The sequence below is a fragment of the Eumetopias jubatus genome, unplaced genomic scaffold (genome assembly GCF_037043125.1).
Source record: "Eumetopias jubatus isolate StellerSeaLion01/CBP00866 unplaced genomic scaffold, mEumJub1_p1.0 scaffold_1, whole genome shotgun sequence".
NCBI classification, from domain to species: Eukaryota; Metazoa; Chordata; class Mammalia; order Carnivora; family Otariidae; genus Eumetopias; species Eumetopias jubatus.
Genome location: NW_028274807.1, coordinates 58,226,907 through 58,342,676, shown reverse-complemented (window position 1 = coordinate 58,342,676; position 115,770 = coordinate 58,226,907). Strand labels below are relative to the sequence as shown.

Genomic DNA, 115,770 nt, shown 5'->3' with positions numbered 1-115,770 from the left:
GAGGTAGCATTGTATATATTATGAGAATAATGACTATGTGAGTAATGTGCAGGTGACCCCAACCAAGCCACTCATTATGTTGAAGTTGGATGGGCACCTGGCTCTGCCATTAAGTCACAATGCTAGAATGTGAGTCTAGCAGTCATGATGGCCATTCTTCCCAGCTACGTGGAGACACCTACAGTGCTTTAAGAGACAATGACGCTAACACACAAAAACAATATTGAGAGGTGGGGGTCCAGGCAGTGTGACTCCTGATGAACTATGTTGAATATAATGTTCTCTGTCCCTCAGCTCTTCAATCACACAAGTCAATGTGTTCCTCATCTTGCTTTTACTGGACCTGATTTGACATGGATTTGACTGCAATCAAGAGTCCTGATTAATACAGCATTGTAAGATGTTGTGTGGTTCCTCATGTAAATCCAGAGCCATCAGACTAGTGGGATAGTTGGAGTGGCCTATGTAAATTTCAAACCTATTACAGAGGAGTCACGGTAAATCTTCGGTATATGTGCTGGGGAAGTGAGCATGTCATGGTAAATCTTCGGGACTTAAAGTACCTGTGGCTGCAAGTTAGGCAGGCCAAAATGTTATCCTTCCTTAATGTAAAGGCTCGAATTCAGGGAGTTCAAGTTTCCCTTCCACTCAGTATATTTCCTCATCCAGTGGGTATTTATGATGTTTGGTAAAGGTCAGCAATCTAGTTACATTGTGAAAATTAGCAGAGTTCAGGATGTGTTTATGGTTCATCCTCCTGAGAAAAAGTACTTTCTGTTTGACAGCTTAGGAGGTAGTTCACCACAAAGTTAACAAGATTGTACTATTTAGTATGACTTGGGGAGGTATTACCTACTTTGCATACACTTCTTAGCATCAGTTTTTATTGCTACAATCTATCTGGCCTAAATGCTATAGTTTCACTCAGTCATGTTCATCTAATGAGAATGGGAAAAACACAGGTAGAACAGTGGCAGGATCTTACCATTAGGACAGGGTTATCTCAGTTGTTCTATCAGTGATGTCTGTCTCTATAATGATTGGCCATCAGTTCCAGAGTGATCTCAGATTATGTTCAAATTCTGTAAGTGTCGAGTTTAGGGAATCCATCTAAGACACTGAGAAGGCAAACACTATAGGCCAAAATAGGTAGAATCAATACTATCAGAGAGTCAGCAAGCATAGCATACATGTAGAACAACTCTCATCTTAGGCCAAAAATGGTTTGCATGCTCTGATAGAAGCAAAGGCAGAGATTCTAGGAAAACTCACTTCTAGATGCAGAGAAAGGTAATGGACTAGGTCTCCATGTCCAATTTACACACATTTTCCTACCATACTCTCCCCTTGTTTTAGCAATAGCAATTAACATGCATTAAGTGCCTGCTATGCCTGGAATTGATCTCGGTGCCAGGAATAAAAATATAAGAAAACATGGTCACAACCTAATTGGGACCTCCAACTCTTGTTTTAGGAAGAAAATATTGGGGGAAAGGAAGAAGGAAGAGGCATTATATGAATGAGAGCAATGTGGGAGAACCTACCACATGTAACTTAAATTGCTTAAATTGTAATAATTACTATCTGAATGGATGCTGTAAATTTAAAATGCATTTAATTATGTTTTTCTCAAGTTTTCTGCACAACAGCTCATTTCATTTAAAAAATGTGCATTAGGGGTGCCTGGGTGGTTCAGTCGGTTAAGCATCTAACTCTTGGTTTCAGCTCAGGTGGTGATCTCAGGATCGTGAGATGGAGCCCCAAGCCAGGCTCTGTGCTCATTGCGGAGTCTGCTAAAGTTTCTCTCTCCCTCTTTCTCTGCCCCCCTCCCCACCCACGCTCTCTCTCACACTCGTTCTTTCTCTCTCAAATAAATAAGTTAAAAAAATTAAATTTAAAAAATGTACATTAGATATCCCCTAACATGTTGACACAAGTTTATGGCGCACACATGCAACATGATGTATGACTTGTTTCTCTAATTTTCTAATTGGATTATAAAGTATTCTTGAGATTTATTATTTTGCCATCATTCAAGAAACAGCAGAGATGTATTTCCTATGATCCTCTTCTTTGGGAACTCATCAAATAATTTAGTTTCACTTTATATTTCATTAATGTACCTTTAGAGAATATCTCTGACTTCAGAGAGGGTTTTTCCTTCACAGAAGTCTTTTGAGCTTTCTTTTAAGGTTGTACCTGCTGTACTAACAGATTTCTTTAAAGAGATCTGGAGATTAAATATCAGACGGTGCTCATGTGTAGGAGGTAAGTTCTTAGAATGATTTGGGTTTGGAGGAAGGGTAGTGTAGAACTTCACTTCCTTCAAGGTTGTTTTTCTCAATAGAAAAAAATTGTTTTATGTAGTCAATTTTTCTCATTTGTAATTGTGTGTTTGATTTCTCTGCCACATTAGTGTTATTAAAATATTTTAGAACACTCTTCAACTTGTGCTTTTATATTATTCAGGTTTGTTTGTTTGCCAGAAAAAAATATGGATTTGCTGTTCTCATTGATAACTTCATTAACATTTTAATTCTTATTGCTTAGTAGACAAGGTTATTTTAATGGGTAAATTTGCCTTGTAGTATATCTCTAATCTCTATCTTCATTGCATTATTGTGAATGAATGGTGTGTTCTCTGGCACCCTGAGTAGATGAGATGGCATTCCAGAGGCAGAGATGCTGAGATAGATTCAGATTGTTTAATTCATTTATAGATAGATTTTGTCAGGGGTCCCCAAGATTACTCCCCAGATTTGGTGGATCCTTAGGAGGACTCATGGGAGTTAGCATGTGACTGTACTTTTGGCTATGATTTATCACAGTGAAAGTATACAAAGCAAAACCGGTAAATGGAAAGGCACTCAAGATAAAGTCTGGAGGTAAATCAGCCACAAGCTTCTATGAGTCCTTTCCCAGCGGAGTTGCATAGGATGCACCCTATTCTGCCTTTAATGTGTGAAATGTCTCCCAGGAATACCTGCTTGAGGCTAGACTCCAGCATTTGTATCACTGGCTGGTCATGTAGGTCCATAGTGCCTGTGTAACTGACTACAGTCACTGAAATTCCAGACTCTCAGAAGGAAAGCAGGTGCTTAGCATAAACCTCATTGTATTGTTCGTACAAACAGTAGAGGTACACTGAGCCACCGTTATCATTTAGGGAACGTTTTCTAATCAAGTTCCCAGACACCAGCCAAGGGCCAATCTGTAAACAAGCTTTTCTGGAGACTGCAGTCACAAGCCTGCTATGTTAACTCTTTTCTGTACATAGATTAAAAGGTAAAAAATTTACTTGAGAGAGAGAGAGAGAGAGCGAGCTTGAGTAGGGGGAGGAGCAGAGCAGAGGGGAGAGGTTGGGGGAAAGAATCCCAAGCAGACTCCATGCTGAGCACACAGTCTGATCTGGTGCTCAGTCCCACAACCCTGAGATCACCATGTGAGCTGAACCCAAGAGTCAGAGGCCCAACAGACTAAGCTACCCAGGTTGCTCCTTTAGGTAAAAAAATTTAAAAATAAGAAGTTTCTCATCTGCACTTATTATGAGATTGTTTAATTGTAGGGAAGTTATATTGCAGGTTCTGTTCTAAATACAAATGACTTCTCTGGAGATTTTTGAGAAAAGTGGGATAAACCTGCTCTAGTCTTTTTAGTAGAACATGGCAAAACTAGAACTTTGTGGGAGGTAGCTACATCAGCTACCTGTAATGAAGTATGGGGCCTCTAGAAAACAGTTTGCACTGAACAATAGTGGTTGAATTGGTATGAACAGCAGATCCTAGGTTGACTAGGTGCACCCTGGGGTATTTAGCTGCTGTTGAGTGCAGCTAGGTCCTTGACCATTCATTCCTTCCAACCTGCTTACTCACCTCCCTCATGGGCCGGATAATATATTATAGAAGATTTTTTAATGATTGCTTTTACAAAGGAGTAATGCCTAGGGTAGAGGTACCAGGCAATTACCTGATAGGCAGGATCTCATGGGTGGAGGGCACAGGAGTGGTTAAGTGTAGAATGTAATGTTAGATTGTTTTTATGCTGTGAGGTACCCCTCTACTGCCTAAATCAGTACAAACCAGGGCCTAGACTTTCACTCTTCTCCCTGATGTTCATTATTTGCCAAGGTAGCTAACTGATTTTACCATGATAAGATGAGCTCACAGACTCACATTTTGAACCCAGAAGGAAAAAAAAAATCATTCTAGAAGTAGTAGAGTGAACAGACCTGATGCACAAAGAATTTAAAATAAAAACAGTAAATATCCTCAGAGAGATACAGGAGAATATAGGAAATATGAAACAGGAAGCTTCAAAGAAGAACGAATTAGAGATACTGGGTATCAGTATATTATTGTTGAAGTAAAGATCTCCATGGATGGGTTTCATAATTGAATAGCAGAATGAATACAACTGAAGAAGAAAATAGTGACGTGGACAATCAGGTTGGAAAATATTCTAAGAAAGGGGTAAAATTCTAAGAATTAGGAGACAGTAATAAGATAAAAAATAAAAAAGATGGGGCACCTAGATTGCTCAGTTGGTGAAGCATGTGACTCTTGGTCTTGGGGTTGTGAGTTCAAGTCCCTGTTGGGTATAGAGATTACTTAAAAGTAAAATCTTTGAAAATAAGTAAATAAATAAAAAAATAAAAAAGTTAAGAGCTGTAGGGGATAAGAGAGGAAATGTTAATATCAGTATGAAGTCACTGTAAAATAAATGGTGGGATGTTAGTATTTGAAAAATAATTATTGGGGCGCCCGGGTGGCACAGTCAGTTGAGTGCCTGACTCGTAGTTTTGGCTCAGATCATGATCTCAGGGTCATGGGATTGAGCCCTGCATTGGGCTCTGAGCTCAGCGGGAGTCTGCGGAGACTCTTTGCCCCTCATTCTCCCCCTCCCTACTCCTTCTTCTTCTTCTCCCCCCAGGTTCCCTTGCACTCTCTCTCAAATAAGTAAATAAATAAAATCTTAAAAAAAAAGGGGGGGCACCTGGGTGGCTCAGTCATTAGGCATCTGCCTTCGGCTCAGGTCGTGATCCCAGGGTCCTGGGATCGAGCCCCACGTCGGGCTCCCTGCTCAGTGGGAAGCCTGCTTCTCCCTCTCCCACTCCCCTTGCTTGTATTCCCTTTCTTGATGTCTCTCTCTATCAAATTAAAAAAAAAAAATCTTAAAAAAAAAAGAGAAAGAAAAGAAAAACTACTGAAAGTTTCTGGAATGGAAGATGTAAGACTTCAGTTTGAAAGGGTTCGTATAACAGAATAGATGAGAAAACTCTATACCTAGATATATTAAATTCACATTTTAGACCACCAAATTAAAAAAAAGCAAGTGCTGAAAGTTTCCAGAGGAAAAATGCAGGTCAACTACTAAGCAATAAAAGTCAGACTGAATTTTCTGAGTAGCAGCACTGGATGCAAGAAGAGAGAAAAGTAGCATTTTTAAAGCATTGAAGAAAATAAAAATCAAGCTAAGAAGTGACACATGGAAACATATTCTAAAATCCAGAACTAAAACTCTAGTCTAGATCAATGCTACTCAAAGGGCCAATCCAAAAACAGTTTGTTGTCCTTATCTTGATAAGATAAGGAGCTTGTGTGGGAATGTACATCAAATCAATACACTGCTTTTTTATTGAGAAAATCATGCTAAGAAAAAAAGTCAGCTGGACTAAATTGTGTGCTTAGTAATAGAGTGATTTACACCGGCATAAAGCTTTTTTTTTTTCAATTGCAAACTGATACCCATTTGTAGACCAGTGCTGCTTTGTGGACCATCTTTTCAGGAGCACTGCTCTGGAAGCTATCAGCACGTGGTGAGTGTGGGTGAAAGGGTGCAAGACCCTAGGGACAAAAGAGTGAGCTGAGACATTTGTCTTGGTTTTGCGGTGGAGAGAAGATGTGGGTATTGATAAACCTTAACAATTTATTAGGGAAAAATAAGCATATATATGAACTTATTAAGTTGGACTATCCACCATAAGACTAAAACCAGGGTGTAGATCTTTTAAAATAGAACAAGGAAATTGCATTTTTCTAATGGAAGAATTAGAAAAATATAAGTAAATAACCTTAAAGAGAATGGTAAATAGATAATTAGAAATGAGATGGCTGAAATAAGACCATAAGACCTAATATCACAGCAACATAATAAATATAAATAGTCTAAACCAATAAAATGATAAGATTCTTATACCGGTAAAAAAATAAGACAACAAAATACAAGTTTCAAATCTATCAGATAATTCTATATGTTGTCTTTGAGTCAAAGTTTAAAATAAAATTATGTAGCCTTTCATCTTCTTCTAAACTACTTATTGGAAGCAAGAGGCAGCTGAGGGGATTAATATCTAGAATAAAAGGAACTTTAATATATTGCTATATATATATATATATATATATATATAATTAACCCAAATAGAGAAAAAGCTAGGCAAAGCATATGAGTGGTCAATTCACTAAAAGGGAAACTAAATTGTGTAGAAACAAGAAAAAGATTTATGACACAGTTACATAATAGCTTATGACTCTTCCAAACATAGAGGGACCATTAAGAGAACACCCAGGCCTAATAATAGTAATTAAATTTGGCCATCTTTGATATCTTGCCAGCATTTGTTCTTATACAAACCATAGGTTTATGTTAAAAAAATTTTGTTCTAAATGTATATTTGTTAAGGTAGGAGGATAGAACATATTTTATTTAACAATTTGTTACCTTGATTCATAACTTTAAAAATATTTGGATATACTAGACATGGGCCTGTACCTACACTCTCACCTGGCTCCGCAAGCATCAGGGACGGGCCTGATAAAGGAAGCAGAATTACAAAAAAGCATCATAGCAGGCCTTTACACGTACTGTAGAAGGTTATACAAGTGCCACAGTGGTTAAATGATACAGTAATTTCCTATTGCTGCTGTAACAAAGGAACTTAGTGACTTATAACAACACAAATTTCTTGTCTTACAGTTCTGGAGGTCAGATGTCTGAAATGGCTTTAACTGGGCTAAAATCAAGGTGTCGGCAAAAGCTGTGATCCTTCTGGAAGCTCTAGAGGAGAATCTGCTTCCTTGCCTTTGCCAGTTTCCAGAGGCAGCCTGAAATCCTTGCCTTGGGACTCCATCCTCCATCTTCAAAGCCAGCAGATAGCAACTTCTATCTCTCTTTCACTCTGACTCCCCTCCCTCCTTCCCTTATGAGGACCTTTATGCTCATATTGGACTCACCCAAATAAGACAAAATAATCTCCCTATTTCAAGCTCCTTAATTTAATCACATTTGCAAAATCCCTTTTGCTATGTAGGGTACCATATTCACATATTCTAGGGCATAGGAGATGCATGTCTTTTGTGAAGACATTCCTCTCTTTACCACAGTTGGAGCACGGAATTGGAAGGCAGGTGGAAATTGGAGATCTTGGAGGAATATTTTTACTTTTTACCTTATATCATTTTGTACTACTGTTTAAAATTGTTTTTGCCAAAAGATATTACTTTTATAATAATAACTATTAAAAATATTTTGATCCCTCAGTCATTTTTGTTTTTTTTTTTTGTAGAAGGTAAATTTTGTATCATGCATCTCTTTGCCTTATAGAAACATTATTTCTATGGTCTCTTAAAGTCATTAGGTTGAAATAATCCCATTTAAAAAAATTTTTATTTATTTATTTGAGAGAGAGAGAGTTTATGCACACAAGTGGGGTGGAGCAGAGGCGGGAGGGTGAGGAAGAGAGAATCCGAAGCCGACTCTGAGCTTCAGCACAGAGCCTGAGGGAAATAATCCCATTTAACAGAGATCCAAATTGGTGTATATAGAGCATAATTGAATTACCTGATATTTGTACTTTAAGGGAGTATCTTTTGGAAGAAGAAAAACAGTGGAATAAAAGACTTAAAAAAAAAAGATGTTTAGGAAATATTTCAGCATGTCACTTCCCCCAAACTAGTTCCAATCTGTGTGTTGAGTCTTATTCATCAATACTGATACCCCAGGGGACAAAGAGTTATTTGTTTCCAAATGGGCGTAAGACAAATTTTAAGTTAAATACTCAGTGGTATATTTCTTTTTTTTTTTTTTTAAGATTTTATTTATTTATTTGACAGAGAGAGACACAGCGAGAGAGGGAACATAAGCAGGAGGAGTGGGAGAGGGAGAAGCAGGCTTCCCACTGAGCAGGGAGCCTGATGTGGGGCTTGATCCCAGGACTCTGGGATCATGACCTGAGCCAAAGGCAGACACTTAACAACTGAGCCACCCAGGTGGCCCCTCAGTGACATATTTCAAATGCCATCTTGGACGATTCCGCCCTGAGTACTGCTCTAGGGCCTGAAGCCTTCTTGGGTACAGGTCTCCCCCTACATTCTTTCTTTGTTCAGCCACACCCTTAAGTACATCCTCTAGGCATAATGTCTTTGATCTGCTGTGGAGATATGACCATGACACACCAATTCTTAAACCTTCTCCTGGGTGGTCCCCTAGCAGGTGCCCAGCCTCTAGGACTATCAAAGCAAGTCTCTAGGGAGGTGGGGTTGCTGAGCTGTCCTTGTCCTGTGGCACCGGAGATGCACGTCTGTCTGTAGTCCTCTTAATAAAACACTTCTTCTCAGGGCTGGACTTGTCAGCCTTTTTCTTTAGAAGTGTGGCTGTGTGGCTCCTTCGGCCTTTGGAGGCCATTTTGCATACACCTCCCTATCATGGAACACTGGGAAAACATAAATTTCTGCAGTCATAATTATTTATCTCCCTCTTTTCCTGATCATTTCACATCGGCAAACCAGATTTAAGTGGTCATAAAACATATGATCTTAAAACAGAAATTATTTAATACATGTACAATGGACAAAGATAAAAGCAGCCTACTCTTCACATCACTGCCTACATCCTTTTTCCCCAAAGTAGCTCCCAAAAGTCAGGGTGCCGTCCCTCTGGATGGAGGTGTCTCAAGATAGATATTGTGATATCGATTGACTTTTGAAGATGGAAGGATGACTGCTGGTGTTTCCACGGCTGATGTTTCTGGGGTTCTCATTTTGGAGAATTAGGGTTTATAGATCAACTTGTGGTGCAAGCTCATCCCTGGCTCATTCTCTCCAGGCTTCTTATAACCAGTAGGGGTTCAGTCCTAATTGGTTTACTCACACTTAGGACAAATTAGTTAGAAGATTTTCATAGTTCTGATTGCTTTATCATGCTCAGCCAAGTAAAATATAGAAACACTAAATCAAAAAAAGAAAGATCTTATCTACCTTTTCTCAGCACAGAGCATTTAACATCTGAACATTTTCAAGTCTCGTAACTTTTTCTTTCCCCCAAAGTGAGATAATCTTAACAGTATTCTTTAGAAAATTCTCCTAGACACACTTTCAAATCATATTAAACCACTCCAAAACTATTGGTAGCATATTAAATAACAAGAATTTAACAAGAAGAAATGGGGCATAAGAAAGAAAGGTCACTAGTAAGAAAGCAGTCAATGGAAAAATAATTTAGATAGATGTTAATGCAGCATAAAGTACTCAAGGAAAAATATCTTAATGTAGGACTTCTGACTTAAAATTTTTTTTGGTTTGTTATATGGAATATCTGAGCTTTTACATTCATTAACATAATCAATGCGACAGGTGACTAAAATAAAGAAAGATTTGAATAGAACAGACTGAAGGAAGTTGTATGAAATGGAGCAGCTATCAACACAAGGGTTCTTCAGCCTCTGTTGTCTATGTTTTTGCTGCTATCCAAAAGTTAAGTGACATAATGATTTATTTTTAAAAACCATGCTTTTGAATTCATAATTTTATCCTCTTTTTTTTTTCTAATCCAGTACAATGGAGATGGGGAAAATGGTCAAGTTCAGGAAATATTTAAAGGAAGAATCAGAAAATCTTGCTGAGGGATTTTGAGAGATGAGTGATAGTAAAGAATCAAAGGATGAGACTTCTATATCCAGTAATGGCAGACAGAAATTTACACCAACCTTCCCAATGAAGGAAAGTAGAAAAGTTAGAAATAATAATAATTATTAGAATAATTCTGCTGGAATTTACCAGGGAACTTGCAAGGTAATAAAGAATTACCTGACCAAGATTGAGAAAAAAATATATGGATTGGTGAAACTGGCATTTGGAACTACTTTTATTTCAGGATATTCATTAATCTAGAGGAGCTGACTGAAAGATTAAGGGGTGTTTAGACAGTCTTTTGGGGTCAGGGAGAGGAGGGAAGAAGGGGGAGAAAATAAAACCATTCCTCACATAGATTGCAATCTAGCTTTGAGGCATCTGGTGGTTTACAAAATCTGTCCTTAAAATTGGATTAAGATGATCCCAGATAGCTAAATCCACAGATTCCTAGCAGAACTCAATGAACATTGTCTCTGGAGAAAGATAAAATCATTACAGGGCCTGAAATTATTTCTATGATTTGAAAAGCAACACATAATACCTGGCACAGGAGGAAGCGAACTTCACAGAAAGAACCAAAAGAAACAATAGATAATATTTACCCACAGCCACTCTAAATATTGGAATTATCAGACAGAGACTTTAAAATACCCTTTTAATGTTCAAAGAGACAAAAAAAAGCAAAATTAAAAGTTTTGATAGAGAACTAGAAATTATAAAAATGACACCAGTTTCAAAAAAAGAATAAATAAACATTCTAGAATAGAAAAAAAAATTCAGTAATCAAAAAGTAAGTAGCAAAACTGAAGTGTGAATTGGGGAAGTTCAACTTCAGGGACCATAGTCTTAACAGCTATTTCAAAACTAGGAACAAAATTCTAACATTTTTAAACTTCCAAATTTAACTCTTTGAAGTTAAACCAACATAGACTATTTTCTAGTTATTCATTGAAAATGTAGCATCATCTTATAAAAGATGGCATGGTCAAATATGTAATCTGGAAACAAAAATTTTAAGTTGCTTAAATATTAAAACCATGATAGTTCAAAAGAACATTTGTCATTCTCCTGAGAAAGGCCCGTTGTAAATTAAAGTACAGACAGATATCAGCTTTTAATGTTTCATATTCTTTTACTAGAAAGTAACACAGAAATAACTTATTATTAATTTAATACTGTCTGAAACATTTAAGGTGATCGCATTTAGGTCATTTTGGAATATTTCTTTTTAAAATTTCCTGTCCCTTCTTGACTCTCTTTTTAGAATAACTTTCCTAAATGTTAGGTTTTAGCCATGGTATATGACTTGGCTTTTCATTCTTTTCAATTCATTTCTGTATTTTTCTGGACTTCCCCTTCCCAGTTGTCATTCATAGATAAAAATAACATAACTGCCTCTAAAGTCCACCCCCCATTCCTCACTGTGAGAATTGCCATCTAGTCCTGAAGTGGCCAGAAATCATCTCAGAAGATTCACCAAGGGGTGCACAAGGGGAATGAAGCAGATCAAACACTTGATTGAGGGGCTGATCAAGAGTTTACAGAAAGGGGTAATTGTCGGGGGGGGGGACCTCCAGCTATCCCTCCCTTTTCTAAAGCATCGGGGTGGGGATCCCTTTTTCCTTTTAGGTCTGCACCTTAATGCAGAGCTCCCCCTAGGTTCTTTTTCTTTTTGAGAGAGAAAGCCTTGGGGGGCGGGGGGGGGGGGGAAGCAGCAGCAGAAGGAGAAAGAGAGAGAATCTTAAGCAGGCTCTATGCTCATTGCCTGAGCTCATGACCCTGAGCTCATGACCCAAGCCAAAATCAAGAGTCCTGTGCTTAACCCACTGAGCCATCCAGGCGCCCCGGTTACATTTTCAACAAGATTTCTATTCAGGAATTTGTTTTCTTGGGGATGAAAGACAATTGGTTGACTGGCATACCACTGTACTTGAGACCAGAATTAGATCAGATTATTTTCCAACATTTATCCACATGGCAGGCTTTGTGAGGTACCACCTGATTCCTTCAGTGAAGGATTTTTTGCTCCAATGTTGATAGTATTGTCAGTTAAAGTCAGACCCTTCATGGATTGCCTCACCCAATGACATGCTCCTTCTTAGAGCTATATCTAATGACTGATAGATGCAGGAATAGAGAATATGGCCATTTTAGCATAACAGAGGACAACCCTAAAGGGTGTTTAAGCTCCAGAGGTCCCCATGGGGATAGCTGAACTTGTGGGCCTACCTTATCGTTTTATTTCTGGCTCTGCCCACCCCAGTTCCTGTTCCTTCATTTTCACAAATGATGAGTTCAAGGTTTTTCCTTAATAAACATCTTTCACACTAAACTCCATTTTAGAGTGTGCTTTCCAGGATACTCAACCTATAACAATTTTATCTCAAATTTCCCTGGAATGAGGCATGGAATCTATTTTCCATACATCTATCTATCCATCCATCCATCCATTCATTCACCAATCCATCCATCTCTTTACACTACTATTTTTATTGAGCCATCTGTGTCTCAGAAGATTATTATTCTTTTCAATAATATTTTATTAGGCCATAATATCTATACTACCCATCAAGTAGTCATTTGTTATGTTTCACTAGCTTCCAAAAGATGTAAATAAATGTGCAATGTGAGTTATGCAATCAAAATCACATCAAAACATTACCAAAATCTCAAAGTACTGCTATTCCTGAATTTATGAAATAAATTTAAGAAAACATTAGCTTTAGTTTCACCAAATTATCTCCAGGGGGCAGCAGAGAGTAATATTAAATTAGTAAATCTCCAAATAGATGATTGGAGACAGAGCAGTTTTTTTCCCCTTTCTTTTCTTCCTTCCTTGCTTCTTTTCCTCCCTCCCTCTTCCCCTCACTCCCCACTCCTCTCTCTCTCTCCCTCTCTCCAAAACAGATGACTACGAAGCTGTAGGAATGCCCAACTGTGCAAAAGAGTGAGTGAATAGATGAACAAACAGATTTTGGAGAGATGAGGAATGTAGGAGATGTACTGGAGATAAGGCAGAGAGTTAAAACATAGGTAGTAAGTTAATTAGTCACATAACTAAGGGATAGACATTGGGGTGAGATTTCCTGGGGTCAAATCCTGTTTTTATCACTCATTAGCTGGGTGACTGGACAATTTACTTAATCTCTTTGGCTTCAGTTTCCTCAACTGTAAAATGGGGCTAATAATATGCATTTCATAGGGTTATTAAGAAGATTAAGTGAGGCCATATTTATAAAGTGCTTAGAACGAGGGCCTGGATGTTAAGCTAAGGGTTTGACATACGCTATTTACTATGCATATGATGAGTGAGGCTTAGAATTAATGTTTAGAAAAGTATAAAATGTGGTTACTAATTTCTCTGCTCTGGATTTACTTGCTGATACTGCATAAATTTTATTTGCAAATTTTTCTTTTTGCATAATCTATGAATTTATATAAAAATAATGATTAATTCTCATGTGATAGATGTTATGTCTAACTTTTTAAGAATTATGGGGGGGGCATCTGGGTGGCTTAGTCAATTAAGCAGCTGCCTTCAGCTCAGGTCATGATCCCCGGGTCCTGGGATCGAGCCCCATGTCGGGCTCCCTGCTCAGCAGGGAGTCTCTTTCTCCCTTTCCCCTTGCCTGCCGCTCTGCCTACTTGTGCTCTCTCTCTGTCAAATAAATAAATAAAATCTTTAAAAAAAAGAATTATAGGGATGACATAGCATCTACTGTATATTGGAAGAGAAAAATTTCAAGGTAAATATCAGTGTAATAGTAGAATGTAAAAAATACAAATAACAATTTGTGAGACTCTTTTAAGTTATTTATCAGTACATTTAATGATTATGCATGGAAGAAGATCCGGGATTTCAGAAGAGCTTGAAATGTCAGAGCTTGAATCAGTAAAGATTGCAGAGAAGTGAATTAGAGAATGGGGAAATAGGGAATGGCCAAGAGAGCAGCCATTTTATGCAATCGTACATTGAATTATCATGCTTCAATTATAGTGGTAATTCATTAGCCTTAAATCTCTCACCATTGTGCCATGAGGGCAGGGAGGAAGTAAAATAAAGACTGGAATGTTGTGGAGTTTGAGGTCTTTGAAATTCTTCACATTGCTAGGCATTGGTCTTTCACCGCTGTGAAATTGTTACATTAGTACTTCCATAGTAGGAGGACAGGGTCAGTTGAGGGATTTGGGACTAAGTGTTTAGTAGTGTGATTGTGTGTGAAAGTGTGTGTGTAGGGTAAATCAAGCCATATGTCTAAGCCAGAGAGCTCACAGAAAGTAAAAATGATAAGGCAAGTAGATATTGGCTTATTTTTGCAAGAACACACATCTGGAAAATTCATCTAAGAAAGGAGAGGCAAGCAGGTACTTTTGTTCTAAGCTGTCAGCACTCAAATCCAGGAGGTGAAAGGATAGGCAATGGAGAACAAAGAGTCAGTGGCAAAAGGCCATTCTTTAATGTGCAGTAAGTATTCAAGATCCGTGCAAAGCTTCTACATAATGGGTAAGAGAGCAACATCTTCTTACCTGGTTTCAATTGTGGCTAAGGATGAATCTGACATTGGGAACATCTGACTGGAAAAAGTTTACTTCAAAAGCATTTATAGGTAGATAAATCAGTTTTTGAGCAAATTGACAGTGCAAATTTGGGGGCATTATATCTTAAAGCAGCTCTAACTTATTAAAGCTTACTAGGCCTTTTGTTTTGGCTACCACAGCATTAACCAGCATAAGGTAGTTCTTTTTGTCTGTCATGTGCACTGATTCTTTTTTTAAAATTTTGATTCCAATATAGTTGACATACAGTGTTATATTAGTTTCAGGTATACAGTATAGTGACTCAACAATTCTATACACTACTCAGTCCTTGCCATGATAAGTATACTCTTTAATTCCCGTCACCTATTTCACCCGTCATCCTCACCAACCTCCCCTTTGGTAACCATCAGTTTGTTCTTTATAGTTAAAAGTCTCTTTCTTGGTTTGTCTCTCTTTCTCTCTCTCTTTTTTCCCCTTTTGTTCATTTGTTTTGTTTCTTAAATTTCACATATGAGTGAGATCATATGGCATTTGTCTTTCTCTAACTGACTTATTTCGCTTAGCATTATACTATCTAGCTCTGTCCATGTTGTTGCAAATGGCAAGATTTCATTCTTTTTTATGGTGGAATAATATTCCACTGCTTATATATGGACACTTGGACTGCTTTACAATGTCTTGGCTATTGTAAATAATGCTGCACAAAACATAGGGGTGCATGTATCCCTTTGAATTAGTGTTTTCGTATTCTTTGAGTAAACACCCACTAGTGCGATTACTGGATCGTAGGGTAGTTCTATTTTTAACTTCTTGAGGAACCTCCATACTGTTTCCCACAGTGGCTGCACCAGTTTGGTTACCACCAACAGTGCATGAGGGTTCCTATTTCTCCACAGTCTCACCAACACTTGTTTCTTGTGTTGTTGATTTTAGCCATTCTGACAGGTGTGAGGTGATGTCTCATAGTAGGGTTTTTTTTTAATTGTAGTGTTGATTTGCATTTCCCTGATGATGAGTGATGTTGAGCATCTTTCATGTGTCTGTCGGCAATGTGTCTTCTTTGGAGAAGTATATGTTCATGTCTTCTGCCCATTTTTAAATTGGATCACTTGTTTTTTTGGTGTTGAGTTGTATCAATTCTTTATATATTTTGGGTACTAACCCTTTATTGGATATGTAATTTGCAAATATCTTCTCCCATTCGGTAGGTTGCTTTTTAGCTTTGTTGACTGTTTCTTCAACTATGCAAAGCTTTTTATTTTGATAGTCCTCATGTGCACTGATTCTTAAGTGGCAGTATTGAAGAGGAGTTGGAAGACTGAGGGGGTAAAAGGTTTGGGTTTCTGGTTAAGCTACACCTTTCTCTTGATCCTGTCTTACTCTTCTGCTCTGCTTTTGGGTTCCTGCGCCAAGGGGCACAGCTCAGAAGAATCTGGGGCCTTTAGATTTTTCAAGGAGGTGCATTTACTAGAGGAGCACATTTTTCTCTTATTATATTGACTTTCATGGCATATCGTTGGCTTGCAAACTCCTGGTCCCTTTAATGTTTTTCCAAGCACTAGCTCTCCATAAGAGGTAAGGGTGAGAGTTGAGAGGTCAGGGGTCTACTCCCCTAACTTTTGGATGGAGGAGGTAAAGGAATGGGGAAGAAAGGCTCATCCTCCCAAAGCTACTTTGAGAATTCTATGTGTTTCGACACCATTCTGTTGACTCTTAAACCACTAATTGTAGATGTTATTTTATTTTTTTAAAGATTTTATTTATTTATTTAAGAGAGAGAATGAGAGAGAGAGAGAGAGAGAGCATGAGCAGGGAGAGAAGCAGACTCCCCATTGAGCAGGAAGCCCGATGTGGGGTTTGATCCCAGGACCCTGGGATCATGACCTGAGCCAAAGGCAGATGCTTAACAACTGAGCCATCCAGTTACCCCTAGACTGCTTTATTTTAAATGACATTTCATCACTGATTTTCTGACACCTGGTGAAATACTAAGCAATGGGGAAGTTGTCTTTACTATAGTCCAGTATTGTTACATAGCATATATCTTCAAGTACTCATGCCCTCAAGTGCCTGATTTCACTGTCTCAATCAAATTGGTTCACAGGAAGGAAAGCTTGAGAAGGGGAAGGGAGGGGGGGGAATATATATATAGTTTAATGTTTGGCAAGAGGGAAGATGAAACTGCTAACCTAAAAGAAAAAAATGCATGTTGTTTAATCTTTATCCCGTTTGCAGTGTTTTCTTCCCTTTCCTGGAGAGTTTTGCCTTGGGGTAGAAAATTCGTAGCATTTAAAGGATTTCTTTCCTCCCAGACATAATCTAAATGCATATGAGCTAGCCACATTAAGGCAGAGTTGTTTTGGGGAAGTCTGAATACCAGACGTGTGACAGCAAAATATTGGTGTTTTTTTGTAATTTGGCTCAAATGATCATTCTGGCTCTTTAAAGGTGAAAGTAACTGACAATAACTACTAAATCATGGTAGAATAATGTACCCTCAAAATGTCTGTGCCCTTTTCTGAAACTTATAAATAGGTAACCTTACATGGAAAAAGGGACTTTGCAGATGTGATTAAGGATTTTGAGATGTGGAGATTATCTTGGAGTACCCAAGCAGTCCAATGTACTCACAAGGGTCTTTAAAAAAAATTTTTTTTTTTTAAGTAGGCTCCATGCCAACATGGGCCTTGAACTCACAACCCTGAGATCAAGACTTGAGTTGAGATCAAAAGTCGATGCTTAACTGACTGACTGAGCCACCCAGGCATCCCTCACAAGCGTCTTTATAAGAAGGAGGCAGGAGGGTTTACAATCCAAAGAGATGTGACAACGTAACAGAGGTGGGAATGATGCAGCCACAAGCCAAGGAATGCTCGTGGTCCCTAGAAGCTGGAAAAGGCAAAGAATGGGTTCTCTGCATGTGTCCAGAAAGAACACAGCCCTCTGACACCTGGCTTTTAACCCTGTCAGGTCCATTTTGGACTTCTGACCTCTAGAACTGTAAGATAAATTTGTGTTGTTTTAAGCCCCTGGGTTTGTGGTAATCAGTTATAGTAAATTAATCCCATGATGATTCTTCTAGAATTGTAGACCTTATAAGGGAGGATATTTTATTCCAAACTTTATTACTGAGGCTGTGCACCTCTTCAACTCAGAGAAGCTTCTAAAAATTACTGTGACTGGGAAATATAAAGGGATGGGCCAAGGACAGATAAATATCCTGTTTTACTTTGTAATCCAACGTTTAGACAAATCTGTTTATCTTGGGTACATTCAGTGCTTTACTGTAAAGTTGATCTGTGTGCAGCAGAAGTGAGAGGGGGACCAATGAGCTGAAAGAGAACTCAATCAATCTGCTTCCTCCGTTTTTGCTTCAGTGCTTCATACAGGAAATCTATTGCTGTGTCAAGTTCCAGAGAAGAGGTTCTTCTGTTCCAACTTACTAATCAGCCTAAAACACATAGTGGAAGGAAGAGGCTGGTAGAAAGGGAGTGTCCTGGTGCTGATGGCCTAAGAGGATCCAGCCGGGAGCTGCTAACCAGAGAGAGCCCCACCATGTCCAGAGCTCCTTTCACACCTGTGGGGAGGCAAAGTACCAAGTAGGCAGAATACGAGAAATCAGAAATGCCCCGCACTTGGAGAACTTCTAAGCTATGGCTTCTACTGATGTTGACTGTCTTCTTAGTGCCCGGTAAGTCTTAATTCTCTGTGAGGGAGCGACAGGAGAATGGCCAGAAACGTGGCTCAGCTTTTGCTGAGTTTTCTTTGCCTTTCTTGTGGAGCGAGGCAAGATAATGCAATCATAGAGCTGGGGGGAGGGGGTTACTCTCAGATTTATTTCACTTTATTCTCTTCATTTTGCTCTTTGTCTTACTTATTTTACTTTGTATCCTACGGTACTATAGGTATCTCTATAATTCGCCTCACTGCCCACTTCCTTATTTCCCTGTTCCCCCCCACCCCATGCTTTTCTGAACGAGGCAGAATAAATCAAGTATTTTCTAGTAGGGATCCAAGTCATCTGGGTTTTCTTTGCCCTTCAAAAAAATTAAATAATAATCCCACCGCATTCAGGTCCAAAATGTTCACAGTATAAATTAGGAAAGTTTATTGCTTTTAATCGCCTTCTGTGGCCAGGTGCTTTTTAAAATAGAACGTACTCACAGTTTAGTGGTGCATGTGTGAGGTATGTCTATTTATCTTTAAGACGTGTAGGCTGTAAAAGACACTTTCTGGATGAGAGGACACTGCAACATCTAGGTTCTCGTAGGAGTTGTAGGGCACTGGGGGCTCTAGGGGGTTGTCCTGGTTTCACTACAGAGGTTGGTAGGAGTTGATGTGGGAGGGAGTTTTCAGGTTTCACTTTTAGTAAATGGGAGCAGCTGCAAGGGAACAGTGTAGTTGGCATTACATTTTATAATTTGATCATTGAAAAAAGAAAAGACTTATAAAATACTGCCCACCTTCCAGCAAAAAATCTGTTTTCCACATGACAGTCTTCCTGGTGAGCGCAAGTAAAATAACCATACTGTATTCCTGTGCCTTTCTATGCAGAATTTTCACATACTTTTTGTCCTTTGATCTGCAAAGCAAAGCAGTGAAGTAGGCATGGAAGACAGTTTTCCATTTTATGAAGGTAGAAGCTGAGGCCTTGAGAGGTGAATTGACTTGTCCAACACCACTTGTCAATGGCAGAGTCACACCCAGTCAGGTCTGTAAGCATCACTAGGCATTTGAATAGGCTTATGCCTTTACTAAAAAGCACCACTATTTATAACACCACTGAAAAAAATTATGTCCAGTCTTAGTTATAAGCTTAGTGGACTACTTACTCACTTAAGAAAAATCAAGTGATCTAAATATTTCAGTAGTTGAGATCTGATTGTGGAAAGCAAGGATCCAACTTGGCAGGAAAGCCAGCCAGGCAAGAGGCTATTATTCATGTCGAGTTACACTATGACTTTTGGGTAAAGGAAAAAAAAAATCAAGATGAAAATGATAATCTTGAATTGTAATGGTTTAAAGGTTTGAATTTTAAAACGATTTCTGAATACAACTAGAAGATACTACATAAATCGAATCTCTGAAAGCTGTGCTTGTATAATTATAAAATTATTGAAATGTTTAGGGTCGAGATACAAAAAAAACCAAATTATATTACACGCAGAGATTTTCATGATAAATTCACCATGAAATAATTTAGAATAATGAGAAACAAACTACTTGGGGCATGACTTTATGTCTTTATTACTAATACTGCTTTGTTACTAATACTGCCAAACAGAAATAACTCACTTTATTATACAAGATAAATTCACAAAGGTGCCTAAGAACTAATAACTTCAGGGTGCCTGGGTGGCTCAGTCGGCCCTCGGCTCAGGTCATGATCCCAGGGTCCTGGGTTGGAGCCCTGTGTTGGGCTCCCTGCTCATGGGGAGTCTGCTTGTCTCTCTCCCTCTGCACCTCCTCCTGCTTGTGTTCTCTCTCTCACTCTCTCAAATTAATAAATAAAAATCTTTTTAAAAAAGAACTAATGACTTCAATGTAAAACATAGCATTTAAAAAATCTATTTACTTTTCTGTTGACTTATTTGCCTATGAATTCAAGCAGTGTGGTAGCTGGTAGACAAGGTTTATAAAAAATACCTAAGGGGAAAAATTAAAACAATGTAAGTGGTACGCTGTCCAGCAAGGCTCTCCAGCTCTATGTCTGGTTTCTTCCCTCACATTCTCCTTACTCTAGCCTATTAGTATTCTAGATTTTTTCTTGTGTTCAAATTATATTTTGCTATCCTAATCAATTTGATTCTACCTTTTACAAAAGTCACTGATATTAAGATCCTGATTACTAAAAAGGACTCCTCCACTTTTTTTCTCCTTTGGCTAATTTTGTTCATTTGTCATTATCTTCCGCTAGAGGGCAGGCAGTAACAAGAAGAGGAAATAAAAATGAAAACAGGGCTGTTGGTAGCTTGGGCAGGTCTGCAAAAGATGGAAAAAAAAAGATGAAAAACAATTACAAAAGAGAAGGGGTTTGTTTTCATTAATTTCAGTCCTGTCTTACTTTTCTAGTTTGAGAGTTATGAATTCACATAACGTTTTCCTCTAAACATCTATGCTTAAGTAATTAATAAAGTAATAAAAAGTATTAAGAACACTGAATTATTTATGGTGTGTGTGTGTGTGTGTGTGTGTGTGTGTGTGTGTGTAGTGCCTAAAAGTTATTAGCAATATAAATTAGGGAGATCAAGGTAAGATGAAAGAATTGGAGAACATTTTAAATTAGTCAGTCTTGAAATTATCTATGAATCTAGTAAAATCCAAAGATGGGAGATACAGGGGGTTGGACTTGTTGAAGTCTTAACGGAGGAAATGGATCTTGAATCCATTTCCAAATCCATCCAAACTTATGGATAGGTGGATAGGTGGGGAAAGGCAAATGTTCAAATTGAAATTGAATGTGTTGTATTATGAAATGCCCTTTTGCTTTTTCATCCATGCATTGAATATTTTGGTGCTTTTCATTTTCTCAGTGAAATCTCAATCTCTGGGCACCAGGGTGGCTCAGATGGTTGAGCGGCTGCCTTTGGCTCAGGTCATGATCCCAGAGTCCTGGGATAGAGTTCCACATTGGGCTCCCTGCTCAGCGGGGAGCCTGCTTCTCCCTCTCCCTCTGCTGCTCCCCCTGCTTGTGCTCTTTTGCTCTCTCTCTCTCAAATAAATAAATAAAATCTTCAAAGAAAAATGTCACTCTCCTTTCCCTGAATTTCTAGATTCTTATATATCTCTGTGTTAGGTTTAAAAGCTTGTCATGAGATATACTTTTTTTAATTTAATTTTATTATGTTATGTTAATCACCATACATTACATCATTAGGTTTTGATGTAGTGTTCCATGATTCATTGTTTGCGCAGAACACCCAGTGCTCCCATTCAATACGTGCCCTCTTTAATACCCAACACCATGCTAACCCATCCCCCGACCCCCTCCCTCTAGAACCGTCCATTTGTTTCTCAGAGTCCGTAGTGTCTCATGCTTAGTCTCCCCCTCCGATTTCCGCCCCTTCATTTTTCCCTTCTTGCTATCTTCTTCTTCTTCTTCTTTTTAACATATAATGTATTATTTGTTTCAGAGGTACAGGTCTGTGATTCAACAGTCTTACACAATTCACAGCGCTCACCATAGCACATACCCTCCCCAATGTCTATCACCCAGCCACCCCATCCCTCCCACCCCCCACCACTCCAGCAACCCTCTGTTTGTTTCCTGAGATTAAGAATTCCTCATATCAGTGAAATCATATGATAATGTCTTTCTCTGATTGATTTATTTCGCTTGGCATAATACATGAGGTATACTTTTAACCACTAGCTGTGTCATCTTTTTAAGAAATTGTTTACCCTCTTTAAATGATAATTTCCTCATTTGTGAAATGGAGGAGAAGTATGACACTTTTGAGAAATACAGAGTTTTCAGACAGGAAGGGCTTTCGAAACCTTCAAATTAAATCCTTTCGTTTTATACGTGGGCAAATAAAGCCTAGCATTGTTCAAGGAATTACTAAAGATATCACCCAACATTTTAGTAAATGAACTGAGCGTGAAACTCACCCATAGTGTCAAACATATAGGGTAAAAGAGATGTGGCAACTATGTGTGGGAAAATAGGAGATTCCTGTCTAGGAAAAATAAGTCAAAGCTAAAATGTGAGTTAGTTATTCTGTCAGTTAATAAGTAAGGGTATGTCGGTCATGTGTCAGAAACTGTGCTTCACGCTGGAGATACTTGAACAAGACAGACAAATCACGCTCTCACAAAGCTTAGAATCTCAGAAGAGAGGTAAGCATTAAATAAATCATTTACACATAATATATTGTGTAAGAAGAAATAGAGAGTGACATAAAAATGTGTAATTGGCAAGTCTAGTCTGGTCTATGAGGGTCAGGGAAGGTCACTTTGGAAGTGATGTTTGAGATGAAGATGAGCAGAAAAGAGCTAGGCCTGGAAGAGTTGAGGGACTCACATTCCAGGCAGGTCAAACAGCTTGTATGAAGGGCAGAGGGAGCTAAACTATGACTGCAGTGGTAAAAAAAAACAACAAGGAGAAATCAGCTGTATAGAGGTCCAGTTGGGGTTCTGGGAGTGGGGGAGAATGATGAGAAAAAGTGCAGAGAGAAAGATGGGCAGATGAGACTTGGGGGAATGTCTGCATTAATGTGCCTCTGGAGAAGGACAGGCTTGCAGAGAGAGTGGAGGAGACAGAGCAAACAAAGCACAAGTGTAGTGGTAGAGCCTAAGAAAAGATTTTTACAAGGAAAGGGAAGTGGTAAATAGCATCAAAATCTTCCAAACAACCTAGGGCACCAGCCCTGAAGAAAGGCTGAAAGTTTGACTTTCAAGGAGCTGGTGACCTTCAGAATTGTGTTTTGAATGGAAGCGTGTAGGAACCACAAGATTGCTGGTGTTGAGGAGAGGGTGGGTGTGGAGGAAATTGAGGCTGTGTTCACAGACCACTCATTCTAGACGTTTGGCATTAGCAAAAGGAGAAAGGATCATAGCTAGAAGGAGAAAGCAGCATCTAATTTCTTTTCTTTCAATCAGCATTGGGAGAAACCTGAGTGTGTTCAAAGGGTGTGATTTGAGAACATTCAGTGACTCAGTAAAGGTGCTTTTCCAAACTGGGCGTGTGTATATGTAGCTGTTAGTTGTTTAGTGATTTATTTTCTCTTTTATTGCCATTTTGTTAGTTTGCCATGAAATGCTACCTTTCCCCAAAGGTTGAACTATTACATAATACGAGAATATCTGGTTATGTGATCTTATTTTGTGCTATTGATGATTTTTCAGAAAAAATGTCCAAGTCAAAATAATAAAATCAAGTTATTTTTGTTTTCCAAAAAATCATTCCATCTATTGTTCATTGGCTCCCTCCTAGATGTTCCTCAAGGGTTATTCTAAACCAGTAAATAAGCTAGCTGAGAGTCACCTATAGAACCTAAATCATTCAAGATACTGTGATGCCATCTCAAACCTACTTAATCAGACTTATCAGGGTACAGAGTCTGAGATCTGGGCTTTCGTAAATTTTTTCAGGTGGTTCTGACAGGAGCTTGGATTTAAACACTGTCCTAGGTCTTTATCACCCAAACTATCCCTCTTGTCCCTCATACTCAGCAGATGGCTGCTCACTTTTGATTTACCTACCATCCAATGTGGATTTCTTTAACTTTCCCAAATGATGACCTTTCTGAGGGTAGAGACCTTACCTCATGCATCCTATCACCCCCAGAGCTCTGCACAGCTACCTAATGCTAATTAGGTAGACACTCTGAAAATATTCGTCAACCTGAGCTTCCTCAAAATGTCTCTTGTGTCTGTAACCTCCTTTGCCCTTTCTGCTTCTCTCTTAGAGACTAAGTATTTTCTTCTTCTTTTTTAAGATTTATTTATTTACTTTATAGAGAGAGAAAGTGCAAGCTGGGGTAAGGATAGAGGGAAAGAGGGAGGGAGAGAGAGAGAGTCCTCAAGCAGGCTCCCCACTGAGCAGGGAGCCTGACATGGGGCTTTATCCCAGGATCCCAAGATCATGACCTGAGCTGAAATCAAGAGCTGGTCACTTAACCAACTGAGCAACCCAAGCGTCCTATTATCAGTCTTTTCAAAAGCAAACTTCCACTTTGCTTTGGCCTCATTTCCTGCCAGTACCTCTAAGAGGATCCCGCTTTACCATCACTGTTGTAAATTCTAGCTCTCCCTCTTTCTATCTACAAATATGCTGTACTCTCCTCTACTGGATACCTTCTCCCTCCTCATAGTTCCAAATGTCACCCCATCTCTCTCCCTTAGGTTTGACGTGAAAGGATAAAGCCCCTTGTCATTCTCCCGTACTTTCAGCGTTGAAAATCTTGAAAGAATAAGTCTCCATGTATTGAGAGTTGCTTATGCTTATCTCCTCCCTGTCTTGTGCTCGTCCCTCTGTCCTAACACTACTCTCTTACAGCCACTACAGGTCTCTGACCACCTTCTTGTTAGTAAATCATAAAGTCTCTTAGTCCTTACTTTAAGACTTTTCCCACGTGACTTGTTTTCGATGATTCATGTCTTGAAATCTCCTCCCTGGTTTAAGGCATTGCATTTACTTTCTTCTCTTCTTCATTTTTGCTAACTCTGCTTCTTTCAACAGATTCCTAATTATAAATGTTTTTGAGACTCTGATTTTGGCCTCTTCTCTAATTTCCACATCAGAGATGGCAATTTGGCAGCCCGTGGACTAGATCTGGCTTGCAGACACTTTTAGTTGGCTCATGTAATATTTTTAAAAATCTGAATTAGTTGCCATTACCTTAAAATTGGGAGATTTTTAACCCAAAACCCCTGACCTAGTGTCTAGGGTTGCTGTGAGGATTAAGTTAAATTATGTATATAAAGCACTTAACACTGTGTCTGAATTTTACATTCAAAAGATGGTATCTTAATTATTATTTTGTGGTTTTCAAATATCTTTCATATATATTATTTCAAAACTTATTTAATTAGCCCTTAGAGATCAACTTTCTTGCTGTTCAGTTTTCTGGAATGAAAAACTGCTGAAATTAATATTCTAGTACACATATCTTTGCATATTGATATGTATGGATATTCACTATCCATTCAACACGTTGTCCTTTGTGATCACTGATACACATTTCTACGTCTGTCCTGGGCTAGGGAACAAATCACTCCCTATTAACTAGTTTTAGACTATGTGATGGTAACTGCCTGAAAAAAAATTTAACCCAACAATATGGGTTTTATTAGCACTGTGTCCTGACCAACTGATACAGGCTTTGTGATGATACCATTTTGGAAACTAGGGTCAAATTTGTTATTTACCATAACTCTTTTTGCTTTCCATATTTTATTCATCCATGGAATTCATTATTGGATTCTTATGCTTTGGAGCTTGTTACTTAAACTTTTCTCACTCTTCCTTTTTATAAACGATCTGGGTGTTTTATTTTTCTCTCTGTGTTGTATCTGAAGAGTATATAGTTACCATCTAAGTCACCTTTCAGCATATTACTTAACCTTATCTTTTGTTGGCCTGTTCATATCATTGCCCATTTTTTCCATTGTGTTGTCCATCTCTCTCTTTTTTTTTATTGGTTTATGTGTTTTCTGTGTATTTTTTGGAGGGAATTAGCCTTTTGTTTATCATAAATGTTCAAAATATTCCACAGGTTTTTGCTCGTCAACATTAGCTTACACATTTTTTTTCTTTTTTGCCATACAGAAATTTAAAATTCTATAGTCATCTTTCTCAATGTTTTCTTTTGTGGTTTCTGTTTTGTACCAGGGTTAGAAAAGTTTCTTTACTCATAGTGACAATTGTCCCAGTTTCCCTTGGACTTTCCTGGTTTTATTTTTATTTATTTTTATTTTTTTTAAAGATTTTATTTATTTATTTTAGAGAAAAAGAGAGCACAAGCAGGGTGAACAAAAGAGGGAGAGGGAGAAGCAGGCTCCCCACTGAGCACAGAGTCAGATGGGGGAGGAGGGATGCTCAATCCCAGGACTCTGGGATCATGACCTGAGCTGATGGCAGACACTTAACCGAGTGAGCCACCCAGGCGCCCCGACTTTCCTGGTTTTAGCACTAAACATCCTACGTCCTAGGAAACCCCTCATTCCCTAGCAAACTGAGATGTTACTCCATGTCCCATTTAAGATAAAAAAAAAAAATTACCTATGTTTTCTTCCAGTATATCTATCTTCTATCTATCTATCTATCTATCTATCTATCTATCTATCTATCTATCATCTATCTATCTATCCATCTATCTATCATCTATCTATCTATGATTTCAGTCTTTGGTTCATTTTATTTTATTTTTGTGTGAGAAGTGAGGTAGGAGTCTGTTTTGTTTTGTTTTTTCTAAATGACTAGGTAGTTTTCCTAATACCATTTATCAATGATATAAATAATTATCCTCCCCCATAAGAATTTGAATGACCGCTGTTATCAGATACTAAATTCCTCTATGTATAGATTAAGTAACTGAGGTTCAGAGAGTAATCTGTGCCGGATTGCAGAGGTAATAAATGGAAGAGCCAAAATATTGGTCAATTTTCTTTACTTTAATTTTGGTGTTTTTCTGAATTTGTTCTGCTAGAACTTTGGGGTTTCCATCCAATATTTAGTTTATTGAACACCTAATTAGGTGTTGTCTGCTACTAAATTAATACCTTTGAAAATGTAAATCACTTCTATAAATTAAAGCATAATAACAGCATCATTGATGCTATGATACAAGGATCAATTGCTCACATTGTTATGTTAAAAATGTAAGTACTAATCGTACTTTTTGTGTTTCTTTGAACTTATTATTTTAATTTTCTTTTACATTAACATATATATTGCAGAGTACATGACATATGTGCATTTCAAAGAACAATTACACAGTGAATGTTTATGAAAGTTTATGTAAGTTCTACCTCCCAAACTTTGCTGTAAGCTGTTATCTTTTGGGATAATCATTCCCTGCCTTTTTTTTACATTTTACCATGTACGTATCCAGCCCCAAACAATAACAGTTATTTTGCCCTTTTGTTTTTTTTTTTTTGGATTGCATATAGATGAAATCATACTGTGTATGTCATTTTATCACTGCCTTCACTTGCTGAATAGTATGTGTGAGATTTACTCATATTTAAGTTTGTAGTTGTAGTATATTAATATAAATAATTTTTATCCTAAAATTTCAAATGCTTGCAAAATAGTTTTTTTTCCTTGAAAAAGTTCTGGTGCAGAAATAACAAATATGATTTAAGATAAGAAATCTCCTATTTCGTATTTCAGTTTCTTTCTTTTTCGGAAGCAAAGATTCATGATAATGGAAATATTAAGCTATAGTATATATGAAGGAGAAAGTTTTCATTTTAAAAACATGTTATATTTTATATGCCTAAAATAGCAAATATTTATTTTTCTTTCCTGTTCTACTTCCGTAGGAAGATACATTTGTCTCAGGGAAAAAAATTCTGAAATTATTTTGTGAGACTAGCATAATAGCAAAAGATGAGATTCTCTTATTTTGGCCTTGGTCTCTTTCTTTCTTCTTTCTTTCTTTCTTTTTCTTTCTTTCTTTCTTCTTTCTTTCTTTCTTTCTTTCTTTCTTTCTTTCTTTCTTTCTTTCTTTCTCCTTCCTTCCTTCCTTCCTTCTTTCTTTTTCTTTTCTTTTCAATATTTATTTGTTTATTTGAGAGAAAGCATGGAGGGGTGGTCGGAAGAGCAGAGGGAGAGGGAGAGAGAAACCTAAGGGGACTCCTCACTGAGTGCAGAGCCCAATGATCCCACGACCCTGAGATCATGACCCTGAGATCATGACCTAAGCTGAAACCAAGAGTCCAGTGCTTAACCAACTATATCACCCAGGTGCCCAGCCCTGGGTCTCCAGATTCTCGTTTTCTATAGTCCCTTCAGGCCCGTGTTGTCTGCACATAATAGTACTTTTATTTAGAATATCCTTCCCTCTCTCTTTTATTATTGGTTTCTTGTCTATTGGATCTTGTATTAATTACCTATTGTTACATAATAAATTACCCCCAAACAAATATTTATTTTCTTGCAGTGACCCAACGGGGGGAGAGAGAGAGAGAGAGCGAGAGGGAGGGCGCATACTGCGATAAAAACCACAGTCTTTTTATAACCCACTCGCAGCACTGACATCCATCACTTTTGCTATATTCTATGCATTAAGTGAATGAGTGAGTCCAACCTACCGTCAAGAGGAGGGAATTTTACAGACATGAATATCAGGAAGAGAGAACACTGGGAACCACCTTAGCGGCTGTCCACCACCTCAAGACTAGGATAAGTTGCTCAGGGTACATTTTTCACACTTTTCATTTATTGCTATTGCAATTTCACATAATTATTTGATTATTTGGTTAATGTTTATTGTTCCCAGTAGACTGAAACTCCATGATAAATAGACATTTATTAAGTGCCTAGCTACTATAATTGAATAAATGACTATTAATATAGCTTCTAGTTGCCTTCCACCCGTCCAAAAGTTCTAATATCCTGATAGGGGGTCACTCAGGTGCCATTTGGATGAAAACTACTAGTGATCATAATCTGAGCATAATCTTAGAAGGCAGAAAACATTTCCTTTATTTCCAAAATTTATCATAAAATTAATGCACTAAGCTTCAGGCAGCTTTAGTAGAGAAAAGATTCACATGAGTCTTTTATTTCAAGCATTCCCATTTGCTATTTATAAATAACAAAATTTTGGAGAGAATTGGTGATGCTTTCAATTATTCCTACAGGGTAATACTGCTTTTAAATTATATATCAGAAATAAAATTATAATTCAGGCTCCCTCTTCAAAAGTACAAAGTTCATGGATTTTTTTTTTTGGAAGGCTACCATGGACTTTCATAATTCTTAGATTCCAGTGTGAAAACCGCTGCCTTAGAGGAAGAAATATAGCCTATTTGGGTGACAATTCCTTTTCAGGATCTGTGAAAAAGGACACAATTTAATTCCACAACTTCTTGCTTAAATTCATTCGTAACTGTTGGGAAATAATACTTTTATGTCTAACCTACATCAGCAAGATGCAGTTTTATAAAATGCAATATGAACATTCACTAACTAAAATGTTAAGTTTGGTATTTAAAGCTTTCTGGAGGCAGAAGTAAAGGTTGAAAGTAAAGGTTTCTGTACTGTATTGACTTTACCATACTGTTGATTAGAAAAAGTTATGTGCTTAGTGTAGCTAAATAAAGGTTGTTCTAGCAGTGTAATTTGAGTTTCCAGGTCTTTGTGTGATTAAGATCTCAGCCTCAAAGTTGCATTTATTTTAAATGAAACCTTGAATCTTTAAGTGAGGTGTACTGCTTCTTTATAACTGGGTTTAATACCTCAGTCTGTAATGTGCTTCGAATACCTTTCATGAGTTATTCCTCATTCATTAATTTAAGCACGAGAGTCTATGTTTTGCAGAGGGGAAACCTAGAGCATATGGATTCATTTAATTATCTAAAATGATTCAGAAAAGAAGCAGAGTGAGAAGTAAAACTCGTATCTCTCATATTTTGCAGCCATTGCTAATCCACAATTGTCCAGCACTATATTTGTTATAATAACTTGTGGAGTTTTGAAGCTTGAAAGCTTGAAACCTCAAATGTAGAATGAAATAATTCTATTACTTGGTTTTCCTTATGAAAAACATTAGGATATTTCCATAGATCTCAATGTACTGAAATGTTATTTCAATGTATTCCATATTCTGTTGTTTTCAAAGTGGTAAATTCATTCAATGTTAAATAACAATAAAGATGACAAGTGAAGATGGAAAGACCATAATAAGCAATAAGAATGACTTCTACTTAGTTATTAGCTTAGAGGCCCCAAGTTCTGTAAAGAAATGTCAAAAGAAATGAACTATAAATGGAACTATACCACATGATTCTCTTTTGCAGATATATGGACATCTTATTAGAGCATAGCAAATACTTTAGGCTCCAGTTTTGCCCCCAGTTAAGCATTATTTTAGCTTAAAAGTCATTGTATTAGTGTCCTTACTGCTTTGTTTGCATTCTCCTCAAAGAAACTGCAAAGGAATGAAAGGGCAAGAAATCTTTAACTTTTTCGTTTCCCATCGCCACACACTGGAAATAATACATGAATCTTAGCAACCCCAGTAACTATTGGAGGATGGCATAATCCACATTCTAATTAGGTTACTAGCAGTTACTTGACCCGGGGTTTTTATTGGGAGTGGTGAAATATCAACAATGCCTATCTTTCACTTTTTTAGTCAGGACAGCACAGCAGACCACAGGATTTTAGAATAGATAAAAACTGTTTAACCTCACAAAAAAACCATGTGCTCTTTCTGAGAGCCTCCCCCCCCGCCCCCCCCCCCCCCACTGGAGGAAGCCTTTGGAGTATGGCTTTGCACAGTCATGCCCATACAATGTCTGTTGTGTGGGTGGTGTATGCTTGCTCAGGCTTATGACAATGACAATTTGGGAAAGGAAACTTCTGGTGCTCAAAGTGAGTAAGAGGTTTCATTTGTACTAAAATCACAAAGCAATCTTACTTCTGCTGATGCTTTTGACTTAGATGGAAAAGTTTTTTTTAAAACATTATTTTCAGTGTCAAGCGTTTTTCCATTTGTGTTTTGTTTTGTGTTTATTTGTGTGGATGCGTGTTCTAATGTTACGTGTGTTAAAATCTGATGTTTCTGATACTGTATTTAATTCAATTGAGGGGCAATTTAGGTACCATTGACTGCATCCATTTAAAGGGTACAGTTTGATGAGTTTTGGCATATTCCTGTGAATCATCACAAACAAGATACAGAACATTTCCATTATTCCCCAAGTATTCCTCCAGGTATATTTGCAGTTCATCCTTGCCTTTGTCCCTATCTGTAGGCAACCACTGATCTGCTGTTTGGCACCACAGACAGATGAGCTAACATTTGATCTTATAGCATTCTTTTTGTGTAGTGTATAGTGTATGCTCTTTGTGTCTGCTTGTTTCACGCAACAAAATGAGTTTGAGAATCATCAAGGTTGTTGTGCGTTCCTTTTGTTGCTGAGTAGTAATCCATCATACACGTGATACAGATCCATGTATCTGTTAATTGATATTCAGGTTGTGTCCAGCTTTTGGCTGTTGTGAATGAAGCTGCTGTGAGCATTCATGCACAAGTCTTTGCATGGACATATGTTTTCATTTCTCTTGAGTAAATACCGAGGATTGGGAAGTTCAGGTTGTATGGTGGGCACATGTTTGACTTAAAAAAAAAAAAAAAAGGCCAGGAGTTTTCCAGTGTAGTTTCCACTACCACTGACAATATAATTATTGAAAATAGGTAAAGAATTTTTTACAATTATTTTTGTCATTAAGTTATATTCCACTAGAGCCATACAGTCAAATTGCTGTGTTTTGAAAGTCAGTTGGAATAACTGCTCTATACGTGGTTATGCAACAAATTCTACGTGCAGTTAGGTTCATTTGTTTCACTTTGCTTCGTAATTTTAGTGTTTACAAGTAATTTGGTTATGCTTTATAATTATGGAAAGTGGTTACATAGTTCCAAAGTCAAATCTATAAAATCGGAGACATATCATTTCTATACCGGTTCCTATTTCATCGATTTAGTTTTGAAATTATAAGCTAGGAAAGAAAGAACACACACACACCCTTCCCATCATAGCTTAGATGAACAGTAGTGTGCTATATACAATTTTGTATATCCTGCTTTTTCTACTTAACAATATATCTTGGAGATCCCTTCATAATAGTTTATAGAACTATCCCTCATTCCTTTTAAGAGTTTCATTATATTTCATTTGGTGGATGTACCATAGTTTAGAAAACTAATTCCCTATGAGTGGCCATTGGGTTATTTCTAAAAGTCTTTCTATTACAATGTTGTGGTGAATAGTCCTGTTCATGTATTCTTTTCGTACTCTTGCGTGTATCTTTAGGATAGATTCTGAGAATTGGTATTGCTGGGTCAGGAGAGGAATGCATATGTAATTTTGCTATATATTGCCAAACATTCTACATTCCCAACAGCATTATATCGGCATGCCTATCAGGGAGCTGTGCAAACCACTCTTCTAAACACTGAGGATGTGGAATGAAAAACATAGATGAAAATCCCTGCCTTCATGGAGCTTACAATATAGCGAGGGAGTGATGAGTTTGGCCCACAAATTTCGGCAATTGTCTCCAACCCTCCTCCTTAGCTTAACTATTCCTATTCCTATTCGGATCCAGAATTCATAATGCATGTGTCCATATGCCATTATAATCCTGATTCTATTTTCTTGCCATTTGATGTACTCTTTCAGACCTTGGTCTCTCAGTGTTTCCCCAAAAACATGGCTTGGACTTGCTTCTTTGACTCTCTTAATTTAGATTAATTTGGGTAGTGTATTTCTTACGATCCAACCCTTGGTTTCTATTCAGTGTAGTAGGACCTACTTGCACAAGAATAATTGGGCAATTAGAGCAGCTTACAAGCTGGGCAGCCTTGGACAAATTGCTTCATCACCATGAGTCTACATTTCTTTATCAGTAAAATGACGTTAAAATACTTGTCACTATGGGGAGGCTGAAATAAATAACACATGCTAGTTACCCAAAATTTGTCCTTTGTGCAAATGCCCCAAAATTGTTATTTTAAAAACAATGTTTTATTAAAGAAAATGGTAACTCAGAGGAGCAGTGGGTTCAAAATTTCTCCAGAAAAATACTGTGCACTAAATCTTACCCTAAAATGTTTCTCTTTGCCAGTCAGGTACACCCACACCAGAAGTGTATCATTTCCTTGTGAACACTTTCTAGGAGTTTTGTGCCTTCCACAGTGAGAACCTGCCAATATCCAGCCTCAATTCTAATCACACATCTGTTGTTTCACACTTAATGGCAGCACTGAACTATTTGTAATTCTTTGAAAGTCCCATGTAGCTTTCTATCTTCTAAATGACTTTCTTTCTGTGTGCAAAAAGATTTCCTTCTGTCTCCCTGCAGAACTCATCTACTGAGATCCAGCCCAAATATCACCTGTTGTAGAGAATCTTCCCTAATCTTTTACCCTTGCTCTCTTAGAATTAAACATTTTTTCTTTTTAACTTCTGGACATTATGTTTACTTCTATCATCACTCTGAAAACTTTACCTTCTAATCGTATAAATAGCTGCTTCCTTGCCTGGACCTTAAGCTCTTGGAGACAAGAGGGCATTGTTTATTACGATGTTTCTATGCTTGGTGAGTACTTTGCCAGGAGTTGCTGCTCAAAAAAAAAAAAAGTGTTTATTAGCAATTCCTACTTAGAGTTTGCCTTACAAAATTTGAGCTTAATAGACCATTGTCTATATGATATGATTTCAACAATGTTTAGGAAAATTCTTTTTTGTTCCATACCAACACTCAATGAACACATCACTACTAAACTTTATTTTTTTAATTAAATTAAATTTTTTTATGTTATCTTAGTCCCCATACAGTACATTACTAATTTTTGTAGTGATCCATGATTCATTGTTTGCATATAACACCCAGTGCTCATTGCAATACGTGCCCTCCTTAATACCCGTCACTGGGCTAACCCATTCCCCCACCCCCTCCCCTCTAGAAACCTCAGTTTGTTTCTCAGAGTCCGTAGTCTCTCATGGTTCATCTCTCCCTCCGATCTCCCCCCTTCATTTTTCCCTTCCTTCTCCTAATGTGCTCCATGCTATTCCTGATGTTCCACAAGTAAGTGAAACCATATGGTAATCGTCTTTCTCTGCTTGACTTATTTCACTTAGCATTTCTTGACCTACTCACTGGTGCCCGAAAAGCCTGTAATGGATGGTAAAACCATTTCTTTCACAATTTGAGGTAAAGTAAATGGACATAAGCCAGGAATAAGAAATACTGTGACTAGAATATAAAGACAGGAGGGTGGTGACAGACACTCTGGATCTAAAGCAGGGGTATGCCAAACAGATAGGAAGTTCAAGTCAAAAGTTCATTCTGGGGCAAATTGTCCTGAGACTTATTGCCTGTCATAACTTATGTTTTTATTGGCAACCGCAATCCAAAAATGGCCTGAAGAATGTGAAAAAAGTGTGACTTTACCTAGGAGTCAGAAGAATACTAATATGTATTCTTCTGATCACCACCTATCTCTTTTCAGGGTATGTACCTGCAGGAGTGCAAAGTTCTGGGACACCAAGAAACTTAACGCAGCAGCAAATGGATAAGGCCAATTACAGTTTGGGTAACAGTCATCTTTTAATGATAGTTCTATTAGAAGCGTGCTTGATGCTGGTATAGTTTTTATGTTACGAACTTGAATTGTCTTATATGTAGTTATAGACTCTTGTTTAAAAGTGTCTAAATATAATCTTGTTTGTTTTATGAAGAGTTCTTAAGTTTTTCACTCTAAAATTATTTCTGTGCTTATTTAGTATCTTTTTCAAGAATGGTGATCGCTAAGCCAACCAATGGCTTGTCAAAAATCTTTCACTGGGGGTGTTATATGCAAACAATGAATCATGGACACTACATCAAAAATTAATGGTGTAATGTATGGTGATTAACATAACACAATAAAAAAACTAATGATGTAATGTATGATGACTAACATAACATAATAAAATAAAATTAAAACAAAACAAAACAAAAAACTAATGAAGTACTGTATGGTGACTAACATAACATAATAAAATAAAAGAAAGAAAAAATTTTTTTCATACAATTTAGGAAATATTACAATTTTCATTCAATATTTGAAACGGGTTAAAAAAATAGATCTTAGCTGATATTAGTAATTTATTGTCTGTGTTCCCCACTCAGCCCTACTGTCTCCCAAAGTTGCCATTATAGTTAACTTTTTCTTTATATTTTAAATTTTTATTTTTGTTATATACCTCACTTCATTGAAAAATAATTCCGGTGACTCCAAAATGCATTCCTGGACTTAAAAATATGCTTTCTAATTTCACTCAATTATTCACCATCTAGGAAAAATTAGATTCCTGGTCAACTACAGAATAAAATAAGTAAAATAATTATATAAACTATAAATCTAAAGGTTGGAAACAATGCATCAATGTGCCCCCCAAGAATGGTGGGTTGAATGGTGTCCCCCCAAAGAAATAGCCAGCTGAAAGCTGTGAATGTGGCTGCATTTAGAAAAAGGGTCTTTGAAGATGTAATTAAGTTAGAGTGCTTGAGATGAGATCATCCTGGATGAGAGTGGGCCCTAAATCCAATGACAAGAGTCCTTAGAAGTGAAGAGAAAAGGAGAGGACACAGGGAGAGGAAATATGAAGATAGATGCAGAGATTGAAATGACACATCTACAAGCCAAGGAATACCAAGGATTGCTAGCTGCCACCAAAAGCTGGAAGAAGCAAGGAGGATTCTTCCTAGAGCTGTTGGAAGGAACACAGCCCTGCTGCCATCTTAGTCTCAGACTCCTGGCTTCCAGAAATAGAAGCGAATACATTTCTGTTGTTTTATGTGACCATGTTGACTGTCTTATATTAAGGCGGCCCTAGGTGACTTATCTAATCAGTCATTAAGTTACTTTCCTACTATAAATATATTTTAAAAAACACAATTCACGTTTGTTTGTCTGTATATATGTACCTTGTGAAAGTGTTAAATTAGACCTCTGATGTTAACAATGTAACAGTATAATCTTTCTGAACTTTAAAGAAAATTTGGTTTCAGATAAATAAAGAAATCACAGCACCATTGGTCAGAAGGTTGACACAAATTTTTTTACTACTTTGGTGTATATGAAGCTTCAAGCGAGACTGGATAAGAACACTTTCTATTTTCAATGAAGATACTTGATATGAAGTCAGCATTCCATGGCAACTAGCTGCGGTGGAGATAATAAAACGAAAGGACTCATATATCAACAATTAAAAAAGTTTAAAAAGCATTTCCAGTATCATAAAAGTAATTAGAGGGATATTTGTGAAAATAAGCATTTTCTTCTCTTCTGAAAACAATCCTTTTGCACACTTAAGAGTACATTCCGATTTGTGGGATTCATCTCTGACATGAGAGGCCACAGGCATCTTGTCTGGGAATATCTGCAACTTTGTTCTTATCAGATATAACTAAAGCCGTGTCTGGATAGTATAGGATTCTATTAGAAGAACCTGGTCTGACATTGAGTGATGTCTTCATAACTGATTTGAATGAAGTTTTCAAACACTATACTTTAAATCAAGAGTCAGTAAACTATCGCTCATGGGCAAAATCCAGCCAGCTCATTTTTGTAATTAAAATTTTATTGGAAAAAAGCCATGCTCATTTACTTATGTATTATATATGGCTGCTTTCTCGCTGCAATCGTAGGATTGAATACTTTCAATGGAGACCATATGGACTGCAAAACTTCAAATGTTTACTCTTTGGCCCTTTATGGAAAAAGTTTGCAGTTTTTGATTTTTCTCTTCCAGTACCCCCAGCCCACCTTACTTCTATCCCTTATTCCTAATACAACTTAGAAATTTCCTTGTGACACTTCCAAATGGAAACTACAATACCATCATCAAGACTACCCACATCCTAAATTTTCTCTCATTATAAACCCTCATTCTTGGCTGTTGGTGAATTTGACAAAGGAAGAAACTGTCAGACCTTAGACCTCTAAGAAGCCGGGTGTGATAGGATGGGAGAGGTCTGGAAAGGCTAAGTTAGACTGTGTTATAATAGAACTTTTAAAATCTAGAATGTCTAAGTTATAGCTCGATTTCAGTAAGCCCTCTGAGGTCACCTCTGACTTATCTGTTTCTGGAATAGATTCTTGAGCCCAATATGAGCTAAATTTAATCGTTACAACTTTATTTTTCAAAAAAGATTTTATTCATTTATTTGAGAGACAGAGAGCACATGAGCAGAGTGAGAGGGCAGAGGGAGGAGCAGGCTCTCCACTGAGCAGGGAGCCCAATGCAGGACTCGATCCTGGGACTCCAGGATCATGACCTGAGCTGAAGGCAGATGCTTACCTGACTGAGTCCCCCAGGTGCCCCACAACTTCATCCTTTGCCTTCTTTCCATTCCAAGCCAATACAACTTCGTTGCCTAAAAAAGCCTAATTATTTTAGAGGCCTGACTATGCTTACTTCTTAGACCTTTAGTGAATTTCTTTGTTTATTTTTTAATGTGGTAGAATTGGGTACATAATTAGAATGGGAAGCAAGAAGTACATTTTTATAAACAGAGGACTCATAAAATGCTTATTAAATGGTGGTCTTATAAACCCAGAGGAAGAACTTTATTAGGCTCTTAAATCATAGAAGTATTATTTTTTCATTGTTTTTTTTTAAAAAAAACAATACTTAAATGGGAATTCTCAGAAACCAAGTTTGAAGTAGACTAGAACTATTTGATTGTCAGCAACTCTACAGAATGCAAGGAAAGGAATACATGCTGATCTCAGGAATTACACACAGAAACTTGAGTTAGGTGAAGAATGTCATTTCTCTCTCTGTTTCGGCTTCATTCTTCAGAAGGTAGATATATTAGTCAGGGTTCCTAAGAGAAACGGAACAATGAGAGATCTATCTAATCTATCTATCATCTATCTATCGATCTATCATCTATCTATCATCTATCATCTATCTATCTACCTATCTATCAACGTATCTAGAGAAATATTTATTTTAAAGAAGTGGCTCACATGATTGTGGAGGCTTGGCGAATCCAAAATCTGCAAAGTGGGCCAGCAGCCTGAAGACCCAAGGAACAGTTGTAGTTTGAATCTGCAGGCAGTGTGCTGGCAGAATTCCTTTTTCAAGAAGGTCAGTGTTTTTCTACCAAGGTCTTCAACTGATTGGATGAGGCCCACCCACATTTTGGAGGGTTTTGTTTTACTCTAAGTCTACTGATTTAAGTGCAAATCTCATCTAAAAAATACTTTCACAGACACATCTAGGATACTGTTTAACTAAATAGTGAGGAGCCACGGCCTAACCAAGGTGACACATAAAATTAGCCATCGCAGTAGGAAAAATGAGGGAAAAAGAGGGATGAACCCTTCTTCTCAAACTGGTTCCAAAATTCTTGAGAAAGTAATCTGATTGGCATCTGGGTGAGGTGCTCATAACTGGATCAAGCAACTTTAACCAACTGAGCCACCCAGGCACCCATGGATCAAGTGACTTTAATCTGGGGGTGTCATGTGGAGAAAGCACTATACTCAGCCCAGCTCATGTGAGGTACCCATGATGGACCAATCTACTGTGACTAAGAGAGTGATGGAGTCAGGCTACCTTGGACAAAACTGTTGTCAAGTATACAGCATGGTGTCCCATAAATGGAATCATTGATTAAGGGTTTCTAACATAATTTTCAAGTGTTAACGTGTTTTTCCACTTGATGGAGTAACTTCTAATTTCTGTTTTGCAAAGCTTTTTGTGGAATTTATTTAGAGTTAACTGATTTTCTGTCATGGTTTCTGTAAGATTTGTGGATACACAGTGGCTTGCACTCCATTTAGGCACCTAAAATTGCTTTCTTTTACTTTTCTTTGAATATTTTCTAGCTACAACAAATAAGTCATCTGTGGAAGGAAAGCAGAGCAAGCTCACACCTCCTGTGGAAGGTAATATGGTTTTTAATTTTTTCTAGCGGCCAGTATTAAAGGGAGGAAGTGTGGAACTTCCTTAGAAGCATAGTTGACAGTCTGGTCAGGGGGCCAGGCTTGAGCCCAGTTGAAGAGTATGGTGATCTGAATGCTGTGGTGTGAGGGACCCTGAATGACCCCGGTCCTCCTCCCCCCAAACTGTTCAATTCCATGGGAAGATTATGGAGCTCTCTCTATCAGGCACTGTGCCGGGCTTTGTGGGGAGCACAGAGATGAGCAAGGTGAGCCAGACTGCCAAAGCGCCCTAAAGGGGTTCAGTTTTGTGGGGGAACCCAGAAATAAGCACAGATACCCTATAAAATAGAGGAGATAAGCCCTCACATCAGGTGTGCCGGGAATGTAGAGGAGGGAGAGAGAGCACCAAAGCCTGAGAAGGCCTCAAGGAGGATGCAGCATGTGAATTGGCTCTTGAAGGAAGAGGAGGGTTTTCATAGACAGAGGGTGCTGTGTAGGCATCCCAGACTGCAAGAACCATTGAGGGAAGACCTAGATAGGCACTTGGGCTTGCTGTTTCCTTTTTGAAGTGTGGGGGCGACACAGGGATGATAAGCTTGCCAAGGTGAGTCAGTGTGAAAAAGAGGGCTTTCAAAGCCAGTACAAAGACATGTAAGTGTTGTCTTCAGGCAGTGAGAGAGCTCTGAAGGGTGTCGGAGTGGAGAGGCTCACCCCTGTGTTACAGAATCATGTACCTGGCTGCAAGGTAAGGTATGAGGTGAGGAGAGGAGAATTTTGACAGAGAGACAGATGGGAGGAGGCTTCTGTAGTGGTCCAAGTGTGTCGTGATAGGGTCTTAAACTAGGGTAAGGCAGTGAGAACAGAAAGGAAAAGGGATTTGTGTGCAGAAGGCTGCAGAGGCTGGGGGGGAGTCATAGACACTGCAGGTGAAGGGGGATTGCTGGAGGGTCATAGAGCAGAGCAAGCTGAAAGAACAGAGACTACCCAGGGTGCTTGGGATCCTCACTGATGGAGCTACTTCACTGGAGACTGTGCCCTTGTTAAAATGCATATGTTTAATTGATCAGCTCGTAGGTTCCTTTAAAATAATAGAGTCAGATCTTGAGAATAAGTATCAGGCAAAATATTAAAGCCTTAGACTGTTCACAAGCTGAAGTACAAACAGAACACTCACAACATGTTCCTCACCAGCCTCTTCTCTTTCTGCGGTCATCTTCAGCATCCTGGCCTTGGGCACATGTGTGCTCACCCACACCCACCCCTAGCTGTTCTCCAAGCAGCTATGTTGCTGCTGGCCTCTGAGCCTTGGCCAAGTTGCCTAGGGTGGGGAGCCACCTGCAGTGGTAGGAGGAGCATGGATTTAACTGCCCCTCCGATCTGCTCTAAAATCCACCCCCACTTGCTTCCTGCAGTTATGGGATCTTGATTTGGCTGTGAAATGCAAGATCTTGAGTCCATCACAGAAGAGGCAAGTGATACCAAAAGAGGAGAGGAGAGATCTCACATACAGAGTTTCGCACAACGAGGTTCACCCACATAACAGCTTAGCCCCTCACAGCTGGTTCTGTTCACGTTAAAGTGATGAGCTCCCTGCCACTCGTCTGCGTTACAGTGTGTGGTACCTGATGCCCCTAATCCTCTCTCAGCAAAGCCCTCCCAGTCATGGATGCCTGATGTGTATTTATGGGAGAGCTGAAGCTTCTAGATTGGAGAAAAATCATAGGTTGCAGGGCTTAATTTTTACACTAATGATGGGCAAAAGCAGTGAACTTCTTCATTTAATCCTCATAATTAGGTAGAATGTCTAGAACCAACATCTGTGAGCAAATTCATAGTGGGACTGTTTGGCAGTATATGTGTGACTCAATAGGAAGGAAGGAAAATCTGTTGCTTTTACTGACTTTGTGATTCTCCAAATAAAAAGTAGCTTAAAAAAGTCCAGTTTGTTCAACCTGAATGCCATCTTATGCTTTTTACTTATGTTTGTCCGAAGTGGCACCCTTCAGGATAGGCATTTCATTCTGATAGTACTGATTTAGTCTCTCTGACCAAAACTTAGGAGGAGAAAACCACATCATCAATTTTTCCACTTTCTGTCCTGAGGAGAACCAGTTATAAGATAAATCTAATAATTTCTGCTACCAAAAGATTAGATTTAGATGACGTTGTCCTTTAATTTAAATTGTGTTTTCTTGTTTGTTTTATACAGAACTTCTGAAGTGATTTTAGACCCTTAAAATATTTCTCATATATATATAATAAATATAGTTTATCTAATAACACAGAACATGAGAAAATGCTTTCATCTTTGGATTAGGTTTAATGTGTTATATATTTTGGTTCATATTTCATTTTTTATGTAGGCCTAATATTTTGGGATAGGATCACCAGCAAAGTCATGTTCTAGTACTACTTTATGTGATATGTTGTGGAAAATTGAACACCTGAAGTTTTTTATCAAGCTTTTCTTTTCTTCCTCCTTGTGTGTGTCCAGCTAACACTTCTTGGTCTGTACCTGTGGCTACAAAGGCTGTGCTCACTTGCCCTTCTGTCAGCTTAACAAATGTGCTGATAATAAGGTGGGAAATAAACCTCAGAGACAAGCCTTCCTGCATTAGAGCCTACAGGAGAGATAACAATGAGACCAGTGAAAGAAACTGTACCGACGAGAGAATATCCTGGGAGTCCAGACCCGATCAGAATCCTGCCCTTCAGATTGATCCCGTGGCCACCACTCATGATGGATATTACAGGTGTGAAGTGGCCGCACCTGATGGGAATTTCGGTCTTGGATATCACCTCCAAGTGTTAGGTAAGGTGCATGACATATTGTGGTACGTCAGAGAAGCAGATCTGGGACTGAACCAAATCTCTCTCTATTCCATACCCCACGTGTTAAGCCTGAAGCATTTCCCCTGCATCTTTGCAGTGCCCCCCGAGGTGACCCTGTCTCGAGGCAGCAATGGAACCCTCGTGTGCAGGGCAGCTGCAGGGAAACCAGCTGCACAGATCTCCTGGACCCCAGGGGGAGACTGTCACACTGCGGAACAACAGTTGGGCAATGGCACAGTGACCGTCCTGAGTACATGCCACTGGGAGGACCTCCAGGTGTCTAACGTGTCCTGCTCTGTCTCCCACGTGACCGGCAACAAGACTCTGTCCTTTGAGCTGAATCCAGGTTAGTAATTCCGGTTTTTGCTTGATATGTTCATTCTTTCAGAGAAGTTACAGAAGAATGAAACAGGAGTGTGCAGAGAATTTCTCTCAAGCATAATCTCCCCACCCTCTTTTTTATGTCCTTCTCCTCCTTAAAGCCATATATTAGAGTGAAGTTTATTATTTAATAAAATAAAATGAAAAATAATTTAATAATTTAATGTCCACTCTATACAAGTAGTAAGTTGGCTTGAGTAGTGTACTTTTAAATTAATACATCTGGTTTTAGGAGAAGACTAAATTGTATTTTTAAAGAAATCTTTGTGCTTTTAGAAGAAGGATCAAGTCACTTATAAATTTTCTTCACAGATTTTTAGTTTGGTGGGATTTTCTTCCTATAATTTCTTAGATATAGTAGCCTCTATGATTGATTTAAACTTTACTCTTTAGTTTCCTTAAAAATATATGTACTTATGGGGTGTTGGTGGCTCAGTTGGTTAAGGGACAGCCTCAGATCAGGTCATGATCCCAGAGTCCTGGGATCGAGTCCCCCATCGGGCTCCCTGCTCAGCGGGGAGTCTGCTCTCCCTCTGACCCTCTCCCCTCTCGTGCTCTCTCTCACTCTCTCTTTCAAATAAATAAATAAAATCTTAAAAATATATATGTACTTGTTGTTAATTATCATTAAGCTCAGTGACAAAATTAGAAAACCCCTATTAATCCTACTTTCCACATGGTCAAATTTATTGGGTAATCCATCAGTTCTATTTTTTTTTTTTTCCTTGAAGACATCCCTTCTTGAGTTTTAAATACTCTGTCCTAATCTGGCCTGGGTAGGCACGAGACCTGCTGTATAACGACTGTCCTGGGCATTCTTTCCCACAGTGCTCTGCTTGATTCCATGTCTGTTTAATCTGAGTTCCTTCTGCCTTCCAGACATTTACTAGTTTTAATCTCTTTGTTTTATGCATGAAGCTTTCCTTTACTCTCTGGTAATCCTTGGTTATCCATTCATTTCAAAGTGAGGTTTCAAAAATGAACTGATTGGAAGCTATGTTATCTGTGGGTGGTCCTGTCAACTAGTTAGCTTCAATAGGCTGAAAGGAAGTAAATGAAAAAACAATTTTTTAGATACGGATTCTTTAGTTATCTGAAATTCTTTTCTCTGAGGCTTTTCAGGTTCTGCAGAAAATAACTCTCCAGTCTATTGTCTTAGAGGGATAACCTTGACTATTAGTGTTATGAGAGCAGGGAAGAAGAGGAGTGTGTGTGTGTGTGTGTGTGTGTGTGTGTGTGTGTGAGAGAGAGAGAGAGAGAGAGGGAGAGAGAGAGGGAGACTGTTCAGAACACAGACTTTTCTTTAATACCTCTCCTCAGTGTGGTACTTCCTCTCCACCCTCCATTATTCTGGATCCTTGACTCTGGAATCTTTCCAGTTCACCTTTTCTGGTCAAACTTCCTGTTTCCTACTGTTTGAGGAAGGTGAAGTGACCTGGCTGCACAGGGTGGGAGTGGACTTGGCAGCCTACCTCTTCTTAATACAGACCTTTAAAAAGGCTTCCAACTTTTAAATTACACTTCACCCCCCCCACTTGCCCCTTTTTATATATTTGGCCTTTCCTATTCTAGAGTCTTCTTGGTGTTCTATGGACACTAAGATTCTTACTTATTCTACTGTAAATTATTTGCCTTCTTCTGTACATTTTTCACCTAAGAACAAGTTGAAATTTTTCATCTGCTTATCTCCATCCATGTTCGTTGTCTACATTTAAAAAGTCAATACTTAGAAAATTTTCCTACTGATAATTTAGTGAAGTTTAAGAAGAGAGAGGAGAAAAATCCATGTCTTTAAACCAACATTTTCTGATTTCCATTGTTAAGCTGATTAAAAAAAAAAAAGATTTTAGTATTATACACTGAGGAGAGTAATTGTGCTCCGCTCATGTATGCAATCTGACTACCCGGTATTACAATATGATGTCATGTTTATGGATGCTCAGACTTGAAGGGACTGTCTCATTCACTCTCAGCCAGTGCTGGGGTCTCCTTTCTGTCTCCTTGCAGGGCAGATCCTCAGCCTCTGTGGCTACACTTCCAATGAAAGAAAGTGCATTAGTTTGAAAGAGGGGATTTCAAGACAATGTTGTTGATTTTAACTGTAAAACAATTTTTTCTTTTTCAAATAAAAGACACAGAAATGCAATGTTTAAAAACAAACTGTTGAAGGAATGTGGAAGGAGAAGACACCAGACTGCTTAGCTTCCACTTGCCTCCATCTGTTGCCCTCAGCCCAATTCAGGGTACAGCAGGAGCAAAGTCTTAGAACCACTGATTCCCAGAGCTGGCAATTCCTTTGTTGACTTCTCTTGTCAGACTGAGCTTAATACTGCTGTCAGAGTTAATAAATAATTGAAAGTTGCTGCCATGCATTCATGTCAGTTTCAAGGACCTGGAAGAAAGGTGACTTCAGGATTTGGTTGTTTTTCCAATTACCTCCTTTGCAACTCCCCATTTATTTCTGAATATTGGAGATGAGAAACACCCTGATATTACTGTAACTGAGAAATTTAGTCTGTACATATCTCTTATAGGAACTCACCATTCATGAATTCTTAAAGCCACAAAACCTTGACTTAGGATGATGTCTTGCTAAACACCCTAGAATCAGAATTAATAAAGCAATTTTATTATAACAATGATTTGAACTATTAATGAGTAAAAACTGTTTAAAATAAAATCACAGAAGTGAACTTCCTGAACTCTGAGACATCCTTGAACATATATTTTACTTTACAGTTATATATGTATTTAATAGACTTTAGTTTTTAGAGCAGTTTTAGGTTCACAGCAAAATTGAGTGGAAAGTGCAGAGAGTTCCCATATTACCCCTGCCCCAACACATGCACGGTCTCCTCCTCTCTCTACATCACCCATGCCATACTGCTATATTTGTGAGAACTGATGAACCTATATTAACACAACATTATCACTCAAAGTTTGTAGTTTACATTATGGTTCACTCTAGGTGTACATTCTATGAGTTTTAGCAAATGTAGAAGTAGCATATATCCACCATTGTAGTTTCCCATGGAGTAGTTTCACTATCTAAAGGTGAAAATCTATGCTCCAGTTACTCATTCTTCCCTCTACCCTAACCTCTAGCAACCCCTGATCTTTACACTGTCTCCATAGTTTTGCCTTTTCCAGAATGTCTATATAATTGGAATCATACAGAATGTAGCAGTGTCAGATTGGCTTCTTTCACTGAGTAATATGCGTTTAAATTTCCTCCATGTCTTTTCATGAAGCTCACTTCTTTTTAGTGCTAAATAATATTCCATTATCTGGATGCACCACAGTTAAACCATATATTTTTGTGTCTATATTTACAGGTGACCAATCACCACTGAAATTAACTATTTTATCTATCACCTCCTCTATTTTGATTACCTTGGTCATTGTGGGATTCATTGTGGGATCCATTTTGAAAATCGATTGCTGCAGGTATTGAGTGATGCTTTTTCTTAGTTTAATTGGGCTAGAAGGGGTCAGATATATGGAATTGATGGGCTAAAATTAATATGTTAACATCAACTCTCCCATAATCAAGAAGTGTGTCCTAAAGGTGTTAGATTTGGACTAAATGACAAGAGGGATTTTTGCTTGGTTACTTAGGCATGCGAGCATAGTGAAATAGGCCATTTAGGGCAAGATCCTGGTAGAGACATTGTATGGTAATCTGTATTTGAGAAAAGAATTACAATAATTCATTTTATGTACCAATAAGGATGTGTCACATTTATTCCATATATCATGCTTCTGTTGCATAATTTCACTCCTCTCCCCATATCCAGAATTATGTCATTTAGGTGTATTAACTACAAGTAACATTCTTATTTCTGGTAATTCCTTTCTATTTTATTATGGCTTCTATCAAAAATGAACCACACTTTTGTTTTCCCATTTTTCATTAAATAATGATGTTTTCTACATTCACTCCAGCTTATTTTTATTTTTGCAGAAAATGCAAATTAAAAAAAATGGAAGCTCCTTCAGTTGTTGAGGAGGTAAGATAACATTAAAAAGAATATTTGCAAACTTTCAAGTCTCAAAGTGATGATATAGCCGTGCAATTTGTAATTTGCCTCAGTATTAGTATTTTAATTAAAAAGCAAAAATTCTAATTTCATAAATGCTAGTACTCAGGTGTACTTGTTTTGTTAATTATCTGCTTATACTATTTATACACATTCCAAGCAATATTTTCATTTCAAGAACTGTATCTTACAAAACACATGTTTGCCAAATTTGGACTATAATATTTGGAGAAACTGAACTGGTCTTTCCTCCCCCATGAAACCATCTCCAGTTCTTGACTTCCCTTTCTCCATATCATCATCATTTCCCTCTTACTTGCTCTTAAATCCTCTTCTGCTCCATAATCTCATAACCAGTAGCTTACCAAGTCTTTGACCCTGTCCTTTGAAATACCTCTCATGTTACTTCATTCTTCTCCATTCCTACTGTCACGCAACATTATCATCTCACACTGAAAAATAATCAATAATTTTTTTGACAAAATAATAGAAAACAGTCTTTCTCTTATGCCCATGTAAGCCCAGAGACACAAATATAAGCACTCTTGTAGATACTAAATCTGGGGGCACCTGTGAGAAAAACATAGGTGGTTGATGACTTCCGGATTTTTTTAATTGATTTTGACTTTGAGTTCTTTCTTAGGAGGAAATGCAGCCTTACGCCAGCTACACAGAGAAGAACAATCCACTCTATGACACTGTGAGCAAGTGAAGAGGTTTCACGTTTTACAAAGTGAAGTTGATGGGTTGTGTCTCCATGCTTCATAAGTTATTGGAATCTAGCAACAGAACAAATGAATAAAGATACAGCAGGGCTACTCTTTTGATTTTCTTAGAGTCCTAGTATGGAAAACCTATTTTGGAATTAACTTTTCAAGGATTCTGAGAAGATAGAGATTTTTAAAAGGTTTTCATACATATCCTTATATATGAAAATTTTAGAATGTTAGCTGCTATTAGCTAGTTCTCTGAAGAACTGATATTGTTACAAAGAAAGCAAATGCTATGATAAAATATTCAAATTGTTTAGTATAGTTGATAATGAAAACTGAATTTCTTCAAGAAGGAACTCTGCAGAAGGAACAATCAACATATTTTATGTATTCTTCCAGAAAATTTTATGTATATATATCTGTACACCAAGGTATGGATATACATTCATAAGACTATTTACATATATATACACATATCCTTGTCAATACACAAATGGGAACATATCATGATGCTCTTCTGCACTTATAGAAAGCTAATAATATGATAGGTCTTGGAGATCTTTTATATCAATACAAGCAGAGCTACCTCATTCTTTTTAATGGTTATAAAATTCCATTGTATGGTTATGTCCTAATTTAATTAACTACAGTCCTAGTGGTAGACATTTAGATTGCTTTAAGTTTTATTTGTTTGTTTTGGTATTATAAACAATACCACATAAAATGTTTCTTGTGGATAGATCTCTTTATATTTGTTTAAGTATATTTATAGAATAATTTCCCTGAGTGGAATTTCAGGTCAAAAGGGTTTGTGCATTTTTTTATTGATTATCAAATTGTATCAATTTACATTCCCTTCAACCATGTTTGAATGTGCCTTTCCATATACTGTTATTTTAATATCTGCAAGATTCCTACTTCTTGTTTTTAATCAACCAGTTAACTAATGTGATGTAAGATTATAATAAAAATTACACTATTTGACAAAACTGGATTTATGTTTTCCTGTCATGTTGATGAGAAAGCAGGAATAAGAGAGAGGGAACACATGTGAGGAATTACTTTCTGAACTCATATCTCAATAGAGATTGATAGCTAATGCCTAATAGTTTTGCAGATATGATAAACTGAAATTGTGTATTTTTATGATGTACATTTTATTGTGAGGTATTTAGCAAATAACAGATGTTCATCGAGTATATAAGCAGCTAAATAAGCATTATGAAGAACTTGGTTATCCATAAAATATGGTCTCTGTGCTAAGAGAATGGCCGAAGGATGACATGACCCTTGCCCTCAATTTTTCTGTGGAATATAGTATTAAGAATGTATACATTAATTGCTTTTAATCTTATGAAAAATATATTTTATTTATAAAAATTTATGAAAAAGTAAGTCTGTTTCTCCATAGCAGGAAAAATATTAAAAATTTTCATCATGGTAGAAATTAAAACAAAATCCATTCATTCATCCATTTTGCCATGTGAAACAATTAAGACAGTTCTTTTGTCACTGTTTTCCCCTCTCCAGACATTTTTGCCTACACTAGGGTTTATCATTAAAAAGATTCTTAGTTTCTTTTGGAGGTAAACTAATCTAATCACATTTAGCACATGATTTTGACCAAACCAATTTGACACCACTTGGCTAAGCCCCCAAAACATTAAACTTCCCCATATAAATATTACCAAGCAGTGCACAACAATAGATATCAAACCCTGTCCTCGACCTTTTCTTAATTCTTCATCCATCCCTGGGTGGGATGAGGCTCACAGTTAACTGGGTTCAAAACTATCTGTTTAACTATTACTGAAAAACAAAAAAAGCAAAATTGTGTTTACATCTTAACTTGATAATATATCTCAAACAGCCATATAAATGACACCTTAAAGACTTCAAAATGGTTTTTAAATGTTAAATTATGTTGCATAGCAAACAAATGCATTAAAATTTTCCCCTATGGGGGTGCTAAATGTGGTCAAACATGAGAATCATGTTGGGAAATAAAAAATTATATAGATTACTCAAATCCACTTTAGATCTGCTGAATCAGAAAAATCTAGGAACTGAAACAGGTGTGTAAGTTAGGTCCTCCAGGAAGCAGAGGTTGAGATGGAGTTAGGAGCAGTAAAGATTATTTGGGAGAGAGGGGTTATATGTGTGAAAGATTAAAGGGGCAGGAAGTAGGGGAGGGGAGGGAAAGCCTTCAGACCATGACACTGATCTGAATGAAACCTGTGAAAGAAAAGGGGAGGAAGCAGGATACAAGAGCCTCAGATCCAGATATAGAACTGTCAAAGTCTTGGCCAAACCAGTGAGAAATCCAGGAGCAAAGATTGTTTCTAAGAAGAATCTTTCATGAGCAGAGGTGGCAAAACCCTAAAACCCCTTCATGCTTAGTCATTGGCTGGAAAGAGTATGGCCTCAACTCAAAAGCTGAAATGGATCCTGAAAGCCTTAGCAACTGGAGGCCATCAGCTGACTGCATTCCTTGCATGTGAATGGTAAGTTCTCTACTGATGGGAAATCTGAACCCTTTACCTCCTTGGCTGCCCAGTCCATCCTTCCACTGGTTAGTATTTGCCTGATATGTCATCATCTGTCTTCAATTCTCTGTGACATTTTATTTTAGGTATACCTTTTACAGAGAAGCTACAGCTTTTTAATAGACAAGATTTAGCTGATTTTTATTAACTCTTTGAGAAATTTAACTTTTAATAGGAGAATTTAAACCATCCACATTTGTTATGGTTATTTACATATTTGGTCATATTTTTATAATGTTAATTTTTATGTCGTGTTTACTGTGTTTACTCTCCATGCCCTGTGTTTACTTTTTTCTTTACTCTGCTTTGCTAGATTGGCTAATATTTTTACTCTTTTCTTTCATTTTCTTAGTAGTAGTTTAAAAGATATCCCTTGTAATATACGTGTATTAGTGTTTATGCTTTATTTCAGAACACCTAAAAAGGGTTATTGTAGTATAACTGATATAACAATTTGTTAAATTTTGCACATATTTCAAGGGAATAATTTACTAAATTTTGACATAGTTTTATATTTGTGAACCATGAACACAATCAAGATAATGAACTTACCCATGACCCCCACATTTTCTATTCTTCTTTATAATCCTAGCCTAAAACTCTTGCTCTCCCTCCACCCCCAGGCAACCACTGATCTGCTTTCTGTAACTATACCTCAGTTTGCATTTTCTAGATTTTTATATAAATGTGACTACACAATATGTACTCCCTTTTTTTGGTGGTGGGGAGTCCCAGTTTCTTTCACTGAGTGTAATTACTTGAGATAAGTTCACACATTAATAGTTCATTATTTTTATTGCTTAATAGTATTTCATTGTATAATATACCACAGTTTGTTGATCCATTTACCTGTTGATAGACATTTGGGTTGTTTCCAGTTTTATGCCATTACAGATAAAGCTGCAAACATTCTTGTGCAAGTATTTTTGTGGACATGTGCTTCTATTTTTCTGGGTAGAAATCTGTGAAGGCTATATCTGTATCATACGTATGTAGTTGTTTAACTTTTAAAGAAATTGCTAAAGTGTTTTTTCTAAGTGGTCATTCTATTTTATATTCCCCCCACCAATGTTTGAGATTTCCTATTCTTCTGCATTTTTATCAACACATAGTACGGTCAGTCTTTTTAATTTTAGATATTATAGTATATGTGTATTTTCTCTTATGGTTTTTAAAAAATTTATTATTATTTTTTTGGCAGAATCCACAATTTTATTTTTATTTTTTTATTATTACATTATGTTAATCACCATACATTACATCATTAGTTTTTGATGTGGTGTTCCATGATTCATTGTTTGCGTATAACACCCAGTGCTCCATGCAGAACGTGCCCTCTTTAATACCCATCACCAGGCTAACCCATCCCCCACCCCCTCCCCTCTAGAACCCTCAGTTTGTTTTTCAGAGTCCATAGTCTCTCATGGTTCGTCTCCCCCTCCGACTTACTCCCCTTCATTCTTCCCCTCCTGCTATCTTCTTCTTCTTTTTTTTTTTAACATATAATGTATTATTTGTTTCAGAGGCACAGATCTGTGATTCAACAGTCTTACACAATTCACAGCGAAATATAGTTGACATACAGTGTTACATGTTAATTATCTCTTATTGTGGTTTTACTGTATATCTCCCTAATGACTAATGATGACTGCCTGATCATATACTTACTTATCACTCATATATTTTCTTTGGTAAGTGCTAAAATGTTTTATCATTTAGAAAAACTGGGTAATTTGTTTCTTTATTGAGAATTCTTTCAAGTTCTTTCATTCTCTTTACAGTGTTCGCTGTCTTTTGAAGAGATGTTTTTGTTTTTGGTTGTTCTGTTTTAAAGGGAGGACTTTTTTTTATTTTGATGAATAATTTATTGACATTTTTCTTTTATGGACTATAGTTTTGGTGTTGCATCTAAGAAATTTTTTTTATATCCCAAAGGCTTATAGTGTTTTATTCTAGAAGTTTTATAGTTTAGGTTATACATTTAGGTCTATAATCCATTTTGATGGAATTTTTGTATATGGTGTGAGATATAGACTGAAGTTCTTTTCTATTTTTTGCATACAGATATTCATGTTCATATTCCAGCACCACTAAATTACCTTTTGTCTTTCTGGAATATCATTTTGTATGGGCCTATTTGTGAACTCTCTGTACTGTTCTATTGAGCTATTTGTCTATTGTTATGCCAATATCACACTGTCTTGTGGCTTTCTAAGTCTTGAAATCAGGTAGTTTTAGCTCTCTGACTTCGTTCTTTTTCAAAGTTGTTTTGGCTATACCAGGTACTTTTCATTTCCATATGAATTTTACACTTAGTTTATCAATTTCTGCAAAAAAGCCTTTTTGGATTGTGACTAGATTATGTTGAAGTATGTATCAGTTTGAGGAGAACTGACATCTTAGCAACAACGATTTTTCTAGTCCATGAACATAGTAGATCTCCTATTTATTCCGGCCTTTTTCCATTTCTCTCTGCAATGTTTTGTACTTTTTTTGTGTATAGCTTTTACACATCTTGGTCAGGCTTATCCCTAAATACTATATTTCGTACTCTTTGATGCTATTGCAAATGGTATTACTTTTTAAATTTCAATTTCTAATTGTTCCTTGGTATTATATAAAAATTCAGTTGGGTCTTACATGTTGAACTTATATATTTGGCAAACTAGATAAATGTAGTTAGTGGTTCTAACAGTTTTTTGAAGATTCTGTCAGATTTACTACATAGATGATCATGACATATGTGAATGAAGACAGTTTCATTTCTTCCTTTCCAAGCTGGACTATTTTTATTTGTATTACTCGCTAAATGATATCTGATTCTCTACTCATAACATTTTTTTCTACCCATAACATTTTTTTTAAAGATTTCATTCATTCATCTGAGAGAGAGAATGAGAGAGAGAGATTGAGAGAACGAGTGGGCGGAGGGGCAGAAGGAGAAGCAGACTCCCTGCGGAGCTGGGAGCCCGATGCAAGACTCAATCCCAGGATCCTGGGATCATGACCCAAGCCGAAGGCAGATGCGCAACCGTCTGAGCCACCCAGGGACCCAACTCACAACATTTCTGACATCGAATGTGTGGCTTTTCCACACCAAGCAATTCTCCAATTCTCTGTAGACACCGACTGGATGAACTACAATTTAATTCAAATTTGACACTAATTATCCAGAATTAGCTCAGACCCCACAGATTAAGGGATGAGTATCAAAAGACAGCCTGTACTTCAAATGCCAATTACAATTCTAAGTTACTCACACTTCCCTTCAAGTTGGTTACAAATTGAGGGTTCCCATGAGACCCCTTTCCCCAGGTTTGATAATTTGCTATAATGTCTCACAGTACCCACGGAAACACTTTATTATTATTTCTGGTTTATTATACTGAATATTATAAAGGATACCAATGAACAGCCAGATGAAGAGGTATATAGGCCAGGTCTGAAAAGTTCCCAAGCATAGGAGCTCTGTCCCCATGGAATATGGGGTGTGCCACCCTCCTGGCACATGGATGCATTCATCAAAGCAGAAGCCTTCTGAACCTCCTTTATAGCACTTTTATATAGTCTGCATTATATAGGCATGATGATTAGATCTTTGGCCCTGGGTCATGGGGGAAGGCTTGAAGTTTCCAACCCTGTAATCATGTTGATTCCCCTGGCAAGCAGCCCCCAACCTGAAGCTATTTAGAGGCTGATCAAAGTCACCTTATTAGCATAAACTCAGGTATGTTTGAAAGGGGCTTGTTATGCATAATAAAGTACACTCCTCTCACCTCAATCACTCAGGAAATTACAAAGGTCTTAGGAACTCTGTGTGAGAAACCAAATATCTATTTCTTATTATAACCCAAGATCATGCTCACCTATTATACTGGCTAAACCCTTTAGGGAAAGGTTGATTAGAAGTAGTTAAAGTGGGTGTTCTTGTCTTATTCCTGGTCTTGGAGGAGAGCATGCAGATTTTCACCATTAAATACAATGTTAGCTGCTGGATTCTGTTTGTTTTTTCTTGTTTTGTTTGTAGATGCTACAAACAAAACAAACGTTTATTGGATAGACGAGTGTTTCTTCTATTCCTCCTTTCTCAGAGATTTAAACAGGAACAGATGTTTGATGTCGCAAAAAGGTTTTTTGTGCCAACTGAGATGATCAAAATTTTTTCTTTTTTAGCATTTAATATGGTAATATTGATTTTTGCAAAATATTAAATCAGCTGTCATTCTTGGGTTAAACCCCACTTGGACATATGTATCATCCTTAATTTAAATATTGATAGATTCCATTTACTAAAATTTTCCTTTGAATTTTTGCATCTATGGTCACACTTATCTGTTGTTTTCTGGTAATATTTTCCCTTGTTTTATCTGGTATCAGGGTATCGCTGCTGTTATAGAAAGAGTTGGCACAGAGTTATGGACTATGTTTGTGTCCCTTTGAAATTCAATTCAATCCCCAATGTGATGCAGCAGGAGGCCACGGTTTTGGGCAATTAATTCAGTTTAGATGAGATTTTGAGGGATCCATAATGGGGCTAGTGTCCTTATTAAAAGAGGATGAGAGACAAGAGCTCTCTCTCTACCACTAAGGATACAATGGAAAGATTGCTCTCTGAATGCCAGGAAGGGAGATCTTATCAGGAACCAATTTGGCCTTGATCTTGGACTGCTCAGCCTCTCCAACTGTGAGAAATAAATGTCTTTTGCTTAAGCCATCCAGTCTATGGTATTTTGTTATAGTAGCCTGTGCTGAGATAGGAAGTAATCCCTCCTTTTAATTACCTCAGAAGAATTTGTGTATAACTGGGAATATCTTTTAAAATGCTTAGCTTACAGGAGTCATATGTGCTTGTTATCTTCTTTTGTGAAGGTTTTAATTTCCATTTAGTTCAAAATACATCATGAATTTTTTTAGATTGCTTCTTGACCTGTGGGTTATTTAGAAATGTGCTATTCAATTTCCAAATATTTGAGGATTTTCCAGATATTTTTCTATAATTGAATTCTAATTTCACTCTTTTGTGGTCAGAGAACATATTTTGTGTGGGTTAAGACCTTTCAAATTTATTGAGACATGGTATGTTATTCTGATAGAGGACTAACTTGGTAAATATTCCATGTGTACTTGAAAATAGTGTGTGTATTCTGTTCTTTGGAGTGTTCAACAAATGTCAACTAGGTTGAGTTGGTTGATAGTGTTGTTCAGATCTTTACTTGTTGATTGTGTACTTCTATTGTTGACGAGGTGTAGTAAAATCTCTGACCATGATTGTGAATTTGTTTCTTTTTCCTTGTAGTTCTATCAGTTTTTGCTTCACATATTTTGAAGCTCAGGTATAAAGGGCACAAACCTGTAGGAATGTTACATCCTCTTTATGAATTCACTCCTTTATCATTACGAAATAAAGTTCTTTATCTCTGGTAATAATTTTTCTCTCAGATTTACCATGTCGGCTATTCATACAGTCTCTCCAGATTTCTTTCAATTAGTATTAGTACCATGTATCTTTTCCCATTACATTCCTGTTAAATTATTCATCTTTATATTTAAAGTATGTTTCTTATAGGTAGCATATATTTATATTGCTTTTTTTCTCCAGTTTGACCATCTTTGTTTTTAATTGTCAGATTGAGACATTTTACATTTGATTATTGACTTGCTTAGGTTGAAATCTATCAATTTGCTATTTGTTTTCTACTTTTCTTCATATTTTATTTCTTGTATTCCTTCCCTTTCTCCCCTTTTACCACTTGGAGAAATTACTAATTTTTATGATGTCATGTTACATCCTTATTAGCTACAACTCTTTTTGTTATTGTTTTTGTGGTTGTTATAGGAGATATAGCATATGCCTTTAACTGATGACATTCTACCTTCAAGTGATATTATAGCGCTTCACATATAGTATAAATGTCTTGCAATAGTAAACTTCCATTTCTTCCTCCCAGCATTTGTGTTATTGTGTCATGCTATAATTTTACCTGTGGTATTAATGTTATGTTACATAGTAAACATACCTAACTGAATTTAACTAATCTGATTTTGTGATTAAAGCAGTTTTAGAATATTTCTTTATTTTAATTCTGTACTTTATTTTTAAATATTAAATATTGAAAAGATATAAATATCTTATCAGTCAGTTATCTTTTAAAGATGTTTAAATACTGAAGAAAATCTTACATATTTGCCATGTAGTGACAGCATCCTGTATCTTCATTCCTTTGTGTAGATCCACATTTCTATCTGGTATCATCTTCCTTCTGCCTGAAAGATTCTCTTGAAAATTTCTTGCAGTGTGGGTTGTCAGGTAATAAATTAGTTCAGCTTTTCTCTGTTCCTCCAAAGTGTATTTTGACTCCTTTTTTAAAAGTTATATTTGCTGCATATAGCATTCTAGATGACAGGATTTTTACTTTTAGTACTCTAAAATGTTGCTGCATTTTCTCCTCACTTGCATTGCTTTCTATGAAAAATTTATGATCATTCTTAACATTCTTCCTGTGTGTCTTTTTTCTCTGTCTGCTTTTGAGATTTTTTTCTTTACCACTGATTTTGAGCAATTTGATTACTGTGTGCTTTGGTGTAGTTTTCTTCATATTTTTTGTGCCTGGGATTCCTTAAGCTTCTTGGATCTGTAGATTTGTACTATTTATCAAACTAGGAAAAGTTGTTTTGTTATTATTTCCTCGAAAGTTTTTTTTCTGTTCCTTTTCTCTCTTCTGTCCCTTGGTGACTCCAAATTTATATATGTAATCAGGCCTCTTGAAATTGGCCTATAGTTCACTGATATTCCATTCATTTTTCTCTGTCTCTCTTTAACATGATTTCTATTTTCAAGGTCAATAGTTTGTTTCTTTTGCAAGGAGTAACCTGCTGTAATTCTATTCAGTGTAATTTTCACTTCACATATTGTAGCATTCATCTTTAGAAATCTGATTTGTGTCTTAGTTAACGCCTTCCATATGTTGAATTAACCTTTGGAACATATGGACAATAGTAATATTGTATTGACTTTTAGTGTCCTTGTCCACTATAACTTTCATCTGTGTCAGTTTTGAGTTGGTTTTAATTGAATTTTTTTTCCTCATTGTGGATTGCATTTTCCTGTTTCTTTGAGTGCCTTATAATTAAAAATTTTTTTGTAAATATACATAAAATGACCATTTTTAACTACTTTTAAGTGTACAGTTTGGTGGTATTAAGTACATTCTCACTGTTGTGTGTATTTTAGGTAGGTCTTTTATTATATATCATTTTGTCTGGGTTCAAAACATGAAAATTTTAATATTTAATGTTATGTTTATATATTTGATATAACATTTAAATATTAATATATTATACTTTATTTTTTCCTGATTTTTCTGTGCTTATCCTTTTTTCCCCCTTCCCTTTAGACTTTACACAGCATTAAAAGTTCTATTTTTATTGTACTGGAAATTACATACTCCATTTCTATTCTTCTGTGATTCTCCTTCAATATATATGCTTAAAATCTAGAGTTAATCAATATTTTCTTACCTACAGAATTAAAATACCTTAGGACATTTTTACTCCAATTACTTAATCTTCCATCTAGGAGTTAAATTATCTAATTTTGAAATTTTACATTTTTAAAAAATGTAGATATCCAAACTAGATATTACTATAATGGTTTATAAAAGTTTATTCATTTATTTAACAATTTTGTTTGTTCAGCGTGTCTTCCTAAAACTTAGACCTTCCTTTTGATATCACTTTCCTTCTTCCCTTCCTTAATTTGAAGTTTTTTCCAGAGTCTATGTAGTAAGGGTCTGTATTTGTTGGTAATAAGCTCTCAGTTCTTGTTTGTCTAGGGAAGAGGTCTTTATTTTCTCATTTGTAAAAAATATGTTTTTCTGGATAAGTAAATCTAAACAGTTATTTTCCTTCAGCACTTTGAAGGTATTCCATGTATTTTGGCCTTCTTCATTGTTGTTAAGAATTCTGTCAGTACAAGTGTTATTCCCTGGTAAATAATCCATCTTTTCTTCCTGATTCCTTTTAAGATCATCTCTTTGTCATTAGCGTTTTGTAGTTTCACTACTGTGCATCTAAATATGGATTCCATTTTATGTAGTATTTCATTTTATTTTTATTTCATGGCTTAGGATTTGCTGTGTATCCCAAATTTGAGGATTCTCTTTTAATTTAATCCTGGAAACCTTTTAGTTATTATTTCTTTTAGCAGTAGTTTTCATCATTTTATCTATTCTCTTCTTGTGGAACTATAATATTTAAGTAATATTAAGTACTCATATTTAAGTAATCTGTCTCTATGGGTATCATGTGGAATCTGGATTCTTGAGGGAAGGGTTTCTTCCAAAGAAGATTTGCTTTTTCTAAGATTGCTACTAAGATGGGGACACTATATTTTAATTTCTGAGATTAGAGTTTCTTAGATAACACAAGCAATATAAATTCAACCCCTAGACCCATGTGGGGGCAGTGTGGTAACATATTCATGGTGGAAAACTTTCCATTGTTCCTATAAAAATAAGAAATAAGGGTATGACAAGTAATTTCCTCTTCTTTGTTTTCAAATAATAATTTATTTAAATTTTATCCTGGCTTTATTCAAGGGAGGGGAATCTCAGTTTCTTCTTCTTGCTCTGCCAGTGTCCAATGTTCTTTTGTTCCCTAAATGGCTCTTAAAACCACAGAGTCTAGGTTCCTAACACCATTCCTGATAGTTTTTGGGTTATCCCAATCTTTCCATTCCATATTTGCAGACTTTCACTTTTGATTCCAGCAGTTCACCTTGATTCTTGTGAGCTCAGTTAAACATTAAAAATTTATTCATGTTTCAGCCCTAATTTATGGTGTTTTGAACTATAGTTTTTTTCAGAGTACACAATGAACAATATTTCCAGAAATACAAGTTCTAAATAGAAGTAAGATGAGATCCTACATTAGATCCATTTTCTATATTAGATCTAATTTTTCAGCAATCAGTTATTAGTAATATGAAGATATGTAAAAGTATAAAACATGTCGGCAATGATAAGTACATCGTCAAATTCAGACTATTCCAACACTGGTGTGTAAATCACTTAATTGTAGTATAAAGATGAACAGAAGAAAGCATTAAAAATAACTATAGCTTTGACAATATGTTAATGGATACACAATATAAAAAGATGTAAATTGTGACATCAAAAACATAAAATAGGGAGCAGTAAAAGTGTAGAATTTTTATGTAAATGAGGTTAAGTTGTCATCAACTTAAAATAGATTGCTATATATACCACATCTTTATCCATTCATTTGTCAATAGACATCTGGGCTCTTTTCATATATTGCTTATTGTGCACATTGTTGCTATAAACATTGGAGTGCATGTGCCTCTTTTGGATAAATACCTAGTATGCAATTGCTGGGTTGTTCTATTTTTTAACTTTTTGAGGAACCTCCACACTGTTTTCCAGAGTGGCTGTACCAGTTTGCATTCCCACCAACAGTATAAGAAATTTCCCCTTTCTCTGCATCCTCACCAACATCTGTTGCTTCCTAACTTGTTAATTTTAGCCATTCTGACTGGTGTGAGGTGCCATTTGTAATGACATGGATGGAACTAGAGGGTATTATACTTAGCGAAATAAGTCAGTCAAAGACAAACACCATATGATTTCATTCATATGTGGAATTTAAGAAACAAAACAGATGAACATAGGAGATGGGAAGGAAAATTAAATAAGATGAAAACAGAGTGAGGCAAACCATAAGAGACTCTTAACTATGGGAAACAAACAGGGTTGCTGGAGGGGAGTGACGTGGAGGGGAGGGGATAATTGGGTGATGGGTATTAAGGAGGGCACTTGATGTACTGAGCACTGGGAGTTAATTGCAACTGATGAATCACTAAATTCAACCCCTGAAACTAATAACGCATTATGTGTTAACTAAATTGAATTTAGATAAAAAATCTAAAAAAAGGAGACTGCTATAACTATGGGTTATATAAACCTAATGGTAACCATTAGGAAAACCTCCTTAGGTAACCAAAGGAAAAACCTCTAGTAGATACATGAAATATAAAAGTTAACAAAGAATACCATTATAGAAAGACATCAAATCACGAAGCAAAACTGCAAGAGAAGAAGAAAGGTATGAAGGATCTACAAAACAGCTAGAAAACAATAAAAGTACAGTATTAAGTCCTAACTTTTCAATAATTACTTTAAATATAAATGGATCAAGTTCTCCAAACTAAAGACAGAGAGTGGTTGAATGGATTTAAAAAAAAATCCAACTCTATGCTGACTATGAGACTCACTTCAGTTTTCAGGATACACATAGATGTGATGAGATGGGAAGATATTCTACGCAAATGGAAACCGAAGGAGGATAGGGGTAACTATGCTTATATCATACAAAAGAGATTTTAAGTCAACCCTTGACAAGAGGCAAAGATGGTCATTATATCATGATACAGGGGTCAGTTCCTCAAGAGGATATAACATTTGTAAATATATATGCCCCCAGTATTGGAAAATCTAAATATATTAAGCCAATAGTAACAGATCTGAAATACAGCAATACAATCATTGTAAGGGACTTTAAACCCCACTTCAGATATTAAAAGGAAATACTGAAACTGAATTGTTCAGACATATACAGAACACTTCATTCAGCAACAGCAGAATACACATTCTTTTCAATTGTACACAGAGTATTATCCAGGATAGATCACAAGTTAAAAACAAGTCTTATCAAATTTAAGAGTTTGGTTTATACCAACTATCTTTTCCAAACACAGTGATATGAAACTAGAAATTGATAACAAGAGGAAAACTGGAAAACTCACAAATATCTGGAAATTAAACAGCACACTCCAAAACCACTAATGGGTAAAAGAAGAAATCAAAAGGGAAATCAAAAATATCTGGAAGCAAGTGCAAATGGAAATACAATATACCAAAACTCACAAGGTACAGCAAAATTAGTTCCAAGAGAGGAGAAAAAAAAATCAATAACCATTGTATTCACTGGTGAAAACCTCAAGTTTTCCCCTGAAGATCATGAACAAGACAAGAATGCCCACTTTTGCTACTTCTATTCAACATCATACCAGAAGTTCTAGCCAGAGCAATTACACAAGGAAAAGAAATGAAAAGTATCCAAATTGCCGAGGAAGACCTAGTGCTATCTCTTCACATATGACATGATCTTATATATAGAAAATCCTAAGCATTCTACCAACCCCCATCCCCAATACAATTAGGGTTAATAAACAAATTCAACAAAGTTCCAGGATACAAAATCAAAGCCAACATGCAGAAATTAGCAATGAACAACCTGAAAAAGAAATTAAGAAAACTATTCCATTTACAATAGCATCAAAAAGAGTAAGATACTGAGGAATAAATTTAACCAAAGAGTTGCAAAACATGCACTGAAAATTTTAAAACATTGCTAAAAGAATATAAAATATATAAATAAATGGAAAGATGTCCTACATTCTTGGATTAAAGACAGTATTGATAAAATGGCAATATTACTCAAAGAGATCTACATATTCAATGCAATCCCTATCAAAATCCCATGGCTTTTTTTGGGGTGAAATGGAAAAAACTCAAATTCATGTGGAATTTTAAGAACTCCGAATAATCAAAACAATATTGAAAAATAAGTATAAATTTGGAGAATTAACATTCCCAATTTTAAAACTTCTTACAAAGCTATAACAACCAAACATGTTGGTACTGGCCAAAGCATAGGTATGCAGACCAATGGAAAAGAATTTAGAGTCGACAAATAAAACCACACTTTTAGGGCTCATTAATTTTCAACAAAAGCATCAAGACCATTCACTGGGGTAAGAATAGTCTCTCCAACAAGTGAACAAACTGGATCATCACCTGCAAAAGAATGAAGGTGGGTCTTTATCTGATACCATATTCAAAAACTAACCCCAAATAGATCAAAGTCCTAAGTATGATTGGTAAAATGTTTAAACTCTTAGAAATGTTTCTACTACCTTTAGATTTGGCAATGATTTTTAGATATGGCATCAAGAACACAAGCTCCAAAGAAAACCCAGAGAAATTAGAGTTCATCAAAATTAACAAATTTTGTGTACACAGTTTTGTGAATCATAGTACATTATCAAGAGTGGAAAACAACCCAAAGAATGTGAAAAAGGTAATTGCAAATGATATATCTGGTAAGATTCAAGGGTTGAGATATATAAAAAAAATTTTACTACTCAAAATTCAACAACCCAATTAAAAAATGGATGAAAGACTTGAATAGGCATTTTTGCAAGGAAGATTTACAAATACCCAATAAACACATGATGAGATGGTCAATGTTATTTGTTATTAGGAAAATGCAAATCAAAACTACAATGAGATACAACTTCACATCAACTAGGGAGGCAAATAATAATGAAAATAACAAGTGTGGGCAAGGATGTGGAGGAATTGGAGCTCTCATGTATTGTTAGTAGAAATGTACAATGGTGTAGTCATGATGAACAACAATTTGGCAAGTGCATAATAAGTTAAATATAGAATTACACATTGGTCAGCAATTTCACTTATAGGTATATAGCCAAGAGAATTGAAAACAGGTGTTCAAACAAAAACTTGTATACTAATGTTCATAGCAGAACTATTCACAATAGCCAAAATAGGAAACAATGCAAAAGCTCATCAGTTGTTGGATGTATACAAAAAAGTGGTAGATCTCTACAATGGAATATCATTGAGTCATGTAAAGAAAAGTAGTACTGACACATGCCACAACACAGATAAACTTTTAAAACACTATGGGACACGAACAAATCCAGACACAAAATGCCACATACTGTATGATTCCTTTTGTCTGAAATATCTAGAATAGGCATATACATAGAGACAGGAAGCAGATTAGTGATTGCCAGGGGCTGTGGGGTGAGTACTTATGAGTACGGAGTTTCCTTTTAGAATGATTAAAATCCCCTGGAATGTGGTAGTGGTGATGGTTTCTTTACACTGTGAATGTACCAAATGCTACTGAATTGTATACTTTAAATAGGTAAACTGGTAAAATTTAAGTTATGCATATTTGCCACAATAAAAAAAAGTACACTTTAGTTTCTTATAACACTTGAGGAGAAATATTTTAGGCAATCTTACAAATAAGAGAATGGAATTTTTAAAAATATTTTCACTTTAAATTAAATTTTATTTTTTATTTTGAGATGATTGCAGATTCACAAGCAGTTGTAAAAAATAAGCTAGAGATAGGGTGCTTAGGTGGCTCAGTTGGTTAGTGGTCTGACTCTTAATCTCAGCTCAGGTGTTGATCTCAGTTTTGTGAGTTCAAGCCCTTCCTTGGTCTCTATCCTGGACACGGAGCCTACTTAAAAAAAGAAGAAATAATCTAGAGAACCTATATGACTTAACCCTGTTTTCTCCAATAGTAACATTTTGTAAAAGTGTACTATAATAACAACTATTATATTGACATTGACCAAGATATAAAGCAGTTCTCTCATGTTACCTTCAAATAGGAAAAGATTTCTTTTCTTTCTCATCTGTATGCTCTTCATTTAGTTTTCTTGCCTTATTGCACTGGCTAGAACTTTCAACACTATGTGAATAAAAGTTTTGAGAATAGGATCCTTGCCTTGTTCACTACCTAAGATGGAAAACATTCAGTCTTCCACATTTAATTATAAGGTGAGCTGTAGGTTTTTATAGATGCCTTTTATCAAAATGGGGAAGTTTCCTTTACTGCTATTTTTCTGAGAGTTTTTATCATAAGTTTGTGTTATGGCAATAGATATATTGAAGCTCTATCCCCAATGTGTTAGGAAGTAGGTCTTTAATGTGGTCATAAGGATGGGGTCTTAATCTAACTATTATTCTTAAAGGAGGAAGAGACAGAAGAAGCATATCTCACTCAAGGACATATACAGAAGAAAGCCATCCAAAAACATGACAAGAAGGCAGCTGTCTTTTAGCCAGAAAGAGAAGCCTCACTAGAACACTGCTGGTACAAAGTTTGTGATATTTTCCTATAGTAGCTCTAGTGGACTAAGACAATTGATTGTAAAAGTGATTGATAAATGCACTTTAGTTACCCATAGCTGGAAGAGAAAAAATTAAAAAGAGAAACTTTAAGGAAACTTAAAGAGAATGGAATTTTCTTTCTCTCTCCTCCTCCTCCTCCTCCTTCTTCTATGTCTGTTGTTATCAAAGTCATGCATAAACTTATTTAAGTTCTACTGCAGATTTTGAGTAAATAATTCCAGAAGAATTCAAAATTTATGTATATTTTGATGGCTGTATTGTAAACTGCATCTCTACTGTTTAAAATTGTATGTTGAAGAATAATTCAGAATAACATTTTTTGCAATATTCTCAAGTTCTGAGAAAGGATTAGGTATATTGTTCCTTTGTCAAAAAAATTTTAGAGCATCCTAATGACCATAACAACAAATAATACTCTAGAATTATGGTGTACAATGTGTTAGTTGGCAGCCACAAGGACTGTTGACCACTTGAACTGTGGCTAATCTCAGTTGAGATGTAAGATGTGGCAAATTGTCTTGGCAGATATGGTGAGGATGTGTGTAACTGGCTCTCTGCAATGGTAGGAATGGAAAATGGCACTATTAGCTTGGAAGTGTATTAGTTTTCTAAGGCTCCCTTAACAAAGTACCACAACTAAGTAGCTGAATCAACAGAAATTACTGTCACAGTTCTGAAGGCTAGAAGTCTAAGATCATGGCATCAGCAGGGTTGGTTCTTTCTGAGATCTATTTGACAGTTTTTTTTTTAAATGCTGTTTTTATTTAGTTTTAAGTTCCTTGCTAGAAGCCAGTTAGTTCCCCCTCTTAAGCGCTTGATTAAGTCTACCTCTCAACCACTTTCTTGTTAGGATTCCCACTTGGGGCCACCATGCACCTGCCCTAATTGCCACAGGACAAACACCAGATAACTAGGGACAGCCTTTGTGTCCTGGGGCCAAGGAATTATTCAAATTAGCCAGTTCATCAAGATAAAAATCCTTTGCATACTTAAGGAAACAGTCGACAAAGCCAAAAGACAACCTACAGAATGGGAGAAGATATTTGCAAATGTCTTATGAGATAAAGGGCTAGTATCCAAGGTCTATAAAGAACTTATCAAACCCAACTCCCAAAGAACAACTAATCCAATCAAGAAATGGGCAGAAGGCATGAACAGACATTTTTCCAGAGAAGACATCCAAATGGCCAACAGACACATGAAAAAGTGCTCAACATCGCTCAGCATCAGGGAAATCCAAATCAAAACCTCAATGAGATACTGCCTCAAACCAGTCAGAATGGCTAAAATTAACAAGTCAGGAAATGACAGATTTTGGTGAGGATGCAGAGAAAGGGGAACCATCCTACACTGTTGGTGGGAATGCAAGCTGGTGCAGCCACTCTGGAAAACAGTATGGAGGTTCCTCAAAAAGTTGAAAATAGAGCTACCCCATGACCCAGCAATTGCACTACTAGGTATTTACCCAAAAAATGCAGTGAACTGAAGGGATACCTGCACCCCAATATTTATAGCAACAATGTCCACAATAGCCAAAACATGGAAAGAGCCCTGATGTCCATTGACAGATGAATGGATAAAGAAAGTGTGATCTATATATCTATATATCTATATATCAATCTATATATATATATAATGGGATATTACTCAACCCTCAAAGAAAATGAAATCTTACCATTTGCAACGATGTGGATGGAACTAGAGGATATTATGCTAAGTGAAATAAGTCGATCAGAGAAAGAAAATTATCACATGATTCAACTCATGTGGAGTTTAAAAAACAAAACAGATGAACATAGGGGAAGGGAGAAAAAAATAAAATAAGATGAAATCAGAGAGGGAGACAAACCATAATGACTCTTAACTATAGGAAATAAACTGAGGGTTGCTGGAGGGGAGGTTGGGTGGGGGTTGGGGTAACTGGGTGATGGGCATTAAGGAGGGCACGTGATGTAATGAGCACTGGGTGTTATATGCAATGGATGAATAACTGAATTTTACCTCTGAAACTAATGAATGATATACTATGTTAATTAATTGAATTTAAATATAATAAAAATTTTTAAAAAGGAGCAAAGTAACCAATGCATGGGAAACTAGGAAATCTAGTGAACTCTGCTCTACCTGCCAGGCATAAGCTTCTCCCTACGGTTCTCACTGTTACCTTGAACCTGGTTCATCCTCTGTGTGGCTCTGTATGGCAGCCTTCTTTCATTTGGAATTGTCACAGAAACTGCCTTTGATCTATTCTGAGTGTCATCTGTTGTGTTCCACCATAAAAAAAAAAAATCTTTCAATCTTATAAAACATTTGGCACTGTGAGCAAGAAAGCATGGCCATGACTCTTGCATAGCTTTTTGGGGTCTGCTCTTGGCATACCAGTTTACTCCAAACCACCAGGAGAAGAGCTTGGATAAGAACTGCTGCCTGTTGTTAAGTGGGAGCTTTAACCTTGCAGCTTGCTGCTGTGTCTGCTGGTGGTTTCCATATTTTTCCTTACCCAAATTTTCTTGGTATTGGAAGATTAAGAAAAAAGAAACAACAGTCCTAAATGGCTAAACTCCATTGGCTAGATACTAGCCCAAGTGGGAGCCACCTTAAGGCAATGGGACCAACAGGCCACTTGAGCCACACTTTCCATGGTCCAGCCTTAAGTTGTGTTTTCAGTCTTCTGTAGACTGCATATTTGCAGGCAAATTTATATATTGAAACCTATTTTTCCAAAAGATGGTATTTGGAGGTGTGGCCTTTGGGAGCTGATTAGGTCATAGAAACAGAACCTTCATGAATGGGATGAATGCCCTTAGAAAAGAAATCCTAGAGAGCTAGCTCCTCCCTTCTACCGTGTGAGAATACAATGTAAAATTGTTCTATGAACTAGGAAGCGGGTCCTCAACAGGTACCAAATCTGCTGATGCCTTGTTCTTAGACTTCCCAGCATACAGAAGTATGAGAAATAAATTTCTTTTGTTTATATGTCACCCAGTCTAAAGTGTTTTGTTTTAGTCGCCTGAACAGACTAAAATAGTAGGCATACACACTCTGACACAATAAGTAATAAAAAAATGAATTAAATTAATTAATTAATTAATTAATTATGTCATCAATTAAATTTGACAAAATGGGACCTGGTAACCTTCAGTTAAAATAGTTAATATGGCTCAATGTAAATTAAAACAGGCCCCTCTGATAGACTGAAACATTTTGTAAGACCTAATCAATAGGGGATTATTCCCACTGCTTCTCCATTGGACAGCTCAATTTGCCTGTTCTTAAACCTGCAAAGAATGAATGGTGCCTCATAGTAGATTATTGCAACCTTAATACCATTGCTGCATCCATTAAAGCCCACATGCCCAATATCCAGCATTATTAAAATTAGTAACATCATCTAATATGTTTCATGCAGTGCTTATTTCAACAGGCTCTCAGTTTGCCTTCTTCAAAGGGACACAATACACCTTTACTGGACTACCCATGGAGTACCTCAGCAGCCCTACCATCACACACAGGCTTTACAGGCAAGATTTTAAGTGCATCCACCTTTCCCCATGAACACAAGTAGGGCATTACATTAATAACATTCTCATCCAAGGAATTTTGTTTAACCTACTCATTAAATGCATAAGTAGACCAAAAGATATGTACAAAACAGAAATGTTCATAGAAGCTTTATTTGTGTTATTCTTGAACTGAAAAATCCAAGTCCACAGCAAAATGGAATTATAAATTATGGCATGGTCAGAACAAAAAGCCACTATATAGGGTTACAAAAATGAACTATGTGAACAGTTTCATTTATATGGAGTTCAAAATGCAAAGTGGTGATAGATGTCAGAGTAGTGTTTCTTTCTGGAGAAGGCTGTTGACAGAGAAGTAGCATGATGGAAACTTCTTGAGTAGCGGAAATGGTCTTATCTTGGTTTTGGAGGTGATTATCTGAATTCATACATATGTAAAAACTCATCAAGCTTTACACTAAAGATTTGTGCATTTTACCATATGCAATTTATGTTTCTCAAAATGCTGCTTTCTAAATAAATTGCTATATAATTTATTTTATCACCTCAGCACTATGGGAGAACCAATGAATCATAAGTATTGTCTTTTTTCGTTTATCGCTCAACAAAACTCAGTGACATTTCCTGTCCGTGGCTAGTCAGTGGCTAACCACTCCAAATGCATACTCTGGGGAGGAGTTCAGCTTTGAGAGTACTGATCTCTGTCAATATCCTGGTATCTGGTAAGTCTGATGCTGTGACATTTTTAGCAAAATGTAAAGCTGTTTTTCAATAGTGCCAAGGTTGCTCTTTAGCCACTCATAAGATGTTTTAAAATTTGTTTTAGTAGCAGTGATACATTTGTATATTATCCAGCAAACCTTCATATTTACCTTATGTCAATGGTGCACTGACTTGTTGTCTAGCTGAGTCCAGGGTAATACTGGGGGCCCTGGAATGGAGTGAAACCAAACTTGTGTGACTAGAAAAAATGTAGTTTTTCCTCCAGTTTCTTGGTTTGTATTTTTATTGTCTCCTTGAATTCTTATTTTTTGGGCCTTATATTTATTGATGTGTATTATTTTTCTCCTTTGATATTTCTAATATTTCTAGCACAAAGGCTAAGAAAGAAACCATGTTTCTATTTGAGGTTGTTATAAAATAAAGGCAAAAAATGAATGGGTAAAATTTGTTTTAGAAAATGAGGATCAGAGAACATAAGAATATATAAACGATAAACAATTATTCGAAGTCACTTTATACAAATGGATCTTAACCCAAAGCATGAACAGGTAGAAGAAATGAGTGGAGTGACTAAAATTAGAGCAATCTTAGGCCGATGGAAACAAACTTGAATCCATTCTGCGTTTCCTTGAAATCATCCCAAAGAAGTTCCAAAACATTCTTAGAAACAATTGCTTCCACATTTCCATATTATGTCTAGTTAAGGGAGAAGAGAACCAGTTCTTAGAAGAAAGGTGGGACTCTAGGGTGAGGAAAAGGTGAAAGAAATTGGGAGGGAGGAGGGAACATTTGGGAAGAACTCAAAAGACAGTGAATAGCAGATTTGACTCATGAAAAGTTCTAGAGAAATATTTAGATGTGGCAGGAAACAGATGGCAACAAAAAGATGTAATTGAGGAGTGTAATTAAAACCGGTTAATGTAATTGACTCCATTCCCTGTTTTAAGGAGAAATACCACAATATTGATGATGTATTTGATAAAATTAAATATCCATTTATTATAATAAGGGTGTTTTTTTTCATATTTTAGGACTTTTTTTAGGGCAGTTTTATGTTATAGCAAACTTGAGAGGGAGGTTCAGAGATTTCCCATATACCTCCTAACCCCACCTGTGCATAGCCTTTATCTCATTATCAACATCCCCACCAGCCTGTTACATTTGTTATAAGTGATGAACCTATACTGACACACAATTATCACCCAAAGTCCATAGTTTACACACGGTTCATTTTAGGTGTTGTGCATTCAATAGGTTTGAACAAAATATAATGACATATATCCAACACTAAAGAATCATACAGATTGGTTTCTCTGCCCTAAAAGTTCTCTGTGTTCTGTGTATTCATCCTCCCTACCCTCTAAATCATGACAACCACTTGTATTTTTTAGTGTCTCTACAGTGTCTGCCTTTTTCAGAAAATCACAGTTGGAATTGCACAGTATATAGCCTTTCAAGGGTTTTTTTCACTTTGCAATATGTATTACAGTTTCCTCTTAGTCTTTTCATGGCTTGATAGCTCATTCTTTTTAGCACTGAATAATGTTCGTGTTTGGGTGCACCTCATTTTATTCAGCCATTTACCTATTGAATGGCATCTTTGTTGCTTCCCAGTGTTGGCAATTATGAATAAAGTTGTTACAAACATCTCTCTCCCTCTGGCCCTCCCATGTGAGAATATAGTGAGAAGGCCACTGTCTACAAGCCAGGAAGTGGGCTTTCACTGGATACCATATCTGCCACTGCTTTCATCTTAGACTTCCCAGCCCCTAGAACCGTGAGAAAAAATATTTGTTATCTAAGCCACTCTATGGTATTTTTTTTTTAAGATTTTATTTATTTATTTGACAGAGAGAGAGACAGTGAGAGAGGGAACACAAGCAGGCGGAGTGTAAGAGGGAGAAGCAGGCTTCCCGCTGAGCAGGGAGCCCGATGCGGGTCTCGATCCCAGGAAGCTGGGATCATGACCTGAGCCGAAGGCAGATGCTCAACGTTGCAAAGGGCAAAACTAAGACACTCATTTACCCTTAATTTGGTTATATAGGGCAAACCATACCCATAAATGGCAGGATTTCAGAATTCTGTCTGTTTTTGTGGGATTGAGAGAAGACACATAATCCTAAGACTTTCACCTTAAGGATCCAGGAGAATGGAGAAGGTGTGTGTTCTTAGGAAAGGTCTGAGAGACCCCCCAGAATCTCTAGCTGGGCTGACAGGTGAAGATCTTTTTCTGAAGTAGCCAGTCAGTAAAACTGGGTGAAATGACAGCCTCTAGAAATGTGAAGACTTAAAATTAATTAATTAAAATTAATTCTAAAGGGAGCTCTTCAAATTGTTATTAGAGGATACTAATCAGCATAGTGAAGACATATAGACAACAAAACACACTGATAAAGGCAAATATATAATTGAATTCCCCTGAGCCTGATCTAGATTTGGATGCTTAACTGATTGAGCCACTCAGGCGCCCTAACTCTAAGGTATTTTATGTAAGTCTCATAGCAACCACAAAGAAAAACATCTGGTAAATACACAAAAGATATAGAAAAAGAAATTGGGGTGGTGCAAGATGGCAGAGGAGTAGGAGACCTGGATTTCATCTGGTCTCAGGAATTCAGCTGAATAGGGATCAAACCATTCTGAACACCTACGAACTCAACAGGAGATCAAAGAAAAGAATAGCAGCAACTCTCTGAATAGAAAAGCGACCACTTTCTGGAAGGTAGGACGTGCGGAGAAGTGAATCCGAGGCGATATTTTGGAGGATAGATGGTGGGGGAGGGGGCCTCCGTCGGCGGCTTCTGGCAAGTGATAGAGCCACAGAGGACAAAATCGGAACTTTTAGAAGTCTGCTCCGCTGAGGGACATTGCTCCAGTGGCTAAGTGGGGGGTGGAACCCTCGCGGGACAGTGGGGTCTCAGGACCCTCAGGGTCACAGAAAGACCGGGGGTGCCTGAGTGTGGCAGAGCTCCCAGATATCAGAACAGGGAAGCCAGCTGCAGAGATGGAGCCGAGGCGCGGGCTCTCAGCTTGGGGTTGCCATAAACCATGATCCGCAGCACAATTGGGCCACTGCTCCTCCAGCAGGGACCCAACAAGTGGCAGATCCGGGGACACCCCCTTCCTCCCCCGGGAGAAGCGGCGCGGGAGAGCACCGCAGGGACCTGCTGGGTTTGGAGACTCCACACGGGGTCGTGAGCCAGAGATAGAAACGCTTGGTCACAGGCCGGGTGAGCACGGAGTGCGGCCGGAGACCAGGGAGACGGGAGTGATTGACTGCTTCTCTCTGGGGGCTCACTGAGGAGTGGGGCCCCGAGTTCTCAGCTCCTCTGGGGCAGAGATTGGGAAGTCGCCATTTTCACTCTCGTACTCCAAAGCCGATTGGAAAGCTTGCAGGGAACAAAAGCTCCTGAGAGCAAACCCCAGCAGATTACTTAGCCCGGCCCTTGGCAAGGGTGGGGCAATTCCGCCTGCGGCAAAGACATTTGGGAACCACGGCAACAGGCCCCTCTCCCAGAAGACCAGCAGGAACAGCCAGCCAAGACCAAGTTTACCAATCAATGAGAACGGCAGAACTCCAGCGCTAGGGGAATACTGCACATAGAATTCATGGCTTTTTTACCATGATTAGTCTTTCAAAGTTAATTTTTTTCTTAACCGTCTTTTTTTTTTTTTGAATTTTTCTTTTTCCCTTTTTCAACCAACATCTTATCAATCCCTTTTTTAAAAAAACATTTTTGTTTTTCATTTTTAGAGTCATATTCTATCCCTTCATAGTAGTTACCCTTATTTTTGGCATGTATATATAAGTTGTTCTCTCATTAAAATTTTGAGATACAGTTTCTTCTAACAGATCAATGTTAGAATTGTTAGAATGTTAAAATGTTATGGCTTTGTTCTGGTCTCCTGCCTGATCACATTCTCTCCCTTTTTATTCCTTTTTTTTTTTTTAAATCCTCTTCTTTCTTTTTTCAAACAACTTCTTACCGATTCCTTTTACAAAATCTTTTATAATTTTCATCTTTACAGTCATATTCCATCCCTTCATCATATTAACTCTTATTTTTGTACATATATAAGTTTTTCTTTCTTTAAAATTTTGGGAGGCACTTTCTTCTAACAGACCAAAATACACGAAAAATATAGTGTGTGGCACCGATCTATGCACCAGCCTGATCATATTTGATCATATTCTGTTTTTGTTTGTTTTTATCTTTTTCTTTTTCTTCTTTTCCTTTTTTCTTTCTTTCCCTTTCTTTTCCCCTGGTTTTGGGTCTCTTCTGATTTGTTTAGCACATATTTTTCTGGGGTTGTTGTTACCCTGTTAGCATTTTGTTCTCTCATTCAACTATTCTCCTCTGGACAAAATAAAAAGACAGAAAAAATCACCTCAACGAAAAGAACAAGAGGCTGTACCAACTACCAGGGACCTACTCAATATGGACATTAGTACGATGTCAGAACTAGAGTTCAGAATGATGATTTTAAAGATACTAGCTGGGCTTGAAAAAAAATGGAAGTTATTAGAGAAACCCTTTCTGGAGAAATAAAAGAACTAAAATCTAACCAAGTCGAAATCAAAAAGGCTATTAATGAGGTGCAATAAAAAATGGGGGCTCTAACTGCTAGGATAAATGAGGCAGAAGAGAGAATTAGTGATATAGAAGACCAAATGATGGAAAATAAAGAAGCTGAGAAAAAGAGAGATAAACAACTACAGGATCATGAGGGCAGAATTCGAGAGATAAGTGATACCATAAGACAAAACAACATTAGAATAATTGGGATCCCAGAAGAAGAAGAAAGAGAGAGAGGGGTAGAAGGTATATTGGAGCAAATTATAGCAGAGAACTTCCCTAATTTGGGGAAGGAAACAGGCATCAAAATCCAGGAGGCACAGAGAACCCCTCTCAAAATCAATAAATATAGGTCGACACCCCGACATCTAATAGTAAAACTTACAAGTCTCAGAGACAAAGAGAAAATCCTGAAAGCAGCTCAGGAGAAGAGATCTGTAACCTACAATGGTAGAAACATTAGATTGGCAACAGACCTATCTACAGAGACCTGGCAGGCCAGAAAGATCTGGGATGATATATTCAGAGCACTAAATGAGAAAAATATGCAGCCAATAATACTATATCCAGCTAGACTGTCATTGAAAATAGAAGGAGAGATAAAAAGCTTCCAGGACAAACAAAAACTAAAAGAATTTGCAAACATGAAACCAGCCCTACAAGAAATATTGAAAGGGGTCCTCTAAGCAAAGAGAGAGCCTAAAAGAAACATAGACCAGAAAGGAACAGAGACAATATACAGTAACAGTCACCTTACAGGGAATACAATGGCACTAAATTCACATCTTTCTTTTTTTTTTTTTTAAAGATTTTATTTTTTTTTTTTTGAGAGAGAGAGAGCAGGGAGAGAGGCAGAAGCAGGCTTCCCGATGAGCAGGGAGCCCGATGCGGGGCTCGATCCCAGGACCCCGGGATCATGACCTGAGCCGAAGGCAGACGCTTAACTGACTGAGCCACCCAGGTGCCCCTAAGTTCATATCTTTCATTAGTTACCCTGAATGTAAATGGGCTAAATGCCCCAATCAAAACACACGGGCTATCAGATTGGATAAAAATACAAGACCCATTGATATACTGTCTGCAAGACACTCATTTTACACCCAAAGAAACCCCCAGATTGAAAGTGAAGGGGTGGAAAACCATTCACCATGCTAATGGACACCAAAAGAAAGCTGAGGTGGCAATCCTTATATCAGACAAATTAGATTTTAAACCAAAGACTGTAATAAGAGATGAGGAAGGACACTATATCCTACTTAAAGGGTCTATCCAACAAGAAGATCTAACAATTGTAAATATCTATGCCCCTAACATGGGAGCAGCCAATTATATAAGACAATTAATAACAAAATCAAAGAAACACATCGACAACAATACAATAATAGCGGGGAACTTTAACACCCCACTCACTGAAATGGACAGATATCTAAGCAAAAGATCAACAAGGAAATAAAGATTTTAAATGACACACTGGACCAAATGGACTTCACAGATATATTCAGAACATTCCATCCCAAAGCAACAGAATACACATTCTTCTCTAGTGCCCATGGAACATTCTCCAGAATAGATCACATCCTAGGTCACAAATCAGGTCTCAACTGGTACCAAAAGACTGGGATCATTCCCTGCATATTTTCAGAGCACAGTGCTTTGAAACTAGAACTCAATCACCAGAGGAAAGTCAGAAAGAACTCAAATACATGGAGGTTAAAGAGCATCCTACTAAAGAACAAATGAGTCAACCAGGAAATTAAAGAAGAATTTAAAAAATTCATGAAAACAAATGAAAATGAAAACACAACTGTTGAAAATCTTTGGGATACAGCAAAGGCAGTCCTAAGAGGAAAGTACATAGCAATAAACCTTTCTCAAGAAACAAGAAAGGTCTCAAATACACAACCTAACCCTACACCTAAAGGAGCTGGAGAGAGAACAGCAAATAAAGCTTAAACTGAGCACGAGAAGAGAAATAATAAAGATCAGAGCAGAAATCAATGAAATAGAAACCGAAAGAACAGTAGAACAGATCAACGAAACAAGAAAATGGTTCTTTGAAAGAATCAATAAGATTGATAAACCCCTACCCAGACTTATCAAAAAGAAAAGAGAAATGACCCAAATCAACAAAATCATGAATGAAAGAGGAGAGATCACAACCAACACCAAAGAAATACAAACAATTATAAGAACATATTACGAGCAACTATATGCCAGCAAATTAGATAATCTGGAAGAAATGCATTCCTAGATGTATCAACTACCAAAACTGAATCAGGAAGAAATAGAAAACCTGAACAGACTTATAAGCACTAAGGAAATTGAAGCAGTAATCGGAAATCTCCCAACAAACAAAAGCCCAGGGCCAGATGGCTTTCCAGGGGAATTCTACCAAACATTTCAAGAAGAATTAATACCTATTCTTCTGAAACTGTTCCAAAAAATAGAAATGGAAGGAAAACTTCCAAACTCATTTTATGAGGCCACCATTACCTTGATCCCAAAACCAGAGAAAGACCCCATCAAAAAGGAGAATTACAGACCAATATCCTTGATGAACATGGATGCAAAAATTCTCACCAAAATACTAGCCAATAGGATCCAACAGTACATTAAAAGGATTATTCACCATGACCGAGTGGGATTTATCCCTGGGCTGCAAGGTTGGTTCAACATCCGCAAATCAATCAACGTGATACAATACATTAATAAAAGAAAGAACAAGAACCATATGATCCTCTCAATAGATGCAGAAAAAGCATTTGACAAAGTACAGCATCCTTTTTTGGTCAAAACTCTTCAGAGTATAGGCATAGAGGGTACATACCTCAATATCATAAAAGCCATCTATTAAAAACCCACAGCGAATATCATTCTCAATGAGGAAAAAACCGAGAGCTTTCCCCCTAAGGTCAGGAACACGGCAGGGATGTCCACTATCACCACTCCTATTCAACATAGTATTAGAAGTCCTAGCCATAGCAATCAGACAACAAAAAGAAATCAAAGGCATCCAAATCGGCAAAGAAGAAGTCAAACTCTCACTCTTTGCAGATGATATGATACTTTATGTGAAAAACCCAAAAGACTCCACCCCAAAACTGCTAGAACTCATACAGGAATTCAGTAAAGTGGCAGGATATAAAATCAATGCCCAGAAATCAGTGGTATTCCTATACACCAACAAGACAGAAGAGAGACAAATTAAGGAGTCGATCCTATTTACAATTACACACTTCAAACCATAAGATATCTAGGAATAAATCTAACCAAAGAGGCAAAGGATCTATACTCAGAAAACTATAAAATACTCATGAAAGAAATTGAGGAAGACACAAAGAAATGGAAAAACGTTCCCTGCTCATGGATTGGAAGAACAAATATTGTGAAGATGTCAATGCTACCTAGAGCAATCTACACATTCAATGCAATCCCCATCAAAATACCATCTACTTTTTCAAAGAAATGGAACAAATAATCCTAAAATTTGTATGGAACCAGAAAAGACCTCAAATAGCCAGAGGAATGTTGAAAAAGAAAAGCAAAGCTGGTGGCATCACAATTCTGGACTTCAAGCTCTATTACAAAGCTGTCATCATTAAGACAGTATGGTACTGGCACAAAAACAGACACATAGAACAAAGGAACAGAATAGAGAGCCCAGAAATGGACCCTCAACTCCATGGTCAACTAATCTTTGACAAAGCAGGAAAGAATGTCCAATGGAAAAAGACTGTCTCTTCAACAAATGGTGTTGGGAAAATTGGACAGCCACATGCAGAAGAATGAAACTGGACCATTTCCTTACACCACACACAAAAATAGACTCAAATGGTTGAAAGACCTCAGTGTCAGACAGGAGTACATCAACATCCTAAAGGAGAACACAGGCAGCAACCTCTTCGACTTCAGCCACAGCAACTTCTTCCTAGAAACATCACTAAAGGCAAGGGAAGGAAGGGCAAAAATGAACTAGTGCGACCTCATCAAGATAAAAAGCTTTTGCAGAGCAAAAGAAACAGTCAACAAAATCAAAAGACAACCAACAGAATGGGAGAAGATATTTGCAAATGACATATCAGATAAAGTGCTAGTATCCAAAATCTATAAAGACCTTCTTAAACTCAACACCCAAAGAACAAATGATCCAATCAAGAAATGGGCAGAAGACATGAACAGACATTTTTCCAAAGAAGACATCCAAATGGCCAACAAACACATGAAAAAGTGCTCAACATCGCTCGGCATCAGGGAAATCCAAATCAAAACCTCAATGAAATATCACCTCACACCAGTCAGAATGGCTAAAATTAACAAGTCAGGTAATGAAAAATGTTAGCAGGGATGCGGAGAAAGGGGAACCCTCCTGCACTGCTGGTGGGAATGCAAGCTGGTGCAGCCAATCTGCAAAACAGTATGGAGGTTCTTCAAAAAGTTGAAAATAGAGATACCATATGGTCTAGCAATTGCACTACCGGGTATTTAACCCAAAGATGCAAATGTAGGGATCCGAAGGGCTATGTGCACCCTGATGTTTATAGAAGCAATGTCCACAATGGCCAAACTGTGGAAAGAGCCATGATGTCCATTGACAGATGAATGGATAAAGAAGATGTGGTATATGTATATAATGGAATATTATGCAGCCATCAAAACGAATGAAATATTGCCATTTGCAATGACATGGGTGGAACTGGTGAGTATTATGCGGAGCGAAATAAGTCAATCAGAGAAAGACATGTATCATATGACCTCACTGATATGAGGAATTCTTAATCTCAGGAAACAAACTGAGGTTTGCTGGAGTGGTGGGGGGTGGGAGGGATGGGGTGGCTGGGTGATAGACATTGGGGAGGGTATGTGCTATGGTGAGCGCTGTGAAGTGTGCAAGACTGTTGAATCACAGATCTGTACCTCTGAAGTAAATAATACATTATATGTTAAAAAAAAAAGAAGAAGAAGATAGTAGGGGGGGAAGAATGAAGGGGGGAAATCTGAGGGGGAGATGAACCATGAGAGACGATGGACTCTGAAAAACAAACTGAAGGTTCTAGAGGGGAGGGGGGGTAGGAGGATGGGTTAACCTGGTGATGGGTATTAAAGAGGGCACATTCTGCATGGAGCACTGGGTGTTATATGCAAACAATGAATCATGGAACACTACATCAAAAACTAATGATGTATGTATGGTGATTAACATAACATAATAATAAAAAAATGTGCAAAGAAGTTGAATAAACATCTTTCCAAAGATATACAAAGAGCCAACAGGTACATGAAAAGGTACTCAACATCACTAATCATCATGGAAATGAAAATCAAAACTACAATGAGATGTCACCTCATACCTGTTAGAACGGCTATCATCAAAAGGACAAGAAATAACAAATCCTCAGACTGTTGAGAAAAGTGAACCCTCATGAATTATTGGTAAGAATGCATATTGGTGCAGCCACTAAGGAAAACAGTATGGAATTTCCTCAAAATCCCCAAAATAGCTACTATATGATTCAGCAATCCCACTTCTGAGTATATATCCAAAGAAAATGGAAACAGGATCTCGAAGAGATATCTGCATTCAAGTTTTGTAGCCAAGAAATGGAAAGAACCTAAGTATCCATCAGTGGTTGAATGGATAAAGAAAAAACAGTATTTATATACAATGGAATACTATCCAGCCATGAGAAAGGACACCCTGCTATTTGCAACAAGATGGATGGAACTTGAGGGGATTATGCTAAGTAAAATAAATCAGATAGAGAAAGACAAATACTGTATGGTTTCACTTATATGTGGAATTTCAAAAAGCTAAATTAATAGAAACAGATAGTAAAATGGGAGTTCCTAGGGGCTGGGGACTGGGAAAAGAGGGAGATAATGGTCAAAAGTACGAACTTCCAGTTGTGGGACGCCTGTGTGGCTCCATCAGTTGAGCGTCTGCCTTCAGCTCAGGTCATGATCTCAGGGTCCTGGGACTGAGTCCTACGTCGGGCTCCCTGTTCAGCAGGGAGTCTGCTTCTCCCTCTGCCTCTGCCCCTCCCCTCCACTCATGCTTTCACTCTATCAAATAAAAAAATCTTAAAAAAAAAGAAAAAGAAATCAAAGCATACGCTACAAAAAATCAGCAAATCACAAAGGACAGAAAGAGAGGAGAAAAAGAATAAAGGGACTTCACAGCAATCAGGAAACAATGAACAAAATGGCAATAGTAACTACATATCTACCAATTATCTTAATATAAATGGACTAAATTCTCCAATCAAAAGGTACATAGTGTCTGAACAGATGTAATAATAAGATTCAACAATATGTTACCTACAGGAGACTGACCTTAGCTCTAAGGATACACATAGGCCGAAAGTGAAGGGATGGAAAAAGGTGTTCAATACAAATGAAAACCACAAGAGAATAGGGATAGATATATTAGAGAAAAGAGACCTTAAGTCAAAAACTGTAACTAAAGGCAAAGAATGTCACTATCTAATGGTAAAAGAGTCAATTCATCAAGAGGATATAACCCTTGTAAATATTTATGCATACAATATCGGAGCACCTAAATACATAAAGCAGATATTAACAGAACTGAAGGAGAGATAGAAAACAATATAGCAGTTGTAGGGAACTGTAATACTCCACATTAAAAATGGATAGATCTTTCTAATATAAAATCAATAAGGAAACAGTGCACTTGAACAACATTGTAGACCAAATGGCCTAATAGACATGTACAGAACATTCCTTCCAACAGCAGAACACATTCTTCTCAAGCACACACAGAATATTCCACAGGATAAACCATAGTTTAAGAAAAAAGTTTTTACAAAAATTACTTCAATACAGAATTTTTTTCAGAACCTGGATTTGAAGTACATTAGGACTACTTTGATTGTCAGAAACTCTGTAGAACCCAAGCGAAGGAATGCATGTGGATCTCAGGAATTATGGAATTAGAAACGAGCTAGGTGAGGAGTATCATTCTATATCTTTCTGCTTCTGCTTCATTCTTCCCAAGATGGGTGTATTAATCAGTTCCTCAGAGAAACAGAATAACAGAGAGAAAGAAAGAGGGAAAGAGAGAGGAAGGAGGAGGGAGGAGGAATTGTGGGGGAGAGAGAGATTTATTTTAAAGAATTGGCTCACATGAATGCAGAGCCTTGGCAAGTCCAGAATCTGCAGAGTGGGCCAGCAGCTAGAGACCCAGGAAAGCATAGCAGTTTGAGTCTGAAGGCAGTCTACTATAGAACTCACATTCCCAGCTGGTCACTTTTTTTCAATCAAGGCCTTCAACTGATTGGACAAGGCTCACCCACAAATGGAAGGTAATTTATTTTATTGAAAGTCTACTCATTTAAATGTTAATCTTATCTAAAAAAAAATACTTTCACAGAAACATCTAGAATACTATTTAACTGAATACCTAGGAACCATGTCTAAGCCAGGCTGACATAAAATTAGCAGTCACAGTAGGAAAAATGGGAGGAAAAGGGGATGAGCTATTCTTCTCAATCTGGTTCCAAATTTTCCTGAAAGTAATCTCATTTCTGCAGCTGGGTGAGGCCTACCACTGGATTAAACAACTTTAATCCTGGGGGTGGCATCTTGAGAAAGCACTACTCAGCCCAGCTCATGTGAGTTACCCATGATGGACCAATCCACTGTGGCTAGGAAAGAGGTGGAAGCAGAGTTATCTCGGATAAAATGGTTATCAAGTATACAGGATGGTGTCCCATAAATGGGAAATCATTGATTAAGAAATTATAATGTAATTTTGAAGTATTAACATGTTTTTCCACTTGATGGAATAACTTCTAATTTCTGTTTTGCAAAGTTTTTTGTGGAATTTATTTAGAGTTAACTGATTTTCTGTCATGGTTTCTGTAAGATTTGTGGATACACAGTGGCTTGCACTCCATTTAGGCACCTAAAATTGCTTTCTTTTACTTTTCTTTGAATATTTTCTAGCTACAACAAATAAGTCATCTGTGGAAGGAAAGCAGAGCAAGCTCACACCTCCTGTGGAAGGTAATATGGTTTTTAATTTTTTCTAGAGGCCAGTATTAAAGGGAGGAAGTGTGGAACTTCCTTAGAAGCATAGTTGACGCTCTGGTCAGGGGGCCAGGCTTGAGCCCAGTTGAAGAGTATGGTGATCTGAATGCTGTGGTGTGAGGGACCCTGAATGACCCCGGTCCTCCTCCCCCCAAAGCAGTTCAATTCCATGGGAAGATTATGGAGCTCTCTCTATCAGGCACTGTGCCAGGCTTTGTGGGGAGCACAGAGATGAGCAAGGTGAGCCAGACTGCCAAAGCACCCTAAGGGGGTTCAGTTTTGTGGGGGAGCCCAGAAATAAGCACAGATACCCTATAAAATAGAGAAGATAAGCCCTCACAGCAAGTGTGCCGGGAATGTAGAGGAGGGAGAGAGAGCACCAAGGCTCTGGGAAGACTTCAAGGAGGATGCAACATGTGAATTGGCTCTTGAAGGAAGAAGAGCGTTTTCATAGACAGAGGGTGCTGTGTAGGCATCCCAGACTGCAAGAACCATTGAGGGAAGACCTAGATATGCCTAAGATTTGTGAATACACAGTGGCTTGCACTCCTTTTAGGCACCTAAAATTGATTTCTTTTACTTTTGTCTGAATATTTTCTAGCTTCACCATATAGTTCATCTGTGGAAGGAAAGCAGAGCAGGCTCACAGCTCCTTTGGAAGGTAATATGATATTTAATTTTTTTTCTAGAGGCCAGAACTAAAGGGAGCAAGTATGGAACTTCTTTAGAAACATAGCTGATTGTCTGGTCAGGGGGCCAGCCTTGAGCCCAGTTGAAGAGTATGGTGATCTGAATGCTGCAGTGTGGGGGACCCTGAATGACCCTGGTCCTCCTCCCCCCAAACTGTTCAATTCCATGGGAAGATTATGGAGCTCTCTCTATCAGGCACTGTGCCAGGCTTTGTGGGGAGCATAGAGATGAGCAAGGTGAGCCAGACTGCCAAAGCGCCCTAAAGGGGTTCAGTTTTGTGGGGGAACCCAGAAATAAGCACAGATACCCTATAAAATAGAGGAGATAAGCCCTCACATCAGGTGTGCCGGGAATGTAGAGGAGGGAGAGAGAGCACCAAAGCCTGAGAAGGCCTCAAGGAGGATGCAGCATGTGAATTGGCTCTTGAAGGAAGAGGAGGGTTTTCATAGACAGAGGGTACTGTGTAGGCATCCCAGACTGCAAGAACCATTGAGGGAAGACCTAGATAGGCACTTGGGCTTGCTGTTTCCTTTTTGAAGTGTGGGGGCGACACAGGGATCATAAGCTTGCCAAGGTGAGTCAGTGTGAAAAAGAGGGCTTTCAAAGCCAGTACAAAGACATGTAAGTGTTGTCTTCAGGCAGTGAGAGAGCTCTGAAGGGTGTCGGAGTGGAGAGGCTCACCCCTGTGTTACAGAATCATGTACCTGGCTGCAAGGTAAGGTATGAGGTGAGGAGAGGAGAATTTTGACAGAGAGACAGATGGGAGGAGGCTTCTGTAGTGGTCCAGGTGTGTCGTGATAGGGTCTTAAACTAGGGTAAGGCAGTGAGAACAGAAAGGAAAAGGGATTTGTGTGCAGAAGGCTGCAGAGGCTGGGGGGGAGTCATAGACACTGCAGGTGAAGGGGGATTGCCGGAGGGTCATAGAGCAGAGCAAGCTGAAAGAACAGAGACTACCCAGGGTGCTTGGGATCCTCACTGATGGAGCTACTTCACTGGAGACTGTGCCCTTGTTAAAATGCATATGTTTAATTGATCAGCTCATAGGTTCCTTTAAAATAATAGAGTCAGATCTTGAGAATAAGTATCAGGCAAAATATTAAAGCCTTAGACTGTTCACAAGCTGAAGTACAAACAGAACACTCACAACATGTTCCTCACCAGCCTCTTCTCTTTCTGCGGTCATCTTCAGCATCCTGGCCTTGGGCACATGTGTGCTCACCCACACCCACCCCTAGCTGTTCTCCAAGCAGCTATGTTGCTGCTGGCCTCTGAGCCTTGGCCAAGTTGCCTAGGGTGGGGAGCCACCTGCAGTGGTAGGAGGAGCATGGATTTAACTGCCCCTCCGATCTGCTCTAAAATCCACCCCCACTTGCTTCCTGCAGTTATGGGATCTTGATTTGGCTGTGAAATGCAAGATCTTGAGTCCATCACAGAAGAGGCAAGTGATACCAAAAGAGGAGAGGAGAGATCTCACATACAGAGTTTCGCACAACGAGGTTCACCCACATAACAGCTTAGCCCATCACAGCTGGTTCTGCTCACGTTAAAGTGATGAGCTCCCTGCCACTCGTCTGCGTTACAGTGTGTGGTACCTGATGCCCCTAATCCTCTCTCAGCAAAGCCCTCCCAGTCATGGATGCATGATGTGTGTTTATGGGAGAGCTGAAGCTTCTAGATTGGAGAAAAATCATAGGTTGCAGGGCTTAATTTTTACACTAATGATGGGCAAAAGCAGTGAACTTCTTCATTTAATCCTCATAATTAGGTAGAATGTCTAGAACCAACATCTGTGAGCAAATTCATAGTGGGACTGTTTGGCAGTATATGTGTGACTCAATAGGAAGGAAGGAAAATCTGTTGCTTTTACTGACTTTGTGATTCTCCAAATAAAAAGTAGCTTAAAAAAGTCCAGTTTGTTCAACCTGAATGCCATCTTATGCTTTTTACTTATGTTTGTCCGAAGTGGCACCCTTCAGGATAGGCATTTCATTCTGATAGTACTGATTTAGTCTCTCTGACCAAAACTTAGGAGGAGAAAACCACATCATCAATTTTTCCACTTTCTGTCCTGAGGAGAACCAGTTATAAGATAAATCTAATAATTTCTGCTACCAAAAGATTAGATTTAGATGACGTTGTCCTTTAATTTAAATTGTGTTTTCTTGTTTGTTTTATACAGAACTTCTGAAGTGATTTTAGACCCTTAAAATATTTCTCATATATATATAATAAATATAGTTTATCTAATAACACAGAACATGAGAAAATGCTTTCATCTTTGGATTAGGTTTAATGTGTTATATATTTTGGTTCATATTTCATTTTTTATGTAGGCCTAATATTTTGGGATAGGATCACCAGCAAAGTCATGTTCTAGTACTACTTTATGTGATATGTTGTGGAAAATTGAACACCTGAAGTTTTTTATCAAGCTTTTCTTTTCTTCCTCCTTGTGTGTGTCCAGCTAACACTTCTTGGTCTGTACCTGTGGCTACAAAGGCTGTGCTCACTTGCCCTTCTGTCAGCTTAACAAATGTGCTGATAATAAGGTGGGAAATAAACCTCAGAGACAAGCCTTCCTGCATTAGAGCCTACAGGAGAGATAACAATGAGACCAGTGAAAGAAACTGTACCGACGAGAGAATATCCTGGGAGTCCAGACCCGATCAGAATCCTGCCCTTCAGATTGATCCCGTGGCCACCACTCATGATGGATATTACAGGTGTGAAGTGGCCGCACCTGATGGGAATTTCGGTCTTGGATATCACCTCCAAGTGTTAGGTAAGGTGCATGACATATTGTGGTACGTCAGAGAAGCAGATCTGGGACTGAACCAAATCTCTCTCTATTCCATACCCCACGTGTTAAGCCTGAAGCATTTCCCCTGCATCTTTGCAGTGCCCCCCGAGGTGACCCTGTCTCGAGGCAGCAATGGAACCCTCGTGTGCAGGGCAGCTGCAGGGAAACCAGCTGCACAGATCTCCTGGACCCCAGGGGGAGACTGTCACACTGCGGAACAACAGTTGGGCAATGGCACAGTGACCGTCCTGAGTACATGCCACTGGGAGGACCTCCAGGTGTCTAACGTGTCCTGCTCTGTCTCCCACGTGACCGGCAACAAGACTCTGTCCTTTGAGCTGAATCCAGGTTAGTAATTCCGGTTTTTGCTTGATATGTTCATTCTTTCAGAGAAATTACAGAGGAATGAAACAGGAGTGTGCAGAGAATTTCTGTCAAGCATAATCTCCCCACCCTCTTTTTTATGTCCTTCTCCTCCCCCATTAAGAGTTATGTCCAGAAGAATAACGCAGAAGTTTGTTTTCAATAAGCCATATTTTAGAGCAAAGTTTATTATTTAATAAAGTAAAATGAAAAATAATTTAATAATTTAATGTCTACTCTATACTCGTAGTAAGTTGGCTTGAGTAGTGTACTTTTAAATTAATACTTCTGGTTTTGGGAAAAGGCTAAATTGTATTTTTAAAGAAATCTTTGTGCTTTTATTTTTATTTATTTATTTATTTATTTATTTTTAGATATATATATTTAATTTTTAAAATTTTATTATGTTATGTTAGTCACCATAAAATACTCAGGAAAGGATTCTGCATTCTGCATCAATTGAGAGGATCATATTGTTCTCTCTCCTCTTATTAATGTGTTCTATCACATTGATTGATTTGCAAATGTTGAACCACCCTTGCGTTCTGGGGATACATCCCGCTTGGTCGTGGTGGATGATCCTTTTAATGAATTGTTGGATCCTATTAGCTAGGATTTTGTTGAGGATTTTGGAATCCATATTCATCAGGGAGAATTCTCCTTTTTGATGGGGTCTTTGCCTGGTTTGGGGATTCAGGTAATGCTGGCCTCATAGAATGAGTTTGGAAGTTTTCCTTCTGTTTCTATTTTTGAAACAGCTTTAGGAAGATAGGTATTATTTTTTTTATTTCTTCTTTGAATGTTTGGTAGAATTCCCCAGGGAATCGATCAGGCCCTGGACTCTCGTTTTTTGGAGGTTTTTAATCACTGCTTCAATCTCGTTACTGGTTATTGGGCAATTCAGATTGTCAATTTCTTCCTGTTCCAGTCTTGGCAACTTATAGGTTTCCAGGAAGGCATTCATTTCATCCAGATTGCTCAGTTTATTGGCATATAGTTGTTGATGATAATTTCTAATAATTGTTTGTTTCCTTGGTGTTAGTCGTGATCTCTCCCTTTTCATTCATAATTTTATTAATTTGGGTCCTTTCTCTTTTCTTTTGGATGTCTGGCCAGTGGTTAATTTATCTTATTAATTCTTTCAAAGAACCAACTTCTAGTTTTATTGATCTTATCTTCTGTGCTTCTGGTTTCTAATTCATTGATCTCTGTTCTAATGTTAATTATTTCTCTTCTAATGCATGGCTTAGGCATCATTTGTTGCTTTTTCTCTAGTTCTTTAAGATGTAGAGTTAGTTGGTGAATTCGGGATTTTTCTGTTTTTTTGAGTGAGGCTTGGATGGCTATGTATTTCCCCCTTAGGACCGCCTTTGCAGTATCCCATAGGTTTTGGACCGACCTGTTTTCATTCTCATTGATTTCCATGAATTGTTTAAGTTCTTCTTTGATTTCCTGGTTGACCCAAACATTCTTGAGCAGAGTGGTCTTTAGCTTCCAAGTGTTTGAATTTCTGCCAAATTTTTTCTTGTGATTGAGTTCCAGTTTTAAAGCACTGTGGTCTGAGAATATGCAGGGAATAATCTCAGTCTTTTGCTATTGATTGAGACCTGATTTGTGACCCAGTATGTGGTCTATTCTGGAGAAAGTTCCATGTGCGCTCGAGAAGAATGAGTATTCTGTTGTTTTAGGGTGGAATGTTCTGTAAATATCTATGAGGTCCAGTGTATCATTCAAAGCTCTTGTTTCCTTTTGATTTTCTGCTTAGATGATCTGTCCATTGCTGAGAGTGGAGTATTGAGGTCTCCTACGATTAACGTATTGTTATCAATATGACTCTTTATTTTGGTTAACAGTTTGCTTATGTAGATGGCTGCTCCCATGTTGGGGGCATAGATATTTACAATTGTTAGATCTTCTTGTTGGATAGACCCTTTAAGAATGATATAGTGTCCTTCTGTGTCTCTAACTACAGACTTTGGTTTAAAATCTAACTTGTCTGATATAAGAATTGCTACTCCAGCTTTCTTTTGAGGTCCGCTGGCATGGAAGATGGATCTCCATCCCTTCACTTTCAGTTTGGATGTATCTTTAGGTTCAAAATGAGTCTCTTATAGACGGCATATGGATGGGCCCTGTCTTTTCATCCAATCTGCAACCCTGTGCCATTTTATGGGAGCATTTAGGCCATTCACATTGAAAGCGATTATTGAAAGATATGAATTAATTGTCATCATGTTGCCTGTGAAGACGTTGTTTTCATATATTGTCCCTGTAAATTTCTGTTGTGTATCACTCTTGGGGTCTTTCTCCTTTTATAGAACCCCCCTTAATATTTTTTGCAGGGCCAGCTTAGTGGTCATATGTTCTTTCAGTTTCTGCCAGTCTTGGAAGCTCTGCCTCTCTCCATCCATTCTAAATGACAGATTTGCCAGATAAAGTATTCTTGGCTGCATTTTCTCTCATTTAGTACCCTGAATATGTCTTGCCAGGCCTTTCTGGCTTGCCAGGTCTCTGTGGATAGATCTGACATTATTCTGATGTTCCTCCCTCTTTACATAAGGAATCTCTTCCCCCTAACTGCCCTTAAGATGGTTTCCTTTGTTCTAAAATTTGCGAGTTTTACTATTACATGATGGGTTGTTGGCCTGTTTTCCTTGATCTTGGGAGGGGTCCTCTCTGCCTCTAGAACACGAATGTTTGTTTCATTCCCCAGATTAGGGAAGTTCTCAGCTATGATTTGCTCAAATATATCTTCTAGTCCTCTCTCTCTCTCCACTCCCTCCGGGATTCCAGTAATTCTGACACTGGAATGCTTCATGGTGTCACTTATTTCTCTGATTCTATTTTCATAAATTCTGAGTTGTTTTTCCCTGGCCTCCTCTTTTCCCTTTTTATCTATTAAATTGTCTTCCAGGTCACCGATTCATTCTTCTGCTTCATTTACCCTAGCTGTTAGATTATCTAGATTAGATTGGATCTCATTGATAGCATTTTTAAGTTCTGCCAATTCAGCTTTTGTTTCTGCCCTTAGAGACTCTATGTTGCCATTAATTGATTTCTCCATTCTAGCTATTGTCTTCACAATTGCTAGCCTGAATTCCATCTCCGACATCTTGGTTATATCTGCATCCATTTGTAAATCTGCAGCATAAGTCATAATCTCTGAGTTTTTTCTATTTTGAGGGTTCCTCCTCCTAGTCATTCTGTTGATGGGTGGTTGAGGGAATGTATAGAGTCCAAATTATTGACCACAACCCAAGGAGGAGGCACCTGTATTCTAGGGACCTTAGGGTTACTGGCCTCTTGTTTTCCCAGCCTGTCTTCTGGGGGAGGGGCCTGCCACACTGTTACTCAGGCAACCCTGTTTGGGCAGAGTTGACCTGCCCCCCTGTGGTGGGGGATGGGCTCAGTGGGAACCAGTTTTTGGGGCTTTTGTTCTCTGGTGGCTTTCCGCATCTCTTCTGCGAGTCAGAGCAGAAGAGACCATTTCCAACCCTTTGCCTCAGAGCAGAGAGATCGTAGTCTGTTCTTCAGTGAGCTCTCCAGGCCACACCATCTCTCTTTCTGTCTGTGCTGCTATAAACTGCAGCAGCCTGGGTTGTGCTCCCCTCCGCAGCGCTCCCAGTCCTGCCTCCAGGTTGGAGCAGGTCTCTGCCCTTTGTGCTTCTAAAATCACCAGCCGTTCCCCATTCACATGCGGGATCCCGCCGTTCCAGGTTTCCATCCAGGGGGCTGCCCCAAAGTCCTTTCCCTGCCGCTACCAGTCTGCAAGTCTGTGCTCTGTCCCCAGCGTGGGAGGTTGTCACTCACTGGCTGTGTAGGATCCCCACCGCCAGGCTCCCTCCCGCTCCCCTTCAATATCTGCCCTCGGAATCATGGCTCCCCGCTTCATACCTTGAAACCAAGCGCCTGCAATATTCTGTTTGTAGAGATCCAGATCTTCTTACATCTCAGGCTGGTTTCGTGGGTGCTCAGAGTGGTCTGGTAGATATCCAACTCAATTCCGGGGACCAGTTGGAATAGGGTCCCCTACTCCTCCGCCATCTTTTCTCCCTCGAAATCTTTGTGCTTTTAGAAGGATCAAGTCACTCATAAGTTTTCTTCACAGATTTTTAGTTTGGTGGGATTTTCTTCTCCTGGTTCTTCCTAGAATTTCTTAGCTATATTATAGTAACCTCTATGCTTGATTTAAACTTTACTCTTTTCTATATATGTAGAAATATATAGAAAATATATGTATTTATTGTTAAATATATGTATTTATTGTTAATTATGATTAAGCTCACTGACAAAATTTTAAAAAACCATCTTTTTAAATTTAAATCCAGTTTATTTTTATTTATATTTATTTTTATATGTATTTATTATTTATGTATTTATTTATCTATTTATTAGCTATCTATTTATTTATTTATTTGACAGAGAGAGAGAGAGAACACAAGCAAGGGCAGTGGCAGGCAGAGGGAGAGGGAGAAGAAGGCTCCCCACCGAGCAGGTTGTCAGATGTAGGGCTTGATCCCAGGACCCTGGGATTAAGGCAGATGCTTAACTGACTGAGCCACCCAGGTGCCCCTAAATCCAATTTATTAACATATAGTGTATTATTAGTTTCAGAGGTAGAGTTCAGTGATTCATCAGTCTTATATAACATCCAGTGCTCATTATATACATGCCCTCCTTAACACCCATCACCCAGTTACTCCATCCCCCTACCCTCCTCTCCTCTAGCAGCTCTCAGTTTGTTTCCTATGATTAAGAGTTCTTATGGTAGAAAAACCCCTCTTAATCCTACTTTCCACATGGTCAAATTTATTGGGTAATCCATCGGTTCTATTTTTTTTTTTTTCCTTGAAGAAATCCTTCTTGAGTTTTACAACCTCTTGTTCTAGTCTGGCCTGGGGAGTCACTAGACCTGCTGCACAGCTATTGTCCTGGGCACTCTTTCTCACAGTGCTCTGCTTGATTCCATGTCTGTTTAATCTGAGTTCCTTCTACCTTCCAGACATTTGCTAGTTTTATCTCTTTATGTATGAGGCTTTCCTTAACTCATTGGTATCCTTGGCTAACCATTCATTTCAAGCATTGAGCATTCAAAATGAACTGATTGGAGGCTATGTTATCTGTGGGTGATCTTGTCATCTAGTTAGCTTCAAGGAGGTAAATGAAAAAAATTAAATATGGATTCTTTAGTTATTTAAAGGACTTTTCTCTGGGACTTCTTAGGTTCTGCAGAAAATAATTCTCCAGTCTATTGTCTTAGAGGGATAATCCTGACTATTAGTGTTATGAGAGTAGGGAAGAAGAGGAGTGTGTATGTGTGTGTGTGTGTGTGTGTATGTGTGTGTGAGAGAGAGAGGGAGAGAGAGAGAGAGAGACTGTTCAGAACTCAGACTTTTCTTTAACACCTCTCTTCAGTGTGGTACTTCCTCTCCACCCTCCATTATGTCTGGATCCTTGACTCTGGAATCTCTGCAGTTTACCTTTTCTGGTCAAACTTCCTGTTTCCTACGGTTTGAGGAAGGTGAAGTGACCTGGCTGCACAGGGTGGGAGTGGACTTGGCAGCCTACCTCTTCTTAATAGAGACCTTCAAAGAAGCTTCCAACTTTGAGCTCACAGTTCACCCCCTCCACTTGCCCCTTTTTTATATATTTACCCTTCCTATTCTAAAGTCTTCTTGGTGTTCTATGGGCACCAAGATTCTTACTTATTTCTACCTTAAATTATTTGCCACCTTCTGTTCATTTTTCATTTATAATGAAATGAAATAAGTTGAAATAGTTTGAAAATAAGTTGAAAATTTTTATCTGCTCATCTCATCCATGTTCTTTGTCTTTGCAAGTCTATATGGAAAAAATTTTCCTACTGATAATTTAGTAAAGTTTAAGAAGGGGGAGGAGAAAAACCCATTTCTTTAAACCACCATTTTCTAATATCCATTATTAAAGTGATTTTTAAAAAAGATTTTAGCATTATTTACTGAGGAGAGTAACTGTGCCTTACTTATGTATGCAATCTGACTATCCAGTATTACAATAAGATGTCATGTTTATGGATGCTCAGACTTGAAGGGACTGTCTCATTCACTCTCAGCCAGTGCTGGGGTCACCTCCCTCTCTTCCTTGCAGGGCAGATCCTCAGCCTCTATGGCTATACTTCCAAAGAAAGAGAGTGCATTAATTTGCAAGAAAGGGTTTCAAAACAATATTATTGGTTTTAAATGTAATTTTTTTTCAAATAAAAGAGAAACACAATGTTTAAAAAACAAACTGTTGAAGGAATGTGGAGGGACAGGATGCCAGCCTACTTAGCCTCCACTTACTTCACTCTGCTGCCCTCAGCCCCATTCAGGGCACAGCAGGAAGAAGGTCTTAGAACCACTGCCTCTTAAAATGGATGAAAGACCTAAATGTGAGACAGGAATCCATTAAAATCCTAGAGGAGAACACAGATAGCAACCTCTTTGACCTCGGCCACAGCAACTTCTTCCTGGACACATCTCCAAGGCAAGGGAAACAAAACTGAACTACTGGGACTTAATCAGGATAAAATGTTTTTGCACAGCAAAGGAAATAGTCAACAAAACTAAAAGACAACTGCCAGAAGGGGAGGTGATATTTGCAAATGATTTATCAGATAAAGGACTAGTATACAAAATCTATAAAGAGCTTATGAAACTCAACACCCAAAAAACAAAAAAATCCAATCAAGAAATGGGCAGAAGACATGAACATACATTTCTCCAAAAAAGACATAAAAATGGCCAACAGACACATAAAAAAGTGCTCAACATCACTCCACATCAGGGAAATACAAATCAAAACCATACTGAGATACCACCTCATACCAGTCAGAATGGCTAAAATTAACAACACAGGAAACAACAGGTGTTGATGAGGATGCAGAGAAAGGGCAACCCTCTTACACTGTTGGTGGGAATGAAAACTGCTGCAGCCACTCTGGAAAACAGTATGGAGGTTCCTCAAAAAGTTAAAAATAGAGCTACTTTATGATCCCGCAATTGCACTACTAGGTATTTGTCTAAAGGATACAAACATAGCAATTCAAAGGGACACATGCACCAGAATGTTTATAGCAGCAATGCCCACAACAGCCAAAGTATGGAAAGAGCCCAGATGTCCATTGAGAGATGAATGGATAAAGATGGTGTGGCATATATATACATAGTGGAATATTACTCAGCCATCAAAAAGAATGAAATCTTGCCCCTTGCAACGATACAGACGGAACTAGAGGGTATTATGCTAAGCGAAATAAATCGGTCAAAAAGACAAATACCATATGATTGCACTCATATGTGGAATTTAAGAAACAAAACAGATCAACATAGGGGAAGGGAAGGAAAAATGAAGATGAAAACAGAGATGGAGGCAAACTATAAGAGACTCCTAATGCTAGGAAACAAACAGCGTTGTTGGAGGGGAAGTGTGTGGGAAAATGGGGTATTTAGGAGGGCACATTATGTAATGAGAACTGGGTGTTATAAGCAACTGATGAATTACTAAATTCTACCCCTGTATCTAATAATACAGAATATGTTAACTAAATTGAATTTAAACAAACAAACAGTGCCTCTCAGAGCTGGCAATTCCTTTGTTGACATCTCTTTTTGCTGCCAGAGTTAATAAATAATTGAAAGTTGCTACCATGCACTCATGTCAGTTTCAAAGACCTGGAAGAAAGGTGACTTCAGGATTCAGTTGTTTTTCCAATTACCTCCTTTGCAACTCCCCATTTATTTCTGAATATTGGAGATGAGAAACACCCTGATATTACTGTAACTGAGAAATTTAGTCTGCACATCTCTCCTATAGGAATTCATCATTCATGAATTCTTAAAGCCACAAAACCTTGACTTAGGATGATGTCTTGCTAAATACCCTAGAATTGGAATTAATAAAGCAATTTTATTATAATAATGAGTTGAACTATTAATGAGTTAAAACTGTTTAAAATCACAGAAGTGAACTTCCTGAACTCTGAGACATCCTTGAACATATATTTTATTTTACAGTTATATATATATTTAATAGACTTTAGTTTTTAGAGAAGTTTTAAGTTCACAGCAAAATTGAGTGGAAAGTGCAGAGTTCCCATATTACCCCGTCCCAACACAAGCACTGTCTCCCCCTCTCTACATCACCCATGCTACAGTACAGTACATTTGTGAGAGTAATAAACCTACATTAACACAACACTATCAGGGCTGTGTTACCAGGGGTACTTGGAAAAGACGGTGGAGGAGTAGGGGACCCTATTCCAAATGACCCCCGGAATTGACCTGGATATCTACCAGACCACAAACAATCCTAAAATTTGTATGGAATCAGAAAAGACCCCGAATCACCAAGGAAATGGAAAAGGAAAAACAAAGCTGGGGGCATGATGTTACCTGATTTCAAGCTATATTACAAAGCAGTCATCACCAATACTTCATGTTACTGGCACAAAAACAACCATATAGACCAATGGAACAGAATAGAGAACCCAGATATGGAACCTCAACTCTATGGTCAAATAATCTTCACAAAGCAGGAGAAAATATGCAATGGAAAAAAGACAGTCTCTTCAATAAATGGTGCTGAGAAAATTGGACAGCCACGTGCAGAAGAATGAAACTCAACCATTCTGTAACACCATACACAAAGATAAACTCAAAATGGATGAAAGACCTCAATGTGAGACAGGAATCCATCAAAATCCTAGAGGAGAACATAGGCAATAACCTCTTTGACATCGGCCACAGCAACTTCTTTCAAGATACATCTCCAAAAGCTAGTGAAACAAAAGCAAAAATGAACTTTTGGGACTTCATCAAGATAAAAAGCTTCTGCACAGCAACGGAAATAGTCAACAAAACAAAGAGGCAACCCACAGAATGGGAGAAGATATTTGCAAATGACACTACAGATGAAGGGCTGGTATCAAAGATCTATAAAGAACTTCTCAAACTCAACATCCAAAAAACAAATAATCAAGTCAAAACACGGGCAGAAGACATGAACAGACACTTCTCTGAAGAAGACATACAATGGCTACAGACACATGAAAAAATGTTCATCATCATTAGCCATCAGGGAAATTCAAATCAAAACCACATTGAGATACCACCTTACACCAGTTAGAACGGCAAAAATGGACAGGGAAAGAAACAACAAATGTTGGAGAGGTTGTGGAGAAAGGGGAACCCTCTTACACTGTTGGTGGGAATGCAAGTTGCTGTAGCTACTTTGGAAAACAGTGTGGAGGTTCCTCAAAAATTTAAAAATAGAGCTACCCTATGACCCAGCAATTGCACTCCTGGGTATTTACCCCAAAGACACAGATGTAGTGAAAAGAAGGGCCATATGCACCCCAATGTTCATAGCAGCAATGTCCTCAATAGCCAAACTGTGGAAAGAGCTGAGACACCCTTCAACAGATGAATGGATAAAAAAGATGTGGTTATATACAATGGAATATTACTCAGCCATCAGAAAGGATGAATACCCAACTTTTACATCAACATGGATGGGACTGGAGGAGATGATGCTAAGTGAAATAAGTCAAGCAGAGAAAGTCAATTATCAGATGGTTTCACTTATTTGTGGAACCTAAGGAATAGAATGGAGGACATTAGGAGAAGGAAGGGAAAAATGAAGAGGGGGGAGATCGGAGGGAGAGAAAAACCATGAGAGATGATGGACTCTGAGAAACAAACTGAGGGTTTTAGAGGGGAGGGGGATGGGGGGATGGGTTAGCCCGGTGATGGGTATTAAGGAGGGAACATACTGCATGGAGCACTGGGTGTTGTATGAAAACAATGAATCATGGAACACCACATCAAAAACTAATGATGTATTGTATGGTGACTAACATAACATAATAAAATTAAATTAAAAAAACCACGACATTATCACTCAAAGTTTGTAGTTTACATTAGGGTTCACTCTAGGTGTACATTCTATGAGTTTTAGCAAATGTAGAAGTGGCATATATCCACCACTGTAGTTTCATACAGAGTAGTTTCACTGTCCCAAAGGTCCCCTATGCTCACTTGCTCATCTCTCCCTCCACCCTAACCTCTAGCAACCCCTGATCTTTACACTGTCTCCATAGTTTTGCCTTTTCCAGAATGTTTATATAATTGGAATCATACAGAATGTAGCAGTGTCAGATTGGCTTCTTTCACTGAGTAATATGCATTTAAATTTCCTCCATGTCTTTTCATGACTTGATAGCTCATTTCTTTTTAGTGCTAAGTAATATTTCATTGTCTGGATGCACCACAGATAAACCATATATTTTTGTGTTTATATTTACAGGTGACCAATCACCACGAAACTTAACTATTCTATTTATCACCTCTTCTATTTTGATTACCTTGGTCATTGTGGGATCCATTTGGCTTTTGAAAATCGATTGCTGCAGGTATTGAGTGATGCTTTTTCTTAGCTTTCTTGGGCTAGAAGGGGCCAGGTATATGGAGTTAATGGGGTATAATTAATGTGTTAACAATAACTCTCCCATAATCAAGAAGCATGTCCTAGAGGTGTTAGATTTGGACGACTCTAAATGACAAGACGGATTTTGCTTGGTCACTTAGGCATGCAAGCATAGTGAAATAGGCCATTTAGGGCAAGATCTTGGTAGAGACAATGTATGCTAATCTGTATTTGAGAAAAGAATAACAATAATTCATTTCATGTACCAAAAAGGATGTGCCACATTTATTTCATATATCTGGCTTCTGTTGCATAATTGTGGTTCCTTTCCCCAAATCCAGAATTATATTGTTTAGATATATTAACTGCAAGCAGCATTCTTATTTCTGATAGTCCATTTCTGATTTACTATGGCTTCTATAAAAAATAAACCACACATATCAAGAGTATACTGTTTTGTTTTCCTATTTTTCATTAAATAATGATGTTTTCTACATTCACTCCAGCTTATTTTTTGGGGGGGCAGAAAATGTTAATTAAAAAAAAGAAGCTACTGAAGTTGTTGAGGAGGTAAGATAACATTAAAAAGTATTTTTGCAAACTTTTTTTTTTGCATCTGTAAAAGGCATTTATTCTGAGAATCTAAAATCTGGACAAAGAATACTGAACTTTTTAGAAAAAGCCTACACAGGATTTTGTTGTTTCTTCCTAATACATTAACAAACCAAATAAGGAGAAAAGAAAAACTTTTAAAACAGTATCGCTCCAGTTTGTCTGCAGTTATGGGATTCAAAATATTCCTGTTCTATTGAGGTAAAAGCTGCAAACTTTGGTAAAGTTAGAAAAAAAAATCAACAAATCATTAAAAAAAATACAAAACCAAAAAAGAAAAAAACAAAACAAAAACAAAAACACAACAAAACCCTGAGTTATAGCTTTCTTGGTACATATACAATAACTACAAAAAATTTCATTCAAAAAAGTACTTAAAAAAAATTCCCCTCTTAAAATTCTCAGTTGGTGAGCTGACAACTCAATTGAAAGGATCCACAGAAATGAAATCATCCCCAAACACTCACCCAGTATCAGGAAGAACTGGCTAGCCCCCGTTTTAGAATCTGGCCGGCGTTTTCAACAATTCAGCGCTAAAAGAGAGCCTCGTGTTTACAACAAAAGAAAGACCCCAAGGCAAATGTCAAAATATAGCCATGTAATTATAATTTGCATCCATATTAGTATTTTAGTTAAAAAGCAAATATTCTAATTTCATAATGCTAATAGTCAGGTGTACTTATTTTGTGAATTATCTACCATGTACTACTTATACACATTCTGAACAATATTGTAATTTCAAGAACTGTATCCTATATAGCACATAATATTTGCCAAATTTGGACTCTAATGTTTGGAGAAACTGAATTGGCCTTTCCTCCCTCATGAAACCATCTCTAATTCTTGACTTCCCTTTCTCCATACGAACATTATTTCCCTCTTACTTGCACTTAAATCCTCTTCCGCTCCATTATCTCTTTTTTTAAAATTTTTATTTTGTTATGTTAAACAACATACATTACATCATTAGTTTTTGATATGGTGATCCATGATTCATTGTTTTCATATAACACCCAGTGCTCCATGCAGAATGTGCCCTCTTTAATACCCATCACCAGGCTAACCCATCCCCCCACCCCCTCCCCTCTAGAATCCTCAGTTTGTTTCTCAGAGTCCATCGTCTCTCATGGTTCGTCTCTCCCTCTGATTCCCCCCCCTTCATTTTTCCCTTCCTATTATCTTTTTTTTTTTAACATATAATGTATTATTTGCTTCAGAGGTACAGGTCTGTGATTCATCAGTCTTACACTATTCACAGCGCTCACCATAGCACATACCCTCCCCAATGACTATCACCCAGCCACCCCATCCCTCCCACCCCCCACCACTCCAGCAACCCTCAGTTTGTTTCCTGAGATTAAGAACTCCTCATATCAGTGAGTACATATGATACATCTCTTTCTTTGATTGACTTATTTCGCTTAGCATAATACCCTCTAGTTCCATCCACGTCTTTGCATATAGCAAGATTTCGTGGGGTTTTTTTTGATGGTTGCATAATATTCCATTGTGTGTGTGTGTGTGTGTGTGTGTGTGTGTGTGTGTGTGTGTATGCCACATCTTTATCCATTCATCTGTTGATGGACATCTTGGCTCATTCCATAGTTTGGGTATTGTGGACATTGCTGCTATAAACATTGGGGTTCACATACCCCTTTGAATCACTACATTTGTTTCTTCGGGGTAAATACCCAGTAGTGGAATTGGTGGGTCGTATGGTAGCTCTATTTTCAACTTTTTGAGGAACCTCCATACTGTTTTCCAGAGTGGCTGCACCAGCTTGCATTCCCACCAGGAGTGTAGGAGGGTTCCTCTTTCTCTACATCCTCACCAACAATTTCATTTCCTGACTTGTTAATTTTAGCCATTCTGACTGGTGTGAGGTGATATCTCATTGAGGTTTTGATTTGGATTTCCCTGATGCCAAGGGATGTTGAGCACTTTTTCATGTGTCTGTTGGCCATTTGGATGTCTTCTTTGGAAAAATGTCTGTTCATGCCTTCTGCCCATTTCTTGATTGGATCATTCGTTCTTTGGGTGTTGAGTTTAAGAAGGTCTTTATAGATTTTGGATACTAACCGTTTATCTGATATGTCATTTACAAATATCTTCTCCCATTCTGTCGGTTGTCTTTTGGTTTTGTTGACTGTTTCTTTTGCTCTGCAAAAGCTTTTTATCTTGATGAAGTCCCAATAGTTCATTTTTGCCCTTCCATCTCTTGCCTTTGGTGATGTTTCTAGGAAGAAGTTGAGGCGGCTGAGGTCGAAGAGGTTGCTCTCTGTGTTCTCCTTTAGGATTTTGGTGGATTCCTGTCTCACATTTAGGTTTTTTCAACCATGTTGAGTCTGTTTTTGTGTGTGGTGTAAGGAAACGGTCCAGTTTCATTCTTCTGCATGTGGCTGTCCAATTTTCCCAACACCATTTGTTGAAGAGACTGTCTTTTTTTCCATTGGACATTCTTTCCTGCTTTGTCAAAGATTAGTTGACCATTGAGTTGAGGGTCCATTTCTGGGCTCTCTATTCTGTTCCATTGATCTATGTGTCTGTTTTTGTGCCAGTACCATACTGTCTTGATGATGACAGATTTGTAATAGAGCTTGAAGTCCGGAATTGTGATGCCACCAGCTTTGCTTTTCTTTTTCAACATTCCTCTGGCTATTCGAGGTCTTTTCTGGTTCCATACACATTTTAGGATTATTTGTTCCATTTCTTTGAAAAAAGTGGATGGTATTTTGATAGGGATTGCATCAGATTGCTCTAGGTAGCATTGACATCTTCATAATATTTGTTCTTCCAATCCATGAGCAGGGAACGTTTTTCCATTTCTTTGTGTCTTCCTCAATTTCTATCATGGGTATTCTATAGTTTTCTGAGTACAGATTCTTTGCCTCTTTGGTTAGATTTATTCCTAGGTATCTTATGGTTTTGGGTGCAATTGTAAATGGGATCGACTCCTTAATTTCTCTTTCTTCTGTCTTGTTGTTGGTGTATAGGAATGCCACTGATTTCTGTGCATTGATTTTATATCCTGCCACTTTACTGAATTCCTGTATGAGTTCTAGCAGTTTTGGGGTGGAGTCTTTTGGGTTTTCCACATAAAGTATCATATCATCTGCAAAGAGTGAGAGCATGACTTCTTCTTTGCTGATTCGTATGCCTTTTATTTCTTTTTGTTGTCTGATTGCTGTGGCTAGGACTTCTAGTACTATGTTGAATAGCAGTGGTGATAGTGGACATCCCTGCCGTGTTCCTGACCTTAGGGGGAAACTCTCAGTTTTTCCCCATTGAGAATGATATTCACTGTGGGATTTTCATAGATGGCTTTTATGATATTGAGGTATGTACTCTCTATCCCTACACTCTGAAGAGCTTTAATCAAGAAAGAATGCTGTACTTTGTCAAATGCTTTTTCTGCATCTATTGAGAGGATAATGTGGTTCTTGTTCTTTCTTTTATTAATGTATTGTATCACATTGATTGATTTGCGGATATTGAACCAATCTTGCAGCCCAGGGATAAATCCCACTTGGTCGTGGTGAATGATCCTTTTAACGTACTGTTGGATTCTATTGGCTAGTATTTTGGTGAGAATTTTGCATCCATGTTCATCAGGGATATTGGTCTGTAGCTCTCCTTGATGGGGTCTATCTGGTTTTGGGATCAAGGTAATGGTGCCCTCATAAAATGAGTTTGAAAGTTTTCCTTCCATTTCTAGTTTTTGGAACAGTTTCAGAAGAATAGGTATTAATTCTTCTTGAAATGTTTGATAGAATTCCCCTGGGAAGCCATCTGGCCCTGGGCTTTTGTTTGTTGGGAGATTTTTGATGACTGCTTCAATTTCCTTAGTGGTTATAGGTCTGTTCAGGTTTTCTATTTCTTCCTGGTTCAGGTTTGGTAGTTGATACATCTCTAGGAATGCATCCATTTCTTCCAGATTATCTAATTTGATAGTATATAGTTGTTCATAATATGTTCTTATAATTGTTTGTATTTCTTTAGTGTTGGTTGTGATCTCTCCTCTTTTATTCATGATTTTATTTATTTGGGTCCTTTCTGTTTTCTTTTTGGTAAGTCTGGTCAGGGGTCCATCAATCTTATTAATCCTTTCAAAGAACCAGCTCCTAGTTTCGTTGATCTGTTCTACTGTTCTTTTGGTTTCTATTTCATTGATTTCTGCTCTGATCTTTATTATTTCTCTTCTCCTGCTGGACTTAGGCTTTATTTGCTGTTCTCTTTCCAGGTCCTTTAGGTGTATGGTTAGGTTGTGTATTTGAGACCTTTCTTGTTTCTTGAGAAAGACTTGTATTGCTATATACTTTCCTCTTAGGACTGCCTTTGTTGTATCCCAAAGATTTTGAACAGTTGTGCTTTCATTTTCATTTGTTTTCATGAATTTTTTAAATTCTTCCTTAATTTCCTGGTTGACCCATTCATTCTTTTTTTTTTTTTTTCAATGAGATACCACCCATTCATTCTTTAGTAGGATGCTGTTTGGTCTCCAGGTATTTGAGTTCTTTCTGACTTTCCTCTGGTGATTGAGTTCTAGTTTCAAAGCATTGTGGTCTGAAAATATGCAGGGAATGATCCCAGTCTTTTGGTACCAGTTGAAACCTGATTTGTGACCTAGGATGTGATCTATTCTGGAGAATCATCCATAGGCACTAGAAAAAAATGTGTATTCTGTTGCTTTGTGATGGAATGTTCTGAATATATCTGTGAAATCCATTTGGTCCAGTATGTCATTTAAAGTCTTTATTTCCTTGTTGATCTTTTGCTTAGATGATCTGCCCATTTCCGTGTGGGGGATGTTAAAGTCCCCTACTATTATTGTATTGTTGTCAATGTGTTTCTTTGATTTTGTTATTAATTGGCTTATATAATTGGCTACACCCATGTTAGGGGGATAGATATTTACAATTGTTAAATCTTCTTGTTGGATAGACCCTTTAAGTAGGATATAGTGTCCTTCCTCATCTCTTATTACAGTCTCTGGTTTAAAATCTAATTTTTCTGTATAAGGATTGCCACCCCAACTTTCTTTTGGTGTCCATTAGCATGGTAAATGGTTTTCCACCCCCTCACTTTCAATCTGGAGGTGTCCTTGCATCTAAAATGAGTCTCTTGCAGACAGCATATCGATGGGTCTTGTTTTTTTATCCAATCTGATACCTTGTGTCTTTTGATTGGGGCATTTAGCCCATTTACATTCAGGGTAACTATTGAAAGATATGAATTTAATGCCATTGTATTGCCTGTAAGGTGACTGTTACTGTATATTGTCTCTGTTCCTTTCTGGTCTATGTTACTTTTAGGCTCTCTCTTTGCTTAGAGGACCCCTTTCAATATTTCTTGCAGGGCTGGTTTGTGTTTGCAAATTCTTTAAGTTTTTGTTTGTCCTGGAAGCTTTTTATCTCTCCTTCTATTTTCAGTGACAGCCTAGCTGGATATAGTATTCTTGGCTGCATATTTTTCTCGTTTAGTGCTCTGAATATATCATACCAGTCCTTTCTGGCCTGCCAGGTCCCTGTGAATAGGTCTTTTGCCAATCAAATGTTTCTACCATTGTAGGTTACAGACCTTTTGTCCTGAGCTGCTTTCAGGATTTTCTCTTCTCCTCTGAGACTCGTAAGTTTTACTATTAGATTTCGGGGTGTTGACCTATTTTTGTTGATTTTGAGGGGGTTCTCTGTGTCTCCTGGATTTTGATGCCTGTTTCCTTCCCCAGATTAAAGAAGTTCTCTGCTATAATTTGCTCCAGTATTCCTTCTGACCCTCTCTCTCCTTCTTCCTCTGGGATCCCAATTATTTTAATATTGTTTTGTGTTATGGTATCACTTATCTCTCAAATTCTGCCCTCGTGATCCAGTAGTTGTTTATCTCTTTTTCTCAGCTTCGTTATTTTCCATCATTTGGTCTTCTACATCACTAATTCTCTCTTCTGCCTCATTTTTCCTAGTAGTTAGAGCCTCCATTTTTTATTTCACCTCATTAATAGCCTTTTTGTTTTAGACTTAGTTAGATTTTAGTTCTTTTATTTCTCCAGAAAGGGTTTCTCTAGTATCTCCCATGCTTTTTTCAAGCCCAACTAGTATCTTTATAATCATCATTCTGAACTCTAGTTCTGACATCTTACTAATGTCCATATTGATTAGGTCCCCGGCAGTAGGTACTGCCTCTTGTTCTTTTTTTTGAGGTGAGTTTTTGTCTCTCGTCATTTTGTCCAGAGGAGAATAGTTGAATGAGAGAACAAAATGCTAACAGGGTAACAACGACCCCAGAAAAATATGCACTAACCATTCAGAAGAGACCCAAAACTGGGGGAAAAGGGAAAGAAAGAAAAAAAAAAGAAAAAGATAAAAAAAGAAGAATATGATCAAATATGATCAGGCTGTTGAATATATCAGTGACACACAGCAGATTTTGGGCGTATTTTGGTTTGTTAGAAGAAAGTGCCTCCCAAAATTTTAAAGAAAGAAAAACTTATATATGTACAAAAATAGGGTAAATATGATGAAGGGATGGAATATGACTGTAAAGATGAAAATTATAAAAGATTTTATAAAAGGAATTGATAAGATAAGAAGTTGGTTGAAAAAAGAAAGAAGAGAAATTTTTTTTAAAGAAAGGGAGAGAATTGATCAGGCAGGAGACTAGAACAAAGCCATACACTAGAGATTTCGGGTATATTTTGGTCTGTTAGAAGAAACTGGATCCAGGGTGCCTGGGTGGCTCAGTCGGTTAAGTGGCTGCCTTCGGCTCAGGTCATGATCCTGGGGTCCCGGGATCGAGCCCCATGTCCGGCTCCCTGCTCAGCAGAGAGCCTGCTTCTCCCTCTCCCTCTGCCTACTTGTGCCTCTATCACTGTGTCAAATAAATAAAATCTTTAAAAAAAAAAAAGAAGAAGAAACTGGATCCCAAAATTTTAAAGAGAGTACAACTTATATATATACCAAAAATAAGGTTAACTACAATGAAGGGATTGAATATGACTAAAAATGAAAAATAAAAAAAGATTTTTAAAAAAGGGATTGATAGGATGTTGGTTAAAAAAAGGAAAAAGAAAAATTCCAAAAAATAGAAAAAGAACCAAAGAAAATTTTAAAAATTAACTTTAAAAGACTAAAGAATCATGGGAAAAAAGCCACGAATTCTATGTGCAGTACTCCCCTAGTGCTGGAGTTCTGCCATTCTCATTGATTGGCAAACTTGATCTTGGCTGGCTGTTCTTGCTGATCTTCTGGGGGAGGGGCCTGTTGCGTGGTTCCCAAATGTCTTTGCCAGAGGCGGAATTGCCCCGCCCTTGCCAGGGGCCGGGTTAAGTAATCTGCTCGGGTTTGCTCTTGTAGCTTTTGTTCCCTGCAAGCTTTCCATATAGCTTTGGAGGCCGAGGGTGAAAATGACAGCCTCCCAATCTCTGCCCTGGCAGAACCGAGAACTCAGGGCCCCGCTCCTCAGTGAGCCCCCAGAGAAAAGCAGTCAGTCACTCCCATCTCCCCGGTCTCCGGCTGCACTCCATTCTCACCCGGTCTGTGACCGAGTGTTTCTATCTCTGGCACACGACCCTGTTTGGAGTCTCAAAACCCAGCAGATTCCTGCAGTGCACTCCCGTGCCACTCCTCCCGGGGGAGGAAGGGGGTCTCCCCAGATCTGCCCCTTGTTGGGTCCCTGCTGGAAGAGCAGTGGCCCGACTGTGCCGCAGATCATGGTTTATGGCAACCCCCGAGCTGAGAGCCCACTCCCCGGCTCCGTCTTTGAAGGTGGCTTCCCTGCTCCAATACCTGAGAGCTCTGCCTCACTTAGGCATCCCCAGTCTTTCTGTGACCCTGAATGTCCTGAGACCACACTGTCCCAGCGAGGCTTCCACCCCCTGCTTAGCCACTAGAGCTACGTCCCTCAGCAGAGCCGACTTCTAAAAGTTCCAATTTGTGCTCCACTGCTCTATCACTTGCCAGTAGTGGCTGATGGAGGCTCCCTCCCCCGCCATCTATCTTCCCGAATATAGCCTCGGATTCACTTCTCTGCACGTCCTACCTTCCAGAAAGTGGTCGCTTTTCTGTTTAGAGAGTTCTTTTCTTCAATCTCCTGTTGAGTTTGTAGGTGTTCAGAATGGTTTGATCCCTATCTCGCTGAATTCCTGGGACCAGACGAAATTTATGTCTCCTCCTCCTCCATTATCTCTTATTACCAGGAGCTTCCCAAGTCTTTGACCCTCTCCTTTGAAATACCTCACATATTACTTCATTTTATTGTCAAGCAAGCTTTATAATCTCACCCTGAGACTTAAGTAATCAGTAATTTTTTTGACAAAATAATAGAAAAAAAGTCTTTCTCTTGTGTCCATGTAAGCCCAGAGACACAAATATAAGCACTCTTGGTAGATACTAAAGCTAATTGTACTTTGAGAAAAACATAGGTAGTTGATGACTTCTGGATTTTTTGAATTAATTTTGACTTTGAGTTTTTTTCTTAGGATGAAACACAGCCCTATGTCAGCTACACAGAGAAGAACAATCCCCTCTATGACACTGTGAGCAACTGAAGAGGTCTCAGGTTTTACAAAGTGAAGTTGATGGGCTGTGTCTCCATAGATTTTTATAAGTTACTGGAATCTAACAGCAGGACAAATGAATAAAGATACAGCACAGCTACTATTTTGATTTTCTTAGAGTTGTAGCATGAAACTCTATTTTGAGGTTAGCTTTTCAAAGATTCTGAGAAGACAGAGATGTTTTAAAGGGTTTTAACTCATATCCTTATACAATTGAAAAACTTTAGAATGTTAGCTGCTATTAGCTAGATATTGAAGAATTGATATTAATACAAAGAAAGCATATGCTCATGATAAAACATTCAAATTGTTCAGTACAGTTGATAATGAAAACTGAGTTTCCTCAAGAAGGAACTCTGTAGAAGGAACAATCATCAACAGCTTTTATATATTCTCCCAGAAAATTTTATGTACATATACCTGTATAGCCTAGGTATGTGTGTACATTTATAAGTCTATTTACATATACATGTATACCCATATGCTTGTCAAGACATGAATAGGAACATACCATGATACTGTCCTGTACTTACATAAAGCTAATAATATGATGTCTTAAAGATCTTCTATCAACACAAGCAGAGCAGTTTTATTCATTTTAATAGTTACAAAAAATTCCTTTGTATGGTTATGTAATAATTAGTTAACCATAGACCTATTGATGGACATTTAGAGAATTTATTTGTTTGTTTTGCTATTATAAACAATAACACATAGAATATTTCTTGTGGATAGATCTCTTTGTATTTATTTGAGTATATTTGTAAAAAAATTTCCCTGAGTGGAATTACCTGGTCAAAAGGGTTTGTGCATTTTTATTTTGACTATTTCAAATTGTATCCATTTTCACTCCCATCAACTGTGTTTGAATGTGTCTTTCCATATACTGTTATTTTATTTTCTGCAATTTGCCACTTTTTTTTTTAAATCAACCAATTAACTAATGTGATGTAAGGTTATAATAAGAATTACACCAATAAAACCAGATTTATGATTTTCTGCCATGTTTATGAGAAAGAGCAGGAGTAAGACAGATGGAACACATGTGAGGAATTAGCTCTCTGAACTCATTATATCACTATAGAGGTATTGATAGCTACTGCCTAACAGTTTTGCAGATGTGATAAACTGAAATTGTGTATTTTTATGATGTACATTTTATTGTGAGGAATTTAGCAAATAACAGATGTTCTTTGACTATAAAAGCAGATGAATATGCATTATGAAGAACTTGGGTATCCATAAAATATGGTCTCAGTGCTAAGAGAATGGTCAAGGGATGACATGACTTTCCCCCAATTTTTCTGTGGAATGCAGTATTAAGAATGTGTATATTACTTGTTTTTAGCATTATAAAAATATATTTTATTTGTGAAGACTTATGAAAAGAATCAGTCTGCTTCTCCATTGTAGGAAAAACATTAAAAATTTCGATTATTCCAAGTGAAATAAGGCAAACAGAGAAAGACAATTATCACATGGTTTCACTCATATGTGGAACATAAGGAATAGTGTGGAGGATCTTAGGGGGCAGCGAGGGAAAACTGAATGGGAAGAAATCAGAGAGGGAGACAAACCTTGAGAGACTCTGGACTCTGGGAAATAAACTGAGGGTTGCTGGAGGGTAGGTGGGGGGGGAATGGGGTAACCAGGTGATGCGTGTTATGGGCACATGTTGTGATGAGCAGTGGGTGTTATATGCAACTAATGAATCATTGAACTCCACATCAAAAACTAATGATGTACAATATGTTGGCTAACTGCACATAATAAAAAATATTTTATCATAGTAGAAATTAAAAGAAAATCCATTCATTCTTTAATTATGCCATGCCGCTCTTTTGTCACTGTTTTCCCCTCTCCAGAAATTTTTGGCTACACTGGGCTTTATCATTAAAAAGATTCTTAGTTTATTTTGGAGGTGAACTAATCTAATGACATTTACATGAGTTTGACCAAATCATTTTGACACCATTTGGCTATTCCCAAAAAACAGTCCATTAAGCTTCCCCATATAAATATTAATAAGCAGTGCACATAATAGACATCAAACCTTATCCTTGACCTTTTCTAAATTCTTCATCCATCCCTGGGTGGGATGAGACTCACAGTTAACTGGATTCAAAAATATCTGTTTAAATATTACGGAAAAACAAAAAGGCAAAATTTTATTTACATCTAAACTGGATAATATTTGTCAAAACAGCCATGTAAATAAAGACTTAAAGCTAGTTTATAAATGCTAAATTATGATGTACAGGAAACAAATGTATTAAAATCTTCTACTAAGGGGTGCTAAATGTGGTTGAACATGAGAATCATGTGAGGAAATAAAAAATTATATAGATTCCCCAGATCCACTTTAGATCTGCTGAATCAGAAAAAAATCTAGAAACTAAAACAGGTGTGTCAGTTAGGTCTTCCAGGAAGCAGAAGCTGAGATGGAGTTAGGAGCAGTAAAATATTTGGGAGAGAGGGGTTATATGTGTGAAAGATTAAAAGGTCAGGAAGTAGGGGAGGGGAGGGAAAGCCTTCAGACCATGACACTGATCTGAATGAAACCTGTGAAAGAAAGGGGAGGAAGCAGGATACAAGAGCCTCAGATCCAGATATAAAACCGTCAAAGTCTTGGCCAAACCTATGAGAAACTCTGGAGCAAAGATTATTTCTAAGAAGAAACTTTCATGAGCAGAAGTGGCAAAATGTTTAGTTATTGGCTAGGAAGTGTAGGACCTCAGCTCAAAAGCTGAAATGGATCCTGAAGGCCTTAGCAACTGGAGGCCATCAGCTGATTGCACTCCTTGCATGTGAATGGTAAGTTTTCTATTGATGGGAAATCTGAACCCCTTGCCTCCTTGGCTGCCCAGTCCATCCTTCCACTAGTTAGTATTTGCCTGGTATATCATTGTCTGCCTCTCTTCAACTTCTCTGTGACACTTTATTTTAAGTATACCTTTTACAAAGAAACTACAGATTTTTAACAGACAAGATATAGCTTATTTTTTTTAACTCTTTGAGAATTTTAACTTTTAATAGGAGAATTTAAACCATCCACATTTGTTGTGGTTACTTACATATTTGGTCATATTTTTACAATCTTAATTTGTATGTCTTGTTTTCTATGTTTACTCTCCATGCCCTGTGTTACTTTTGTCTTTACTTTGCTTTTTCTTTTACTCTGCTTTTAGATTGGCTAATATTTTTCCTCTTTTCTTTCTTTTACCTCTTCTAATTTAAAAGATATCCCTTGTAATATACATGTATTAGTGGTTATGCTTCATTTCAGAACACCTGAAAACAGCTTTGTTATTATTTCCTCAACAAAATTTTTCTGTCTCCTTTTCTCTCGTCTGTCCTTTGGTCACTCCAAATTTATATATGTAATCAGGCTACTCCAAATATATATGTATATGTAATCAGGCCTCTTGAAATTGGCCATAGCTCACTGATACTCCATTCATGTTAATGTAATCTTTTCTCTCCATTTATTTTTGCATAATTTCTATTATCAAGGTCAATATTTTTTTCTTTTGCAATGTGTGTTCTGTTGTTAATTCTATTCAGTGTATTTTTCACCTCACATATGTAGTATTCATCTTTAGAAATCTGATTTTGGTTTAGTTAATGCCCTCCATATGTTGAATTAACCTTTGGAATATATGGATGATAGTAATTTTATAATGATTTTTAGTGTCCTTGTTCACTGTGTCTTTCATCTGTGTCAGTTTTGAGTTGGTTTAACTGAATGTCTTTTTTACTCATTGTGGATGGTATTTTCCTGTTTCTTTGAATGCCTTATAATTAAAAATATTTTTTTGTAATCATTCATAATGTGAAATTGACCATTTTAACCATTTTTAAATGTACAGTTCAGTGGTACATTCCTACTGTTGTGTGTATAGGATTTATTATATATCATATATCTGGGTTAAGAAATTGTGACAATTTTAATATTTATTGTTATGTTTATATATTTGATATAATATTTAAATATTAATATATAATCATTTATATTTATCCTGATTTTTCTGTGGTTATCTGTTTTTCCCTTCCTTTTTGACTTAGCGAGCTTGAAAAGTTCTATTTTAATTGTACTGGAAATTACACACTCCATTTCTATTCTTTTGAGATTCCCCTTCAATATTTATGCTTGAAATCTAGTTATTCAATATTATTTTACCTAAAGAATTAAAATGTCTTAGGACATTTTAACTCCTATTACTTCATCTTCCATCTTGGGATGGAGACTACAATTTTTTAAAAACCATTCTCCAAACTAGATATTACTATAATGGTTTATAAGAGTTTATCCCTATATTACCAATTTTTTTTGTTCAGTATTTCTTCTTGAAACTTAGACCTTCCTCTTGAGATCAGTGTCCTTCCCTTCCTCATTTTTCAGTTTTGTTCAAGAGTTTCTGTAGTGAGGTTCTGTATTTATTAGTAATAAGCTCTCAGTTTTTGTTTGTCTAGAGGAAAGTTCTTTAGTTTCTCCTCATTTGTTAAAAATATGTTTTTTTCTGGATAAGTAAATCTAAACAGTTATTTTCCTTCAACATTTTCAAGATATTCCATGTATTTTGGCCTTCATCATTGTTGTTAAGAATTCTACTGTCAGTACAGGTGTTATTCCCTGGTGAGTAATCTGTCTTTTCTTCCTGACTGCTTTTAAGATCATCTCTTTATCATCAGTGTTTTGTAGTTTCACTGTTGTGCATCTAAATATGGATTTCTTTTTATTATTCTGGCTTAGGATTGCCTGTGTATCCTGAATTTGAAAATTCTGGTTTTTTTTTTATTAATTCGATACTGGAAAACTCTTAGTTATTATCTCTTTTGACATTAGGTTTCATTATTTGTATCTGTTTTCTTCTTCTGGAAATCTAATGAGGTCTTCTCTATCTTCCATGACTCAACATGTTTCATATTTTCTATATCTTGGTCTCTGTGTGTAGTATTTTCTGTTTTTTGTTGTTGTTGTTGTTTTTTCAGATTTCTCTTGGAAACCACAAATTTTTCCTCACTTGTTTCTAATCTACTGTTTGGGCTGTTCCTGGCATTTTAACTTTTGACAACACTAAATTTCATTCTGTAAGTTCTATTCAGTTCCTTTAAATCTCTTTTTTGGTTTGAATATCATTTTGAATTTTTATAAACATGTTAAAAATAATCATTCTATAAATATTTTAAATATATATTCTATAAATCTATTTGAATGTTACAGCACTTAAATCTTTTTGTAGGTCTGTTTATTTTTATTTGTCATCTCCTGCTATGAATATTTGTCTTGATGTTCTTTTTGTTTTTGTAATTTTGCATTGTGTACTCATATTTCACTAATCTGTATCTGTAGGTATCATGTGGAATCTGGAATCTTGGGGCAGGGGTTTCTTCCAAAGAGGATTTTCTGTTCTTGGGATTGCTACTAAGATGGGGATAGTGTATTTTAATTTCCAAGATTAGAGTTGCTTAGATATAAGCAATATAAATTCAACTCCTAGACCCATCTGAGGGCAGTGTGGTAACACATTCATGGTGGAAAACTTTCCATTGTTCTTATAAAAATAAGAAATAAGGGCATGACAAGTAATTTCCTCTTCTTTGTTTTCAAATAAAAACTTATTTAAACTTTATTCTGGCTTTAATCAGGGGAGGGTAATCAGTTTTTACTTTCTGCTTTGCCTGCATCCAATATTCTTCTATTCCCTAAATAGGTCTTAAAATCCTAGTTTCTATGTTTCTAATACCACTCTTGAGAGTTTTTAGGTTAAATCAATCTTTCCAATCCATGTTTGCTGCTTTTTACTTTTGATTCCAGAAGTTCTCTTTAATTACTTGTGAGCTCAGTTAAGTATTAAAATTTTATACATACTTAAGCCCTCATTTTTGTGTATTGGACTGTAGATTTTTTCAGAGTACATAATGAACAATATTTTCAGAAATAGAAATCAGATCCCATTTTAGATCTAATTTTTCAGCAATTAGTTGTTAGTAATGTGAAGATATGTAAAAGGATAAAACGCACTGACAATGATAAGTATGTAGTCAAATTCAGACTGCCTTAACACTGTAATGCTGGTCTGTAAATCATGTAGTTCTAGTATAAAGATGAACAGATGAAAGTATTAAAAATAAGTATAGCTGTGATAATATGTTAATACACAATATAAAAAGATGTAAACTGTGACATCAAAAACATAAAATGAGGAGCAGTAAAAGGGTAGAGTTTTTATGTAAGTGTAGGTAAGTTGTCATCAACTTAAAATAGATTTCTATAACTATAAGATGTTTTATATAAACCTCATGGTAACCACAAAGGAAAAACCTCTAGTAGATTCATGAAACATAAAGAGAAAGTAACTAAAGCATACCAGTATGGAAAGTTGTCAAATCACAAAGCAATACTGCAAGAGACAAAGAAAAGTACAAAGAATCTACAAAAGAGCTAGAAAACAATGAAAGTACAGTATTCAGTCTTGACTTTTCAATAATTACTTTAAATGTAAATGGATCAAGTTCTCCAACCTAAAGACAGAGAGTGGTCAAATGTATAAAAAACCAAGATCTTACTCTATGCTGCCTATGAGACTCACTTCAGCTTTCAGGACACACATAGGCTGAATGCGATGAGAAGGGAAAAGATAATTCCACACAAATGGAAACCAAAGGAGAGCAGGGGTAATTATGCTTATATCAAACAAAATAGATTTTAAATCAGAACCTTAACAAGAGATAAAGAAAATCATTATATCACAGTAAAGGGATCAATTTCTCAAGAGGATATGACAACTTTTTTTTAAGATTTTATTTATTTATTTGAGAGAGAGAACACAAGAGAGAGAAAACATAAGAGAAAGCGTGCATGTGAGATAGAGCATGGGGGGGGGGCGGAGAGAGAGGGAGAACAGACTCCTGTGAGCAGGGAGCCAGATGCGAGTCTTGATCCCAGGACACTGAGATCATGAACTGAACCAAAGGCAGATGCTTAACTGACTAAGCCACCCAGGCACCCCAAAGTTATGACAACTGTAAACATATATGCCCCCAATATTGGAAAACCCAAATATATTAAGCCAATACTAACAGATCTGAAATACAACAACAAAATCAAGGTAAGAGACTTCAATACCCAACTTAGGAAATTAAAAGGAAACATTGAACCTGAACTGTACTGTAGACTAAATGGACCTTACAGACATATACAGAACACTTCATTCAACAACAGCTGAATACACATTCTTTTCAACTGTACACAGAATATTATCCAGGATTGATCACAAGTTAAAAACAAGTCTTATCAAATTTAAGCGGTTTGTTTATACCAACTATCTTCCAAACACAGTGGTCTGAAACTAGAAATTGAAAACAAGAGGAAAATTGGAAAACTCATAAATATCTGGAAATTAAACAGCACATTCCAGAACCACTAATGGGTAAAAGAAGAAATCAAAAGGGAAATAAAAAAATATCTGGAAGCAAGTGAAAATGGAAATACAATATACCAAAACTCATAAGGTGCAGCAAAATAAGTTCCAAGAGAGAAGAAAAAAATCAATAACCATGTATTCACTGGTGAAAACCTGCAAGCTTTCCCCTTAAGATCATGAACAAGACAAGAATGCCCCTTTTTGCTACTTCTATTCAACATCATACCAGAAGTTCTAGCCAGAGCAATTACACAAGGAAAAGAAATGAAAGGTATCCAAATTGCAGAGGAAGACCTACTATCTGGTCACATATAATATGATTTTATATATAGAAAATCCTAAGCATTCTATCAATCCCCCAACCCCAATGCAATTAGGGTTAATAAACAAATTAAACAAAGTTCCAGGATACAAAATCAAAATCAACATGCAGAAATGTGTTGTATTTCTGTACATTAACAATGAATAACCTGAAAAGGAAATTAAGAAAACTGTTCCATTTACAATAGCATCAAAAAGAATAAGATACTGAAGAGTAAATTTAACCAAGGGGTTGCAAGACTTATACACTGAAAACTGTAAAATGTGCCTAAAAGAAAGTAAAAAATATATAAATAAATGGAAAGACATCCTATATTCATGGATTAGAGACAATATTGATAAAACAGCAATACTCTCCAAAGAGATCTACATATTCAATGCAATTACTATCAAAATCAGAAATGGTCTTTTTTGGCAGAAATGGAAAATCATCTAATTCATATGGAATTTCAAGAGAACTAAAATAATAGAAACAATATTGAAATATAAGAATAAGTTTGGAGAACTGACATTACCAATTTTAAAGCTTCTACAAAGCTAAAATAATCAAAACAGTTTGATACTGACCAAAACATAGACATGCAGAGCAATGGAAAAGAATTTAGAGACCGCAAATAAAACCATACTTTTGTGGATCATTAATTTTCAGCAAAAGTGTCAAGACCATTCACTGTGGGTAAGAATGGTGTCTCCAACAAGTGAACAAACTAGATTATCATCACCTACAAAAGAATTAAGGTGCACCTTTCTCTGACACCATATTAAAAAACTAACCTTAAGTAGGTCAAAATCTAAATATGATTGCTAAAATGATCAAACTCATAGAAGAGAAATGTCTTCACTACTTTTAGATTTAGCAATCATTTTTAGGTATGGCATCAAGAGGACAAACATTCAAGGAAAACATAGAGAAATTAGAGTTCATCAATATTAACAACTTTTGTATACGAAGTTTTATGTATCAGAGTACACTATCAAGAGTGGAAAACAGGGGTGCCTGAATGGCTCAGAATGGCTCAGTCCTTAAGCGTCTGCCTTTGGCTCAGGTCACAATCCCAGTGTCCTGGGATTGAGCCACGCATCAGGCTCCCTGCTCAGCGGGGAGCCTACTTCTCCCTCTCCAGCTCCCCTCTGCTTGTGTTCCCTCTCTCACTGTCTCCTTCTGTCAAATAAATAAATAAAATCTTAAAAAAAAAAAGAGTGGAAAACAACCCATAGAATGTGAAAATATTATTGTGAATGATAGATAAGATTTGAGTATCCAGAATATGTAAAATTTTTTTACTACTCAAAATCAAACAACCAAATTAAAAAATGAATGAAAGACTTGAATAGGCATTTTCCCAAGGAAGATTAATAAATAGTCAATAAACACAAGATAAGATGGTCAACGTTATTTGTTATTAGGAAAATGCCAATTGAAACTACAATGAGATACCACTTCACACTAACTAGGATGGTTAGTAATAATGAAAATAACAAGTGTGGGCAAGGATGTGGAGGAATTAGAACTCTCATGTATTGCTAGTAGAAATGTACAATGGTGTAGCCATGAGGAACGGCAATTGGCAAGTGCCTAATAAGTTAAACATAGAATTACACATAGTTGTACATAGCCAAGAGAATTGAAAACAGGTGTTCAAGCAAAAACTTATACCTAACGTTCATAGCAGCACTGTTCACAAAAGCCAAAATAGGAAATAATGCAAAAGCTCATCAGTTGTTGGATGTATACACAAAAGTGGTAGATCTATACAATGGAATATTATTGAGCCATAAAAAGAAAAGAAGTACTGATAGATGCCAAAACATGGATAGACCTTTAAAACACTATGGGACATGAATGAAGCCAGACACAAAATGCTACATATTAGGATTCCATTTATCTGAAATATCTAGAATAGGAAAATCCATAGAGACAGAAAGCAGATTAGTGATTGCCAGGGGCTATGGGGTTGAGTACTGATGACTATAGAGTTTCCTTTAGGATGATGAAAATCCTGTGGAACTTGGTAGTGGTGATGGTTTCTTTACATTGTAAATGTACTAAATGCTACTGAATTATACACTTTAAAAAGGGTAAACTGGTGGAATTTAAGTTATGCATATTTGCCACAATAAAAATAGTCTACTTTAGTTACTTGTAAAAACTGAGTGGAAATTGTTTAGGCAATCTTACAAATAAGAGAATGGAATCTTCTAAAAATTTTTCACTTTTAAATTAAATTTTTTATTTTGAGATGATTGCAGATTCACAAGCAGTTGTAAGAAATAATCTAGAGATCCTATGTGCCTTTAACCCAGTTTTCTCCAATAGTAACATTTTGTAAAATTATAGTACAATAACAACTAGGATATTGACATTGACCAAGATACAAAACAGTTCTCTCATGTCATCTTCAAATAGGAACAGTTTTCTTTTTTACTTTCTCATCTGTATTCCCTTTATTTAGTTTTCTTGCCTTATTGCACTGGCTAGAACTTTCAACACTGTGTTGAATAAGAGTTTTGAGAGTAGGCATCCTTGCCCCATTCACTCTTTTAGGTGGAAAACATTCAGTCTTCCATAATTATTTATCATGTGAGCTGTAGGTTTTTATAGATGCTCTTTGTCAAAATGGGGTAGTTTCCTTTATTGCTATTTTTTTAGAGGTTTTATCACAAATTTGTGTTATGCCAATAGATATATTGAAGCCCTATCCCCAATGTATTAGGAAGTAGGGCCTTCAATGCAGTCATAAGGATGGGGCCCTAAACTAATGTACCTGTTATTCTTTATTTTTTTAAAGACTTTATTTGTTTGAGAGAGAGAGAGCACAATTTGGGGGAAGGGGCAGAGAAAGAGGGATAAGGACGGATAAGCAGAATCCCTGCTGAGCAGGGAGCCTGATGTGCGGCTTGATCCCAGGACCCTGGGATCATGACCTGAACTCAAGGCAAACACTTAACTGACTGAGCAACCCAGGTGTCCCTGTAACTGTTATTCTTAAAGGAATAAACTATTATTCTTAAAGGAAGAAGAAAATACATGAGCGGTATCTCTCACACATACACATACACAGAAGAAAGCCATCTGAAAACATAATGAGAAGGCAGATTTCTGTTAGCCAGGAAAAGAAGCTTCATCAGATCCCTGCTGGTACTTTGATCTTGGACATCTATCCTCCAGCGTTCTGAGATAATAAATTCCTCTGAAGTCACTAAGGTTGTGATATTTTGCCTAGCAGCCCTACTGGACAAAGACAATTGGTTGTTGAATGTTGTCAAGTGCTTTTCTGTTATTGATAAATGCACTTCAGTTACCTGTACTAAAACAAAACAAAGCACACAAAAAACCAAGAAAGACAAACAAAAAAAAACTTTAAGGAAACTTGAAGATAATGGAATTTTCTTTTTTTCTTTCTCCTCTTCTCCTCCTCCTTCTTCTGCATTTTTTTATTTTTTGCTATGTTGCTATCAAAGTCATGTATCAACTCATTAAGCAAAACGTGAGTAAATAATTTCAAGAGAACTAAAAATTTATGTATATTTTGATGGCTTTATTGTAAACTGCATCTCTACCATTTAAAATTGTATGTTGAAGAATAATTTGGAATAATTTTTTGGCAATGTTTTCTAGTTCTTAGAAAGGATTAAGTATATTTGTCCCTTTAAGAAATAATTTTATCAGAAAACTTCAGAGCATCATAATGACCATAAAAACAAATAGTGCTCTAGAATGGAGGCATCCAATATGTTAGTTGGCAGCCACAAGGGCTGTTGACCACTTGAATTGTGGCTAATCTCAACTGAGATATAAGATGTGGCAAATTCTCTTAAGAGATGTTGAAGATGTGTGTAACTGGCTCTCTGCAATGGTAGAAATGAAAATGGCACTATTCATTTGGAAGTGTATTAGTTTTCTAGGGCTGCCTTAACAAAGTACCACAAACTAAGTGGCTGAAGCAACAGAAAATACTGTGTTACAGTTCTGAAGGCTAGAAGTCCAAGATCATCGTGTTAGCAGGGTTGGTTCTTTTTGAGAAGTATTTGATACAGTTTTTTTTTTTTAACGCTATTTTTATTTGGTTTGAGGCTCTGGTTAGAGCCCAGTCAGTTCTTCTTCTTGAGCACTTGATTAAGTCCACCTCTCAACCACCTCCTTATTAGGGCTCCTATTCTGGGACACAATTCACCTGTCCTGATTGCCCCAGGACCCAACACCAGACAACTAGGGACCACCCTTGTGCCCAGATCCCATGAAATTATTCAAATTAGCCAATGCATGGAAACCCAGGAAATCTAGTGAACTCTGCTCTACCTGCCATACATAAGCTTCTCCCTACAGTTCTCACGGTTACCTTGAACCCAGTTCATCCCCTGTGTAGCCCTGTATGGCAGCTGCTTTTATTTGGAATTGTCAGAGTCTGCCTTTTATCTATTCTGAGTGTCATTTGTTGTGTCCCACCATAAAAAAAAATCTTTCAATCTTATAAAACATTTGGCACTGTGAGCAAGAAAGCATGGCCATGACTGCTTACTGTTGCTTAGCTTCTTGGGGGTCAGCTCTTGGCATACTAATCTATTCTAAACCACCAGGAGA

At 37.3% G+C, this 115,770-nt stretch overlaps 2 protein-coding genes across 3 annotated transcripts; both read left to right on the top strand.

The window, feature by feature from the left end:
• The first annotated feature begins 17,801 nt into the window (after positions 1-17,801).
• LOC114214790 (cell surface glycoprotein CD200 receptor 1-like) lies at positions 17,802-47,848 on the top strand. The gene is given in 9 exon segments (XM_028110640.2): positions 17,802-18,135; positions 34,139-34,222; positions 38,513-38,572; positions 41,064-41,381; positions 41,499-41,747; positions 45,118-45,229; positions 45,747-45,792; positions 46,466-46,517; positions 46,520-47,848. Coding segments are annotated over 9 exon segments (1,059 nt in total). The 5' UTR covers positions 17,802-18,068; the 3' UTR covers positions 46,591-47,848.
• Positions 47,849-67,256: 19,408 nt separating this feature from the next.
• Positions 67,257-103,660, top strand: LOC114214704 (cell surface glycoprotein CD200 receptor 1-like). 2 transcript variants are annotated; one of them, XM_028110489.2, is made up of 7 exons: positions 67,257-67,360; positions 79,901-79,960; positions 80,586-80,645; positions 83,139-83,456; positions 83,574-83,822; positions 94,161-94,266; positions 103,363-103,660. In XM_028110489.2, exons 1-7 carry the CDS (start codon positions 67,297-67,299, stop codon positions 103,421-103,423), a joined length of 918 nt encoding a protein of 305 aa, XP_027966290.1. In that variant the 5' UTR covers positions 67,257-67,296; the 3' UTR covers positions 103,424-103,660. The 2 variants fall into 2 exon arrangements, with proteins under 2 accessions (XP_027966290.1, XP_027966292.1); XM_028110491.2 differs by lacking the exon at positions 80,586-80,645 and having other exon boundaries at positions 67,258-67,360; positions 103,363-103,650.
• Positions 103,661-115,770: the final 12,110 nt, after the last annotated feature.

Excerpts from the sequence above, each read along its gene's own strand:
- LOC114214704 (XM_028110489.2), top strand. The coding sequence starts at position 67,297 with ATGCATACTCTGGGGAGGAGTTCAGCTTTGAGAGTACTGATCTCTGTC. Across the intron at positions 79,961-80,585 it reads GCTCACACCTCCTGTGGAAG|CTTCACCATATAGTTCATCT; the intron begins GTAATATGGTTT and ends AATATTTTCTAG. Across the intron at positions 80,646-83,138 it reads GCTCACAGCTCCTTTGGAAG|CTAACACTTCTTGGTCTGTA; the intron begins GTAATATGATAT and ends GTGTGTGTCCAG.